Source organism: Acanthochromis polyacanthus, chromosome 16 (assembly GCF_021347895.1).
Source record: "Acanthochromis polyacanthus isolate Apoly-LR-REF ecotype Palm Island chromosome 16, KAUST_Apoly_ChrSc, whole genome shotgun sequence".
NCBI lineage: Eukaryota > Metazoa > Chordata > Actinopteri > Pomacentridae > Acanthochromis > Acanthochromis polyacanthus.
In genome coordinates this window covers 16,498,738-16,602,449 of record NC_067128.1, presented here as the reverse complement: position 1 = coordinate 16,602,449, position 103,712 = coordinate 16,498,738, and the positions used below count along the sequence as shown (strand labels likewise).

Genomic DNA, 103,712 nt, shown 5'->3' with positions numbered 1-103,712 from the left:
GAAGGATAACTTTAGAATAGATTGACGTGTTTTACATATTATCCATGAAAGCCAAAAATAACGAAGCCAAAACGTTTAAACATTATTACTGGATTGATATCAATATATTCATGTGTAATGATCTGTCGTAGATTTATGTGCAATTTCTCATTAAACGAGAAATTTTTTTCATCAAATATTGCTTTATATTCCCATATTTCTACTTTAGTTTTTGATTTCATTTTTAACCGTATAATACATTTCCATAAATCTGTTTCAGAGTGACATCCTTATTACATGCTACGCTGAAGTGGGGCGGGTTATCTTTTAATGAAAAGATAAATATGTATTTATTTTTCAGAAGGCCATAAATCTGTTGGCTTTTCTTCTATCTGTAATAGCATTTTGTGCACTGATTCTGCAGCGAGACATAAAGCTTTCATCTAAACATAAATCAAACTGATGCAAATGAATAGAAAATGACAAGCAAGCTTTAAAATGTTGAAATAAAATTTAAAAAATAGAGGTTTAGACATGTATGTGTTTACAGTGTGTGCAATGTAACAACAGATATTTAAAGATATTTAGTATTTAAAATGTTTTCTGTGTATTTTAAAGAAATTATTACATTTTGTATGCAAATTGCATGTGAATAAAAGTTACTACAAAGCTCCCAAACGCTGATGCCCCTCAGCACATTGACTGTGGTTGGTGCTGATGCTGCTCCATCAGGATGAGCAGCTGGAGGTGTCCTCTCTGTCAGCCTCAGCACCAGAGCCGGACCGTGTTCAGTCCAGCATCAGCAGCTGCAGTGTGCGCACAGCTCCGTGTCTTATTCCTGCTGCTGCAGCTCCACGTTAGAGGCTACAACAACTCCAACCAAGGGAAAAAAAGAGAGCAAACCTCCCTCAGAAACCCCCGCATGTGGTTTCCTCCAGCTCTCAGCACCGCAATGAAGGAATTAAGACATGTCTCACAGAAATGAGGACTTTCCCCCGCATCGACTGAGCATCTGAGGACAGCGGACCTGTCGATTCTCACCTGCAGCATCTTCATCTGTTTTTTTTTTTAATTTTAGAAGAAAAAAAATCACCTTTACTTATTTTTTTTTGACTGGACACCGCATTCTGAATAAATGGATAATAACGCTGCAAATTCGGAGAAATCTCACCTGATAGACGAGAAGAATGCAAAGATGTATTCCTTAAAACTGCAAAGGTGAGAGAAAAAAACGAGCTTTATAAAACTGCAGCTGCATGGAGAACATTACTGCATGCGTAATTTCATATTCAGTTAAGTTCTGAACAATTTAAATGGCAAATTTGGCGTGCATTTTATTATTTTATCGTAAAAACTGCATTTATAATGATGAAACCAACTATCTGACCTTCCAAGTTTAAAGAAAGTGCCCGGTAAGGAGATTTTAGTGATGCACAGCAGCAATTTAAAGTGGGAAAAGTTGAATCGTGTGCAGGAGGGAAGGATGTGTTGTAAAGGTTGGCTGTATAAGCGGCGGTGGGAGCAGTTGTTACTGTGGTGCATGTTAAGCAGGCTGTCGCTCTTGCGGGGCTGTTTTATGTGAATGAACAAATTCATTTCCATGCTTGGCTTGTTTCTGGACAGCCTGTGACAAATGGCCCCGGGGCCAGTTCACTGAGCAATGCTAAAAACTCATCATCTGTCATTAGAGGGGCCATGCAGCGGCTCCCTGCGCGCCCAGCCTGCATGGAGAGAAAGCACCGAGATCAGGAACACGGAGCACACATGTAGGTGTAGGACAGGGCACGACACGTGTGTTTGCGTGACAAAATACAAGTCAAAGAAACTGGCTGCTCAGAAAAAATAAATCATGCGCCAGTAAGCCAGTAAAATCAAATTAACACCGATAAAAATAATGATTAAAATTGCATTTTCTTACGCAGAGCTTTTCTTTTTTTTCCCCCATTAAGTGCATTGTTCAGCAGAAATGATAGAAATCAGCTTAATGGAAGGTTATTAAAATAAACAGCACGCAGGCCATAAAATCTCACAAAAAAAAAAACCCTGAGCATTCAATTTCAAATAAACGTGATTTTTCTCTGCACAATCAAACCTCTGCAACAGATTCCCCTTCAGCTACCAGCTGCTGCAGACACACACCTGGTGCTGCGCAAAAAAACAGGTGGAGGCTCCTTTTAAAAACGGCAAAATATCACAATACGTGGGACTAAATCAGTTTCTGTTAAATTCATTCAACCGTCGATCCCAATATTATGCAGATTTTCTTTTATTTTGGGGGAAAATGTTGTTTTTTTAGCCTTCACAGGCCTCCTGTTTTCATCCATCTGATCAATACCTGATCCAGTCACATAGATCACAGGGTAATTAAGTGAACTTAGCCCTCTGATAAACTCCTTCACGCCTCCATATCGACTCTTTCTCACGTTTCTCGGAAAAAATTCGCGGATTACAAAGAGAATTTTTTTTAGCGTTTTTACGCATATAAAAGGAAGCTCCACCTTGTGCGTAAAGGAGTTATTTACCCCTTTATTGTTATAGTTTTGCCAGCATTTAGGCTTCTAAAAAAAACAGAAAAATATACAACATAATTAATTATAGCACAAACATATAGCTTTTAGGTCTATGGGTTCACAGAGAGGTGTTTAGGGGCAGAGGCAGATGTGCATATGGCGCTACATTTGGGATTTCACGCATCATTTGCGCCCTTCTTGTGGTGACTGTTTACTGTGTCATCGTTAGCATTTTTCCCCAGCTGGTATCAAAGTGGTTTTTTTAAAGAGTATGCATTTTGTGTTTACCTCTAGACATGTACAATCCATATATTTTTTTTAGAACCATTGAAACTAACATTCAAAAAGAGAAAATTATGCGATAAAATAAAGAAGCAAAATACACTCCACATTTTTTTTCAGTTGTCAGAAATGTGCACCACTAAATAAGATGGTCCTCCCTCGTTCATCATGTTGCCCTTCTCTTCTAAAGGTTGCGGTTTATTTTAACCAAGTTATGGTTTTATAAACTTTGTTTTACGTAGTTAAAGCAAAAAAAAAAAAAAAAAAAGTCAAACAAGCTCACATTGTACCATCACAGGATAAAATTGCAACTGCAGTTAATATCTTTCTGTATAAAATGTCTTAAAAGATTGGAAAAGGTGATTAAAATAGTGTCCAACGGCCCAAAATTCAAATATGTTGAGATTGTTATCTTATGCTAAAAATAAACAGCAAATATTAAGAATTGAGAAGGCATGTCATTTTACATGACAATTAATTATTCATCAAATTTGCCCACAATTTGTTTTCTGTCAATCAGCCAATTATTTCAACTTCAAAGCCAAGTTTCATGTCCATGTGTTTGCAAGAGTACATGTGATGTCAATTTCGTCCTCTACCCGACCCACGTCCAGCCCACAGTTTGGGGCTGCATGGTGTAGATTAAAACAAATATTTACTTTGAGAAAAAGCTGTACAATTACATCACTAAAAGAACTGTTACTGAATTACTGCTGGACTTTAGAGGAAATTTGTTTTCTGCATGCTTTCCATCAACATTGCCCAAACAACTGGAGGCCTTAAATTCCTCTGAAGGCACACCTGTATATGGGCTGCACAGTGGTTAGCACTGTCGCCTTACAGCTTGAAAATCTGCGGTTCGCTTCCTGGTCTGGGCCTCTTATCTTTCTGCATGGAGTTTGTATGTTCTCTCTGTGCATGTGTAGGTTTCTTCTGGCTATTTCAGCTTCCTCCCACAGCCCAAAAACATGCTGAGGTTAATTGGTGATTCTAAATTGTCTGCAGGTGTGAATGTGGGTCTGATTGTCTGTCTCTATATGTAGCCCCGTGATAGACTGGTGACCTGTCCAGGGTGTCCCCTGATAGACTCCAGCCCCCCCACACCTCTAATGAGGATTAAGCAATAGATGATGGATGGATACCTGTATATTGTGAATAGAACCAGATTCAAAATCAAGATTAGTCCTGCATGGCTTTCGGATTCCTGTTTGGTTTCTGGAGAAATAATAGAACTGACTGCACATTGGGGGTCAGTAGGGGTCCAACAACTAATTTTTGCCCCTGGGGTGAATCCAGACCCTTTATAAGTTGTTTTAACATATAACATATGTTTTGTTGAAGGTTTTTAAACAGTACCATCAATGGCCACCAGTCTATCACAGGGTTACACATAGAGACAAACAATCACACTCACATTCACACCTACAGACAATTCAGAATCACCAATTAACCCTCTGCATGTTTTTGAACTGTGGGAGGAAGCCAGAGAACCCAGAGAAAACCCACGCATGCACAGGGAGAACATGCAAACTCCATGCAGAAAGATGCTGGAAGGTGGGAACCAGGGAGCTTCTAACTGTAAGGCAACAGTGCTAACCACCCACTGTGCAGCCCACATTAAGAAAATATTCACCATAAATAATTAATATTGAAAATGATCATTACCTGAATCCATAGTCCAGTAATTAATACAGTCGATAACAAAGGCTCAGCAGTTGTTTTAAGCCATCAGAAAACATCAATTAGTCATTAATAACGGCTATGTTTTGGTCTGGGTGCTATGCAGGAGAACATTAAACATCGAGCAGTCCATTGTAGGAGAAATAACAAGGCCAGGGCTGCAGCAAACCATCTTTATTGATCTACTGATTATTGCTGTGGTTAACTGACTGGTTGAATGTTCTGTAAAATGTCAGTAAAATGTCTTGTTTTTTGTGAGCGGCTGTCAAAAGAATCAAAAAAATGTCAAAGATAAGCAGTTTAAGACAACAGAAAAGTAAAGAAAAACAGAAAATACTCCTGGAACCAGAGAGTTTAGTCCATATTTAATTAGGATTTTCTATCGATTGACTAATCAATAAAGTGACTAACTGCTGTACCGCTAAAAAGACTAACACAATTCATTTAACTACACCCAGCTGATCACCAGCTGTCGTGTTAGTCCTGTTCCTGTCATGGAGGACAAAGCTGGCCTGCATACTGGTGATTATTTTGTGGTTTGTTTTGATGATCTTCGGAGATTCGGTGCACATACTGTAGCTCAGCTGAACATCCACAGAGAAAAGGTTTGATGTTGAGGATGCAGCTTTTTCCATCTTTGATTATTCACAAATAAATACACCTTTCTTCCCTTTCATATGTCTATTGTCTGTTTAAAAAAAGGCTAAATGCATCACAAAAAGTAGCTAAAAAGTTAAAACAAGACAATCAAATGTTTCCAGTTACCAAAATCGTGTCTTTAAAAGTTTTTTTTTTAATGCCCAACCAGCGTAACAGAACAATATTCTGTTCATATTGATGTTAAACAGGAATGGTGCCAGCCAGTGTCTGGTATTTGTACTTGACAAGAATTCCAAATACAAAAATAGCAAACATTTTTGTGCCGATAGACTAATCCATTAGTCATGTCAGTTGTAGCTTAATCTGTTAAAATTACTGAAAGCACCCTTTGATGTGTCTTCATTCTGTGAAGTAATATGGAATCTCTGACTTAAAACAAGACTTCTGATGCACCGAAGTGAGGAAAGTCTGCAAAAATCCCCCAACAAGCTCACAAATATGCAAAAATAAAAGTTTTTGCACAAACAGCCAGATCATGTGAATGTAACAAGGCCATTTATTTACAGTTAAAAGGTGAAACTATGGCCAAAAACATGACCAGTTCTAAAGGGTTACATCCTAAACTTAAGCCCCAGATCAAGCTAGATTATTGTGAGAGCATTTTTGAGCAGCTAGATAAAAAAAAAAAGTTTAAAAAGTAGTGCTTACTAATAAAACACTACAGTTGATGGCTAAAAATAGTGGGTAAATAACATCTTCACTCTGCATTCAGTATCTGTATATTATACCAAAGAGTCAGATCTTTGGTATAATCTACAGATGATCAACACTCACTACTTGCCAATTCATCCCAGGGTTTTTCTGATAAGACCCATCTACCTCAGCCTATTTACTGGATCGTTTGCTCACTAGTAAGTGTGATATTTCAGGCAGCACATGACGGCAGCATAACTGGCTGTGGGTTATTGGGTGTCTGGCAAAAGATGCTGAGTCTGTCACTGCTGCAGACTCCAGAAAATTTCTCTTCTAACAAGCAGTGAACTCAGTCTGGCTTTTCAAACACTTTAGTCATTAGCCGGCTTTGTGGTGGTTCGACTTGTAATATATTCAGATTAAAGGATAATGTCTCACTCCTTTCCAAACTTATATCAAGCAATTTGAAAAGATTCACCTCAAAATACTCAACCATGACCTGGCTTGTCAAATTAAGGCTTTTCTGAGGATGCAAATACTAATTATATATGCATTGACATTGCCATAGAAAATGTTTATTGGAAAATGATGATATTGCATTGCCTATCAAATACAAAATTTCCATATTAAAGTCATGCCAGCGATAGTAAGGGCCTGGTTATACTCCCTTGTGGGAATCCACACAAACATGTAGTTGACCTGATTATACTGCTTTCTAGTCCACCTGGAGAACATGTTCTATAACATAAGCAATATACAGTGCCTTGTGAAAGTATTCGGCCCCTTGAACTTTTCAACCTTTCGCCACATTTCAGGCTTCAAACATAAAGATATAAAATTTAAATTTTTTGTCAAGAATCAACAACAAGTGGGACACAATCGTGAAGTGGAATGAAATTTATTGGATATTTTAAACTTTTTTAACAAATAAAAACCTGAAAAGTGGGGCGTGCAATATTATTCGGCCCCCTTGCATTAATACTTTGTAGCGCCACCTTTTGCTGCAATTACAGCTGCAAGTCGCTTGGGGTATGTCTCTATCAGTTTTGCACATCGAGAGACTGAAATTCTTGCCCATTCCTCCTTGCAAAACAGCTCGAGCTCAGTGAGGATGGATGGAGAGCGTTTGTGAACAGCAGTCTTCAGCTCTGCCCACAGATTCTCGATTGGATTCAGGTCTGGACTTTGACTTGGCCATTCTAACACCTGGATACGTTTATTTGTGAACCATTCCATTGTAGATTTGGCTTTATGTTTTGGATCATTGTCCTGCTGGAAGATAAATCTCCGTCCCAGTCTCAGGTCTTTTGCAGACTCCAACAGGTTTTCTTCCAGAATGGTCCTGTATTTGGCTCCATTCATCTTCCCATCAATTTTAACCATCTTCCCTGTCCCTGCTGAAGAAAAGCAGGCCCAAACCATGAGGCTGCCACCACCATGTTTGACAGTGGGGATGGTGTGTTCAGGGTGATGAACTGTGTTGCTTTTACGCCAAACATATCGCTTTGCATTGTGGCCAAAAAGTTTCATTTTGGTTTCATCTGACCAGAGCACCTTCTTCCACATGTTTGGTGTGTCTCCCAGGTGGCTTGTGGCAAACTTCAAACGAGATTTTTTATGGATATCTTTGAGAAATGGCTTTCTTCTTGCCACTCTTCCATAAAGGCCAGATTTGTGCAGTGTACGACTGATTGTTGTCCTATGGACAGACTCTCCTGCCTCAGCTGTAGATCTCTGCAGTTTATCCAGAGTGATCATGGGCCTCTTGGCTGCATCTCTGATCAGTCTTCTCCTTGTTCGAGGTGAAAGTTTAGAGGGACGGCCGAGTCTTGGTAGATTTGCAGTGGTCTGATACTCCTTCCATTTCAATATGATTGCTTGCACAGTGCTCCTTGACATGTTTAAAGCTTGGGAAATCTTTTTGTATCCAAATCCGGCTTTAAACCTCTCCACAACGGTATCTCGGACCTGCCTGGTGTGTTCCTTGGTCTTCATGATGCTCTCTGCACTTTAAACAGAACCCTGAGACTATCACAGAGCAGGTGCATTTATACAGAGACTTGATTACACACAGGTGGATTCTATTTATCATCATCAGTCATTTAGGACAACATTGGATCATTCAGAGATCCTCACTGAACTTCTGGAGTGAGTTTGCTGCACTGAAAGTAAAGGGGCCGAATAATATTGCACGCCCCACTTTTCAGTTTTTTATTTGTTAAAAAAGTATAAAATATCCAATAAATTTCATTCCACTTCACGATTGTGTCCCAGTTGTTGTTGATTCTTGACAAAAAATTTAAATTTTATATCTTTTTGTTTGAAGCCTGAAATGTGGCGAAAGGTTGAAAAGTTCAAGGGGGCCGGATACTTTCGCAAGGCACTGTATCTACATCCATGCATTCTGCACATGTGCAGCTGGTGTCCTTGTAGCTTAGTGTCGCTTAAAACGGCAAGTACACCCTCTGATGAGGAAATTTATGTCACTCTGACCTTAATGGACCCTTGTGTACTTGCAAATGTAGAAAGTATAATATCGACATCCTCTTAAAATAATGGCCCAAGTCATGTTTTTCAGGTTTTTCAGGAAACACAAAAAACTGAACCACACCACACTGAACCTTGACCTAGGCCGTTACACTACTGGGGTAGAATGGCATGATCTGTTCAACTTAGAATGTAGGCAATTTTACCAGTGGTGGTCAGCATCATGAGGAGATAATTAGGCAAAAAACAAAATGACTTAGGCCATTATTTTAGGCCAGTGATGATATTAAAGTAACAGTCCAAAACTCTGCCAGTGTATCTGTAAAGCTGCACCCACTGAATGCATCAGCATGCTAACATGCTGTTGCTGTAACTACTCCGCCAAGGAATGCAGCAGTTATGTGACGATCGGCGTATGTTTGTCCGTCTGTCTGTTAGCAATTTTACTTAAAAAAGGACTAACGGATTTGGATGAAATTTTCAGGGAAGGTCAGAAATGGCAAAAGGACCACCTGATTAGATTTTGGCAGTGATGCGGCTTGTAGTCTGGATCCACGGATTTTTAAAGATTTCTGTATCATTGTGAGATGGAGACACAGTGTCACTGTAACTATGACTATAAGTGAACTCCATGCCTGCTGACGATCGCATGATTACTACTACAAATCGGCTTATTGGGACTTATTCATCACAAGTGATACAACAACTGAGCAGCCTTGGAGGAGCACTGTGCTCTCTCAGTGCTTTTCTTGTTGCTAATGTATTGAGGCTAAGCACATGTGATTCACCATCTTTGTTCAGCATATTAGCATGTTAACATTAGCTAAACCAAAGTGGATAAGTTGAAGTACTGGCTAGATGTTGTCAACAGTTGCCAAAGTTATTCCAGTTCACCTTGGAGAGGCCATGAATGGCTGTGACAAATTTCATGGTAATTCATTCAATAGTGGTTAACATAATTCACATCGGAGTAGTGTGGCTTCATCCTTTGGTCACCTTGAATATCTGTACCAAATTACTGGGAAATCTGTTCACAAGTATTCAATAACATTTAAAGAAAAGGTCAATATGTCAACCTGATTCTATGGGAATACTTAGGGATCACCAAAATCAGCAGGGTTCACCCTCTGAGGATCAAATGTGCCTAATATTCCAACAATTCATTCAGTAGTTATTGAAATCCTCAAGACTGGACCAAAATGTTGGACCAGTAGGCCAAAACAACAATGCCATCCCTACATCGATACTCCTTGCGTGGCTAAAAACACAAGTCACAACACAAAGACAAAACCAAACCTCCGACTCATTGCTCCAATATCAAACCTTTTCAGCAACTGAAAGATATCTAGTGTTGTTCTTATTGAGGTCTCCATGGTTGGAATAACAACCAAGTCATTCAGAGTAAGTAGGATTATGAGCAGGTATTTCATCTTCCTGTGACATAGCTTGAAAATAGCAGCTGGAATCAGGCCACAACAATGGCATGGACAGTATCAATGCAGACAGCTGTACAGGAGACCTGTAAGTGTTTGAATAACAAAAAGCTAGCTGTTTGTGCTAGTTTCTTGTCTGTTTTTTTAAGATGAGCTGCTCAGTTGTTGACTGTAGCTTCATATTTACCGTACAGACAACACATCGTCTCACAAGTCTCAGCAAGAAAAGCTCATTATCCAAAATATTGAATTGTCCTTTTGTAACAGTGCAGCACAATGTGAATAGGATTACATCACCCTACAAAAGGTCTTTCAATTAGAAAACCACTACTGTCAACATCAATATCACTCTGACATGTCTATTAAGCACCAGTATGTATCCCTTAAAAGACAAAACGCTCAGTTATTTCTCACTGCAGGATTAATTACGTTTGTCACCAAAAATATTGTATTGTGTTCTGATAGAGCAGACTGCAGTTGTAATTAAATGCTTTTTTTCAGTGGACTTCTGAGGACTCATTTTATTTCACAGATCACTGAAAATTCCCTCAGGTGTCTGTGCTGCCAATGTTGAGTGTCAGTGAAAGAGCCAACAAACACTGTACACCTGCCCTGTGGGGTATTGACTAACAGATGAACTCTATTTCAAAATGAATTCTAATATTGAGATTATCGAGGCCCACCGCGTGCTCCATATGATCATTTTGCCAATCAAGCATTTAATGTGGAAGCTAAAAAGAGTATTGAGTGCTTGAGATTGACTGCCACAGAAATGTTCAGTCAATTACTTTTCTAGACACTAAGATCAAATATGAGTCCCCAAGGCAATAGCACGAATTATTTATTACCTCTGGATTGCTTATCAAAGAGGTTTATTTGTCAGCTTACACAGCATAAGCCACTCTTGTTTTACTGTTGGTTGTATTTAAATAAGAGATAATGCTTGATGATGTGCACCAAAAGGGAAATATAGCCTCTAAGGGATGTAAAAGTCCATAAATGCAAACCAATGAGTGAATTATCTTACTAAGCAGGTGACTAATTGAGAGCATTTGATTGTTTGGTAGAAGAGCTACGGTTTGTGTGCTGGTCTGGGATCTTTCTGCATGGTGTTTGCATGTTCTCCCTGTGCATTTGTGGGTTTTCTTCAGGTACTCCAGCTTCCTCCAACAGCCCAAAAACATGCTGAGGTTAACTGGTGACTCCAAATTGTTCATAGGTGTGAATGTGAGTGTGATTGTTTGTCTCTATGTGTAGCCCTATGACGGACTGGTGACCTGTTCAGAGTGTCCCCTGCCTTCATCCTAAGTCAGCTGGGATAGACTCCAGCCCCACCGCAACCCTAATGAGTATTAAGTGGTATATAGAAAATGGATGGATAGATGGATGGATGATTGTTTGGTTGAATATTTTGGACTGTCGTGGACCAAGCAGTGAAGCACAAAAACACTGGTTTAAAACTTCAAAAAAGGATGGATTTATTTTTTTTTAAAAATGCTTTTACAAAACAAATGGCTAAAGGTAAAGAAATCCAAATTAAAGGGCCTGTTAAAAGAGGTAAACAAAATATAACTCTACTGAAAATATGGCTGACTAAATCTAGACAACAACTCAACTCACAGACCTCTCAGAATGAGCCACTGGGGCAACATATATAGTGGTTGATCAGACCACATTTAACACACAGGGGGAAACTATATGCACAATAACTAAAGCTAACACAATGAAACCCTGATCCCACCCATGATGTAAAGGCTCTTGGTCTGGTCTGTGAGAGGTACTTCAGCATAAAGCCCTGCTCTGCCCCCAGCCCCATCTTTTGTCTGTCTCCAAGCAGGAAATGCCACACAGCAGCCAGGTAACTCAAATAAACAAGATATGATATGTGTGCTGTAATTTAAGTGACTGCAACTTGACGTAACTAAACATGTGGCAGTGGTGTTTGTGGATGTGCAGATGCTACAACTTTTTGCTTGGCTGTGGGCATGGCCATCACATGGACATTATGAAGCAATTTTTGAATTTCCAATAAATATTCAACTTTGGGAGCAGTTTGAGGTTCAGTGTCGTTCAAAGACACTTTGTTAGAGAAGCTAGAGAATCAAAAACAGCAACCTGTGCACATGCAAAAACAGGACGGTGTTTATTCAAAAAGGATCGTATACGTAAAATGTATGGACTGAAGTGTGAAATTTTCAGTACATATCAGGTTTTTCTAAAAGCGCAAGGAAAGGCACCACCACAGTAGTCAGAACAGCAAAAGAATCCTCTCACTAGACTGTCAGAAACTGTATGTCAAACGTCACAGAGTCAGATTTCTAATCTGAACAGGAGCTTAATTACTGGCAAATCATTGTCCAGGTAAAGTCACAACATTAGTGTATCCATTTATGTAACTTAAATGGACTGTTTGAGGTGTAGAGACATGACATGTTCATTCTGATTACTGATTAGTGGAGATATAAAGGCACAGCTGGACTATTTTAATACTCCAGAGCGTCTTGACTGTTCACAGCCAAGCAGTCACTGAATAATTAGATATTTTTTAGCAAATATATTTGTGCTAAGGGGACAGTTGTTCAATCACATAAAATACATTTGGATGGAAACTTTAAAGACTTGAGTTTGAAGTTTCAGACTGGGATCGTTACTATCTAATATATTCTATAACCTTTTTTTAAAATTATTATTATTTTAAAAAGAAGATCAATGAAATTCTGTAACTTAAATATTTCAATTAAACCCACTGGATGCATTTTTCCTGCTGAGGATGGCTCTCTCAGCAAAAGGCTACGAAGTAAAGTACCTAAGTTAGCATGCCACTTGATTCGCTACTTTCCCGAATGTGGAGTGTCCCAAAGCTTTTTTAAGTTTGTTCAAGTTTTGTTTACAAATGTAGCACGTAGCATTTCCTACACTGTGGGCGACTTTACCAAGTATTTAAAACTGGCTCCAAACAATACAGTTAGCCCTACAAACATGGAGGGAGTGCATTAGTAGCTGCAGCAGAGCTAGCAGGCTAGTCATTTTGCTAATTCCTTTCACCAATTAGGAGATTGTGATATCATGAATATTGAATTAAAGCTGATTAGACATTCATAATTCTTGCCTGAACAATGTGCAGATGTCACGGTGGTGTTTAGCTCGTAGTTGGATAAGAACTGCTGAACAGCTAACAAAACAACCTTAAATCAGAGTGTCAGATTTACATACATTCATCATTATTCATCACTATTTCTCTCTGCTATCCTTTCCTCTCCCCACTCTCCCCTAACCCCATCTGGTCGAGGCAGATGGCTGCCCTCCCTGGGCCTGGTTCTGCCGGAGGTTTCTTCTTGGCAAAGGGGAGTTTTTTTTCTTCCCCCTGTTGCAAAAGCGCTTGTTCAAAGGTTGTTGGGTTAATAATATAGTGACCTTACTATATGAAGTGCCCTGAGATGACTTATGTAGTCAAATTTATATTATGCAGAAAGTGTTTTAATTAGTCAGAAAAGCTGATTTAAAAAAGAAAACTCCATTAGAAAATAAACAAGGAAGTAGAACAGATGCTAGGTGGGAGTGTTTTGCTTAGACTAACAGACAGTTCATCTCCCTTGATAATGTGTTCTTGTTGTCCCACCGCAAGCCATGCAATGTGTGTTTTTGTGTTTATTGTCTGAGGACACTTTGCACAAATCCTTTATAAAGCATATTTTATCTGCTCAGACTGGAATATATCCTCACCCTCAGGCTTCACAATGCCTGAATGTGCATGTGTTGTTCATATGCAGACTATGTGTGTGTGTTTGGAGTGTGTTTTCTCTCATGTCTCAATGGTGTAATTGAACAGAATCTGTTTTCCACTTGACTGGTTCTTTTGAGCCTGGACATCCCCTAAGACGAGTGTGTGTGTGATAAAGGCTAATCATTGCAACGCTCGCAATCTCCTGTGTGAAGTGCACGATGTAAAGTGTGTGTGTGGTTATCTCAAGTGAGGCCAAATTAGTTTTTTCCACCTCATTAGCCATATCATCGCATCCCCCCGCCTCATCACACATGGCAAGAACAGCAACCTGGCTGTGTGTGTCTGTGTGTTCGATACAAATGGTAAAGTCAGCGTTTTCTTTTGCTCTCGTGAATATAATCCTGTCCAGTGTCTGTGTTGTCAGAGGTGAAGTATTTGTACATGTGTAATTCCCAGGATTACCACTGAGTAGTCCAACATTCAGTCATTGTAACCAGATGGAGACATTCAAAACAACCCCCATCAGGAAGATATGATGCTGTTTGAATAAAAGCCTGCTGTCTTTATGGAAAAGCACTGATTTTCACCTGAAAGACCTTAACTAGAAGGTGCATTATTCATTTTGTTGTTACTGTTGTTTTTTATATGGATGGTAAAAGTGCTATGTTTACCAAGACAAGCAGTAGTGATAGAGCAAAAACCTTAATACCTCTAAAAGGAACAGCTCAACATTTTGAGAGCTACCTTTATTTGCCTTCTTGCAGAGAGTCAGGAGAAGATTGATATCCCCTTTATATCTGTATGGTAAATAGGAAGCTTTCGCTGGCAGTCAGCTTAGCATAAAGTCCCTCTGGTCATTGATTTACCCCTAAAACCTCATGTCTGTGAATCTAATTCCTGCCTTAAAATGGCTTACATTTCTGGATTGGGATTTTGATCCCACAGGATACAACACAAATCCCATGGAATTGGTGGTTCATCGTTAGCTAAAAACATATTGTGGCACCTTGAATTTACAGCAACCAGAAGGATGGAGTCAACAAATATAGTTAAAAAGAAGACTAAAGCTACACAAAAGCAAAGCAAGACAATTTTGACGTGTGGACAAATTTCCCAATTGTTACTCACAGAGATGGAAAAAAATGGTTACAACAAATGTGTAATATCGACTCATATGTGACACCTCTGGGTTGAGGTGACACGCCTGTTAAGTTGCCCCCAGTCAAAATAGCTCTCCTTCAGAGACAGAGCACAGCACATACTAAACAAATATGTATTTGCTGCTCTAGAATAACTCATTCTTTTGAACATAATTGTCATTTTGCGGAATCAATGGAATGCTTCCTTGCTGCGGGCATGAATGTTTGCGGGAGTAGGTAGAAGGGAATGTGTTCATTGCAGAGTAGGAGATAATGATCAGAAATGAAGACGGTCTCACACAGGGCTCTACTTTACATGTGCAGGTGTATAGTCCCCACCTCTTTCTTATATATGCCCCTCACCACTCGCTGCAGCTTGGACACACCAGCTCACCCATGACTCTAAAATTACTTTACTCAATGCAAGTTGCAATATTGAAGTATTTCAGCCACACATGTTCAGTTCTAAAGAAGGATATACCTCCACTCTGCAAATTTACACGATTGATTCTTTGGGTTTAATACATTTGAAAACCTGGCTGTCTTATTTTGCTTATGATGTATCTCCTATTGCAGAAATTCCCACCATATGGACATGTTATCATAATTAAAAACTTCAATGGAGAGGGGCTGGAGCGCTTGTTTTAACAACGTCTAAATGTTTGCTGGCTATAACTTGAAGATCTTTGCTCTATAAATGAGGAAACTGTTTATTCGGCCTCACTGCCAACAACAATTGATTTCATCAAGTTCGTCTCCACTGGATGACCCTCCTCATCACTTTTCCACTTTAGTGAACATTGATTGCAGTACACTTTGTCAGGCTTACACTTTGCAAACTATTCTGCCTCTTCCAAATTATACAGTGCTCTGTTCCAACATTTGCTCAAAAAAAATCGATTCACTCAACATTTAATATACTGTGGATTTGCTGCTATTACACGATGAACAAACAGCCTAATGCCAACATAGCCACACATTTAATCTGCTGTGAAATCAGATAGCCCAGACTGATATCACTAAGAGACCTGTTCATTCTCTATGAAAGCCTCCTTTGTGTCGAATGTTACTTTTTTTTTTTTTTTTACTGTTCTGATGGTGTTGGGTTGTGTTTGTTTAAAAAAGAAAACACCTGAAAATTAACGTAGTTGTATGATGGAATAGAGGTATGCCTTTTTTCAGTCACATATTCCTTTCTTTTGATTCTGCCCAACAAGTCTTCCAAAACCAAAAACCATTATAAATAATAAAAACACAATTTGTGTACCTTTAGTTGATGGAGGCGACACACAGACGTCAAAGTGTTAACAGGAGCTGAAGTTCGAGTTGTTACTTCTCGTTATTTGTAGGACTCTTTACTCTGAGATGATTAAATAACTGCAGCATCAGACAGCAGCAGGATGAACAAACCAAGACATATCAGGAGATTTCTTAACCCTCATGGTGACATGTGTTCCAACCAGCCTATATACAACATGTGTGTAACAGGATTGATGAAATTTAGCGACGTCTGTAAAAACAGAAAGGATTGGCCATGGCCCTCATCATTAAAATGCACAATCTGTATCCCTGCAGCTCCTTTCCAGACTCCAAAGAGCAGTACCCAGACTTCCCTTTTAAGAATGGAGGCATGTCCGGAGCCATTGAGCTGAAACGACCTGTCGGCAGCCACTGTCATGGTCCCAAAGCTTCGACGTGTGAGGACAGCGTCGACAAGGCATTGGCCAAGAAGAAACTCTACATCGCTTCAGCAGTCTGCCTCGTCTTCATGATTGGCGAGGTGATAGGTAAAGAACCTCAGGAAACAGAGAGCAGACAGTCATTTCTGTCATATAATGTATGTTTACAAATGGAGGAACTACTGCATCCTTCTTCCATTAGCTGTTCGTTGATGCTGGCAGCGCTCCTCAGTGGACCAAAGAAGTCGGTCACCTCCACAACCACTTGATTGTTACAGAAAGCCTTAGGATCTTCAGAAATATATCTTGTTCATGGAAAATTGATTTTGCTACACCTGCAACATCATCATACATTTGAGAAGCAAAAAAAAAACAAGAGAAAAAAGTCCTTTTAAGGCAGATAAAAGCACAGAAACAGCAAGAAATGGTTGAGTTTTGAGCAATCACAAGACTTTGGCAGTTTGCATAGATCCCTTTCAGGGCACATCAGGCTACCTCCAACTGTGGTGGTGTTAAGTCTGACAAAAAGTCTGATCCTATGGTTGAAATGGTACATATATACATCCTTAAATGTTCAGTTCTGTCTGTAATTTTGGTACAACATTTTGGTACATTCTGCAAGTCGAACAGTGACTGGCAGAAATATATTCGTGCTTTAGCAGTGCACCAACCATTGTCCATCAGCTACAGCACACTAGCAGGGTTCAGAGGTTTAATTTTTACAACATATTTTGATCAACCATCCTGCATCCAGAACTTGTCATTTCTCTTTAGACACTATAAGGTTCAGTCAGTCATCCCCTACCATCCCCTCATTTGGTGCTTACGTTTACACTGAACATAACCACCAAACCGCCATCACTTTTGTCCAGATGTTGCATTTAACATTTACATGGCATGAAACAATATTGCACAGTACAACCTGATATCTTCTGATGGGAACAAAACCCCATCAAAAGTGATCATGCAGATATTAATATCATCCTCCTTTAATGGAAACACATAAGTAAGGCAACAACGCAATGCTGAATTGTAGAGCAACTGCTAATTTCTGTCTAAAAAAGAAACTATAAAGTTCTAAAAGATTCATTTTTCAGTCTAACTTTTTTAGTGCATGAGTATAAAATGGTGTCTGACATTCACTGGTGACTGCCCACATGTTTAACGTTATATTAAGGAATTAAATGTCTCCTTTACTTGAGTCAACCAAGAGCCCTGGTGTTAATACGAAATGTCACGGGTTGTAGTTGCTTTAAATTACAAGCTTAATCTACCTGTAAAAGGCTAAAATAGGTGTGATTAAAAGCTGAGGATGTTATTACTCAGAGGGTGCTCTCATGGCTGCTGAGAGGTGACACTCCTTGCCAGCAAGTTTTTAAAGTCAATTCTCTTGGCGTGTTCTCACTAGAAAAAGCATAAAACTACCATGACTTCACATCTTGCAGATTTTAAAAAAAATCTGTTTTGTTGCTCGTTTCATCTTTTTAATTGAATTGATTTGATTTCCTGGTTTCCTACAGGAGGCTACCTGGCCCACAGCCTGGCCATCATGACGGACGCAGCCCACCTCCTGACAGACTTTGGCAGTATGATGGTGAGCCTGTTCTCGCTGTGGATCTCCTCCAGACCACCCACCAAAACCATGAACTTTGGTTGGCACAGATCAGGTCAGAACGAGAGTTCAGATTCGTCTGAGTGGCTGGATGAATGGAGAACAGATGAATGGATGTAAAAATGTTTGTAAAAGCATCTACTGATAAACTGGTAAGGGTTAAGAATGGCTGAATAAAAGAGTGATCATGAAAACAGTCCTGGACAAACATCCTGACCAGCATTTAATCAGTTTATGAATGTGGATTTTTCTTTTTAAAGCAGCTGTCGCCAAATTATAGGTGATTATTTGTTTGTCTACAGCTGCAGCACTCCTCTGCCGTTACTTTCCTGTGAGAGACATCTGTTGGCGGTTGTTGAGCTGTTCTGACAATGAAAAATTGACATTATTTTTTTACAATCCTCTTCTGTAAAATGACGTGCAAACAATGTGTATAAAACCATAAGATGGTATGACACCATCTGTATGGAAGCATTCAAAAGCACTTGAATACTCACTTCACTAAATGAAAACAAACTGGAGACATTACCTTCCAGTTATATAAATTTTAAAAACTTCAAAATTTGCAGGCAAGTTGTGAAGTGTTCCAAATTCTGTCCTAAGCCTGTTGTATAATATTGTGTAAATGTGCCAAAACCATCTCATAACCAGGGCCAGGAATTTGAATGTGCTTCAGAATCTCATAACTATGAGATGTTCACTGTTTATAGCTAATTTGGCACACTACATTTCTGAAATGACAAGTTTAAGTTAAAAAACAAGGCTCAATTTGTAGCCCACGGTGTAATATTGAGGAAAGAGTTAGAAGACTTCAGAACTTGGCTTAGAATCTTCAGGTTGGAAATTCAGTGACAGCTGGCATTACATTCAATGATACACAGTAAAAAGAAAGTGTTAACCTCAAATTTTAGCTTCAATTTCCATAATGTAAAAAATATAAAATAAGATTCATGCTATAAAGTTGACACATGTCCATGCTGACACTCGACTTCCTGTTTCTCGTTGAAGTTTATATCTGTTCACATAATATTTTCCAAAATTCTTTGTCGGGGACAAAACATTATGGTGTTGCAGCTCAAATTCATTATAATAAATCAGGTAGCTCCACCACCTCTGACCTCTCTGGCTTTGATTGATTACCACTATAACTTTTTCATAATTACAACATCTTTTCTCCTAATTATGAGAGAAAAAGTTCGAATCACAAGGCAAAGTCTTGAGTGTTTTGCCATACATCTGACCTTAGTAACTGCTTTTTAACGACATAGTTGACATTTAGCAAACTGCACCAATGCCTTCTTGTGAACCTAGAGGAGAGATGTACCTACAGACACAAAGTTTCAACTTTTTAGTTGAGTTTTTGTCTCATCTGCAGAGACTGTTACCATTCTCTAGGAGGCCATTCTCAGTAGTAGTGCTCTACTAAACTGTGGGGGTGTATTAGAGGGCCCCTCCAGGACAGGATTGTTGCATTTCTAAAGTACATGAACGGTGATGAGCCATTCACAAAAGCTGTAGACTCCATTCAGAGCTATAACACAACATCACATTTATGCCACCTCTATTGTGAGTCTGCTGTTCAAAGGGTCTCAGAAAGATCAGGTCAGTTACTTAACTTAACGTCCTAATACAGGAGTCACATCGAGGTATGCTGCCTTGAACTGTGTGAGCTGTTTAACTACATCATTAAAGTGATGAGGACTCCTGCTTCTCTTCCCCCCACAGAGATCCTCGGGGCCTTCATCTCAGTCATGTCCATCTGGATCGTCACAGGAGTTCTGGTCTATTTAGCCATCGAGAGGATTGTGCGCAACGACTATGAGATAGACGGCCACGTAATGTTGGTCACTTCTGGGTGTGCAGTCATCGTCAATATTATGTGAGTGCTTCTCACCTTAATGGGTGATCAGATAGTACATTACAGCTCGTAACTGTCTGATTCCAAATGCATGTCGCTGTAATGAGGTTTAATTTAAAGCTGCACACTCCATGACAGTGCAAAAAATCCTATTTGAAAACTATCTTCCCTTCATATTCAGCAGGTAAATATTTCTTGAAAGATCCTGATTTTTTCTAGGAATTCTAGCTTGGTATGCAGCTGTGTTTAGTGAAACAAACCTGTCCTCTGAAGCCTCATTAACACTCGCTCAGCTGGGTTTGCTGCTCAACTTGAAATGTTTAATGAGAATTAACTCAGCTGTAACTCTGTATTCAAAAGTACAGGCAGTTCAAGTAGTCTTTAATCAGACATCCAGGCCTCCATTCTCAAATTAAAGAGAAATTCTTACAACTAAATGCCCAAAAACAATTCAAATAACTCACCAAAGTGGCAGCTTGCTCCTGATTTTCCTTCTCTGCCTCTGTGCACTGTGATACCCTTATTACAAGGGTCTCACACTTTAATACTCAGACACTTTACCATTCTGTAGGGTTGGTGCTGTGATTCTTCAGCTTTCAAACATCCACTCGTTTCTATCAGTCTGACAGCTTCATGTCTGAATGAGCAATCTGGTCAGTTTTTTGTAACAGTTGCAATGGCAATCTTACTGGGTTGGACATCATAACATCCATCCATCCATTCTCTGTACACCACTTTATCCGCACTAGGGTCGCGGGGGTTGCTGGAGTCTATCCCAGCTGACTCGGGTGAAGGCAGGGGACACTCCGGACAGGTCGCCAGTCTGTCGCAGGGCTACATATACAGACAAACAATCACACTCACATTCACACTCAATTAACCTCAGTATATTTTTGAAAACCCACGCATGCACAGGGAGAACATGCAAACCCAGGCCCAGGTCGGGAATTTGAACCGGGGATCTTCTTGCTGCAAGGCAAAGTGCTAACCACTAAACTACTGTGCAACCCCACATCATAACATTTCTGTTCAATCTCAAATCTCACATTAAAGGTTGTGAAGTCATGAAATGTTTGACTTCTCCACAAAATCATGATACACAGTTGTATGGCACCTGCCTAGAAGGCAGTTTGGCACAACCTCAAACAAAAAATGAGCAGCTTCCTATTTAGCTCACCATTATTTCCTGAGCTGCTTCTGGTGGAGTGACACTTTCCTGCGTGTACTCAGATGCTGGAAGGGGAGTCCTGAATTCAACTGTGTGGTGTTTTAGTGTTAACATTGGCCACAAGTTGTGGCAACATTACTGCACTATAAATGCAAAATGGCATTACTGATGATGTCTAGAAGCCATCGAGGCTAATGTTTTAGCACACAAACAAAGCCTCAGATATAAAAAGACAAAGAAAAACTTGATAGAAGTAATTTAGCTAGAAGATCCCTGGTTTGTGTCCCGGCCTGGGCCTGGCATCTTTCTGCATGGAGTTTGCATGTTCTCCCTGTGCATGTGTGGGTTTTCTCTGGGTTCTGCAGCTTCCTCCCACAATCCCAAAACATGCTAACATTCATTGATAACTCCAAATTGTCTGTAGGTGTGAATGTGAGTGTGATTGCTTATCTCTATATGTAGCCCTGTGATAAACTGGTGACCTCTCCAAGGTGTCCCCTGCCTTCACCTTAAGTCAGCTGGGATAGGCTCCAGCATCCCACAACCCTAATGAGGATTAAGCAGTTTATAGATAATGGATGGATGATTTAAAGCAGGCTTCACAGTGGCTTGGTGGTTAGCACTGTTGCTAGCTAGAAGATCTCCAGTTTGCGCCCTGGGATCTAGGACGGATGGAACTCAGAACAAGAGTTTACATGAAAGCATCTGTTTCTTGGGTGCCATTAAGCAACACAACTGAAGTACTTCTGTTTGTCATTTAACAGCATGGCCTACATCCTCCATCATTCAACCACCTTCCACGCTCATGGCAGCGGATACCACCAGATCGATGAGGACGGTCAGAGCCCCGTCTCTTACGGCCACAGCCACACTCTCCTCAGCGGCCACGGCAACACCAGCGTCCGCGCCGCCTTCATCCACGTGGTCGGAGACCTGCTCCAGAGTGTCGGCGTCATGGTGGCAGCAATCATCATCTACTTTCGGGTCAGATATAGATCACATTCATGTTAGGGTGAGACTGAAACATCAGTTTGCTGACACTGGCCTTTCAAAAATAATATATATATATATATATATTGCAAATGATGGCCTATGAGATGCAGCTTAACAAGCATAAATACAAGATTTTTATGAGCTTCTATCAATTTATTATCTGAATGCTAAATGCAAGTGATTTGCTGCAAAGATTTGGGTGAACTAAAAATGCATTTATTAAGGATTTAGGATTAAATTTGCTTTTGCATTTTAATAGAATATTCTTTGTAAGACACATCTTATTACCAAAAGTAGAGACTTTAGTGGGTTCTTTGAATCTGGCTCTGAATCTCAAGTGTCACTTGCAGAAAATGGCTAAGAAAAAATGAATCCTCTCATTTATTTAGAGTCTTGTTTGTTATGGATGAAAGGTTAAGCATTTTTGTCATCATGCAAGATGTTCACTGTTTTTTCTGCCTTGAGCATTTTAAAGCCTCGTGACTGAGGAAAACACCATCTGATGTCTCTTTACTCACTCTGTCAAATCTCTATAAGCTCTTCTGACTCTTTCAGCCAGAGTACAAGGTTGCAGATCCCATCTGTACCTTCCTGTTTTCTGTCTTCGTCCTCTGCACCACCATCACCATCCTCAGAGATGTCTTCAGGATACTCATGGAAGGTACCTTCTTCTTTTATGTGTAAAACCCCTCTGGTGAAATCAAGTTTTTTAGTGTATTTTTATATGGTAGTAGACATATAATAACTGAAATAAAGTCCACACCATATCTGAACATTTCTGTCTTGAAACTTCAGTCTCAGAAGACACAGATTCAAACCCACATACAGCCTTGGATAAAGATTAGCTGCTTCCCTCGATTCTTTTGCAAAACTGAGATAACAGTTCTGTTTTAAAAGAAATAGTTTGACATTTAGAAAGTGCAGCACTTAAATGAAACTGCAGCCTGCGGCAGGTTAGCTTATCCTAGCATGAAGACGGGAGCAGCTAACCTGACTGTCCAAACTTAGAGTAGATTCGCATGAAAAAGACACACAACAGAGTTGAATCAGTCTTCTTAGCTAACTTTTGTCTAGAAAGACAAAATGCATACTTTCCTGAATACTGAAGTGTTCCTTTAAGATAATCTGAAGTGATATTTCTGACCAACATACAGCTGTTTACCGCCTGCAGCTGTGATCAAGCTGTTAAATTCTGACCTGATCTGACAAGGTCAAAATCACATGATGCTGAAGGAAGTCATGTCATGTGTCTTGATGTGTAAAACAGACTTTTATCAAATTTGGAAGAAGTACTCACATCTGTTACTTAAGTAATAGTACCATTATGGCAATATAAAAATTCTCCAAATCAAGTAAATGCACTGCATGAAAAAGTATTAACAGCAAATGCAGTTAAAGTATTAAAGTAACCATACTGGCTTGTCCCTCTGATTATTATTCATGACATTATTAGATCATTAATAGTGAATGGTGAATGTGTCAGCAGCAGGTTACTGTTGTAGCTGCTGCAGGTTTGAACTAGTCTATATCCAGTTTTATATGCAGGAACAGCAGATCAATGTAAGGGCCCAAACATGAGAAGGTGAACAATTGGAAAGAGAAAAAATAAACTTATGATACACAAATCTGTGATCATTTGAACATTTACTCAAATGAAACCATGCCAGAGGCTAGGTTTACTGAAGGTGTTAACGACTCCTATACATCTAAAATGTGAGTCCAGCTACACACTGGTTTTTGTGAGACATAAGAAACCAAAAACATTGACAACTTCTCGTTTAGTCTTAAACAATGTGTTCTGTCTTAAAATGCATAAGTTATGTTATATAATTATTTGTGTAAAATTTTCAATAAAAATCTAACTAAAGCTGTCAGATAAATACACTGGAGTAGAAAGTACAATGTTTCCCTCTGATACGTAATGAAGTGGAAATACTTGAATACAATTACCTCAGAATTGTACTCAAGAAAAGTACTGTTGTTTGTTTGATGTAACTCCATTATGAGTTAATAACATTATTGGCAGCAGTAACATTTATACCATGAATCTAGTCAAATATGTGTACTCCTTGTAGGCCTGAAGGTTGGTTTAATAAAATATATTCCAGCTTTAAATGTAGTAGTCGTACAAAGCTACCTAAGTAGACTGAAACTCTCCCGTCTGTATCTGTTGGATGTTATCTGAAGCAGTGTTTGTGCTCCACAGATTCACAGGGGGGATATGTAGTGAGATTATTTGTGATGTCTTGTGTTTCAGGGTCTCCTAAAGGAATCGAGTTTAACTCAGTGAAGGAGGTGCTGATGACTGTGAAAGCTGTGAAATCCATGCACTCTCTGCACCTGTGGGCTCTGACTCTGGGTCAGTCCCTGGTTTCTGTCCACCTAGCCGTAGGTAATGTAACACTGATCCACCAACAGCAAACTGCAGCAGAGCACAGAGAAATGCACCGGACTTAACTAGAGAACTAATAGAACAGTATCAAAAACAATTAGAGCCCAGATAAAGCTACATTCACGTCTGATAGAAAACAATAAATCGCGGTTAACAAAGATAGATGAGAAAGATCTGTGATAGCGGCAGCACAGAAATGCATTTTTATAAACATTTTTGGTGATTTGCTGGGGAAAATATTTTCAAGCACAGATGGCCTAAAAAGGATGCATGACCTGAACTGAACTTGCACAAGAGAACACCACATTCTGTTTTAAAGCCTTCAGGGCAGCTCATTTAGAATTTATATGAGCTGACCTTATTGTCACCAGACGGACCTAATACATGCTATTTACTGAAGCGATGAAATTGGAGCATTTTCAGTGTTTCACAACAAACTGATTAATGATCTGTACAAAGAAGATATTAAATATCAAAGACGTGTCATGTTTCAGCTTCAATTGAAAAAATACCAAGGAATGCTAGACAGATTTACCCCCTCAGGGGTCCTCTAGTGACCCCCACTATACTATTGGTTGCATTATTACACCAGATACCAAGATACCAACCAGTACTCCAGAACTGAAATGATCAATTGCTAGAAAGTCGTTTTTGCGCAACCTTATGCTCTTATACCTTCAACAAGGCGCAAAGTTGTGCTTTCCATCCATGCTGTCCAAAATAATAATACATTTTATACATAATATACAGGATATATACAGTATGTAGATAGGACTTTGAAGGAATTTAGTAGCTACACATGATAAATCAGTCTCACTGAATCAGTATCCAACCAAGTGTGAAATATTTCCACAATCTCTCCTTCAAGTTATGGTGTTAAAGGCATTATAGAGGATGTTTTTTTTGTTTAATTTGTCTGATTCACATAAAATGAATATACTGAGCTTTAGTGGACTTGTATGTATGGTCTCTAAAAGAATAATAATAAAAAAAAAACTGTGGACATGGCAGGACCTGAAAAACATCAGCCAATCAACGTGCTCGGACCGAGGCGTTTGCTTTGCTCCCTTTCCCGTCAATCAAAAATCTTCAGGCTCAGGCCTAGTTACGTAGATTACGTACGCCTTGGACTTATGTGTTTTGTGTATGTGTTGCTTTGGTATAGCTTCGTAGTTAGCTGGCGACTTGTTTTGCTCATCTTTTTTACATAATGGCGGATAAAGATCCAGGGGGACCCAGCCGTAAAAGACAACTTCATGCGTGCTACGCAAGTTTCTGGAGGGGGGCGTTTCTTCGTAAATGTTAAGAGGGGGGAGGTTAGAGGGGGGTGAGGGAGAGGTTGTATGTGCGCATGCGCATGCTACGTTCAAAGTCGTAGGAAATTAAATCTCCTCTAATGCCTTTAAATAATGATCATAGAAGTATTTTTTCAGAACATTATGATGGCACAGTGATGCTGACCTTTGACTTTTTGTATATCAAATGCCATCACTTCATAGTTTAACCTATCAGACATTATATTTATTATATCGTATTTAGCTCAGTGACAAGCTCCATGGCAATGCTTCAAAAAGTGAATTGATCCCCATTAACCCCATGTTAATGTCCAGCTTTTCAGCAGAAATGAAAATGTTTGGAATCTGGTACAAATAAACTGGTTTGGTTTCCGCAACAAATTTCCTCATTCATGACAACTGTACCGGAGTAGATTTTCATATAGTGACAGATGGAGGGCCTTCTTAGGATGAGACTAAAAATCAGGTACAGTACATATCACAATGCTCAAAGTTTTCTGTGTGGTAACTTCTAAAAAAACAAACTTTATAACCCATGAGCTCAATATAAGATAAAGGTCCTGAAATTAGACTTTGCTACAAATGCTACCTTTCTTCATTCTGCTCACTGTGTTGTTTTCTCTTCCTGTCAGAGGAGGGTGCTGACCCTCAGTCGGTGCTTCAGGAGGCCACCGACCTGCTCCACACCAAGTTCGGTTTCTACAGCATCACCATCCAAGTGGAGCTCTATTCTGAAGACATGAGTCACTGCTCTAACTGCCAGGACCCCAGTGACTGATACCACACTGGACTGGACAGGACTGGACCCAACAGGACATGTAACGGCTCAGACACATTGTCATTCTCTCTAGGTGGGCTGGACCACAGTTCACAGTTCCTGTTGAAGGAGTAGGAGGAGTTTTAGTAGATAGTTGTGTTCACTTTTAACTCATATGAAAGTAGACAGTCAGATCATCCATGTGCTGTGTACGCCAATGCTGGAGCTCCATGCTATCATGCTGTCCTTCTCAAAGTCCCATTTCATATGAATTTTTGTCAAACACTGGAACGGTGTTTCAAGGAGAATTGGGGTGAAAGTCTTTGCTGGTTTGATTCAGTGCTGGAAATCTACCAAGACTTAAAAAATGGGTCCCTAACTGATAGGTTTGCCAGAATGTTGACTTCTTGATTATTGATCAGATTTGCCAGCTAGCAGTTATTTGACTATAAGCACAAACTGTTCTATTACTGCAGGAAAATAACAAACTAGCAACATGTTTTTTCTCTTTGTGCTTAAATGAGTTCTCCATGCAAGACGTTCCGGGCTATAAAGCCTGCATTACCATTTCCATGATTGATATTAATAGCAGTGGTCCACTGTGAGCACCATCTGAAGCACAAAAGAAGAAATCTGACCAGGTGATGCAGCAATGAGGGTGATTAAAACACCATTAAACCATTAAAACAAGAGGAAAATTTTATTTATGGAAGACTGATAATGGTTTTTATTTTCTCTGACCTCTAGATAATCTATATTATGAGCAGTCACTTTAAGCCGTGCACAAAGGCTTCTAATTATGCAACTATTTCAGTGCAGAATACATTTTAGTTATAGTCTGTACAAAAACCAAAACACTGCCAGATACTGCCAGATATATACTACGGTACTTATTTCCAAACAGCCCTACTTATTACACAGTAGTACTGCAAATCCTAATATATTAGCATGGAGCACAAACCCTCATTCGTGTCTCTCATCTAGCACCTTACATTGGAGTCACAGAGCTACACATCCAAAGTTGTGAAATTACCTTCTATCAGGCCCACTGTGGGATGGGGAATATGCATGAATTTGTCCCAGTGAATTGCGGTGACCCAAGCCATGATTAACGGTTGACCGTAAAATAGAAACAAGTCCAACAAGTGGATGAGAGGCCCAATTAGGAAAAAGATGTCTCCTTTATTAGTCCTAGGCAACCATTCAAAAGTTTGGGGTTACTTAGAAATATCCTTTTTTTTCAATGAAGATCACATTAAATGAATCAGAAATACAGTCTAGACATTGTTAATGTGGTAAATGACTATTCTAGCTGGAAACAGGTGATTTTTAATGGAATATCTCCATAGGGGTACAGAGGAACATTTCCAGCAACCATCACTCCTGTGTTCTAATGCTACAATGCGTTAGCTAATGGTGTTGAAAAGCTAACTGATGATTAGAAAACTCTTGTGCAATTATGCTAGCACATGAATAAAAGTGTGGGTTTTCATGAAAACATGAAATTGTTTGGATGAGCCCAAACTTTTGAATGGTAGTATACATCCTAATGGCTAAGTTGCCTCCTAGTTTGTGAAAGGTCATAAAGTATTTGTTCTCTTGATAATAGGTGTTTAACTCCAGCATAACATATATAAACTGGAGTTGGTTCCATACAGTCAGTAAATAGAGACACCACTACAACTGTTAGTATGGAGCACTTGATCGGCTCTTCCAGAGACACATGGAGGACTTTGATGTCTGATGTTTCAGCGCTAACTTTAATCACATGGCCATCTGCCAGACTCTCACTCTACAATCTGTGGTCATCACTCCATTTCCATTACAAAGCCAGCATGAGACAGTTTAAAAAGTTAAAGCAGCAGTAGGCAGAGATGCTGCTATTTATAGCATCTCACCTGCTCTGGATGAAAGCCCCAGGGTTGGCTAAAAGCTGCTATCACTGTCTAAAGCTTGGAAACAGGAGATCAAAGGCTAGTATATAATTTTAGTCCAGTGATGCCAAAAGCTACTGCTGACCCCAGCTTTAATTTGCTGAAAATTTCACTGACTGTTATTTCATGACACAAATTTGGTGCGCAAATCACAGCAACCTGCAACCCACTGACAAGCAGTTGCCTTACATGGAAGTAAATTACAATACAACTTTTCAAAAACATCCATTTTTTCTTCATGGTTTGTTGTAGCCTTACAAAGATCACACTGTTGCGAGGGATAAACATACAGCAAAGAATAGGATCATTAACTCTTTAGAGAATCTTGTTAATCCATAAAAACTTCACTTCTTGTCTCCACATTGAACAAAAAACAAAAAAAACCCCACAACCGTTATCAATATTGATTGATGAGTGACAAATACAACAACTCTTTTTCATTATGTTGGTACAGCTATTGATGCATTAATTATATAAGGGGGAAAAGTACAACAGAATCTGGATCTATCAGGCTGGTCTTTAAACCTACAGTATCCAGACTTATCCTGAATTCCATTTGTATGCATTGTGTACTACAACTGGCTTCACTAAGTATGTACTGTTACATGTAGGATGCATACAACTGAGACAACCTGCCTAAGCTTATTACCCAAGTGAAATACCATGAGGTATCTTCTGCTGCACAGACAGTTGTGTGCCAGAAATGCATGTTAGTTTGCATAATGCAAAATGCAATCATGCAGATCCTGGTACTTTTTGCATACTACATTGGACACGTTATGTACTAGGACATACTAAATCCTTTTCTGGAACACTACACTGTGTGGATGTATGGGCATTAGAGTGCACTCCACTTAAAATGCCTTAGTCCCAAGCAGCACTTCCAGGGCTGAAAAATTAACCTGACATTAGAGTGCAGTTCCTCAAATGTCCACTTGAGACTGGCTTCAAGAGAAAGTCAATCCCCTTAGACCCTCATGTTAAAATGTCTACATTTACCGCAAAAATAAACATGCTTACAGGAAACTATTTTGATTTCTATCGCTAATTCCCCATTTGTGGATACTGTATCACCCATTTGAATGCATTAAAGCTTAAAGTTATGTATTATTAGGGTGTGGCTGCTTTGAGAGGCAGGGGGGTGCTGCACTAGGAAAGTCTATGGTCCAAACATTTGCATGGCCTTCATCAGCTCCAACTAGAAGTTAGGAAGTGTCCAGCACTGCCAACACGGTGACAGCCAGATCCACCCCACTGAGCTTTACAACTGCACCGAATGTTCATCTATTTTCACAGACAGTCTATGCTTGAACCTCACAGCAAGATGCTGGTAAAAGTGTCTATGTTTTGTCCAGTATTGCAGTGAACTCTGTGCTTCAACAATCTCTCAACTGTACTGTACTTAGTGTCAATATATCACATCACACCAAAGATCTGGAGTCACCTCTGTTTCTGTTCCAGAGAGGTTTGGATGGACTGGAAAAAAGATTTGAGTGAAATTCGAAAGAAATATGGTGGCTGATTAAGTTCTATTCCACTGCCTCAAAACTGAACTCATCAATGGACTATTTTTGGTGGTAGTTTGTAGGTTGTTTGTTGTGTTACCAGCATTCTTGGTTTTAGTTCCAAAGCTGCTACAACTCATCAAAGTCAAACCTGTCTTACACGAGTATCTCGGAGAGGTGTTTACTTTATGGTGGGCGGTGTACTAACATGGACTGAACAGAGGGAAAATGAATGGAGAGTGTCAGATGGAAAAAGCATTGAGCTACTTCCACTGTCAGGTCTGAGTGGACATTCAGGTCTGAGGGCAGAAATGATTCAGTTCTGCAGTCGGACGATTAGTTTCAGCTTCATGCTGTCATCCATCTCATCTATCTCTCATTTCTTCTGCACACATCCATCTACTATATGACTCTGCCTTCCCTGAGCTTCCATCTGTCTGTGACCTGTCCATCCATCCATGTTCTGCAAGTCACGCAGCAGCAATTTTCAGTTACTTTATAGGTAGTACTGGAGTAACTATGACTTTATATCTGAAACATGATCTTACATAAGGCTACTTTTGTGAAATTATTTTTTCCAACAAAAATAAATTGGCTGTAACTTGTTCACAGAGGAAACCAGATACAAACACATGCCATATTCTGTCGCTCCGTTCTGAATAGCTGAGCTAAAGCAGACTGAAATTCGAGAGACTTCGCAACCATTTCGACACATTTGCTGACATTTCTGTAATTCCTACCAAGTGGGAGATATTGTCAGAGAAATATTTTTCCCCTACTCACTTCACTGGCACTTACAAGTCCCGGAGTCAGAGGACACAATGTATACTAAGCAAAAAAATCTAAAGCATTAAGCCTCTAGGGAGCAGGAATGTGTTCACTAAACTCAGCAGTAAATTGTCATTTCGAATCTGCATGTAAGCAGGAATCCGTCAATCCAGCCAGACAATCTAGTTATTAGTTATGCTGACACAAAATCTATATTTGGACACAAGGGAAGCACAAAAGACAAACTGCACAAAACCAATTAAAAGCCAAAATATTCTTTGTTGTTCTTTTTATATCTACATGTAGAACAACAAGGAATAATCAACAAATCTGCAACAATTAAAAACAATCTTTCATGATCAGAATTCATCCTCTGGTGACAATGAATATCTATGACAAGTTTTACAGCAATCGGGCAGTAAAACTTTCCTCTGGCGCTAGATGAATGAGCTTGAAAAGAGTCAGTCCTGTGAAGGGATTTCTGAGATCATATGAGGTGATTGTGTGTTGTCTCTGCTACAGCAGATAGCGGTCGGCAGACTCCTAGATTCAAGAGGCGGATGGGAAGACGAGCATGGAGGCTAAGCACTGAACTGCTATGGATGGGGTCTGCAGCTACAAGTATTCTAGGACAGCCTTTTTGATGAGGTGCTGAAGCCATTATACACCGATCAGCCTCAACATCATGACCACTGACAGGTGAAGTGAATAACGTTGATCATATTGGTACTATGTGGTGGTCTGTTGGAGACCTTAGATTTTGGAATCCATGTTGATGAGACTTAGACACCCAAATCAACATTGTTCCAGATCAAACACAGTCCCTCAAGCAAATGACAATCCTAAATCTCACTGGCCTACCAGTCCACCACATCGTAAAAACATCAAACAATCAGGAACATCTTGGGAACATGACAATCACCCAAGATGTCGATTTGACCTCCAAACTTTCTAGGCCTCATTCTGATGAAGCATCAACAAGATGCAATGGAACAAGTTTGATTCCCAGATGCCCCACTGCACAATCCAGAGTACCCAAAGGATCCTCTGCCAACGCCCTAGTGCCAGACCCTAAGGGATGCCCTGAGAGGTCCCCTTGTCTAGGCCCAATGGTTCAGAGTACCTAAGGAGAACTAACACAATATTAGGCAGGTGGTCATGATGTTATGCCTGGTTGGTGCATTTGTCACTCTAAAGCCACTAAGAGTCCACTGACAAGAACAGTAATTTCACCTGTCATACAACAGAAGGTTTTGGTCCACTACCTCCCCAATTGGTGACTTTGTGTTATTGTGCCACGCAGCAGTAGACCGACAATTAATGTACTCTGTAAGATAAAATTACTGTTTTTGTCAATGGAGTCTGGTGGCAGAAAGTAATATAACAGCATCCCTGTTGGAAAGGTGCGTTCTGATGGAAAAGCAAAGCAGTGAAAATATTCTAAATACAGCTCAATTAAAGTTGTATTTCTTTTTAGCTTCGTTTTAGGCACCTGATCCACAGCAGTTCATTGCTTCACTTCTGTGCAGGTCCTCCTCTTTACTTGTAATATTTCGACTGTCATCTCGTGTAGGTAACATGCTGACTCATGCAATCCTGCTTTGAAGAAACCAAACTGTCCCTCTGAAGCAAAGAGTAAATCCTAAAGAACTGCACAATGGTTTTGATACTAATGCCATTTTGGTTGGAAAGTGACGCTTGGGGTGGTGATCAAGGTGTCACTGTTTGGGTTAATCCTCTGGGGACCACAAACACCAACAGCATGTTTCATATAAGGTATAGCTCCACAGTCACATCTGGGTAACAGGAATATATTTTTTCAATTAGTACACAAGAACAGCCAGCGAGCCGTCAACATGCCTGTAATGTTTCCCAGCTGCTATGAAGTGTCGATGTATTTGCTTTCAAAGAAAGGACAACTGTACATTGTGAACGCCTCTGATCCACCAACTTGCATGGTTGTTAGCTGTTATTCAATATCATGTATTGTAAGAAGTTTCTTGTTCAACTGCCAATCAGAAAATAAAGACACAACATACGGAGGATTAATCAAAGAATAAAATCTTTAAAATTCTATATTTTCACCAATTTTTAAGGAGATCCTGTATATTTACATACAATTTTCCTGGTGAAATAATGCTAAATAAGATAAGAACATATGGATCCGACAAACTAAAAATAAAAGTGAACGTAATGATGACCAATGCATTTTACTGTACTAGTTTTGATATACTGAAGTTCTCCTGTACTGGCTCCAGTGTTTAACTGGAACTTTATAGCGTCAAACAAAAGTTCATTTCATTCCAGAAAAACACTGTTCCTGTTTGTTCACTATGAAAGTCTAATGTTCGAGAATGCTCTGTAATTGTGCTGTTGCTGTTCGTGACAATTATACTTAGTGTGACTGTTGTAAATATGTCAAATATTGTGTATTTTCTGTGTATGATTTTGTGTGTACATGTGTAAATACATTTATCCTCCTTGTACAATCTGTCCTATTTGTCTAAGCGTTCTGGTGATATTGCATAAATCCACTTGTCACATCTGTAATGTTTGATATTTCATTTTTATGTGTGGCAAGAGTTTTTGTAAAGTGAAATAAACGACTGCAGACAACAGCCAAAGACTGGATTACTCTAAAGGCAGAAAAACAATTCATCAGGTCTACTCTCTATATAGTGTTTCAAAAAAGGCTTTGGATTGAGGTTTATTTTATTGCAAAAACATTTATTAAACGCAACGTTTCAAAAACAGCTAAAGAGAGCATGTGATGTACATTTTGATGCATTCATGAATTAAAGTTCATAAATACCTACCTCAGTTTGTTCATGGCTGAAGACACTGAGATTGTCAATGACATTTGGATAGAACAGAAGAGTACTTTTTAAAACCCTTAACTGAACTTAAAATGTGTCTAAAGAAACAGGTTTCGTCCTGTCATTATTTCCATTTTTTCCATGTAGACACTGAAAAATAAATTCGGTTGTGCTACAACGCTGAATTGGTAAAAGTTAAAAAAACAAAACAATAAAACTATTATTTGAAGCGTCAGAGAACAACAATAGAATGTATTCAACAGGTAAGGAAAGAATCGACATTACATCCAGCAAAGATACAAAAAATTCAAGTATTTCCGCAAATTTATAGCCTGAGTAGTTCTCTTAATGGGATAAAAAAAAAACAGCAGCAAAAATGAGTTTAGACCCAGCTTGTGTTGATGATAACAAAACAAGGAAGTGTATCTTCAAGTGTGAAAGAATAAACTGCATTATATGACTACGTATTGGGGTCTTTACAAGAGAAAAACTTTGATATTCTCAGAGGAAAGAGTCACACATAGTTGGAACTGCATTGCAAGTTTAGAAACCCACAAAATAAGGTTGCAACCCGGCACTGCACATGCACGGTGAAAGATTGTGTTGTAGTTCCTGATGTTTAAAAGTCTTCACCACATCTAAATCAACAAACTGTTGCCTTTTCAATAGGCCTAATTAAAGGCAATGTCTTCTCAAAGTGGGTGTTCAGAATATGGCAATTTTAGGCTAAAAATGACAAGTACTTTATTACTGCTAAATTTGACTAAAGAGGGTAAGTTGATTAGATCCATTTCAGGCAGAACGCATGACAAGGTGCAGCGTCTGTGGTGTGATGGTGTGACAAAAAAAACACCCAAAATATAAACACTGTTTTCCTAAAACTTTTTGGGAACATTTGTGTTTTTTCTCATAAATTTGCCTTTTTTTTCTTAAAAATGGAACACTTTACTCTCAGAGAATATCCAAGCTTTCTTTTGAACACTCTTGCAACTAAGGTTAAGAAATCTGAAAACATAAATTTACAAATTATGATGGAATGTCTTACTGTTTCCAAATTACATCGTTGCAAAGGCAAACAAAAAAACATTCAATATGTTAGGTTTTAATTTTTTGCTCAATCCAGTTTCTCACATTTTGCAAATCAGTCCTTTACGTCTCCCACTTTGTATCCAACAACACATTTACAAGGATAATAACCTATTTCAGACTTGATTGCATGCTGGTATGTTGAAAGTGTTTGCTAAGAGTAACTTAAAGGACAAAATCACTGTTTCTGAAGTCTGTAGCAGAGGCTCTGTTGTGGTAGAAAATCTGGATATTTATCAAAATGTAACCAGACGCAAAACAAACTGTTCATCTAACCCATATCCTGTGTTTACAAAATGTGAGATATCGGACACAACAGGAGAAAATAATTTCTATTTTTGATCAGTAACAACCAAACAAGGCACCAACTACCAGCTGCTGGAGCTTCTCGGATGCAAAGAATTAGACTGTCACTGTCACAACAGAGAAGATGGGTAAATCTAAATAGAAAATAAACTAATGGCTCTCGGACACTGGAAACATGCTAAAACCCTCTAGTGATATCCAGCCACGTCTTTACTACTTTGCCATTTTACTTGCCAGGTTTTTAGACATCAAGACACAAATAAAATGGTCTTCATCTTTGTTCTAATCTGGAGGTAAACGTCTCAAAGACAGATGCATCAAAACCTGGACAGATAAAGCTAGAAGTACCGACGTGGCTTGACATCGCTAGTTTTTAACATATATAAATGCATAAGAATGAGAAATGAATATTGCTTTCACTCATCAGAACTAGTTTTTTTGCAGGTCTGTGTTTTTTGCCTAACGGCTGCAGTCTGTTGGTGACAGTGTGAGACACTGTCCAGCTCCTGCTATAGCTGCTCTGTCTCTGTTGGTGCTGCCTCCCTCTGGTCTTGAGGTGAATACAGAGTGTTGAACTGGGCCTGGGTGTCAACTACCATTTTCTTGACATGAGGGGCGGTCAGTCCTCTCAAACAGTTCAGTCTGACCAGCCCTGACTGGCCGCCGGACACAACCCAGACATGGCAGCTCATGTTGGGGTTGAAACGCACCTGTGGAGAGAAGAAAGACAAAAACATTGAAAGTGATGGTTGACTGTTCTCTCCGTATCAGAGGTCAGTTCAGATTTTAAACGTTTTAGAGAATCTACAGCTTGTTTCTGTGGTTTCAGACTCTACATTTAGTGGAGACAGAGAGGATGGTGTGGAAAAACTGACAATACATTAATTGATACTAACCAGCCCTGAAATATTGCATTTATTCATCACTGTTATGCTGAATGAAGCTGATTATTCTTTTGATGGACTCAATTTGTGGGTCTTGAAACAGGGGTGTCAAAATCAGCCCACCAGAGAGTCCAATCCGGCCCGTCAGACGGCTTTACAAAGTGCAAAAATTACAGAAAAGACATCAGCTGCAAATTGTAAATTTGTAAAACTGCAAATTTAAAACAACCTGACCAGATGTTTTAATCATTAAGTAAAATACTACATCGTTTAGCTCCAGATACCTGAGACTAAATGTTTTGTGCATTTGTAGACACACTGTGATGGGCGAGTTGTAATGTGTAAATGATAAACTGAGGCACAATATTGTTGAAGTTCAATTTATTTTTCTTAAGAAGATTCAGGTGTTCGGGCTGCACAGTGCACTAGTGGTTAGCACTTTCGCCTTGCAGCTAGAAGATCCCTGGTTCGAATCCCGGGGTGGGCCTGGGCTCTTTCTGTACGGAGTTTGCATGCTCTCCCTGTGCATGCGTGGTTTTTCTCCGGGCACTCCGGCTTCCTCCCACAGTCCAAAAACATGCTGAGGTTAATTGATGGCTGTAAATTGCCCGCAGGTGTGAATGTGAGTGTGAGCGTTCGTCTGTATATGTAGCCCTACGACAGACTGGCGATCTGTCCAGGGTGTCCCCTGCCTTCACCCGAGTCAGCTGGGATAGGCTCCAGCACCCCCCGTGACCCTAGTGAGGATAAAGCGGTGTATAGAGAATGGATGGAGATTCAGGTGTTTGGAATGTTTTGTAGAAAAATAGTACATTAAATGTGAACATCTTCAGAATGTACTTTTTTGCACTAAAACAAAGGGAATAACATGTAGTTGTGTTTATTACAGGTGATTATGCTATGATTTGACTGGTCTGGCCCACTTGAGATCAAATTGAGTTCTATGTGACTCCTGAACTAAAATAAGTTTGACACCCCTGCTCTTAGAAAAAAAGTCCACGCTTATTCAGCCTGGTTTGTATTCTTACATTGTGACCATCCAATCAAAGAGGTCTTGGTAAGTTGTAATAGTTGTAGGGCACACCATCCGATGATGGAACTTATGTCACTTAGGCCATAGGGGATCCTCACATATTAGATGATGTGGAAAGTGTAAAAACAATTTTTGGCAACTTTAGCTGCTCCAGGTCACAGAAAACTGACGGACGTTTCCACTGCATCTCCACAGTATTATGCCATGCTGCTGTAATTCTGCTAGGTACAGTAGAAGGCTGACTAAGCCAACGCCTTTTGATCTTCTCCAACACCCTACTCTACACTCTAAATGACTTTAAAGTAGAGAAATGTGACCTCTAAAACTTGATTTATACTCCTGCTAAACATCACTGACACTGCAGTCGAGGAGGGTGGTCTATGTCATTGTGTATTTATGTGTCCCACCGCAGTTACACACTAAAACACTGGGTTGAGATGGGTTTCTTTGCCCCTGTGTTGAGCCTCTGTGTGTGTTTTAAACAAGATTAACAGAAATGGAGCAGATCCTGTTGGAATTGGAGGTCCAGTGACTTTTACTGAAACTACTACAATGCAGAGAAGAAAGAAGACATCAGAACCAAGTGAGTGTACAGATGAACTGGATGAACGGCACATGGCACAATGCTATCATAATGAGCAAACCAGATACAATTACAGCCTCCCATATATTACATTTTGTCTCATTGAAGCATTATCTTTGCACCAACTAATCACAGTAGCTGTGGTTTGCATCATAACAGCTGTAATTACATTTTTGGGACGGTGCAGGCTTGTAGGGTTCATGGAAACACAGAAGGATAGAAGTACAAAGTTTATGTCAAGCCTCTCTTTGTTCAGGATGCAGTGCTTTTGTAGCTGCTGTATGAGTCTCTGTATTTTGGGGCTTCGTCCCACTCCATAGTCTCTGTTTACTGCTTTCACCTATATCAGAGCTGTTTATTTGGACGGGACAGTACTTATTAATGAATGTACAATCTCATAAGTTTACATAAGGTTGCAGTAAAAAAAAGTCAGATTAAGCACAAGGCTGATTTCCATCCGTTGCACTCAGTTACTTTAAGCTACAGTTGATACAAATTGAACATTTTATGCTGCTCTGTTTAACATTAAGAACTTGGGGATTGTATTGTGATGAAGTTAAGCAATATTAATGTGCATAGTTAGCAGAACATTACTGTTCCACTTCATTGCAGTGGAAAAACACCCACATAATGATGCAGCTATTGCCTCTCAGTTAGTTACAAAATTAATTCAGGTGACTACTTTCTGTGTTTATATTGATTCAGAGACAAATGTTTGATTTTATTATGGGTAAAGTTCATTTAAAGAGCTACAGGAAATTCCCTCTGCTTGATTCGAGGAATGATTTGAGTTGCATCGAAGCAGGATGTACAGGATGAACAGGATGAACAGCTGTGGACCAAGTATTGATCCCTGAGGGACTCCGCACATCACGATAGTGTGCTACCCATATTTAATTGCATCCAATTATCTGGATGACTACTCTTACTTCTACTTGAGTGATTGCTATTATAAACTAACAATACTTTTATTTATAAGTGCATTTCTGGTCTCCTCCTCCCTCCTCAGAATGACTCAGCTCTAGCTTTCAGTAAGTCAATATTGCTGCCTCCTCCTTCCTCTCTTTACGGAAGCCCATCTGTCCCTCTCCATCACTATAAATCCTCCTGCTGTACGTCTCCTTTTATTTTTTTCTCTGCCCCTTCTGGAGTCACTCTCTTCCTCTTTCTAATCCATTTATCCCCTTCAGACAGAGAGCCCGGTCAACAACTTGGTGGCGTTTTGTTTTTTGAGATTTTCCCATGAAGCGCCCGTCCATCATTTCATCCCAGAGGGCACAGCGACACCCTCAACTCTGCCGCTCTTAAAATTAAACACATCAAATCCTCAAATGGCTGCTTTCCATCTCCCCCTCCCTCCTTCCACTGTGGGTGACATTTTTCTCATTTTACACATCATTACATTCAGCCCGTCTTTATAGCTGCCCATCAGAGGAGGAGACGGAGGACGGAGGAGGAAGAGGCTCTTCTTTCATATCTCACCTCTGTTTCCTTTCTCCCTCCTTCTACTGTTTATCTTTCCCTTCTCTTCTTCTTCATGTTGCGCTGCAGCAGGAGTCTGATGATGGCAGCACTGTGTGTGTGTATTTTGTGCGTATGTGTGTGTGTCTATAGATACCTTATGCAGTGCAGCCAGAGGCATCTCATCCAGGGTTAGGTTCATGTTTGATTTCAGTTCTGTGTTTTTCATGCGTTTCCACACAGCTCGCTTCTCGCTGCCTTTGAAGCTCCGCTAGAAGTCAGACAGAATAATTAGTACCAAGTTAAATGTACATTATGTTTAAGAATATAACCACTTCTATCCAAATGCAAGGCCATATACATCCAATTTAGACGATTAGCAAAACAATGTGAAAATCATTGCATGCTTTCTTCCAAAACACACAGATTATGATGTGGGGACATTTAGTGTTTGTGTAGTAGTGAAAAAATGCTGGCTTGACTTAAGTATTTTTCTTGCTTATATTGCATGTTTGGGTTTATTTATCAGTTTGAAGTGGTTTTCAACATCAGTCTAATTTGACATTAGTTTAATTGTAAAGCACTTCGTAACTTTGTTTTTGAAAAGTGCTATATGAATAAAGCTATTAGAATTGTCATTATTATTATTTTTAACTCTTCTGTGGCGTCTCATCAAAACACCAGTTTTGTAAAATGAAACTGCCTCTCTCTCTCTGACATGCACTTAGAAATAATTTTTTTTGCTGCCAGATTTTTGGATCCCTAAAAATGAATGAAGAAAATCAGTCAGCAGAAGGAAGCAAGAAGTCATCAATAGCTATTTGAAATCTCGTTTCCTAATTTGTTTATCAGAAGAAGCCAAATTATTACACAAATGATTAATTTAATTGATAATGGATTCTCCCTGAAAATCGATGCTTCAAAGCATCAGTCATATATCCCTGATTTGACTCTTCCATGTGTGTTAACTGGTAATAGTGGCGGAAAACTGAGGCTGAGTGACACTTTGGATATTGGTGGAGCGCTATGCTGTAGTCCACTATGTAAGCTGTCATGCAGCTCCCCAGAAATGCAACTACATGACACACAAACTGTGACAGCTATCTGCTTGGTAGTAAAATGTCAAGTTTACATTGCATATCGATATGCACAAAGAGAATAGTTCTGTGAAACAACATCTGATATGTAAGGATGGTTTGCTCATTATGGAAACACAAAAGCCAGTTTGGTGCCAGTGTAGCTATCTCCCATTTACTTGTTTCAAAGCTCTACCAATCCATGCTTGCAATAATTTCAGTAATAGTAACTTTTTTTTATAAGATTAATTAGCTCCAACTTTGATATGACCTGCTCTGATTCAGTTGCCATTGTCTGAGGTACATAGAAACCCTCCTGCTCACCGACAACTGAAGACTGGATTAGCACAACTCAAGAAATCTATACCATGGAAAAGCTTTCTTTTACCCTCAGGACTCAAAGGGACAGATTTTATATTATCTGGTCAAAGTGGGCTGAGTATGTGAAGCCCATAAGGTCGGACTTTCAGTAAAGTAATAATATGTAAAGGTGTGGAAATAATATGTAAATGTGTGGTAACAATAGTTTTGTAAAGGTAATCCTCCCATACATGTTCAACTCAAAAATGTTACAAATAAAAATTACAAAAAAAAGAAACCCTAATGCTAACTAGTGTTTAAGGTGTGTAACTGCAGAGCAACAAGGACACACCAGTGCATATGAATAAGACTAGTGTTATACTTTCTGCATCCACGAGTATGAAAGGCTACATGTCGACCGATCCACTGATGCGATATCCACGCGAGGCTTTTGGCATCAATAACTTTTTTTTAACTTCACAATGCTATTATTGTTAAATAGCATATCCAACAAGAAAAGCACTCAGTAACTGCAGCACTCCACCAAGGCTGCTCAGTCGTATCATTTCTGACGGATAAGTTCTGACAAGTCCACAGCAATTTGTAGTAGGATCGCAGTCATGTGATTGTCAGCAGGCAGCTGATGTAGCATTCACTTGTTGTCATGGTGATATTATATATAAAGGAACATGGCCGTTATCAATGATACAGAAATCTTAAAAAAAAGTGGATCCAGACTATAAGCCGCATCACTGCCAAAATCGAATCACTTGGTCCTTGTATCACTTCTTATTTCTTCCCTGAAAATTTCATCCAAATCCGTGAGTCCGTTTTTGAGTAATGTTGCTAGCAGACAAGCCAACGCTGATCGTCACATAACTCCACAGCGTTTCACAGCGCTTGGTGGAGAAACTATTAAGCTAATCACCGCTGATGCTAGGTAAATTTAGCAAAACGACTTAAATCATGAACTCACTAATAAAAGAACATGTGAATTAGATTACAAGATTTCTTTCATTTTTAAAGTACTTTGTTCATTAAACCAGATAAAGAAGATTATTATGGACCCACCATGTCGTTATCTTCGTGGTGGAGGTAATGGTTCTTCGCGGCCTCTTTATACGTTGGAAACTGCACAGCAGGATCTCTATCCTTTCTAACTCTTCCTCTTTCATTATTGTTTTCATTTCCTCCTTCAGGAGCAGCATTTGCTTCTTCTGTCTCTCCTACTACTTCAACATCAGCTTCCTCCTCCTCTGCCGCTGTTGCCGTCTGACTTTCTTCTTCAGTTTCATCACAAGGCACCACAGATGTGAGGTAAACAGGCTGAGGGGAACAGGTAAAGGCAGAAGACCGTCAGCCTGTCTTCACGTTTGATCAGTAGTTTTTACTGTAAAATGTATATTTTGATAGTAAATGAAAGCTACTGAGGTATGTGATTACCTGTGTGTTTTCTACATGTGTATTATTTCAGATGCACACCGTTTGATGTCAAAATGTGATTTGACAACAAATATTTTAAAAGAAGGGGGCAAGAAATAAACTGATTAAATTTTTAAAAACTTACGAATCGTCTCTCTATTGAGCGTTTGAGGTAGGGAAGAGTGTAGCTGATCTGAGGTAACATTGAGAAAATCACGTCTCCATTGCAGTCTGATGTCAACACACCGTTTAACCAGTCACTGTAATGTATGGACTACAAGGACACATGGAAACAACAATAAGAAGTCACATCCACTCAACAAAAATATAAACGCAACAGGGTTTTTTTTGCTCCCATTTGCATTGTGCTGTGTGATAAAACTGCACCTTTCAGAGTGGCCTTTTATTGTGGGCAGTAGGCACACCTGTGCACTAATCATGGTGTCTAATCAGCATCTTGATATGGCACACCTGTGAGGTGGGATGATTATCTCAACAAAGGAGAAGTGCTCACTATCACAGATTTAGACAGATTTGTGAACAATATTTGAGATAAATGGTGATATTGTGTATGTGGAAAAAGTTTTAGATCTTGGAGTTCATCTCATAAAAAATGGGAGCAAAAACAAAAGTGTTGCGTTTATATTTTTGTTGAGTGTATTAGGTCATATAGCAATGTTGTTATAGTATTTGTAATACAGGATTTTTTTAAATTTGCATGCTTTCATCTATTCTAGCATGTGTACTTTTTAAAAAATGACAACAAAAAAAGTCCAAGACAGGACTGACAGTGATCTTTATTTTCCTTAAAGTCAACGAATCCAAAAGTTATGTGTGTATCCAAAACCAACAATCCTGAGCCACAGAGCTCCACTGTTCTCCAAAAACTAAAATTTGAATTTTAAAAAAGTCACTGAACCACATAGCAGCACTGGATGACACGATAGTTAATTTTGAATTCAATATCAGGACACAGTCCTGCTCCCACACCCTGCTGCTATAAATACTCTGTTACATATTCCTGCTTTACAAAGATTAGCTGAACAGCTGTTTAAGAAATAATTTTGCTTTTTGTGAAACTTAAATGTTACATTTAGAGACCAGCTTTTGAAGTCATACATCTTCTGAAGGAACAAGTGGGCAACACACAAGGCAGACAAGTTAAACAATATTATGAGAATAGGAAAACGCCGATTTTTTGTCTGGGTTAAACTGGTACCAGCACACTTAAAAACGAACTTATTCATATATATTCATTACTAACACTCCACGACTGGCACATAAATCCAAAACCAGAGCACAGCTGGGATTAAATCATTTCCTAAAGGTTCTTCAGCTTTGCCAACAGGACTGTCGTGCACACAATTCAAGGGCTTCCTCAAGTGCAAAGCTAATCTATTTTGTACTCTGTGGCTGACTTAGGAGGACACTGATGACTGAGGGACGGAAGATTAAAACAGTCACACTCACCCACAGAGTGGCAGTCCGAGGAATTGTCAAGAAGGAGCGCATGTTGTGGTCGATGTAGTGGACTCCATGTACACCTTTCCTGAATTAAAACAGAAATAGCACACATTATATGTGGTAAGTAGGATGAAATCTAAGAAAGAAGCCTGCAAACAGATATTTCATGTCTTCTGTGTGTCCTGACTGATACTATGGTAAGTTAGGCAGTTTTTTTCAGGTGTAAATATTATGCTTGCATTTAACCAAACTTCTTATTTTGTATTAAAAACTGTCAAAATTTCATATGTCTCAGAGACACGTTACAGAAAAAACTCTCCTCCTATGTAAACACTGACATGTAAAAGTTTGTGAATCTTTAACGTTCAAGGTTACTTTATTTAAACCCGTGGGTAGATTTGTCTGAATCTGAGTCTAAGTTATGACAGGGGAAAACAGAGAAGCTTTCTTACGTAACATAGGCACTCTCCTGGGCCGGCAGGAACCCCGGTGCGTTCAAAGGCCAGTAGATTTCATTGGTAATGTGGCGTTTCTGGACAGTGATGGGATTGACGAGCCTCCTCAGATCCCACATCTTCACGTAACGATCTTCACCCGCTGTCACCAACAAGTGCCTGAAAAAGAAAAGAACTTTGACAGTTTGACTAATGAAAAATGATCAGAGTCCATTTTGATTAAAGACATGATAATGATTAGAAAACAAGCCATGATTTTCCATTAGTTGTTAAACTGGCTAAATATGTGAATTTAATTCTAACGCAATGGCTGAAGTGGAATTCATCATCCCCCTAACATTGATCACAACTGACAACACTGTCTGCCATAAAACAAATGAAGACAGAGCAATCAATACAATCAGACTTAATTTGGAGAAAAATAAGCTTTATGAATGTGAGGAGCAGAGAGAGAGAACAGATTACAAACTGTTGAAGTGGGGAAAAAAGAAAAGAAAAAAGAGCATTAAGAAACACAGAACAGGAACAGAGAGAGAGAGAGACAGTTTTATCTCTTAACATGGCTGCGTAATTAAAAAGCAGTGATCCAGACAAGATATGTGTCCTCTGAGTGTCTCTGCTGCCAGCTGACCACTTTCTCCCTCTGTGGGATTAATCTTAATCTGTTATTCACCTTTGGTTCAACTTTAGTTCTACATCTGCCTGCACAGAAAAAACGACTATGGGCAGAGGAACATGGTTGTTTTTCAAATTAGTTTCAGATCCGCTCAAAGATGAATTATGCTGCAGAGGTGTTAATGGCAACATTAATTACCCAGAGACGTTTCTATACAGTGTATAAACCTCAAGCATGCAATGTGAATACAAAGTTATATTAAGGAGTCTGAGCTAATGCTGTCTAGGAGGTGCAATATGGGCCCATTAGTGCTTTTTAGGGTCACTGCTCCATTAAATGAGGATAATAGACATAAACTACAATTATACAAAACACAATAGACAAGCACCAATCAGCCCCAACATTAAAACCGCCACGATAATATCTTGTTGGTCCCCTTTGCACTGCCAGACCAGCTCTGTCCTGTGGTGTCTGGCACCAGTAAGCTGGCAGAGGATCCTTTGGGTCACGTTGTTTGTGTTTTGGGACCTCTACGGATCAGGCTTCTGCTTGAAGGTTGATGTCTGTGCAGGATGGAGGCCGAGTCAATGCCTTGGGCTCTTTGTTGTGTTCCTAAAGCCATTCCTGAGCAGTTTTTGAGGTTTGTCCTACTGAGGGAGGCTTCTGCTGTAATCATGAGGGTTTGTGCTTTGTCTGCAGCAACAGGCTTCTTTCTGCTGCATGAACTTTTGGTCTTTCAGGGCAGCCTGAACCTTAGAGTGACAGTGTGGTCCAACAACAGGAACCTGTTGCTCACTCCTTGCTCATAGGGAATCCAAAGGACAAACTTTGGATGGTTGGGTTCTCTGTTTAAAATTTGTAAAGTCTTCATCTGACTATACTAAGAGGTGACATTTTTGCATTGATGCTATATAAAAAAATGTAATCAAAGTATCAGTAGAACCTCCTTCATGGGTCATTCTCGTGGGAAAAAAAAATCAAATGCAGTGGAGGTACCTTTGAGCTGCCCTGAAAAACTACGGTGTGGGTCTTAAAGCTGATCGGTCAAACTTGGAGAGGAGAAATGGTGATTGGATAAACTGGGAGAGAACTGTCAACATTTGCACCACCTGCACCTGTTCCTAGTTGGAAAGCTGCCTATTGTTTGGAGATGGGTGGTACAAGTCAAAGTAATATCCACATGAATGCCAGGACATGAGTTTTGCCAACAGAACACTGCACTGTACTGAGATAATCAATGGTATTCACTTCACCTGTCAGTGGTTTTAATGACGTGGCTGATTTTGACTACACTGAAAAAATGGCACGTGGATGGTGGAGCGATTAAAGTTGCGTTCATCACAAATCACTTATTATTTTTACTGGTTATACTAATAAATGGCCTGCAGGTAAGGCAGTTAAAAAAAAAATTAAGGTCTTCATGCAGTTATTTCAGGCTAAAAAGATGAGATCCATAAATGAATGAGGAGAGAGCCATGATTGAAATTAAAATGGTCACCAGGACATAAAAACTGCATGTTTATTAACTTTGCTCCACAATAAGGTTTAAAAGGCATTTCCTAAGTCTCCTCATGGCTGAAAAATGACGACTGCAGGCAGCAAACATTAGAGGGTATACTGACTGACAGAATCATCACTCTGCTGGTCACCGGGTGCAGCAAAAACCCACAATCCTCACTAACTTTTTAATAAATGGTGGTGGCGCTGATAATAAAAACGAGAAGGCTGCTAACATCTTTGATCACAGGAGAAACTGAGCACAGAGAAGCTGTAGGGACGGGATGTTTTAGGTTTAAACACTCTGGCTGATGGTGGAGTTTGAAAGCAGATGTTGATATCTCCTATTTTCAGAAGTTCAATACACACTTACAAAATGTTCTCTTTCAGCAGTTCTACCAAAACTAAATGCATGTCAAGGAAGAATAACCTCTGTTAAGTTATTTACATAATGTGACACTAAAAACCAGATTATAACCATTTTTTAGCTGGGTTGTCAGGGCCCTAAACGAAGATTATGTTGATTCATTCACACTGCAGATTTTGCACATTTGTCACCACTGAACCTGTTCAGGAAGAGAAAAAAAGATGACTGGGCACTATTAGATTTTTAATAAAAGGTTCATCTTGGTCCAGGATATTGCTTTACCCCTAATGCTGACTTGCACTGCATATCAGTGAATCGTTGTAGCAGACATGGGTGATGATCTGCATATAGATCAGCTGGGTAACGGAGCAGAGAGAAATCATTTTAGAGGGACGAGACAGTCTCTACAAGGGAAAAAGTGAAATCTGGAGCTATGACCTTTTACGGATACTGTCCAGTCAGTGTTCACCTCTGAACATATAGAGGATGTATCAGGATGTATTCACCTCTAGAAAAGTAATAAATAGTTTATCTAAATGAGAATATTTCTATCTGCACTTTGGTTACTTTGGTTAACAAGAAAAGCATTCAGAAAGTGCAGTACTTCGCCAAGGCTGCAATTTGTGGCAGAAATCATGGCACCATAGAATGTGGCTGTTTAATATAGATGTACCCATAAACAAAATGACATTGCGCTGAGCACAGGTGTATGTTATACATGTGTATGTTGTGTACGGATACCGAATCACGTGACCTAAATATGTAGCAGGTGGCGGAAATTGATGGGACTTGGAAACACCACCACAATTTAACCAATTCTTCCTTGTATCAGTTCTGATGGATAAGTCCCAATAAGTCAGCAGTGGGCGATTCGTAGTAGGATCACAGCCATGTGATCGTCCGCAGACAGCTGATGTAGCATTCACTTGTGGTCATAGTTACAGTGACACCGTGCTCCTATCTGGCAATGACACAGACATCTTTAACAAATTAGTGGATCCAGACTATGAGCTGCATCACTGCCAAAATCTAATCACTTGGTCCTTGTGTCATTTCTGACCTTCCCTGAAAATTTCATCTAAATCCGTAAGCCCATTGCTGAGTAGTGTTGCTAACAAACAGACAAACAGACGGACAAACGTATGCCAATCGTCACATAACTCCACTGTTCCTTGGCGGAGTGTAAATACTGTGAGATTGCAAACAGCACAATTACTGTTGTTGCAAAATTACTGCACACTCTGACTAAAATGTGTTAGTCTATTTTCTCTAGAGACGGATATTGAACCTCAGTATTCGACTATTTGACTGAACTGAACCAAGGATGTTCTGCTGATGTGATTTTCCCTTTAGCCATTAGGTTAAAGCCTTCAATGGAACTTAATTATTTTGTCAATGTCTGGGTGCATTTTACTCAGGCTAGGGCTACTACAGCTGAGTTGTGTTTAGACTTTTGTTAAATGAAAAAGAGACTTGGCTGGAGAAAAAAAAGAAGCTAAGGAGTAAAAAATATAGCTTCATTTAGGCAGCAGTATCACACTGGTAGTAGAATTTGATTTGCAACTGAAACCAGCCTGACCTTTTAGCTGGTAGATTAGAATGACATTTCATAGAGTCGACCACAGTATACTACTGTCACAGATGAGGAAACAGGGTTGGACTCTCCAGCTCAGTCCTAGTGCACATACACACTGATCGGACACAACATTAAATTCACTGACAGGAGAAATGAATAACACTGATGATGTCGTTAAACTGGTGCCTGTCAAAGGATGGGATATACAAGACGGTTCATGAAGTTGATGTGTTGGAAGATGGAGAAACATGGAACCATGAAGATCTGAGTGATGTTGACAAGGGCCAAACTATGATAGATTTATAACTGGGTCTAATTGGATGGTGAACTAGCGACAGGGCCATTGACTATAAGGTGACTGATACATGTGGGATGTGAAGGCTGGCCCGTGTGGTCTGAACCCACAGCAGACCCACAGCATAAATTGCTGACAACCTGTCCATTTTGGAATATTAGAACATACAGAATAAATGGTCCCCAAAGAAAGAAATAGCACAATAAAAAAAGGTAGTATAAGTTCTTGTTTTGTACCTCTGCTCTATACTCTCTGTAGGTTTAAAGTCAGATAAAAAATCCCAGCAGGAAGATGGAGCTTTACTTATAAGGGGAGGTCACATTGAAGGAGCTGAGAAAGGCTGCAGCCTCAAGGACAGTGCATGCTGACTTGCGCAGAGATAAGTGAGGTTACCTCATCTGAATGGTGATAAGAACATGGCTGCTCGCCCGGCCTTGTACCCTACATTCTGAATTAGTGCCTGAACACATTGGAGCACGAGCTTTTTGCCTCCTTCAGTGTGACTGCATACATTCAGAATTTATTGTGTTGCCTTTTGCTCAGAGTACCGGAGCTTCCCTAAACTTTTTAATTGCCTCTGAATACAACTGCCAAAGTAAAGGAGATGGAGGAAAAACTGAAAAGACACACAAGCAAAGAAACACCTGCAGTCATTCACTGTTGTGATCTTAAAACTGTCCTATGGTTTCTATCATTTCTTCCATAAATGTTTTCTTGTAGGTGTTTGACCACATTCCAGGTCGTGAGGTTCTGTAAAACCATTTGAAGCTGCAACTATTATCGTGTTATTGCACAAACAAGACGACATGGCCATCAATATCCCCCGCCACATGTGATGTCTATGAGTCTATATCCAAAATAGTGATAGAGGGCCATAACTCTGTTAAATATTATTGCACAGGTCTCATTTTCCAACTTGATCAAGGTGTCCATGGTGTGAAGCTACACACTAAATTTCGTAATCCCAGCTGTAATAGTTTCCGAGAAAAGCTGTCCCCTTCATATGAGTCTATATCCAAAATAGTGATCAAGGGCCATAACGCTGTTAAATATTATCGCACAGGTCTCATTTTCGAACTTGATCAAGGTGTCCATGGTGTGAAGCTACACACTAAACTTCGTAATCCTAGCTGTAATAGTTTCCGAGAAAAGCTGTCCCCTTCATCTCGGATGGAGGGAGGGACGGAGGGACGGAGGGACGGAGGGACGGAGGGACGGACAGACGCACGGACGCACGGAGGCCAAACCTATATCCCCCTTTTCCACTTCGTGAAGGCGGGGGATAATAAACTTCATTTGACCTGGAAGTCAACATGTAGCAACAACCACACTAACCACTTGGAAGTCCTTATGAACTGACATCAATCTGATGATCTTACATAACTTTTTGGTGTGATGCTGGTGACCTATTTCACTTGAATCACTTGGATGATTTACAACATTGTCCCTGTGTACTTGCAATAGATTGATGTGTTCATATAACTGTTACACTTGTCATTACTCTCATAGGCATACGCTATTCATCAATCAAGATTCTATGTCGTGCAGCGACAAGCTGAGTAGGTTCAAGACGAATGATAGTCCCAACTCTGAAAGTTTATCTGGACAATGTTTAAAGCTCACCGGGACCAAATGAGTCAGTCCTGTATTGCTTGGTGAATGAAAATGTGTTTGAAATTCAAGAGACTGAACAAAACATTTTTATACAAAAGACAATAATGGAAAATGTATAGGACAACATAGGGATCTTGGAAAGAGAATCTGTAAAGTCGTCCTCCATCACACATTCACAGATGACTTATGATAATAAATGTAAATGCTGCATCAGCAGACATATGAGATAAAGGATTAGTAGCCCACCTGGAGGCAGGACAGAAGGCCAGGGCTCTGACTGCATGGTCATGAGCAAGTAGGCATCGATACGGCAACAAACTCAGTGACCTATCCGATTCTCGCACTCGCAACAGCGCAGACTTCGTTGACAGATCCCATAGACCTACTATACCTGCAGAGAGAAGGAGGGAGCAAGAATGTAGCACACAAAACAGTACAAAAACTGAAAATACAGGCTCTAATTATTATTGTTCAACTTGCAACAGACACCAGGAAAAACAGAAGTTGATGGAAGTACTATATAACCAAGAAAAGATCTTGTTGAAGAATAAAGTATGCATATGGATGAATCTGAGGGATCCAGATTTGTTCAGTCTTTCCAACACTGAGCAGTTAATCAAGAACATCTTAAAGGGATCAATGCGTACCATCATAGAATCCAACAGCCATTATATTGTACGGCTTTTGAGGCAGCCAATCCATAGACATGACTAGTCCACTCATTTCATGGCGAGGAGCTTTGAAGGAACCCAGCCTCAAAGTTAGTACTCCTTGTGCCTGCAGAGAACAAGAGACAGGAATTACAACACACACACTAGGGTTGAGCATTATATTTTCCTGTATGCCAATGCTATTTACATGTGCTAATTCGTAGCCTAATAAGTAGGTGTTCAGAAATAAATACAGGGAACTGTGACAGTATGATAAGAAGAGGAGCCTACCTTGTATATTCTTGGTTTTTCGCTGTCTGCTCCTGTGGAGAGACGCATAAAACCAGACCTAGTAACTGTTAAAAGGTGGTGAGAAAGCTACGCATTGCGATCTATACAAAGAACATGAACATGGGCATTTCCATAGAATGAAAAGTTATAATCTAGTGGTGGAAGTCATGTGAACATTTTTGTATTGCTTCATCAGTACAAACAGTAAAAAATCTGTTTTATGTCACGTCCTATAGGCAGTGAGGACCACCATCTTGGCTGTACATCGACAGACTTGGCTCAGTGTTCTTCATTATGAGTAGCACTTTGTCAGTGTCAGATGTAATTAAGGTCAGTTGCGCTCCAAGCAGAGCAACATTAGCACTTGAACATGATGAGCCATTACCATGTTATGACTGTTAAATGTTTTTTTAACATGCCAACACTGCCATGGTAAGGATTCGCTCCAGAGAAAATCTACTCCTTTATCCTTTGTCAACATGTCTGTATGGCGTTTTTGTATGATAGAAGACAGACAATGAGTGAAAAATCTGTCAAAGTGATGGCTCAGCATTTTGTCTAGAAATTGCAGTGTACCAGTGACAGTCTTAGAAACACAGATTCACACTTACACAGTTTCATATGTAACAATTCTGAAGAACCAATGCTGTGTACTTGCAGGGTGGAGCTTTCCGTATTTGTGTGTGTTTAGAATGTTGTTCAGGTGAGCTGGTATGCTCAAGCTGCAGAAAGTGTGTTGGGTGGGGAGAGAGCTTAGATTTTATAGAGCTGCACATTCTAAAGGATGCAACCATGTAGAGTTACACTGAAACCATTTAATGGCTGGACAGGATCATTTTACTGGGAAAAAAACAGACTAAAACTTTAAAGGTATTATTTTTGGCATCATTTGACAAAAAATCCATTCTAACCTTTTGCGATTTAGCGTCTCTACTTCCTAGTGGCTGTTTTTTCAGGCTTTAAAAAATATAGGCCTTGACACCCGCCCAACCACAGGTACTCCTAGGTGAGATAGCATAAGGAGCAACAAACTCGGTAGAGCGAGTAAGGCCACCGTTGGAGTGCCCTCTCCTGTATGATTGATCGTTTGTTGTTAATAATGATGTTGTTTCTGTTGTTTGAGTGAATGTATGTCTTTGTCTACTGCAGAACAGGGACCTGCTGAAAATCAGTTAGTTAACTGAGTCAGGCTTGATTATGTTTTTAATTTTTCCCTGTTTAATAAAGAATAAAGAAAGAAAGAAGAAGAAAGTCTGCTTTGCGAGTGGGACTTGGTGGCTAAATGGGTAAAACAGACAACTTTCATTCGGAAGAGTGGTGTGAAGCCAGAATTGAGTGTTCATTTTCTTTTAAACTAACTATTTTTGTGCATACACCTGTACTTGGCTGGTGGGAGGGACTCAGGGTACAGAGGGCAGATTTCGAAGCTGTCATTTTGAAATCCTTTCCTTTTCTAGATTTCTGTCTACTGCAGTTTCAAGAAGCCTGTGGCTAAATAAATACTGGGGAGGGTAATCATGTCAGACAGCAACACCACTCAATATCATGTATGGACAGACTACTGCTGCAGTGAATAAATAGATATTGGAGGGCAGCACTTAAGCTGAGTGTATTCAGTTATTTTATAATGTCAGCCTTCTAAAGTACGAACAGCAAATTCATTTCGTTTAACCTAAAATGTAGACAATAGGAACCAGTCGTGAACTAACCGTGACGTCACCCGTTGGTGTTTCAATGCCGAGAAAATTAAGCCCGGATTTTGCTACTTCCTGGTCGCCATTTTGGATTTTTTGGAGCCAGTGACATAAAAAGCGTCATCAAACAGGCTGAACCGGAGAGCAACTAGGGGCAGGACCAGTCTATGGGCAGGCCAGACTGAAGCCAGACTGCTGAAAGCCTCACCCTAAAGGATCTGTCAATCATTCCAGACAAGACTGTCTATCAAGTATAGCCACGCCCCCTGGCTCCGCCAACTTTAACGATTTATTTAAAATTCAGTATTGATTTATTTTAAGATCGGCCACCTGATCTCTCATTTTGACCATGAAAACTAATGGGAAAAAAATTCTGAGCTGTAGAAAATCAGTCTATCAAATTTTATTTTTTCCGGTGATGAATTGGAGTCTATGGAGCAAAAGCTTTTTGGAGCCAACCCCAGCGGACGGCATGATATTGCAAGTTTTTGACACTTCTGGGTGGGCTTCATTTTTGGAGCCAGATGCTACGTCCATCTTTATATACAGTCTATGATAGGAACTATAACCTATGTGCTCAATGAAGTGTCAAAGATCAACATGTACCAAAATATTTCTTGAAAGTGGAATTACTGCCACACCATTGTATTCCCCCACCAGTCACTCAAGTAGCAGTTTATTTTCAAGACTTGTGTTCAAACTTAACCTTACATTCTTTGGAACTAAAATGTCATCAGCACATTTGCCATGATTAAAGTATAAATTGTTAAATTATGAAGAAATATCGCTTGTACAACAGACAACCCTCCTGTCTTTACTATCACCAACATGGAGGCATAACCAGGAAATTAATCAAATTTTATCAACTCAATGCTTATGGTAATCCGTCCAAATGATGGACTGTGACGCGTTGGACAGATCAAAGGACGAACCGACTTTGTCAACGGTAGTAAGTCCCTGATGTCTTAAAAAATGACTGGATGCTCAGCACCACTTTGGCAGTAATTCTGCTGTGCATCTTGACCATCACTGTTGAGTTCAATAGATGTAAAATCCAATAACAAAAAAGGGTGTCAGACTGTTCCAGATCATTAGTTTTCTCTCCTCCTCCAGTTTAGATTCCTGAGAGTTGAGATCAATAGTGTCCTCTTCACTCTCCTACACCCTCCATCAACTCAGCTCGGCCTCAGAAAAACACACACTAGTGCTTTTATATAAGCCTCTTGAGTTGTAAATCAAGGCTTGCTCTTTTAGCTCGCCAGACCAACAGAAAGACCTGATGTGAACTCCACGCATGCCGTCAGTAAGAATACGTGGACTCATGTTATCCAGCATGGCTTCACAACTTGGACTTGGGTTTCACAGAAGCCTGAAATGACATTTAACTGGAGTCTTCAGCTTCTAAGACACTGTGCTCTTCTTAATTGTGAATATACTTGCATTTACAAGAAGGTATTTAAGCTGAAGTAGCAGCGCCAGACACTGAATTCTGTATTCTACTCTTCCTCGAACACACCTTGTCAAAACTTGGCACCTGCATTCCCCATTGTGTATTATAGTCACCAGCAGTTTGGAGGAAAACTTGTGGCATCAACCCATCAGGAAGTACGGATGAAGGGTGAGCTCTTAATTGCTCTAAACCTCGAATTTTTTTATCCTTTCAAACTTGCTGCCTCTAATTGTAAATAATTTGGCCTGCAAGCAGACCCTGACTCTGATGTGTGGCTTGTGGACATCTGCTTCGTTTGCTTGTTAACATTGTTTTTTGCTCTGAAACTTAGAAACCCTGACAAACATACACATAGATATCTAGTATAATGTATGTTTACAGTGACATAAACATGATTAAAAGTGCAGAACTTGGTTTTATCTGAGCTGTGATACTGATAAAGTAGGCTTTCAAGATAAACAACAGCGAGATCTACTGCCGATAGACCTTTCATCAAGAGTAACAAGAGAAGAGTTTGGTTGTTTCGCCTAAATGCATTAGGCAGTGCTACACTTTTCATGAGTACAGCAGGGCCTGCATGTCAAATTTATAGTCTCCACAGTTCTGGATGAGTCTGCCTCTACTCCTCTATGGACATCCATGCAGCCCAAACTGTCCAACTACAAGGACACAGCATTAAATGACATAATAGGTCATTAAAAAATTAATGAATAATCATTGATCCTGACTGCAATGAAAGACTTTTAATGTAATTAGTTTCTCACTTTCACAGCTCAGCCCTAAGGTGACAAATATTGTTTTGGAAGTTCTATTTAACTGATGTCTATAATGAGTCAGCAGTGTATATTTCTGTAAATGGGGCTTTGTGTTAAGGGGCCAGTAAATGAACGCTAATACAGTCAATCTACACTAAAACTTCTGTAGTCCAGTTCTTAGCCATAAACCCAGCGTTTCCTGAAAAGCATACATTTTAAACATACTTGAAAATAACATAGATGCATCTCATATATTGAGAACAGGGTGGACATTTTTCCACCATATTCTAATTATATGTGATGCACCTGTATTAACACAAAAGTGCCAAATTGAAAACAAACAGTGGACTGATTCCAGCAATGAATAAAAACACAACGCATACTAAGGATGCTCCCACCTCCTTCCCGACCCAATCCTAAGTAAGTCCTCGGTGATTGACAGAGTAGGGATACAAGAAGTGTCAGCTACTAGACCTAAAATTCATAGCTTCCAACACTAACAACTGGCCCGGTGATGCATCTTCTTTGTCATTTCAATTATAGATCCTTGTCTGATGGAGAACTCCGCTGTAAATTATGTGAGTTCACTACGCCGTCTTCCATTCTCTCTTTTGTCTTTTTTTCCCTCCTTCCACACTCGCGTCTACACCTCCAACCTCCTCCGCCCTCCAATTCTGCGGCTTTAACAGCCTGCTCTGTTCATTCACTTGCTCATTCATTCTGGTGACTGGATGGACAAAAGCCATTTATAATTATCTGCTGCTAACAGTGCTTGGCTGGAGGAGGGAGCGTCGAATAGACACACACACACACACACATCCTGTTTAACACCATCCAAGCCAATTTCACCTTTAACCTTTTTAACTGATACTGAAACTGGCAGAAATTGTATCCAGCTATGGTCACATAAGATAGCTAAACTCCATTCAATTAGTGCTCATCATGTCAGGCTGAGAGGCGATATGAAGAAATTCACAGGTCATTTTTCACTTGGTTGAAGGTACCTCTTCCATCCGTCCCCTCTAAGGCCAGTTCAAAATAAATGTAGCTCTTTGAAAAACACGAGAGCCGATGGGAGGTATTTTTGTACCTGCAAAATATGCTTTAAGTCAGCAGGTCAAAATCACGTGTTAGCAGAGTTGTTTGTTGAAAGCCTGCAGAAATTTCACATCTTATTTGCAATCACATGATTAGACTGCATGAATAGCTTTCAAATGCTTCAGGTTTGTGTCTGCTGAAGTCACTCTCTGTTTGCACAAGCCCCGATAAGTCTGCAGCGGTCGATTTGCAGCAGGATCACAATCATGTGATCATCAGCAGGCAGCTGATGTAGTGTTCCCTTGTGGTCATAGTTAAAGTGATGCCATGCCACTATCTGTTTATGAGTGATGTTGCTAACAGACAGGCAGACAAACAGACAAACCAATGCTGATCGTCAGATAACTCCACCTTGGCGGAATAATAAAAACAGTGCTGTGAAAAGCTGAATTTGCATTTGTCTATTATCCCTGTCACTGGATGTTTTCATATCAGCTAGCATTTATAAATATCACTCAAAACACAAACACCTACAGCTATAAGGTGTGTGTGTGGAAACACATTCAACAGCATCACCCAGATGTACCAATCACTGGAACTAGATGCCAAAGCAGAACGAGAGCCCAAAACATTACAGAACCAATTGGCATTTCCATTTCATCAGCTACGGAGAAAAGAGACAAAAGCAGTGTCACTTTGTGCCATTTTTAAAGGTGAAACCTCACTGCTGGCTTAAACAATCAATTTGCCTTAGTTATGAATGTGTTGTAGAATCTTTTCTTCTTGACAGTATGCAGCATTTAAGTGCCTTAAGTGTTACAGTCAGAATTGTGGCCAATTAGAAACTTATTAGAAATAAAAAAAAATAGAAATATGTTCATTCTTTTCAAAAATAAATGGGGAAAAAAGTTATGATTCTTTTTTCTCTGCTACTTAAAAAAAAAAAAAAAATACAGTCCCTAAGGCGTCCAGATAGCTCAGTTGGCTGAGTGGGTGACCCATAAACAGGGGCTATAGTCCCTGACGCAGCGGTCAAGGGCTTGAATCCAACCCATGGCCATTTACTGCCTGTCATTTCCCCACTCTTCTAATCATGTTTCCTGTCTCTCTCTCTACTGTCCTTTATAATAAAGTAAAAAAGGCCAAAAATAATGACTTAAAAAAATACAGTCTTTAGTTCTACAATTGACTCTTCATAATCCATACATTCATTTTCTAGTTGTCATGCATTATTAATCATTAAATTTTGAATTTCACTTTGGCATGCTAACATTTTTTAGCATCCCAAGTATCATTACTGTGACTTCATGAGCAGGCTGAAAAGAAAAAATAAATGGAACGGTATGATTTTGTTTTGTTTTTTTGCCTTGTAAGCACTAAAACCATGATAAGATCGGTAACATCACCTTCATGTCACTTTGGCTATAAGATCTCGGTATTTCTTGTGTTTCAGTGAAATCTAGCTAGAGGGAAGGTCAGGGGTCTTCACAACCATTAGGAGAGACCCATTGGACCATTGAGAATGTCACTGTTTGTCAAGATGGACCAACGACCGGCTAGCCTCACATGCTGTGGGCTCCGGCACCAACAGGATAAATGGTGGATACTGTTGGACATGGTGTATGTTTCATAAGCTGACTTTAGTAAACATGTAAATTTGACTACCAACAAAAATGAGATGAATAATAAATATATGTTTTGTGTAGTAGCATTTGAGACAACATTTAATCATTTATGTTTATACAGAAATCACACAATTTTTAACATTTTAGATAGCTTTTATAGGTGCACTGGGGGAAACTTAGACTTCAGATCTCAGTATTTCCCCATCTGTGACGAGAACTGTGCTCGAAAGCTCTGTGTTAGTCCATATTTGTCTGGGCAGTTGTGTCTCTGTGTGTGTGTTTTGGTGCAGTTAACTTCAAATGTGAGCTTTCTGCAACCTTTCTATCCAATAACTATAACCTATAGTTGGAAGCAGGGGGCTGATGTAGCAGGAGTAGCTCTTTGGAGACTGGACCCAATGATCCATGGCCACAAAATAAAATGGAAACCAGAGGCCATGAAGCAATGGGGGGAAAAGTAAAAAGAATAGAAATGTCAGGCTTTATACGGCTTTTTATGTCCACACTGAGGCACTAGAAATTTTTCTTGATTATAAAACCGAGCCATGTGGAATACTGTGGAGTCCGATGTCAAGTAATATATTGAATTTCACCGTAATATTAACATATGATTGACTGTACATGAGCTCCTCTACAGAGATGCCCTTAAATCAGAGTACGAGCAGCTCTTGCTGGTGTGATGCATGCAATTATAGGTGAATAGCTGAGGTTCTGTCAAAGTAAATGCGCAAATACTCAAGGTTCTCTATGTTTGAAGAAATGCATTCTTCACAAAAAAAATCATTAAAAGCTGACCAACACAACTATTAGTCAACACTCATGTTACACTGTGCTACAGAGAAGGCATGCCCCATAGGATAAGGCATGTAAGAAGGTTGTGTCGAGTGTGACACAATGTAAGCGTGTGAGCATTTATTTCCAAGGTGTGTGCTGTAGTGAAATGTTATGATCTTAGACTGGTGTTATGTTTAATCAGATTAGCCTGTAGCACTGGGCTGACGCAGACAGATAAACACACACACACACACACACACACACACACACACACACACACACACAGATATAACTGGGCTTCTGTGTATGATGGATGTGGTAGATAAGCTCGCCATTAATCTCATTCATACAGTGTTATATCAGCAGAGCCCCAGAGGCGGCTGACGCAGTGATCTGAATGGACTGGACCACAGGCCCCACCATCCATAATGTCAGCATATACTCACACTCCAGGAGAGCGCTCTCTGTGTGCACGTGTCCTCCGCTGCCATTGTTAAAGCGGCATGAAGTAGTTTTATAGACCCTCAAGCACCAAATACGCACACACACGAGCGGAGTGAGGGTCTTTATGGTTACTGTCCTCGTATCGGGCATAAGATCTGGTCTAGTTAATGAGGTCTGTGTCTGATATGATGGATAAGCTGCTGTGTGATTGATTAGATGCTTACTGATGAGATCATTTAGCTGTGTATGAGGAAAACTATTCATCAATTATTCAATCAACAGGAAATTAATTAGCTAACTATTTTGAAAATTAGTAGTCTTTATAGATTAAAAAAGGCTTCTGTGCAATTAGGATTTTTTCGACTGACAATCCTGAAGTTTGACACTTTTATTCAAAGATGTTATTCTGGGCTTTAAGATAGGAAACTGTGAGCATAATCTACATTTCTAGGGATGTTTATGCTTAATTGATAATTAGGTAAGTACTGTTTAATTCAAATTGTTGAAAATATGTTAACTTAAAAGACAGAAGATGAAAGACGTGCATATCAAAAAATGTATTGCACATTTCGCTGTAGTGTCTCGTTACTGTGTTTGATGAGATGGAAGATTGTAGCTTGTTTGCTGCCTGTGATACTGTAACAAACCTGAAGGGGAAATCACTCAAGACTACTTACTAGACAACATTGTGGGGTTTTTTTTAGGTCACAATGGACACCATGACAGAGACTTCTTCGGTAGTAAAAGACTTCCCGCCAGAACTCATAAAATAAAGATGAACCAAAGTTAATCATGACATCAGCTGAGTACTGTACCAGAGCAAGTGGTATGTATCCAGGGCTAAAAATTGCATTCTCAGCATAGAGGAAATTTTTTTAAGGTATTCAATTTGTTTTAGGGATTAATTGGTTATTCATTGATAATGTGGCTGACTATCGATTAAGAAAGGATTTTAAATTTGCACTCCTATGCATTTCCATAAATTCTGTAGCAATGTAGATGTCATCATGTGAAAAGTTCTCACTTTTTTACTTCTGTAACACCACCAGCCCAGCCTTCAGGTGTTCAATAAAAGATCATCGTTTATACAGGTACTGTTGAAACTGTAATAAAGTTGGTCCTTTGAACTTTAAACCTGTTCTCTTGCTGCTGAGGAGTGCGGGGTGCTTCCAGGTGACTGTGCGCCTGCTGGAAGCTCCTGTTGGTAATATTCTTTGTTGTGGTGTATAAATGAATAGAGTATGGAAAGGAGTGAAAATCAGCAGCTGGGTGCAGTTTTGGGAGTTTTCAACACAGTGAAGCTGGTCATTTTTTACAGTGCAGCAATGATCCAAAAACTACACGGATTGCCTTATTCCAGACCAGGGTCCTCAGACTACAGCAGTAAACTGGTAATTACTACAGGGCTTTTGAAGGCCAACACTGCCCTCTGCTGGCCACGGGACACATTTCATTGTATGGATGTCTTGTCTGGTCTATGTTGTGCACTAATCTAAAACTTTGTGTAATTTTTACCTTTACTATAGCTGAGTGGTTATAATTACTGCAAACTGAAGGGGAAATTGTAGTCAACTATGACTAATAATTACAGTCCTACCTGAGTTAGCTAGCTTCTGGCTGGAGTGCAGAGCATCCGGGTGGGGCAGGCTGTAAATGGTGACCAAAGAGTTGGAGGTGGCTACAGCCAGAAGGCCCAGTCTGGGCAGGAAAGGAGCCTGAAGGGTGAAAGCATGAATGTAACCTGACTTCAGAATGTCAGTCTCAGCTACAGGCTATAACATTTCATATTGCACTTCTTTTGTAAAAACACTTTACCTTTCTGTCACAGTTTGGAAGCTCCCAGCCTCCTGCAGGACACCACTTCAAATGCCATACGACGCCATTGTCCTGGGCTAAACCGTAGGCCAGGACAGGCTGGGAGTCCGGGCTGCAGAGACATTAGTTGAGGGGGAAGGGGGGAAGCAAGATCAGTACATAAAAGCTAAAGGTGACTCAGGTGGCCAAGCAGGTTGTCCGCTAAATACAGGGCTGGCAGGTCAATCTCCAGTACTTCAACATTCCCAAGTGTCCTTGGGCAAGACACTGTGGCCCAGATTTCTCCTGGTTGCATGAGAACACTCTGTATGGCAACTCTACTGCAACTGATGCGTGTGAGTAGGTGAATGAAAAACACAACAGAAAGTGCCTCATAGAACCGCACTATTGCTAAAAGGTGCTGTACAAGTGCACACCATTTAACAAAAAAATCTTTTCAGCTCTGAGAGACATTGAAAATAATCATATCATAGTTAGCCTTCCAACATCCACATCGTGGGAATCCCAATGTGTGTATTTCATCTGTACCTGCTGTCGTATTCCAATTTGCTCACGTCCCACAGCTGAACAAGTCCAGAACCTGTACAAGTCTTGCTAGCGTAGTGCAGGTCATCCATCCCTCGATGGCAGGCCAGAGCAATGTACTGCGTTGCAATAGCACCATCGGGTGTCGGACACCACTCCAGGGCCCAGACCGGTCCGCCTGCATACAGCAACATGTCCCAACGTTCTGGGTGGGGTGGCAGTGCCTCAAACCTGTCAGTTACACAACAGCAATTTAATAAAAAAGTGAGCAAATGAGGAAAATGCACCAAAAAGCACTACAATTTAAATACATTTACTTGATGTCTCCCCTACTACAAACCAACTAAAACAATTAGAAGTAGGCAATGAAAAGCTGAATTATAAATAGTGACCACTATCAATACTCTTAATTTTTAGGCTTCTCATGTAATTGCGTTAACAACCATGCTAAACCATGCTGTTTCACGGGGGCGGCATGGCTCAGTGGGCAGAGTGGCCGTCTTGCAACTGGAGAATTGCCGGTTCGATCCTTGGAGATGGATCATGTTGAGGTGTCCCTCAGCAAGACACCAAACCCTTAATTGCTCCTGGTGGGTCGGGGTTAGTGCCTTGCATGGCAGCTTCCGCCATCAGTGTGTGAATGGGTGAATGTGACGTATCTTGTAAAGCGCTTTAGGTATCTTTCAGGTATAGTAAAGTGCTATATAATGCCTTTCCACTTGTCTCTGTCATACGTTACATGTAGCAGTGATGGCATTCAATGTATTTGACCAATCTTTGATGTTGTTGTCAACATTCTCTGATGTCTTCTTGCTTTCTTTCCCTGTCCATGTCCTAGAAATTTAACTTTTCTCGATTTGATGGTTGCCAGCATTGTTCTTTCCGCATTTACTCTCGTAAGCACCTCTTTATGGGTTACTCTTTCTACCCACAATATCTTTAGCATTCTTTGTAGGAACCACACTTCTGTTGCCTGGAGTCTCTTCTGAATATTGTTTGATACTGTCCCCGTTTCGCATCCACAGATTGACCAGATGTAGCATCTGAGGATTCTTACTCTTGTCGGCGTACTGATGCACGTATTCATGAAGACGGTCTTTTTCTTGTTAAAAGCATCTTTGGCAATGGAAATATGTCTTTTGATTGATAATCTCTACGTCTATGAGACGTTTTCCCACAGACATAGAGAATATCAATATACAATAATGATAATCAATAATATATCATTATAAATTCATCTTCCACTAGGGTCTGTTTTCTACTATTCACCACAACAAGAGACAAAAAAGTTTTTTTCACTTTGTTCTGCTTAGAAGTTGGTGTTTTCAGTTTTGAGTTCTCTACCATAAAATACTGAAGTAACACACTATCAAGCAACATGTAATTTCATATTCCACTTTAAGTAATTGGTTGTCTGAGTACTACAGAGGATATCTACACTTACTACAGGTTTTTCCTTATGTCTTTATTCTTGCTTGTGTTGTACGTCGCTTTGGACAAAAGCGTCTGCTAAATGAAATTGTAGAATCTAATGCTGAATTACATTTTCCCAGCTATGATTCCAGCTGAAAATACTAATAATTTTAGTCTCACCTGCTGAGTCTTTGCAGAGGCATCTCTTTCTCCTTACATCTTTCTCTGGACACTCTGAAAGCAGCTGAGCGAACCTCCTGAGGCAGGTATGTTTCCAGATCACTAAAATAACATATAAGATGTACAAAGCTCTGTTCATTCACTTTTCGTTGATACATATCTCACCAGAAATGTACAGCAGACGCTTCACAGCCCCTGACAGGATAGAAACATGTTCAAAACCACGTCTCTTCTTTATGGAGTCCTGCATCTGCTGTCAAACCTCTGAAGTTAATCAGGAATGCTGCTGCTGACTATATAAGTATGACATCACTTCTGTTCTCCATTTGCTGCACTGTCTGTCTGCTGCTGCTCACATCCTTTTAAAAAGCCTAATCCTTTATGTTTGCTTATTTAAATATACATAAGCATATGCAAGTATTTTACCTGTACTGTTTTTTTTGGGGGAAAATGGATACTCTTTCAGTTTTGAGTAATATGGAGTTCATGATCCTGCATTTATTGGTAGGTAGCTTAGACAGGTGTGTGCCAAATTATTGTAATATACAAAAAGAGTGTGTTAACAACAGTAAAGCATGAGCTGAGGAGATATAAAGCTATGCAACAACTTGCAGTACCTGAAGAGAAGCTGTTTGTGCCAGTTTTGAAACACAATCAGCAAGAATATTCAGTATGGCTTTCTGTGTTTAAAAGTTTTATTGGAAAAAGGTTTTTTTTTAAAAAGCAGTCAAAGTTACTTGCTTGTGCAATTACATTTATTTATAAAGCAGCTTCTTTAATGCAGAGAGTCAGAATGTTGCTGAGCAAACAATGGTAAAACTAAAACACGACATGAGCCCATGTCTGGAAAAAATGGATCAACCCACTAATGACAGGAAATGTTCACTACCTTTGTGGCACAGGGTCCCAGTTGCTGGTGGAGGGAACCCACTCTGGAAACACCCAGCTGGTGTAGTGCTCTTCACGGCTGAAAACACACACATACACAAACACATGGCTAAAAATAACAAGCGGTTTAGTAAACAAGCACGTGTTTGTCAGTGGTGTGTTTTTCCGGAGCTGTTTCGCTCCTCTGGATGTTTATATTGGAGCTTGTAAAATGATATTATGACTGAGCCAGCTCTTCTAAATTATGGTAGAGAGGTTTGAAATACGAGCAGGACAGTTATCGCAGATGTACAGTGGGAGGACAATGACACTCACTGCTAGTTCATGCTGACAGTTACTTACTGCTAACTAACTGACTGTGTGACTCTAAAAGCATACGTGCATACTTATAGCAAACACAGTTCAACACAACTAGAAGACAGGAGTGAGTGAAGCTACTTACAACTTCTTGGTCGCCTCGGTGAAGTCCCAGACAGGCTTCATGATGCCGATGGTGAGTCCGTTCAGAGGTATGGGATACGAGCACATCTGCAGGAGAAAAAAAAAGTTTTGCCATTATGCACATCTTTTTTCTTTTATCTCAGTCTTGCTACATTGCTAATTCTGCAGCTATCCTAATATTCTCGTAAAAGATAGGTAACTTTGGTTCAAATGATAATGATCCATGCTTTGGTGCAAGTTGTGAAGTTTTGTAAGAATTTTGCTGATAAAATTATGAAAATTCTATCTGAACTGTCTCTGACAGGTGTTTCCTGGTGTCAGAAGAGGTGACTCCATAACACAATATTTAAGGAGGTGAGTAACTAATAGGAATGATTGCTGGTCCAAATACAAAACTTTCAGAAGACAGAGTGGAAAAAAAAAATCTTCCATTCACCGTCAATTTGGAATCCAAAGTCAGTATTGAACCCATTTTAAAAACTGCATAAAAAAACCCCTTCTTTTGAAAGTCTGACAGCAATAAAGGTAAAATAAACATACAGTCTGTTTAACCCTCCTGTTGTCTTCATTTACGGGCACCAAAAATACTGTTTCCTTGTCTGAAAAAAAGTCCAAAAATTCAGCAAAAAGAAAAAAAAATCCCCAAATTTTGGAAAATTTGCAAAACCTTCAGGAAGAAAATTATTATTTTTGTACTGAGATGGTTTAAATATAATTCCTTAAAAGTTTCCCTTGAAAGTTTTGCAAAAAAATATAATCCTCCGAATTTGGCAGGAAAATTCTTGGCAATATTTTTTTAAAAAAAGAGTAAAAATCTTCCAAAAAATCATAAAAATATCTAAGTGATTACATATACATCAGCACAACTTCTAATATTTTCTTTAAGAGCATTCACAAAAAAATCAACCAAAATCCAGCAAAATTCGCTGGATTTTGGTTGATATTGCTTTTTGGAAATGTTCTTAAGAAACTTTTTTTTTTTAATATTTCTATTTTTTCCACCAAAAATGTTCAAAAATGTTGAAAATGTGGAAATTTTCACTGGAAAAATATTTTTTCCCCACATTGCTAAACTTTAAAACGGGTCAATTTGACCCGGAGGGCACCATGAGGGTTAATAAGACTGATCTTTAATAACAAAACTTTCAGAATTCCACTTTGAAACTCACACAACCAACACAATGACTCACTAAGGATGGTAGATTTTAAAAACAATACAGTAAAGACAAGAAAAAAACTACTAACATCGTTTTTGTCCCAAAAAACTGCTGGATTTCTTCTACTTGTTCCCAGGTCCAGGTCTGAGTCTGAACCTGACTCTTCTGCTTCTTCTTCAATCTCCTCTTCTTCTTCTTCAATATCTGGAACAAAGTCTTCATCTTCTGCAGCATCACTGTCATGATGTATCCTCTTCCTGCCTCGACGCCCTGCAGGAAAATACAGAAGAATGAATGTCAGGATACATAAAAATTTTTGCTACTATTATCAGACGTAACATGTAGATTCATTCTTCTGTACTGGTGACGGAATTTTATATTGCAACAAGAAAAGCACTCAGAGAGCACAGTACTCTGCCAAGGCTGCTAAGCAGTCGTATGATTTCTGATGGATAAGTCCTGATAAGTCCACAGCGGTCGATTTGTAGCAGCATCGCAATCGTGTGATCATCAGCTGTAGTTGTCATGGTTACAGTGACTCTGTGCCGCTGTCTCTCAATAATGCAGAAATCCTTAACAAATCTGTGGATCCAGACTAAAAGCTGTATCGCTGCAAAAATCTAATCACTTGGTCCTTGTGTCATTTCTGCCCTTCCATCAAAATTTCATCCAAATCAGTTTGTCCATTTTTGAGTATTGTTGCTAACAGACAGACAAACTGACGTATGCAGATCGACACATAACTCCGCCGCGTTCCTTGGCAGAGTAACAAACTCCGGAGATTACTTGCCTCACCTTAATAGTCATTAAAAACTGAAAGCACAATATAATATCTCTGCTCCCTCTGACCACCAACACACAACTACTGTGACATGAAAAGTTGGAACACTGACGTTCACATGTACTGTATATACCTTATTTATAGACACACTGAAAAATGTGACAGGAGCACAAAACCCCAAGAAACTGTGGAGGATTCAAAAGGTTACTTTTCAAAGAGGTGGTGAGGGAGTTTGACATTTTAGTTTCATTTAGATGAGAATATTTATACACATCTTAGCTTAGCATAAAAGCTTAACATAGTGAAATCCATATCCCGGCACCTCTAGAGCTCATCATGCAGTAGCTTCATATTTACTGTAGAGGTCATTAAGTGGTTGCAACTTCTTCTATGACTCTCTGTGAGAAAGTGGATAAATGTACTTGTTGAATGTGTAACTACTGCCCTAATTTTGGCTTCGAGCAAATGCAGGTTTGGTAGTATTCCGCTAAATATGCTATTTTTCAACATAATATTTGTTCTATTTAAGTTTACATATGCTTTGGAAATAGGATGAAGCCAGTACCGTCGATGAGAATTCGGATCACCCAGTAACATTATTTGACTACCTTTAATGTGTATTTTGCAATTCATAATATAAGAAGAGCATTACATGAAGCAAGAGGTTGTCTGAGACGGTGCTTAGCTGTGTTTGATGCACTGAGAGTAAGAGGCATATCAACTGTACCTTTGTGTCCTTTGGAACTTTTCTGCTCTGTGTTGGAGTCTTCACGGTCGGCAGATGGCTGGGGGTTGGGCTCATCGCTGGGGTGACTAAGGACCTCTTTAGCCAAAATATGGAGGTACTTCAGCGCCCTGGAAGATTTTGTTCACATTGTTTTAACAGTAAATTCTTAGATTGCCATTTCAGATGTACAGTGCCTTGTGAAAGTATTCGGCCCCCTTGAACTTTTCAACCTTTCGCCACATTTCAGGCTTCAAACATAAAGATATAAAATTTTAATTTTTTGTCAAGAATCAACAACAATTGGGACACAATCGTGAAGTGGAGCGAAATTTATTGGATATTTTAAACTTTTTTAACACATAAAAATCTGAAAAGTGGGGCGTGCAATATTATTCGGCCCCTTTACTTTCAGTGCAGCAAACTCACTCCAGACGTTCAGTGAGGATCTCTGAATGATCCAATGTTGTCCTAAATGACTGATGATGATAAACAGAATCCACCTGTGTGTAATCAAGTCTCCGTATAAATGCACCTGCTCTGTGATAGTCTCAGGGTTCTGTTTAAAGTGCAGAGAGCATCATGAAGACCAAGGAACACACCAGGCAGGTCCGAGATACCGTAGTGGAGAAGTTTAAAGCCGGATTTGGATACAAAAAGATTTCCCAAGCTTTAAACATCTCAAGGAGCACTGTGCAAGCAATCATATTGAAATGGAAGGAGTATCAGACCACTGCAAATCTACCAAGACCCGGCCATCCCTCTAAACTTTCACCTCCAACAAGGAAAAGACTGATCAGAGATGCAGCCAAGAGGTCCATGATCACTCTGGATGAACTGCAGAGATCTACAGTTGAGGTGGAAGAGTCTGTCCATAGGACAACAATCAGTCGTACACTGCACAAATCTGGCCTTTATGGAAGAGTGGCAAGAAGAAAGCCATTTCTCAAAGATATCCATAAAAAGTCTCGTTTGAAGTTTGCCACAAGCCACCTGGGAGACACACCAAACATGTGGAAGAAGGTGCTCTGGTCAGATTAAACCAAAATCGAATTTTTTGGCCACAATGCAAAACGATATGTTTGGCGTAAAAGCAACACAGCTCATCACTCTGAACACACCATCCCCACTGTCAAACATGGTGGTGGCAGCCTCATGGTTTGGGCCTGCTTTTCTTCAGCAGGGACAGGGAAGATGGTTAAAATTGATGGGAAGATGAATGGAGCCAAATACAGGACCATTCTGGAAGAAAACCTGTTGGAGTCTGCAAAAGACCTGAGACTGGGACGGAGATTTATCTTCCAACAGGACAATGATCCAAAACATAAAGCCAAATCTACAATGGAATGGTTCACAAATAAACGTATCCAGGTGTTAGAATGGCCAAGTCAAAGTCCAGACCTGAATCCAATCGAGAATCTGTGGGCAGAGCTGAAGACTGCTGTTCACAAACGCTCTCCATCCAACCTCACTGAGCTCGAGCTGTTTTGCAAGGAAGAATGGGCAAGAATTTCAGTCTCTCGATGTGCAAAACTGATAGAGACATACCCCAAGCGACTTGCAGCTGTAATTGCAGCAAAAGGTGGCGCTACAAAGTATTAATGCAAGGGGGCCGAATAATATTGCACGCCCCACTTTTCAGGTTTTTATTTGTTAAAAAAGTTTAAAATATCCAATAAATTTCATTCCACTTCACGATTGTGTCCCAATTGTTGATTCTTGACAAAAAATTAAAATTTTATATCTTTATGTTTGAAGCCTGAAATGTGGCGAAAGGTTGAAAAGTTCAAGGGGGCCGAATACTTTCACAAGGCACTGTATCAAGAGCATTTCTTGTTTTAAGAACGTTCCAATTGTTTCTGGAAGATAATGACATTTAAAAGTGTCTATGTTTATACATGCAGGACTAATGTGTTGATCAGTAGTTATTGAAACATCAGACTTCATGTAACTTACGCTTTGGCAGCTCCTCTCCGGCGTCGGCCACCTGATTCGACCTCCTCAGGTTCTTCTGTGTTGTTCTCACTTGGTGGATCTCTAACCGGTTCCACATTCTGTACAGGCTTCCTCCTGACATATTTTCTCTTTGGTTTCGGCGCCCCATTTTCTTGCTGCACACTATCCTGAACTACAACCTCTCCAGATGTGAGGTCTCCATCGGTGACAGGAGTTTTTCTGGCCGGAGTTTTTCTGGCAGGAGTTTTTTTAGCAGGCGTCTTTTTTGACGGTGTTTTCCGAGGTTTAGCTTGTTTTTTAGGCGTCTCTGCTTCAGGCTCTTCAACTACCTCTGGAGGTGTTTTGTCTGTTGCTTCTTTTTCCTCATCTGGAGTCTGTTGAGTGGCAGTTGTAGCTTTTCTCCTCTTTGGTGGTGTTTTTGGAGAAGCTCCTCTTTCTCCTCGTGACCTCTTTCTAGGTGTTTTTTGCTTTACATCAGGTACGTCATCAGTTTCATAATCGACATACTTGGGATTTTTCTTCCGTTGTCGTCCTTTTGAGCTGGGCGGTAAATACCTACTTTGCTCTTTTTCTGCAAATAGAGTGACATCATTATTCAGATTCAAATTAAAATGAAAAAAATGCACTGAATGGACCATTAAGGCGACGCATAGTTGCATTAAAAGGAATACAAGCACAACTATCTTTTTGTCTATTCCATGGTTACATCCCAACAAATGCTACTTTTACAGCCTGCATCTTTACAATAAACAATTGTCAGGAATATATATATATATATATATATATATATATATATATATATATATATATATATATATATATATATATAAGAGTTGTACTATAAAACATGGCAGGCGTTGTGGAAAATGAAGGAAAATGTGTACAAATTTCAATTTCAGGCTCTGGAAGTAGTCATTTGTACAAATGAAATAATTTGCACTCTTGAACTACTTTCTTTGAACACACAAATCAATATGACACAATGTTGAATTGTAGTTTTTTTTTTATCATTCTTAAATATGTTTTTTGTAAGTCAAAAAAATCAACACATATAATATTCATTGCTTTTTAAAAGTAGCGAAAATACACATTTAAAATATTCCACTCCAAAGTCCTCCATTTAAAAATGTAATTCAGTCAAAGTAAGTATTGACAGCAAAATGCACTTCAGGTATCAAAAGTTTAATTCTGCAGTAAAATGTTCCCTGTCAGTGATTTATGATTGTATTGGATGTTTTGGGAATAATATTACTGCTGTATTAATGTGGATTTTGCATTTTACTGCTGTAGATAATTGAGGGTGAGCTATTTAACCACTTCATGTAGTAATAGTAGTAGCAGCACTGCACAAAATACTGTTTCAGCTTCAACACTGTGATGAACTCATGCTTAAAAGTCCATTCCAGGAAATTACCTCAAACATATCACCTTAGCATTTTTTTGTTGCTTGATACAAAAATAAAGTTTGTTCTCATTTTCAATGACTAATCTACAAGCGGAGTCTCTCTGATAGAAGATAATTTACTCAGATTTCTGTTCTGGGATACACTTAGGTTTTTGTTTGTTTGTTTGCTTGTTTTTTACTTTACAATATGATAACTTTGTTGACATACAGGCTCCACATGTGCACAGCAAGAGGAGAAAGAAGCAGGAGAGAAACACTGAAAAAGAAGAAGAGTCATTTGTATGGAGACATTTTAGATACAGACAAGCGGATATGGACCAAAAACAGATACTCAGTTATAGCATTGTGCAATTGCTGCCACTATACAAGGAAATATATGCGCTATATGATGAGTGCAAAGCCTGATCTGAATGCCTTCCAAAACAAAGTACTATTTTGGATGCCTTTATCAGCATTACACTGTATGAGAAAGGCTCCAAATATCCTTTTCCAAATACTTAAAAATTACTTTTTATCTTTTTAATGCAGATACACTGCTCTATAAAATCATCCAAGATCTTTTAAGAATTAATAATTATTTCTGAATAGAGTTACTCAAGTTTTATCCTGGAAAAACAAAATGTTGTAATGTCAGTTTTGTCAAATATTATGCAGCATTGTATTCTTTGGTAGTTTCATTTACAGCAACACAGCATATTCTATGTAACAAGTGCTTGTAGAGTTGCTGTCCTGGTCGTGCATTTTACAGCTAATCAAAGCTGATTAAAAAATTAGGTATGTTGCTTAAGAAGTAGAAAACATTTTTTCAACCAATTAAGGAACACCTTTTCTTCAAAATTAGACATAAAGCAGACTGTTTTTGGGTAGGAAGGTCATGAAAAATTGTAATCTGAAAAGTAACAAGTAACTAAAACGATCAGACAAATGTAGTAGAGTGAAGGGTACAATATTTGCCTCTGAGAGGTAGTGGAGTAAAAGTACAAAGTTACAAGACGTGGAAATTCTCAAGTACAAATATCTCAATTTTTATTTCAGTACTTGAGTAATGTACTTAGTTACATTCCACCACTGAATGTAATAAATGAGATAATCTAAGTACATTTTCACTTGAAAGAATTAATGTTGTATTTGTAGGAACCTTCACACCACCACACAGCTGCCAGATTACAGTTTGTTGACAGACCTTGTCCAGAGGCAGTGGGATCCATCAGCTCTGGGTTTCTGCTGCTGGTTGTCTTGTGAGACGCCTCCTCATGTGTAAGGAAAGTTCCTCCTCACTCTGATTTTGCTGCTACACAGACAAACACAAGACAGACACAGTATTTTTTATAAATTACCTCACAGCATCTGCAAAATGTATCATGGAAGTGACTACAGATACAGCAATATTTCATCATACTACTTCAGTGATCCCCCTTACCCTGGGAGTGACTGTCTTATTTATAAACCACTATTCAACAGCATAATAAGAGGAAATAAATGTAAAAGTCACGTCTTTGCTATATTTTCATAATGTACCAGCTTGCTAATAATCATTATGGAGGAGTAGAGAAACATAGCTAGTAGTCGTTTGAGTCTGTTACACCAAACTCCATTCAAAAATATTACAGTTTAACGCAGTCTTCTCTACAGCCAAGTGAACATGTACGTTAAATACACAAAGACTTACAGTCCTCAATGTTTTAAAATCACACTTTAATACGGCGCAGGTTACAACAACCAAACATACGAAGCATTAAGTTATTGAAGTGATAAACTTCAGTAAGTCGTCTGTTTTTGCAATGAGTCACTTCGTCTCTTTGCCACGCTACGGAGCTAACACACACAGCTAATGCTAACTGGCTAAAGTAGCAGTGGAGTGTGTGTGTCGCTATATGAACTATAATGTAGCTAAAACCAGCCTGTAACCGAATACTAGCACCGTTAAAAACTCACCCTGTGTAACTCCACGGCTTCTTCCCCGGTGGCGAAGGCTGAGAGACCTCGTACCGAAAACGGGAAGCTGGACTCCGTCCACCCGGGATCGAATCCCAAACTCCTCTACCGGCAGCGACAAAGTGGAAGATCACCGGAGCCCCAGATACCAGACCGACATGTGAATCCTGCCGGCTTTCTTTCACATAAGTTGAACTACAAACATCTCCCGCGTTGTTTCCTTCGGTTCATGAAACTGAAAGCCACATTTTGCTTACAACAGACCGCCATGTTACTGTGGCAGCAGTGTGGTTCGCACCGCCGCCTACCAGCACACAGAGGAACTGCAGCCAATGAACTGCAGCAGTCGAGAGTTCAATCCTGACCAGGGGCAGGAGGAGGTCAGCAGGAGCTTTAAACAGTAGATCCACAACTGGAGGAACTTTATAAAGTAGATTAGTGATCTTTTTTGTACATACTTGTAACACAGAGCAGTCACTACCATTTTTAAACTGCTGCTACACTGTTTTAAACTGCTACTATACTGCTTTTTAAAAAAAGCAATATTACTTTCAAAAAAAATCACGTTGTATGTATTGTATATGTTGAGATATTTTATACATATACTTTTAATTTTTTTTTACCAGTACAATGGTGAGCTAATGCACCTAAATGTATTTATTTATTATGTTATTAATGACAACAAAGTGACTATTCTATTCTATTCTACTTTCCATGCATGCTTTATTGACTCACTACACTCACTATATACTGCTAAAGTGGTGCCCTACGGTGGGCTAAACATGATAAAACAACCACACAAAGCAAAAAAGACACAGGGCTAAATTAGGATGAAGTGCCTGGTAGAGAATCTGCAATGAAGTGGTCTCATGTCAGTCCTCCCAGTGGAAATAAAGGTGACAGTGTCCTGTAAAGTAAACCTACAAGGGGCAGAGTGACTGTAAATGAAGGTGTAATACAGGAACATAAGTTACATTACAATAGGGAGAGCTGGAGGTTCTGTGTGGGCCCCATTTAAATAGAAATCATGGAAAAGTGCCATTTGGGTCCGACAAATACACTGAATTTGTCGGACCCAAATGGTTTGTCGTCTCTCAAGTCCCCGAACATGTGAGAACTAAAATGTTGAGTGTCAATCAAAGATGCACTGTATGGGAGGAAAAGCTTTTAACTTCTGCCTTTAAGACTTTATGTTTTATTTGGGATAACGCAGTTGCAACTTGTTTCTCACATTTTGTAATGTGGAAGGCCAAAACAAACTTTTTTATGCCCAAAAGGTGTTTGATGCAGTCAGAGGTAAAAGTAAGGGAGGATTTGTGAAGAACTTAAAGATTCTAATGGTCATGATGAAAAATAAAAAAGAACAACAAAAAACACGTCACGAATCTTGTAACATGAACTTGTTAGATGAAAGGAAGACGCTTTTGTCATGTTCAGCATTTTGACAGCAAAACATTGTTAATGACAAATAATTTGAGGACTAATGGGGAGATGAGTTACTAATAAAGTGAACTAAATAAATCACAGGATATTATACAGTGGTGGGTGACTAACTACCCCAAATCTGCATTTAAGGGTGAACTCAGGTATGTTGTTTTTTTGAACTTGTTTTCTTTCAATGTCTATCCTATACTGCACTGAGGTCCAGGAGGAAGGACATTTTGTTTTACACTTTGCTCACAGACATGTGTTTGACAAAAAATAAAACTGAACATACAGATCATCTGTTGTGGACTGTGTACTGCTTTGACTGTAATTATTCTGTAGATATTGTAAAACTACAGATGTACAGCGAAACATTATTCTTCACTCTATAAGGTGCTGAATTCACTTATTTGAACTGCCTGTTTTTTTTTTTCAAACAATGCAACGGAACACAAATGACATTCCAGATGTCACATGAGGTGGCAGCATAAAAAAACATCTCCAATGCATCAGGGATCATTCCACCATCAGCACTCAAAGACTGAAGGAGCAACATTTAATTTCACTTGACAGCACAACTTTGACGGTTCACTTACAAATAGCACAGAAGCAAACGGAGAACTTCGACCAACATGGCATCAGGTAAGACCGACTCAACACAGACAAAGTCAGTGTATCTGCTCTGTCAGCAAAATGTATAAAACTGAAAATCTAACTGTTAAACTGTTCCTTAAATGTAACACTGGACAGATCAGCTCTGTGTCACGTTCTGTTCAGGCTTTGAGAACAGTAAAAGATCATTTTTTTAGAAAATCCTGCTATAAACCTTATCAGTGTTCGCTACTTGAGGCCAGTGTTGATTTTCACACTTATTTGATCAGAGATATCTTTTTAATTTCTGCTGTTTTACTAAACACAGGGACAGGAGCTGTGATCGTCCTCAGAAAAGGCATCGACTTTATTGTCCACGCTGAGCAAGAGGTAGGTCTTTGGACTCCTTTTCATCATATTTCCTTGCTCAGGTTTTTGACTGCTCCATCACAATATGTCATCAGAACGCTTCTAAAACAGTGGTCATGTATGTTTTGGTCCTTCAGACATTCGAAGAAAACACAGCAGCAAAAAACATGAGAGCAGAGAAACGTAACAGCGTGACGGAGCTGTCCAGCTCTCTGGAAGACGTGGCCAATGTAAGTATTTTCTGCTGTGTTGTTTGAGGATGAAGTGAATCAGTAGCAGGTATTACTCAGCCACTGAGAGGTGAGAGCTGATCACTTGGTCTTACTCTGTTTCCAAATCCAGATGTATCCAAAAGGAGGCAGTGTTGAAAGGGAGGTCAGAGTGGCTGTTGAGAATCTTTTTAAAAAGATGCTGCATCCTGATGGGGATCCCAAACTATCCCCTTGTGAAGCTGTGCAGCAGCCACTCACCACCATGAGCCCCCTGACCAAGCTCTCTCACAGCAGAGTAAACTAGTAAGTGACTGTGATGTTCACACTAGTACAGAACAAATGATAAACTGATGTCTTTAATAGCTGACTGACTGGTTCATGTATTTGTTTTTCACCCTTCATCCAGCCTGGCCCCCTCCCAGTCTAACAGGGGTCTGTGTCCAGTGGAGGAGCCTGACTGGGAACTCGACTTTGGGTTTTATAACACCACTACAGCCACCAGGTAATCTGATCAGTTGGTCATAGCAGTCAAACTATCTGACTATGGTGAAGATTGTTCTACAGAGGAGTCTGACAGAGCAGTCGTCCTAGTAGTCAAGCCATTTGACTTCTATGAAGACTGTTCCTCAGACGAGTCTGACAGAATTTCCTGGGGCTCATAGACCTCTGTCTCTTTGATGTCCATTTTCAGGTCCAGGGAGGAAGACTCAGTATCCAGGACTTCTGACGGACAAGATCTCTGTTCCAGTCATTATGATACATCTGTTTGGTCTTCTGATGAAGATGTAGTTTTCTGGCCTTCTGATGGAGATAGAGACATCAGCTCCTCAGTTGGTGCTTCCTCTGGTCGTCCTGAAAAACTACTGAAGAGAAACCAAAGTTTCTTCAGCAGAATCAGGAAGACTCTTTGCTGCTGCTGGCATCCCTCTATTGAGGACTAATTTAAGTTAACTAATGTAACTTGTGTTTTGTTACATTAGTTTAATTAGTTTTCTTTATGGTTTTACATTATTTTGTTGCTATGTTACTTTGTTTTACTTGTTTCATTAGTTTTACTTTGTATTAGTCGTTTTGTTTGTTTTACTTTATGGTTTTACTTCATTTTGTTGTCACATTACTTTTGTTAGTTTTACTTTGTTATGTTGTTACATTTGTTTTGTTTTGTTATTTTACTTGTTATGTTAGCTTTGTTTTGTTATTTTAGCTGTGCCATTTGTTTTGTTTTGTTATTTTGTTACATTTGTTTTGTTTTGTTGTTTTACTTCAACTAGTTTTGTTTTGTTATTTTGTTGTTTCATTTGTTTTGTTTTGTTATTTTGTTACATTTGTTTTGTTATTTTATGTTACATTTGTTTTGTTTTGTTATTTTATGTTACATTTGTTTTGTTTTGTTATTTTATTGTTACATTTGTTTTTCTGCATTCTTCCACATGCTTTTACTTGCATTGATTTTAATGTTGACTGAAACTTTTGCTGCTGGTTGAACCTCTTCAATAAAAACTGGCAGACAGCTTAAATAGCTGGTGGAGGTCTGGATAATATTGTGGCAAACAATATGAACAGATTCAGAAATAAAATGACAATGAATGAAAGTAACCAATTGATGTTAAACTTTATAACTGAACTTTGTGCATAGATGGCTTTGAAAAAAACAGTTTCAGTTTAACGGGACAACAATGTCCACTTTCATGTTATTAAGTTTTAAATGTGATTTAAAATGAGTTCAGACAAACACATTTGAACATGAGGTGGTGATGATGAAGGTTCTCGTGTCTGTGGTCAGATTTGATTCTCTTTTCCAGTAACAAAACATCTGACAGACAAAGGCAAACTGACCTGGTGTTAAATTTATATTTTTTTGGGGAAAAAAAGGTCTACATTCCATAGCCCTCGAAAAACACTGCCATTTGCAGTGAGTCAAGGGATTTTGTGAAGTATGCTCCACTTTCAAAGTAAAAGCTCAGAGATGTTAAACGTATGTGATCCGAGATTGTAAAATATATTGACTTTTCAAAATAAAATACACTTATATAAATTATCCCACATGTATTGTTATAACAGAATAAATCAACCAGCACTGACATACTCAAATTTTCTTTGCAAATGTTCTAGTTCAAGATTAGAGTTTCTATATGATCCATGACAAAAATAAGTATGACAAAAGAGCACTCAACTCATTTTTTTTCCCAGAAGTTAGAGCAGATCATTTTTGTCTGATGAGAAAAAGATGAGACTATTGTGACCAATTGTTATTTGAATCACTGCAAATATTAGAAATGCTAATTGACTTCGGGTAGCTCAGACAAAGGAACACTTTAAATTCCTACCTTCTGTATCTCAACTCTGTATTTTTCTTTTCTCAGTTGTCTCACTTCTAAGATCTGCATCAAAAATCCAGTTTCTCATTGATTTGTCCCTTCTTTTATTTGCCAAATTATTGCTCCATGAGGTTGTTAGGGAGAAACCCCCCAAGAAGCAAACAGTCAAATAGCTTTTCCTGTCTTTCTGCTTTGTTTTGTTTTTTCACCTCAAACTGGACAAGATCATTTGTCTTTGACTGATTTATTGTTTTGCTCCTTATTTCTCCTGGTGATGAAGGGGGTTGGAAGAAACAAGTCACAACTGAGTAATTTCCAAATGAGAAGACAATATATTTTGAAAATTAGTTAGAGCAGGTTATGCGTTTGAAATTATGCTTTTACTTGCTTTCCACTTCAGTCACTGCTGTCCATAGTTGCTGTTGGCCAAGTGAAGAAACACAATGAATAAACATCTTGGGTTTGTTGTGCTTTCAGGCAAATGTGATAGGCTTGTGTCCTTTTCACAATTTCTTCTTAAACTGAACAATTTATATATACAAATATTATCCATAAAAATACCTATGATGGTGGTTTGGAAGCCAGGATTTTTTTTTTTTATTGCACAGAAATTGTACACCCAACCCTTAATGAAATGATCATGGATTTAGTCAAATTTGTTATGAAATAAAACTACTTCAGTTTTGAAAAAGACTTCTACCAACAGGTTTCTAGTACGAGAATGGGCACCGTTTGTGCACCGAATTGTGGTAAATTTTTTTAAAGGTCTTCAGACATTTTTATTGTTCGTAGTATTAGTTCATAAATATTTGTGTGCAATTATCATCGGCTCAACTGTGCATTTCTTTTTTGGAAACTGGAGATTAATGAAATCAGAGTTCACAACTTTTGTTTATGAGACTGATACGTACAGTAGATTTGATGAATTTATGTTGATTCAACCTTAAATATTCTTGATAAAAGTCTCTCAGGTGGCCTGTCAGTATCTGAATTGTGTCCCTGACAAACGAGTGCAAATTTAAGCACAAGTAATGTAGTATGAGGTGATGTTCATGTTTTGTCTACAACCCAAGAGTGCAATCATGGTAGTTTTGTGATTTCTTAGCCTTTCTAAGCATTACTCTGTTTTGTGATCTTTAGATCTGTCTCTTGTGCAACAATGGGGTGAAGCACCATCTTCTCCAAGTCTGACAGACACTATCTCTGTCTCAGAAAGTCTTAGCAATGACACTAGTGATTCAGGTTGTAAAGGGAGTCAACCTCTGGACAGTAACCTCGCAAGAAATGTAATTATAACTTGCAGCACATATAAAAAATGTTTGCATGATTCTTGGAAAACAAATGTCTTTTGCAAAAATTAATACTCATAGTTATATTTTTAATATAAAAATGTTTAATTGTAGTTGCATTTTTTTCCCCTTCATAATTGATTTTTTTTAGACAGTGGAACAAATTCTGACCTCAAAGCCAGCAGGAATGACTGTGATTGACGAATATGAAAAAACTGGGAGTTTGAAAGATACCACCAGGCGATTAATGGTGAACATCATTGTAGCACACATGCGTGAAAAAGAAGGGTAAGGACATGGATTAAGACTTGACTTTCTGATTTTTTTTAAAGAGGACAGCAATTCTTAGGATAGAATTTTTTCCTTTTGCAGGAATTGTGTGAGTAAAGCAACAAAGGAGTTCCATGCCTTGGGGATTGTATCACGGTTTCCAAGTTTGAAGGACCCATACTCGAGCAAGGGATATGTAAGTTTGCACTGCAGTCCATGTGTAAAATAGTGACAGAGGATGATTATGTATGTTTTTGTGTATAAGCACTAAATGTGTCATACATGTGCATTGTTTCCAACACAGTGATTTTTTCCTTTTACCTAGGAACACTTTTTCACCAGTCAGAGCAACAAAGGCTTTCTTGAGTGGCGTGTAAAGACTGTGCAACGTCAGTCCAGAACACCCACTCCATCCCCGAAGAAAGTGATACTTAAAGGAGGTCCCACATCCTCAAGAACAGTTACCACAGGTGATCAGCAAACGGGAGATGACCGCATGGAAGCCATATCCCTGCTCCACCACACAACCGACCATGAGTTAGTGTTCCAGAAGATGAGAGAAACTTTCCAGTACCGTCAGCAAATTTTGCACGATCCACAGCACTCATCTGATGTACTACAAATGTTTCCTCGCTTCTTGGACACTAAAGGACTGGTAGGTATTAAAATGCATTTGTAAAAGTTACATTAAAATATTAGGTTTACATTAGGTGGCTGAAATAGTTGTCCTCTCCCTTTTAATTAGATTTTGCAAGACTTCTCACTCATGTTTGGAGAAGAGGTTGCATCAAGATTCCTGCAAAAATGGAATACCAGTTTTAAAGAAAAAGTCATCCAGGAGGCTAAGAACCTAAAGGAGACCTCACTTCTAAAACGACATCTGACATCTGCTCTAAAAGAAAGACCCGACACCACTGATGATCCAGGTACATCATCAAAATCAAATAAAATCTGCAGGATGCAGAAGGATTTTATTGACTACATCTCAGAAGAACAAACTGTTATGAAATAACGAAAATCTGTTTGCATAAACATTATTTAGTATTTAACATAAATAATATTCTGGTCTCTAGCAAACATTTGTCATAACTAGCACACTTTTACTGTCTTATTTTGAAGGCTTATCATATAACAAACACAAAGTATGATGGAATGTAGAGATGCACAAAATAGGCCAATTTAAAGTGTAATGTGGAACGTGGCCTTTTTATTCCAAAATAAAAAGGGAGTTTATTCCAAAAGCCAAAATTTGCTGTGATATTCTTGTTTTTTGAATTTTAAGCAAATGTATGGATTAAACAACACCAATGATAGGTTACTTATATATAAAGACTACTGTTAATTGCAGTTTTACATGCAGTCCTTTACAGCTGTATAACATGTAGATGCTTCTAATTTCTATAAAATGTATTTGTAACGTCGACGCTTTAATGAATTTGCACATGTAGAGAGAGTAGCTTTGGGTTCACCTGTGATTACAGAAGGTTGAGAATAGGCAGGCTAATATAATGAGATGTGTTAAATGCACCTACAGGGAGTTTCACATTTAAAAGTTAAATCCAGAGCTGCAAAACAGAGTTAGGAGGTGAAGGGGGCTAGTAGAAAGACGCTCAGTTCAACTTCTGCCTCGGCATGTTTACAAGTTTTAAGAAGGATCTGATCATGCAAGAGATAAGAAAGCTGGAAGTGATTTTTAACGCAGAAGTGTTGTTTCCTTTAAACCTCATTGACACTATAACGGCTTTGTCTTCATCGGGCATGTCGCCTTTTAACCAAACCAGCATCTCTGTTCTCTGCTGATGAGGCTCATTGGACGTATCAGGCGCCCTTTGTATTCATATTTTGAAGCCGCCACTGACTCTTCTAACATGACACACACTTTACACTGAATATGAATTTCTGCACTGACTCCTATCTTATATTCACATCCATTCCTCTAATAATAATGCTTATCCTGTTATACACGTTATCAACTGTTATGTTTTGTATAATTAAAATATATAAATTTAAGCAGTTTAACAGATTAAATGAAATGAATACTACAGTATGGATGAACAATTTAAAGTCCCTCAAAAACTCATCTCTGCGTATCAGCATTACTTACCAAAAACAACAACAAAATAACAAGGCCTGACATATTAAATATACAGATTTTTAATGTGGCATTGGTTGACACAGTTTTCCAATAGAAATCATGTCTCACAAAGTTAAAAAAAACAAGCTCTCTGTGTTTACAGATGGCACAAGGCTACTAACTGACTGTTTAAATCTGGCCTAAATAATATCATTATTTAGCATGGATGGTGATGGAGGGTCACATCAGAACAACTTTTCACTATTTTCATTAGTTGACAGAGCTCCTTTAGTGCACCGTTAATAACACTACTCCAGTTTCCAGCATAGTACGGCCGCGGGATGAAACCTCTCAAAGGCGACCGCTTCACTTCAGGAGGTCAGAAATCAAATCTGTGTTTTCAATCAAGAATTTACACACTGCACAGTCATATGAACAGCATCAAGAACCTTTAGAATTTGTATGAATATTTGACGACTGCCACTGCTCCTCCCTACTGTGAAAACTGGACTTGTTGCTGGTCGTCTTTGATTTAATTTGTGATCAAAATGCTTCTGTCGTGGTTGTAAAGTGGCTACAAACTCCTCTGCAACATAATGCAAAAATAGAATAAAAGCAGCTTTCAGGTTTGACTGAATCTGGACAAGAGTTGTGCATGAATAAAAACAAATGCTGCTATCTGAAGAGGAAGACAAAAGAATTAATATTTTAAAGAATTAATGGTTTAGTTTGAGCCTCACTAATTTATCACATTCTGCGTTTCATTTTCAGTTGAGCTCTAAAAAAGGTGTTCTTGGAGGTTAAAATGAAACGTCAGTCCTTATTTCGCTGTAGATTTTCAGACAAGACGAGCACATCTGTAAATAACTGAATAATTACCAGCCTACTTGAGTTGTACAGAGGCACCGCTGATGTTAGCAGGAACAAGTCAGCATCTCTGCTGTGAAAAAGGCCTGTATAACTGTGAAGTTCTGCTTTCCACTTCAAAGTGCATGCATGCCGATTAACATTTGGTCACAAGCATGAGCGGACATGGGAAGTATTTCAGCCAACAAAACTCAAACCAGGTCCTGTAAGAGGCTACGACACAAAAAATAAACACAAAGAACCAACCAAACAAACAAAAAAAACCCCTGTTACACACATTTCTTCTAGTATTAGCTTCATTTGTGCCTCTTTAAGCCTCTGAGGGCTGGGTTAGCAGCCACTTGATCTGTACAGTCTTATGCAGTTCAACACAACAGCGCAGCCTTCCTAATTCAGCGTTTATAATGTTTAGCTTTTACTGGCAGCATTGAAAACGCGGACATTCAGTTATGAGTGTTATCAGTGTGGACGCTAACACACGTGTCTGTGATGCAGTTAAGTAGCGCGTTACAGCTTCTAATCTAATTTTACTTCTTTCTTTTTGAGGCAGTTTTTTTAACAACTTTGGTGTCGGCTTTGGGGTAATACAATTAGTTGTCAACTAATACATTATTCTGCAACTATTTAGATAATCGATGAAATCAGTATGTGTAACTTTCCAGCTTCTAAAATTTGAATTGTTTTAAATTTGTGTACTCCACTATGAAAGTAAATGCAACATCTTCGTTTTGAGAACAAAACAGGATATTTGAGGACATTATCTTGAGCTTTGGGAGGCACTGATTTAAAATCGTCACCATTTTCTGGCCTCTGATAGAGTAAACAACTTATCAATTAATCAAGAAAGTGATCTACAGATTATTCAACAATGAAAATAATAGGTAGTTGCGGGATTATGCTCTGAACGGTCATCTCAGACGAAGACACAAACATGAACTGGTTTACAGGGACTAAATAAGTAAGAAGCAATGCACTGCTTTTTAAAGAAAAGCAGTAAGTAGTGTATAATACTTTTTTTGATTCCGTTCATCATAGTTAAAGCTGGCTACATTAAATTCTCTATTTTACATTTCATTACACAAAAATAATTGAATGACAGCATTAAACATTGTAGATATCATAAAAGTGGACTTCACAGCTGAACGGTTGTGTATCAAACTTAATCAAGTGGCCACAGAGCGTACGCAATCACTGATGAAAAACACATATTTGCTGCATTTGATCTGATTTTGAATCATAATTCTAACGATCATCTTATAACAACTATTAGGACGCCGTATTCACACTGATTTAAAATGTAAAGGTCATCAAAACAGTCTTGTAGTGGTCAGGACCAAACATGGAGGAAAGATAGGGTAATAGTAACATGATCAAGAAAAGAGTTCCATAAATGAAATGTTTGAGTCTAAGCAAAAGCCAGTGGCAGCATCCAGTTATCTGGGACACTGGATGTTGACAAAGAAATTGCAGTACATTCTCCATCCTTTCTTGGCACCAACAGTGAGAAAAAAAACAACAAAAAAAACAAGACTTTCTGAAATACTCCCCATGCCCTCAGAGGTTTTACATTTTAAACTGAACCAAAAGGCATCCAATGGAGACCAATGGAGAGTAGAGCACTTTAAACAATCAGATACAGTAAAAATCACTGACAGAGGATTTCTTTCACATAGTTTCACAGAATAAAGGGTAACTTTAGTAGAATAATTCTATTATCTGGCAGATCAGAAGTGCACAAGAGAGGGAAAACCCATAACTAAATACATTCATAAATGCAAAAAGTTGTAAAAAAAAAACAAACATACAAGACGGTGTTAAAACGTCACAAAGAAATGACTGACAACCATATCTCACTACAGTAGGTACAAAATGCAGAGTACACAAACATTAGGGTACATGCTATCCGTTAAATATCCTTTGAAGACTGAACTGAGGGTAAAAACTCATATTCTCCATGTTAAAAGCGTTTTAGCTTTCCTACATCACTGAGCTGTCATCAGCGTTAGTGGTGATCTGTCTGCATGTCTGCATTCAAACCTTATCTGTAAATCACCGCAGTTAGGTATCCTCTGTTAAAATGAAGACAATAAAAAGTCTTCAAACATTTGTTTGCTTGTAATATCTCTGTGCTGTTGCATTATACTCAGCTGACCAAGTGTCTGCCTGTATCAGAGTGTATCTGGGAAGGGAAAGACAGCTGTAGTTTTTGGTTTGACAATAAATCAAGTGCGTCTATCTGCAAAGTAACATTTATTGGTGTTTTATTCTAACCTGTGCTTACTTCATTTCCATGCTGATGAAAATTAGTGTTTTCTCTTACTTGGAATGTTTCAAATAAATAAAAAAGTGAAGTCTTCAACATAAAAAAATGAACTAAGGTTACACTTCCTGTCAGTTTTCAGTCACACCTGATGTCATTTTCAAGAAATGCAGTTTTCTTGAGCAACTCCATCCACTGAGAACAACCACAATGTGTGATTATAAGTGTGGAAAAAGCCAGCAAGTGACCTTTGAATTAAGATTGTGTTAGTCAGTTTCTGAAATACTATAAAATTATTGCAAATTAAAAATTCTCACATCTCAACAATATCTAATACAACACAGGAATACATGTCTCACAACTCCATTTAGAGAGACACATCACCGACTGTTAGTATCAATTTTAAGTTCTACATAGAGACATTAATCTCTTTTGTACTTTTTTGTTGTTTATGTTTCTTGGAAACTACCTAAAACCTCTAAAGCTCTCTGCTTAGCAGGTCTCAAAAAATCCTACACAAACTGAAAGAGAACGCAAATCTCGATGGTTTCAAGGTGAAATACATTCTGTATATTAACTGGAGACCTCCTGCACAGACGAACTGGGGAGGACGGACAAGCTTTAGATTTAAAGATGGAGAATGTGATTGCAAATGGGAGACAAACAAAGCGACAATCCACACAAACACTATTCAAACGTGTTCTGTGCACAATCATGCTCATGCACAGGACGAGGGAAAGGAAGGGTGATGAGATCAAAGGGGGCAGTGGGAGCGGGAGGGATTTTAATGTCTGCGGTGCGCTTTCAACATCTGCGAGAACGCAAGGGTCTGGGTGACATAAATGTGGTCACCTGCCTCTATCTGTAAGAGTTTCCCCTCTGTGGATGTCCACGTGCAGCCCAAAATATGTGACATGGACAGTGGTGCACATGCTCCATAGTAGTGTACAAACGCCGAATATGGAGGCATTTGAGGAACATGTACTCCAAAGGGATTAGAAAGCAGCATAAAACCAACAGCTACGCATTCAAGGTCTCTGCAGCAGTGTCTGTGTGCATGCATGAGGGAGTATAATCAAGGCTAAACTCTAGCTCATGCTCACTATGTCAATATCACCACTTTTCCTCCAGAATCGCAGACTTCACCTTTAACACTAGTGGTACTAACCTTCCTATTCCACTGTTCTTCAAGTGTAATTTACCTGCACTGGAGAACTACACAGATGCAAACCTCTCATGTTACCACAAGCTGCCGGCAGATTTGGTTCGACAACGGCGACTTAATGCGAGCAATGAACAAAGCTGCATTCGCTGCAAATACACGGTTAGAAAATGACATGTATTCACACATCTGAAAAGAAAACATGATAAAGGAAGGAACAGAAAGAGAAGAATCCAAGCCAGAGAAAAGTGATCCTTTCTTCTATCAAATCCGACCAGGACATTGTTGAGCCCAGAAAGGCCAGTCAGTTGTAAGCAAAAGTGAGGATGAGTAGTATGAAGTTATATAGATCATACTTAATAGGCACAAAATCTTTTCAGAGAGCGTGCGACTACACAGGTCTAACAAAATACTATACTGTAGCATTCTCTCTGTAGGTTAACTTTTCCCTTTAAGGTAAACATGAAAGACGAGAAATGTTTATCAAACTTTTTAAAAGAATAAGACATTTAGAGTTGGTGAAAACAATCTGTTACAGATAAACACACAGATAAACAGCAGAACTACATTTCTCCAGGCTATACAGTGACAACCATTTCATGAGTGATAAGTCTCACATCCACGCTGACAATGAGGTTGTCTTTAAGATATCCATCATTATCTGAAATGTTACAGGTTTCTAGTGTTTGTCCTCAGCTGCCTTCTCACCTTCATCTCTTGTGGAAAACGAAGAACATGTCTTTTTATTTCTCTTAACTAATCAAGCATGGACGGACACCTGTCCTACCTCTTATCTACCTCCATTAAAATCAGCTGAAAACAGCTGGAGTGTAAGTTCTCTGTGCTAATCCAGGGTCTTTTCTAAGCGTTTCTCTGCCGTTTTCCAGCCTCCGTGTGGGGCTCCATGATGCCTGGTCGTTTCAGGTTCCACTGGTCGATCTGTCTCTGCCTGTCCTGCTGCTCCACCTCCGATTCACTCGACGAGCTGCCGGTATTACTGCTGCTACTGCTGCTGCTGCTGCTGCCGCTGCCACCGCTATAACCAAAGCAATCCTTCTGCTTCCTGCCAGCCTTCCCCCTCTCCCCTCCTCTGTCCTCCTTCTCTCTCCTTTTAACCTCCACCATGGCGCTGCTGTCCTCTTCAGCTTTCTCATCCACAGCCATATCCATGTCGATGGGGCCCTGCTCTGGTAGCGGCACAGATTCTCTACGGTCCATGTCCACCCACATCGGCCCCGCAGGAGGTTCAAGAGGGGTGTAGTGGAGCATCGGCTGCTGGAGCTGGGTGTCCACTTGTGGGGAGAGGTTCTGTCGCTCTGGGTGGAGGAACTGGGTTTGGTGCTGGAGGTGATGCAGAGGCTGCAGTGGGTGCTGCAGAGGCTGGTGCTGGAGCTGATGATGATGATGCTGCTGTTGATGATGATGATGATGGTGGTGGTGGTGGTGCTGCTGCTGCTGATGATGCTGCAGGTGGTGATGGTGGTAATGATCCATATTCTGTTTGTCCACATTATGGGAAAACTCCTTGGGCTGGTTTTTGAGGAACTTCTCAAATTTCTTGGAGGCCTTCTTGTTCGTCACAAACCAGTCCTGGTGAGACACACAGCAAGAGAAAAAAACAGAAGACAAGGCCAAAGTATAGTTGTTGCTCTGAATTGGTGGAGCTATGCGACGATCAGTGTTGGTTTGTCTGTCTGTCTGTGTGTTAGCAACATTATTCAAAAACGAACTAACGGATTTGGATGAAATTTTCAGGGAAGGTCAGAAATGATGCCACGACCAACTGATTAGATTTTGACAGTGGTGCAGCTCATAGTCTGGATCCACGGATTTGTTGGAGATTTCAGTATCATTGCGAGATAGCGGCAGGGTGTCACTGTAACCATGACAACAAGTGAACACTACGTCAGCTGGCTACTGATGATCACATGATTGCGATGATAACACAAATCCACCACTGATGACTTATCTGGACTTATCCCTTGGAAATGATACAAGGAACAATTGATAAATTGTGGAGGTGTTTCTGAGTCCCATCAATTCCAGCCGCCCGCTACATATTTAGGTCACGTGATTCAGTATCCGTATGTAACGTAGACATGTATAACACACACCTGTGCTCATCGCAAGGTCATTTCATTTGTGGGTACGTCTATGTAAAATGGCCACATTCTATGGTGCCGTGATTTCGGAAACAAATTTTTTTAAGATTTCAGCCGTTGGAAATGATACAACTGAGCAGCCTTTGCAGAGCACTGCACTCTGATTGCTTTTCTTGTTATTGTTGAAGTCATCTAGAGTAACATTGTGAAGAAAACAAACACTGTGAAGGTGCAAAGTAAGACACGTGTGAACCTCAAATTACCTGTGAATGGACAGAGTTAATGTGGTATTTCACTCCACTTTCAGAGTTAAACTCCTTATTGCAGATCAGGCATCTGTATTTTCCAGCCTCAAAGTCGCCCTAAAACAGGATCAAAAGAAATAAATGATTCTTCAGATGACTCTCTGGTCCTGGAATACATTGTACTTGTAAAAACAGTCACTGCACACCAGGGCTGTAGTGTTTACGTTGTCTGGTTGGCTGATATGGGCTCATCCAACCAATTTTCTTCACTTCGCTGGTGTTACTTTGATCAGGAGAAATACGATACATTTACAGACTTCCAGGATTAATTCATTTTTTTGGTGGCAGCCCTTCATTTTCACATCTTTGATCTCAGTCATCCTAATTGTGATTGTTAGGTTGAACTTATTTAACAATTACTGAACATTTACTGCCCCAAATTAATGAACAATATGTTAAAGAATCGTTGGTGTGGCTGCATTTCATTCAGACAGAGTGTAAACTTTGTAAACAGCAGTTTGTACATCACAGCTCAACAACCAACACGGCAGCTATCTAAAACGGTCTAGTTGTATTTTCAGAAATCATATGAATATGAGTAGGTGCACATTGGCTTTTCTCCAAACAATCATTTTACTATAAAATAACAAGTTTGATTTAATATGCTGCAAATTGTATGTTATTAGAATACAATAGAAATACTTTATTGATCCCTAAGGGGAAATTCAGTAATCCCAACAAACAGTATTTTTGTGCAATATATGGATAACATCTTTTACTCCAAACTAAAGAAATAAAATTACACACTCTTGTGCAGAGTCCCAGATGAGCTTTCAGTCCAGACACACTGGTGTAGGTGCAGCCACAACCCTGAGGAAGATGCAAATGACATTTCATCACAGACCACAGACCGTGGGTTCAGAACTTCACATAATAACAAGTTCTCAATGTCAAAACTTACAACACATTTACGGGTTATGAACAACTAAGCCAAGACAAATGATACATCATTAAATAAATAAATTCATAAACGGAGCATACAGATAAATGAACATCGCACTGAAATAGTAAGTGAACTTTCCACTTATTGTTTTAAAGGAATAAATCTTCAGAGCGATAGTCCTCATGGCGATGCTTAATTGATACTTTATACCTCATTATACATATTGTCTTGCCCACCTGTTCCAATTGCACACATAGCAGCCATCATACCCATACAGTAAATAAACAATGTTTAACTGTTGTGTTGTTGTTTTCTACCTGGTTGGGACACTGGACTTTCCTCTGCAGTTTGACCTCATTCTTCCACTTCCTCAGCACCTCCTGGCTGAAAGCAGGCAGGCCTGGTCGGGCGTATTTCAACTGGGAGGAGACAGCATGGAAAAAAGAAATCAGTCAAAGCTTAGAGATCAATGAAGGCGCACTTTTAGTTCATTCTAGCAAAAGAGAGAGCAACTCCATGTGTCTGTTTGGCTTTCAAAACAGTATAGAGGTTTACTCTTCTCTAAAGATCTTCTCTCAAATTAGTGAGTACACCCTCACAAACCCTCTCACTGAATGTGAAACCAAATCTTCTCCTGCCTTTTTGTCATCTGGCACCAGGTCTGACTGAAACTTCCTCTTGGGCCAGTCTTTGGGCAGCTCGTTGTTGGCAATCTCGGCCAGGTGGAAGTTGGCCACCTGAGCCGAAGCTCGCTGCACCCTCCCGCTGGCCGTCCTCTCTGGGTTGGCCTCCCTCTTGGCCTTCAGAGCCTCATCTTCCTCTGTCTTCTGTGGTGTCTGGGTGACAGGAGAACACAGAGGATCAAGAGGGCTAACTCGATGGAGATGAAGTGAAACACACAGCCGATTTCACAGAGATGCAAAGGACTAAGCAAAAGTATAAAATTATGGGCACCCTTGTAGCTCAACAGGTTGAGCAGGTGACCCATAAACAGGGGCTATAGTCCCTGATGCAGTGATCATGGATTCGAGTCAGCACCATGGCCTTTGACTGCATGTCTTTCCCCACTCTTCCACCCATGTTTCCTGTCTCTCTCTCCACTGTGCAGTACAATAAAGGCAAAAAAGTAACTTAAAAAAATAACTTTGTCCCCTAGCCACCTGAATTTATTTACAATTATATAAAAAAATATATATTATTTCTGTTTTTGCTTTCAAGCTGATGCTATATTAAGTGAAGATTGTAATTTGTCTCTTGCACATAACACTCCAGCCCCCTGGGACCCTAATCAGGATTAATTCAATTCAATTCAATTTTATTTACATAGCACCAACTACAGGTCAAATTGTCTCAAGACTCTTTACAGAACCCATATGCCTGAACCTTAACTGGTGTATAGACAATGGATGGATGGGTAGTGACTAAAGTAGGACACGTGACTCACAGGAGCATGCTCTGATTTCAGGTGGTACTCTAGACCAGCCTTGGATTTGTACGTTTTCCCACAGTGAGAGCAATTCAGCAGCATCTTCTCCAGCTCGGACTCCTCTTTACCGCACTTCTTCATGTGGTACACGTATCCCATGATGCTAGTGAACGCAGCACTACAGCCCTGGAAAGAAAATATCCTCACTGTCATATTATTTTACCAAATTTTCCAACTTAAAAGTAAACAAATTGCCAAACAGCGGCCAAAAACAGACAAGTAATGTAAAACTTCAGCACAAATGGCCACAGTTTACCTCTTTCGAGCATTTCAATTTTCCCAGTCTCTTCAGGATTTTACGCAGTTTGTCTTTGATGGCACGATCGTCAAGGTCCTTGGCATCATCTGCTGAGGGCTGGAAAGGGCAAAAAATGAGGGTCACATACTATCATCTTGCCCATCAACTCCACTAAGTGTGTATCTTGGATTACTATAATGCACATTAAATCTAAGAAAATACTTATTGTCTTTCATGAAAGCTAATAGTTGTAATAGTTCTAATCTGTTAAACTATAGTTTAAAAAATAAAGCTAAGCAGTTGAACAATTGATACAAAACTAAAAATCATCAGAACAGTCTGGCAAAAAATTCAATGCTGCAGAGCAACTGAGGTCCAGGAAATGAATAAAGCCAAGAAAAAGAAACAGCAGACTTTGTGCAGAAGAGTCTCACCAAGTGGCTGTGGTCGGCCATGATGTGATACTTCATCCCTGTTGAAGACTTGAGCTGTTTGCCACAGTGCTGGCAGGTAAAAGGTTGCTGCAGACGACAGAATGACACTACAATTAATCTGCTACAGACGTAAGATGAAACATGTCTTGAAGGTCTCGTTTGTTGTCTTTCCGTAGACAACCAAGAAGCTTTGGCTGCTCTATATTTTATCCAAAACACTAACATCAATGCTCTACACTGAGCTCTCACCAGTCGGCAGTTCTCCATGTGCTTCTTGAGCCCCTCCACAGTCTTCCTGCTCACACTTTTACATTTTGGACATGTGACTCTCCCTTTGGCAACAATCTGGAGCTGCCAACGCTCCTCTTGGCTTCCTAATGGATGCCGACAAATAAGAGATTCATTTTATTTTGCACAATAAGACTCTTCAGTAAATAGAAGCAGTCCAAACCTTACCTATTCTTACATACAACAAGCTTCCCCTTACACTTTAGTATCAACTTTAATCGAAAACTCAGCTCATTCTGGTGTTATTTAATTTGATTTAGAATTTAGTACAAAAAGAACAAAAAATGTTTCTCTCCTGGGAAGATCAGTTTCAATCAAGTTAAAAAAGTAGTTTCTTCCCCATTTGTTATCTGTGTGAGACTGTTTTAGTTGAGAAAGTGTGTAGAAAACCTGAGCAAAATCAACGATTTGTTTTTTTAAATATTTAATAAACGTCTATAATTAACTACAAGATTTAGTAGCTACAGCAGCTTTCACCTGCAGGGTAGGTTGGAGGTTCCTTCTTGGTCGGGAGGATCGGAGGTTTCTGATCTTCACTTAGCTGGGCTGCTGAGGCCTCACCAATGCTGGCTGCATCTGAACCTACAGGATTTACATGGGATGGATTATTGTTTTTGCTATTTCTTTGTCATTTAAAGAAAAAAACTGTTGGCCCAGCTGACCAGTCAGAGCAGACTAGACTTTTCAGGAGGGGGCCTTAAACAGGGGCTATATGTAGCTGAAGAGAAGAGATGCTACAGCAGTGTACAGCCTGAGAAAATAATGTTCTATCAAGTGCCGAAACTGAAATGATGAACCTGTAAATGTGTATATTATGGGCTCTTAAAAAATACATAATCTGAATGTTGTTTCCTGATGAATATGCTTATATGACACAGCAGCTGAATGCCTGACTAGCCTCCACAGACTGCTGCCAAAAGATCACAACTGCTGATATTAGGTTCATTTCCCTCAGTGTTACTCAACATGATTAATTATTGTTGTGGCAAAAGCTTTTATGTCCATGAATGTTTGTGGCTGTTGGACAATAATCATGGCTTTCCTGCAAAAGACAGCCTGGCACTGGAAGACAAATCCCTGAATAAAAAAGGTTTAACATCTTGCTTGAATAATGGCGGCGTCACTGAAATGATTAAAAGTATCATTCTCCAACCAAGCAGTAATACAGTCAGTGGCTGTGCTCTACTAAAAGGCTCCGTCAAAACATATTAGCGCCTGAGAGTGCTGCTGCTGCTGACAACTATAGGAAGCCAATATACTTCAGAAACAGACCTAGGTTGTTGTTCTGCGATGATCTCAGGACAAATCGTGAAACAACTTTTTAAATTCTGATTTCTAATTTAAAAAGATTACTTTGGGGCATCTGTACTGCATTTCTGCTTAACACCGAGATACCTGCACTGGAGAAATCTTAATGCAAGTATTCTTCAGAAGGAAACGTAATACATGTGTTAGCCTGTTAAATAGTGGACTAGATGGTCTCTTACAGGAGTCTCTGCCCTCTGGTGGCTGTGGGAAGTTATTGACAGGAGGGCTGCGCTCCATCTCCGCTCTCTGGACTTTCTTCATGTTCAGATCTTAAAAATGAGATCACAGAATCAATCTTCAAAACAAAAACAAAGGACCGCCCACTCTACACAGGACGTCATACAACAATATGAGCCACAATATTTTCAGCATGACATAGTAAAAAACTGGGATCTTAAAGAGGTTAATTTAAACTCAAACATTAACGTCACTGTCATGCAGCACATACTAAATCATGTTTAATCAGTGTGAATATTCACCAGGTCTCCAGACGTTTCCTCTGTCCCTGCTTGTGTTGCTCCAGCCTTCGTCTTGGCCTCGGCCACTGCCCCACCCCTGCTCCGGCCCCGACAAGGTCCGATCTCTTTCCGGATCTCTGCCTCCATTCCAAGCCTGATCTTGGCCCCGATCTCTGCCAGCCCCCCATCCCTGCTCAGGACTTCGCTCCCCGCCCCTCATCCAGGTCTGGTCTGTTTCGACATGAGCTCTGTCTCTGCCCTGTATCCATGTCTGGTCTTGACTGGAGTGTCCTGCTCTGTCTCTGCCTGAGTTCCAGACCTGGTCCTGGGGTCGGTCTCTGCCTGGGGCCCAGGCGTCGGGGCCTCGGTCCCTACTGGAGTTCCAGCTCTGGTCCTGAGGCTGGGACTGCTCCCGGCTGGCATCGAGGCCTTGAGGCCAAACGTCCTTTGCCACCAGCCTTGGAGGGAGCCTTGCAGTGGGTGGAGCCATGGACTCTGGGTCCGACCCATTGGCCAGGCCGTCTGATGACATCACAGAGCAGCTGGTGGTCGGGTAATCTACTGTTCCTATGGAAACACTCTGGAGGTCCTCATACCTGATAAATAAATTAAAAAAGACACACCTATCATTTCAGAAAAGAGGCTGAAAAAGTTAGTCAACCTTTAATTACATAGTACTTGACTTTATGGATCAGATGCAACTGGACACATATCTATTACAGAAATGACCTATAATTAAAAAACAAGCACTTAAAGTTATCTAATTAAAAATATAAATATATTCCATTAGTTTTTCCACACTGTTCAACAGCAAAGAAATGATGTTCATCACACGCACTTGAAAAAAGCCTTTGCAAACTAATTTTGCAGCAAATTGTCCTAATTAAAAGATGTAAAGCACAAAATAGTTCTACATATGAAAGCAAAAGAACAAATGACGGCCTGACTGTGCTGTGGTTGAGTCAAAGCCTAGGAGCTGAATGGTTCACTATGCAATGACTCCTTTTAGTCCATGCAAAGTTTCTCATTTTGATTTTCTAATAAGCCCTGATCTGCTCTGTTCCAAGTGATCTGAGACATGCTGTTTTTTTTTTGATAACAACGCAGCCGCAGGATCCCAGTGTGAGTTCTCAACTGATGTTACGACTGAAGTATTTCTTTGAAGGTTGTTTTAAGCATGAGAACAGATGAAGAAGACCTTGAAGCACGGTTCAGCAATGTCAGTCACGGAGATATTGTTTTTCTGCTTCAACACAGCCTGATGTTGAAAACTGTCACAGGATGTAAAATGTGAACCTGAGGCTAGCCTACTGTATCTTTTAAAAAGGTCACTGCAATAACCTCTATTTATGATAAATAATGAACCAAAATACCTCAGTGCCAATTCAACCATTGGCGGGCATTTGGCTCACATCATCATCAATATGAAGCAGGGCTGAATGGTTTACTAAAAGATATAAAATTGCAATTTTCTGACAGATATTGTGATTTAATTTGTGAAATAATATTTCAAAGTCAAGCTTCAGTTCAATATTTACTGATTTACATATCAAAACGTGAAGGAACAGTGAAACCAGTAAAACCACTGAATCGTGGTTTTTATTCTGGGTCAGGTGTGCTGCAAAATGTACGAGGTGTTGCTATGGAATCCTGACACTAAACTACAGTATGTACACCTTAAGCATGAAGCACATATTGAATAATGGGTAGCACAAACAACCCTTGAAAGTTGACATTTACTTTTCCCCAAAATAAAGTTATAGAGACCAGTGTGTAGTAACTGTTTAACTGGCTTTTCTTATCAGACCACATCTATATTTTTGCTCTAGCAGTTTACTCCACATTACATCTCATTACGTGAATTCTTTCACTGCTTGTTGTTAGCCACCTACACATCAGTCACATCTGCTAAACGTTTAATATTTAGTATATACACTCATCAAAAATATAAACGCAACACTTTGTTTTTGCTCCCATTTTTTATGAGATGAACTCAAAGATCTAAAACTTTTTCCACATACACAATATCACCATTTCTCTCAAATATTGTTCACAAATCTGTCTAAATCTGTGATAGGGAGCACTTCTCCTTTGCTGAGATAATCCATCCCACCTCACAGGTGTGCCATATCAAGATGCTGATTAGACACCATGATTAGTGCACAGGTGTGCCTTAGACTGCCCACAATAAAAGGACACTGTGAAATGTGCAGTTTTGTTTTATTGGGGGGGTCCACTCCTCTTCAATGGCTGTGCGAAGTTGCTGGATATTGGCGGGAACTGGTACACGCTGTCGTACACGCCGATTCAGAGCATCCCAAACATGCTCAATGGGTGACATGTCCGGTGAGTATGCTGGCCATGCAAGAACTGGGACGTTTTCAGCTTCCAAGAATTGTGTACAGATCCTTGCAACATGGGGCCGTGCATTATCCTGCTGCAACATGAGGTGATGTTCTTGGATGTATGGCACAATAATGGGCCTCAGGATCTCGTCACGGTATCTCTGTGCATTCAAAATGACATCAATAAAATGCACCTGTGTTCTTGGTCCATAGCAGACGCCTGCCCATACCTTAACCCCACCGCCACCATGGGCCACTCCATCCACAACATTGACATCAGAAAACCGCTCACCCACACAACACCACACACGCTGTCTGCAATCTGCCCTGAACAGTGTAAACCGGGATTCATCCATGAAAAGAACACCTCTCCAATGTGCCAGACGCCATCGAATGTGAGCATTTGTCCACTCAAGTCGGTTACGATGACGAACTGGAGTCAGGTCGAGACCCCGATGAGGACGACGAGCATGCAGATGAGATTTCCTGAGACGGTTTCTGACAGTTTGTGCAGAAATTCTTTGGTTATGCAAACAGATTGTTTCAGCAGCTGTCCGAGTGACTGGTCTCAGACGATCTTGGAGGTGAACATGCTGGATGTGGAGGTCCTGGGCTGGTGTGGTTACACGTGGTCTGCGGTTGTGAGGCTGGTTGGATGTACTGCCAAATTCTCTGAAACGCCTTTGGAGATGGCTTATGGTAGAGAAATGAGCATTCAATACACGAGCTACAGCTCTGGTTGAGATTCCTGCTGTCAGCATGCCAATTGCACACTTCCTCAAATCTTGCCACATCTGTGGCATTGTGCTGTGTGATAAAACTGCACCTTTCAGAGTGGCCTTTTATTGTGGGCAGTCTAAGGCACACCTGTGCACTAATCATGGTGTCTAATCAGCATCTTGATATGACACACCTGTGAGGTGGGATGGATTATCTCAGCAAAGGAGAAGTGCTCACGATCACAGATTTAGACAGATTTGTGAACAATATTTGAGAGAAATGGTGATATTGTGTATGTGGAAAAAGTTTTAGATCTTTGAGTTCATCTCATAAAAAATGGGAGCAAAAACAAAAGCGTTGCGTTTATATTTTTGTTGAGTGTAAAATGGACCTTGATGTCTTTGATAGAGACTCTGAAACAAAACTGATTCAAAAATGATTCTCAGTTTTTATCAGTTTGTTCCTCTATGCAGCTTAGGAAGACTGAACGCTACATAAACCACATCTTTAATCATGCAACATGGATGAATTTAGCAAAAACTAAGGTGAGCGGTGAAAGCAGCTGATACAACCGGTTCCAGAGACAAATAGAGAGAGAGGAATGGCTCAACAAGTGGCTTGTGTTTGCAACATTTTGAAAAGGGTAATAACATTCACTTGTGAGCTCCTAATGTGGCAGTAATGATGGAATTTGCAATATAATGTCAAGAGGCACATTCCAACTATCATGAAGAGATCTGCTGTGTAGTTTGTCAAACAAGTCTAGAAATCAACAGATTAATGAATCTCTTACCTTTTTCTCCCATAAGTTCTTTTCATCTTTACTGCGTCTTGGGATTGAGACTCGTCATTCTGAAACAGGCAAATACAGAACTGTGAGGCAGAAGTCCAACTGTGTGCAAAGAATGAACAGATTTTTATTATTAGAATGTATAATTGGACTAGCTTACAGCATGGCTAGGGTAGATATAATAATTTAGGAGTATGAAAAGAAAAGCAAAAGAATAAAAAAAGACACGGGATGTATGTTCTGTTCTGTATACTGCGCATGGATTCATAAATACCTCTGGGTACCCAACTGCATTTAATTCACAGCCTCTTTCTGGCATTCGCTGGACAACTGTTGGAGCAGAGAAGACATACTTACTCGAGATCAGTAAAGCACACTCTAGGAAATGTTCACTGTCAAAATGACACCGGTGTTAGTTGAAACTTGCCACTTAAAGATGTGACTGAATAGCGCTTCCTTTACCTGGACATGGCACTCCACTTTTTGGTTGGGACTGGACGGGCTTCCTTTTTCTTGGCACATACAAAGGTGACATATCCCCTCCAGTGTGGGCGGGGTCCATGCTAGGGGGGTCCAACACCCCGAAGAAATCACTGACAATGCATCAAAAACAAAATCAACACATTTGCAGCAGTGGACATACATTCATGTAGTTTGGGTTCAGCTGTGTTTTAGATTATGCTTCCACAGGACCACAGAATTCAGGTATTTCTACTGCTATGTTGGAGACTGACAAAATCTGTGAAAACCCTCTGGAAAGTCACTTTTAATGGTCCCAAAATGCCAACCAGGAGAGTACTTTTGTGCGTGAAACTAAGAGACCAACTTTTAAGTTTGCTCCATGCTTGAAAGGCATTTCTGTAGAGCATTACTTAACTTGAATTAACATGATAGGTTGAACATATTTAACTGAAAAAACCCATTTTGTCAGTGTAATTGAGAGCGTGATTTACTATTCCTAAAGGGCAAAACTCTAAGACAATGTGAGCTTCTTTATTCTTCTTTTTTTTTCTTGATTTTATTTCATGTCAAGACTGATTCTGAATATTTTGGCTAACCTGTTATGGATGAATGTACATCATGCAATGATAATTAACACTGACAGAGCCCTTTTAAATGATGTTAAGTTTATCATAAGTGTTAGATTAAAAACAAACACACGTCAGATAAAACCATTTATGCCAGCTCTATATTTCTGCTATTACCTTGTCTTAGTATGATTTGTTGAACTTTAGAAACTCTCAGAAACTGGTAAGGTTGAAATCTGGCCAATCTAGTCAAATATGAACACATTTAATGACTTGTTTGTTGGGGTGAGAGATGCAAACTAACGCACAGTAATGATGCGACTCTTGGATACTTCATACATTGCAGGACAATCATCTGCAATCCATCACAACATCTGTGCAACTGAAGCAGAAGCAGACCCCTAAAAAGGCAAAGCTGGGACTATGTATTTACTCACTGCAATGTGGTGTCCGTGCTCCTCCGTATCGTCGTTATTATTCACTTTTAATAATGTGTCAAATCAATTATAGAGTCCTCTGATTTGCTTTCTCGACTGCCCCTCTGTGAGTTTCAGTTTAATTAACCTCTGTTCACTTAACTCTCATTGACTTGATAAGAGTCATTACGAGGGGTCATGAAGCAGTAACTCCGTTAAGTCAAACAGCATCCAATCCAATTATAACGCTAAATTATTTTTTTCCCAGGAATTCCTGATAAAAATATACTAATTTAAAAATGTGCTATTTGGTCTCTGATGAAGCCACCTCTCTCCACTCGTAGTCGCAATATGAGGGCAATATGAAGGATTTAGGGATTTTTCTGACAAACATTTTGATTTAATTTGTGTCATCATTTTTTAAAGTCGAGCTTCAGCTCAATAGTCACCGTGGAAAAGATTTAAAACATGTGCTTAAGCAGTATCACATGAGACACTATCAAAAATATGAATGTCAAAAAGAGGACAGCATGAATCTGTGAAAGCACTGACACTATAAAGCCTAGATCAGACACGCTACATGATGGATTTTCAAAATGCAGCTTTTATGATTTGCGAGTTCCATTGTTTCAAATCTGATTAAAAATTGGTCAACTCTTCAGCCATGGTTATACATCACAAGTAGCAGCCTACTGAGTAATACACTAAAACATTGATTAAGAAATGTTCAAATAACACATGTAAACAATAAATCCCAAATGTGTTTGGGATATTTTAAAATCTGCCACCAAGATTTTTATTTTTATTTTTACTTTAAATATCCATCATTTCCAGATGTCATTCCTGACCTAGCAGTTTCACAGCCATTTACACCCAGAGGCGTGTGAGTCATTAATAAACCATTAGCCATGTGACTGAGGGTGACAATAAATATCATCAGAACTAATGAAGTTAGAACTGAAGAAGTCTCTTGGACGAGAAGTGAAATATTTTCAGGAACTAAATAGAAAAGTCCAGCTGCCTCTACTCCCTAATAAAGTGATCTCCCTAATAAAGTTGGCCCATCTGTTCTGCAGCATGAGCATGGCTGTAAAATTAAGCCGAGAAAAGCATGCGATTTGCAAATTAATCTGATTCATTGGAACACGGTTCATGAAAGATAAGGACTGAAGTGAAATTCAAATCTTGTATATTATGTCAGATAATAATCACGGAGGCAAATTTCAACTTAAAACTGAATTAAGCCTAATTTAATTTAGGGACTGTTAAGAAAAGACAAATATATAAAGTCATAAGTAAGGTATACACAGTTTATAAAGGGGCTGGCAGTCCATTTATTAATATTGATTTACCTAAATGTTTCTTCATCTTGCTCATTTTAAACATGGATTACGTATGCAAGTGTTTTACTAAACGTTAGATTTAGTGTAATTTTTCGGTTCTAATTGTACACTGCAGTAATTAGGAGGGAATGTGGGTGTGTTTGTGAATAAAGCAGGTCTATCAGAGCCCTGATGTGCCCTGCAGGTCCAGGCTGCTGTGTTTACACTGTGTTTCCATCATGCTTGACATCTGAACGCTGTTTGTGAATGTACGTGTCTCATGTCATGTTGAATCCTGCTGCTTTAATGGAGGACTAACTGCACACAGCCTTCAAAATAGGGGCAGAAAACTGTTCAAATATAAAGTATGTATGTGGTGTTTCCCCCCCTCCTCCCCGGTCCAGTAAAGCTGTGAAAACCAGCCATTCCCGGACTGAAGAAAAAGGACTTGAGCCACCATCATCGTTGTCTGTGTGCATTAAAAAAACTGGCTTTTGACGACGACGGGGAAGAAAATAAACAAAGCTAAAAAAAAAAAAAAAACAGAGCTGGTGTTAGCTAGCTAACAGCAGACTCCCTAACCTGTCCAGCCTGCCTTTCATTGTTTCTCAACGGAGGAAGAAATGCCAGAGAGCCTACCGTCCTACAGCTCAGTCCCTCTGCAAGGACGGCCAGCCTCCATGTCTTCGAGCCCGGCCTCCTCCGTCGCCTTTTCCCCGGCAGTGAAACCAGCAGGAAGGCTAGCATGAAGGAAGGACCGCTCCGGCTGTCAGAGCGCTCACACACACAGCCTGAGCTTCTGCAGCATCTAAATATGAATCAGTGAACGCCGGTATAATTGTGCTCAGTGTCTGAGTGTTGTTGAGCGGAACGCCCTCCTGCTGGAGAGAACAAATAAGACCCGCATCTGCTGCTGCCTTCACGGCCCGTCGGACACACCTACACTCACACACTGGCACTGGGATCTAGAGACAAGCAGTGGAAGAATATGTATCACAAAAAATGGAAAACTCATTTCATCACTTTCTAAACATGCATTTATTATAAAGCAGCAAAAAAAAAAACTGCTCAATTAGATGTAGTAATGCTTACATTAATACTTGATTTGTGAGTTGAGAACATATACCCAAGTGTTAACCCTCCTGTTGTCTTCATTTACGGGCACCAAAAACTATTGTTTCCTTGTCTGAAAAAATTCCAAAAATTGAGCCAAAACAATCTCCCAAATTTCTGAAAATTTGCCAAACCTTCAGGAAGAAAACTGCAATAATTCCTTAAAAGTTTCCCTTAAAATTGTATTTTAAAAAAAGCCCCAAAATTTGGCAAAAATATTCTTGTAAATATTTTCAAAAACATAGTAAAAATCTTCCAAAAAATCCTAAAAATATCTAAAGTGATTACATATATATCAGTAAAACCTTTAATATTCTCTTAAGAACATTCACATAAAAGTCAACCAAAATCCTGCTAAATTTGCTGGATTTTGGTTGATTTTTATGCGAATGTTGTTAAGAAACATTTTTAACATTTCTTTTTTCCACCAAAAATGCTCAAAGATTTCTCCAAATTGTTGAAAATGTGGAGATCAGAAGTTCACTGTTAAAATATATATATATTTTCCCCACATTTTCAAACTTTAAAATGGGTCAATTTTGACCCACTCGACAACACGAGGGTTAAGATAAGATAATAATTAAGTACAATGACATGAAAATAAACCAAGGACAGAAAACATTAAGTGTTAAAGCGTACAAGCTAACAACAGTGTCTAAAATAGGATTTCAATAAATACAAAACATTTGCTAAAAAAGAAATAAGCTACAATACAACTATAACAGAGCAGTAATAATGTCGATGTTATCCCAAAAGAATAAAATGATATACACCTGATAATTTACTACTGCATTGCACATTATTACAGAATATTTCAGAATTTTTTACCTGTTTCAAGCCACTTATACTTCTATTCCTCTACATATTGGACGGAAAAAGTTTTTTTCACTGCTAAATTAATTATTCTACTACTTTGTTGGTTAAGATTTTCCAGCCATTTATAAACCTTTAGTATATTGTGATGCATGCAACAGTTTAAACTGGGGGCAATCAGTTCCAAAACATTCCATCAGCATTCTGCAATAATCTGAAGTGCAGACATCAGACTACAGATTATTACTCTGACATATTGCCTACAAGGCTGTGAAAATGTCTAGACTAGATAATAAAGACCACAACTGACGCAAGCGAGACTCCAGAGTCAATGACAGTTCAGTTTAATCATAAAACTATGTTTTCACTCACTTTTCAACCTTAGAATCGACTACAGCAGAACCCACCTTCAGGCCTTGTCAGGTATCATGCTTTGTAATTCACATTCAAATTACTGCTCATCAAATATCCACAGACCCATTTGGCACAAACGAAACTTGCCCTGAAACAAATGCCCTGTTACCCTGCCTTTCCCTTCATTACCAAGCTTTACCTCTAAATTTACATTTTGCAGAACCTGAAAGCTTTAACTGTGATCCCATCTGTCACCACAGAGACTAGAATTGCTGTTGACATTAAAAATGATACGATCAGATATGGATTGCTGCTCTCTATACTTATTTTTTATAGGTTGACTAATCGCAGGGACCGAACACAATAACAAGCAGAAAAGGCTTTAGCTCAGACAGATGAGACCTTACGATGTGTAATTACAGCATGGAAAGCAGGAACTGTCTCCAACAGTGTTTCTAAGTCATGACTCATCATGAACTGCATTTAATTTCAGCCAACCACAGCATGAGCTCGTTGATTAACAATAATTGGAGCCAGGAGAGAAATCAGCTGGTGTGGTACTCGTTTGGAATAAAGACACAGCTATTGATCACTCCTGAAAACCAATCCACTGATGTGATGATTGGCTTCTACAAAGTTGCATTTTTGGACGAAAGAGCTGGGAAGTTGTGATTGCAACTGACAGAATTGATTGACATCATTGGATAAAAATGATCAAGACTGTAAAATGCCAATGAACTCTGCAACTTTTTTCCATTTTTTAAAAATTCTAGATGACTGCAGAAAAAGTAAGTTACTGTACACTCCAATAGGCATTTATTCACCAGTCAGAATTCTGACTTGTACGAGCAGACCCTGAAGGCAGCAGCAGTGGGACCAGGGGGCGGGTCCCCCTGACAGCACATTCAGGGAGGAGGTTAGAGACATAGTAGACGCCGCATCGACCGCTACTGCCTATTGGGGCTGATGAGCGGTGGGGCCGCCATCTTGGTCCGGTCACCCGCTCCACTCAGCGCTGTTTGACAGCACATTTAATCCATCTTAACTCTGAATATAAAACTGATTTTCACGCGTTTTTTATTTTTATTTTTTTGCTGCAAACATCATACATGTAGCTATGATACAGGACAAATGGTTCGGCGTATTTTAATATTCATGGCGGGAATAATAATAATAATAATAATAATAATAATAATAATAATAATAATAATAATAATAATAATAGGTAATAGAATATTCTGATATTAAGCTCGACTGTAGACAGGTATTTTGAAAACACTGTAAACACACACACACACTAATATATGTTAGAGAAGCAGATAATGGCAGTAAAGTCAATTATTTTAATAATTTGAAGAGACAATATATGATTACACTATATATATGTCAGGGTAGAGACTGCGATTTGGTAGAATTGGAGTCTCTACCAGTAGAGATTGCGATCGCAATCTCTGCCAGTAGAAACTCCAATCCTACCAGTAGAGATTTGTCAGGGCTAAGGTTAGACTTTTAAGGTTAGGGTCAGGGGTCAGGGCAGGGGTCAGATTTAAAGGTCAGGGTTAGTTAAGGTTAGGGTCAGGGGTCACGGCAGGTGTCAGATTTAAAGTTCCATCTCTACTGGGAGAGATTACAATCGCAAACTCTGGTAGAAACTCCAATTCTACCAAATCGCAGTCTCTACCCTGACATATATATAGTGTAATCATATATTGTCTCTTCAAATTATTAAAATAATTGACTTTACTGCCATTATCTGATTCTCTAACATATATTAGTGTGTGTGTGTTTACAGTGTTTGCAAAATACCTGTCTACAGTCGAGCTTAATATCAGAATATTCTATTACCTATTATTATTATTATTATTATTATTATTATTATTATTATTATTATTATTATTCCCGCTATGAATATTAAAATACGCCGAACCATTTGTCCTGTATCATAGCTACATGTATGACGTTTGCAGCAAAATAAAAAATAAAAATAAAAAACGCGTGAAAATCAGTTTAATATTCAGAGTTAAGATGGATTAAATGTGCTGTCAAACAGCGCTGAGTGGAGCAGCTGACCGGACCAAGATGGCGGCCGTATTTCTCGCTGCGCAGCACCCCGAGCGGCGTCTACTCTTTATTATGTCTATGGTTAGAAGGCCTGTATACACACACAGCAGCCATGAAATGTTCTTTCTGAATTTATATTTGACATTGCTGGCAGCAGCTATGTAAATTAAAATGTATTATATGAAGGTTCTCCCTATTTGCAAACATTAATGAGGCAGAATATTAGAAACAACTGTCAGGGTAACAGTCCACCAAAAAGCGTCAATATCTATAACCTCAGCTCTAAAATATGTAACTGAATTAACACCTTTATGACAAAAAACAAAAATCAGACATATCATCAGACTAGACCTCATGGCAGAAGAGTTACTGGACTACATTAGAGTGTGCAGGTAAGAAAAATAACTGTTATTATATTAGGTCCATGTGTGGGATCAAGTACAAATATTACATCGAGCTAAACAGAAACAAAACAGACCTGATGTAACTGGCATCTAAAGTTTAACAATTGTTTGTCTTAGCAAATATTTACCTTACATCCTGGTGCCTTGAAAGCAGGTTAGCATTCATTGAGAGTCCTGTGATGAAAGTCCAGCCTACTGTTTGCTACTGGACAGGTGGTTTACAGAATCAGTTTGCTGTAAAAACAGGCAAAAAGGGAAGCACCACAAAATATCAGAACTGGACAATGATTTAACATTCAAGATGAAGATGAAGGTGAAATTTAAATAAATTCTGCAAGTGGATCTTTACATTCACTTCATTCATTTGCTTTGCTCAGTAAATAAAAGGATGCAGGATGAACCTGTTTGCATGTAGCCTCCATGTTGTGGGGGATTGTGGAACATAGTTTACAATATGTTTTGGCAATAATAATAATATAAAAATGCTGTTGTAAGATGGTCACCTCAGCTGTACATACTATATAATACTCTGCCTCCCTCATGAATGTAAACCAGGAGCCTTTATTCATAAACAACATAGCAACTGCCAGTGGCTTTGTATTTCCATTGTGTCAAGATCCCTCTAGTGGTACCCTTGAGAAAGTCTGGCATCTCAAAACGAAAATGAAAGTGTTTCACTGACAGCAAGGAGTTGTTAGTCTGCAGTGGGGAAGGAACACGCAGAGAC

General features: G+C 39.4%; 3 protein-coding genes across 4 annotated transcripts; 1 reads left to right on the top strand and 2 right to left on the bottom strand.

Annotated features, from left to right (window-relative positions):
- Window positions 1-636: 636 nt before the first annotated feature.
- Window positions 637-33,106, top strand: slc30a2 (solute carrier family 30 member 2). Its single transcript, XM_022192698.2, has 8 exons — window positions 637-1,197; window positions 16,103-16,314; window positions 17,727-17,873; window positions 19,544-19,697; window positions 21,609-21,828; window positions 22,393-22,498; window positions 24,095-24,229; window positions 26,157-33,106. Exons 1-8 carry the CDS (start codon window positions 1,115-1,117, stop codon window positions 26,300-26,302), a joined length of 1,203 nt encoding a protein of 400 aa, XP_022048390.2. The 5' UTR covers window positions 637-1,114; the 3' UTR covers window positions 26,303-33,106.
- Window positions 33,107-33,164: 58 nt separating this feature from the next.
- On the bottom strand, window positions 33,165-71,580 carry gtf3c2 (general transcription factor IIIC, polypeptide 2, beta). Of its 2 annotated transcripts, none has more exons than XM_022192711.2 (20): window positions 71,281-71,580; window positions 70,529-70,636; window positions 67,941-68,511; window positions 65,988-66,115; window positions 64,568-64,749; window positions 63,324-63,409; window positions 62,883-62,960; window positions 61,994-62,095; window positions 60,404-60,631; window positions 59,876-59,987; window positions 59,658-59,775; window positions 50,281-50,312; window positions 49,987-50,116; window positions 49,586-49,730; window positions 43,372-43,533; window positions 42,926-43,004; window positions 41,601-41,729; window positions 41,105-41,359; window positions 38,815-38,928; window positions 33,165-35,406 (listed from the first exon to the last, which is right to left on the bottom strand). In XM_022192711.2, exons 2-20 carry the CDS (start codon window positions 70,551-70,553, stop codon window positions 35,206-35,208), a joined length of 2,877 nt encoding a protein of 958 aa, XP_022048403.1. In that variant the 5' UTR covers window positions 70,554-70,636; window positions 71,281-71,580; the 3' UTR covers window positions 33,165-35,205. The 2 variants fall into 2 exon arrangements, with proteins under 2 accessions (XP_022048403.1, XP_051816947.1); XM_051960987.1 differs by having other exon boundaries at window positions 70,529-70,633.
- An 8,312-nt stretch (window positions 71,581-79,892) lies between these two features.
- znf512 (zinc finger protein 512) lies at window positions 79,893-99,176 on the bottom strand. Its single transcript, XM_022192709.2, has 16 exons — window positions 98,880-99,176; window positions 95,937-96,067; window positions 95,749-95,804; window positions 95,478-95,536; window positions 91,641-92,215; window positions 91,341-91,430; window positions 90,331-90,435; window positions 89,815-89,939; window positions 89,566-89,652; window positions 89,150-89,248; window positions 88,852-89,019; window positions 88,046-88,243; window positions 87,725-87,826; window positions 87,272-87,334; window positions 86,483-86,581; window positions 79,893-85,707 (listed from the first exon to the last, which is right to left on the bottom strand). The coding sequence occupies exons 2-16, from the start codon at window positions 96,034-96,036 to the stop codon at window positions 84,979-84,981; spliced, it is 2,655 nt and encodes an 884-aa protein (XP_022048401.1). The 5' UTR covers window positions 96,037-96,067; window positions 98,880-99,176; the 3' UTR covers window positions 79,893-84,978.
- Between the last annotated feature and the right edge of the window lie 4,536 nt (window positions 99,177-103,712).

Bases quoted from the DNA above. Each gene is read 5' to 3' on its own strand.
- slc30a2 (XM_022192698.2), top strand. From the start codon at position 1,115: ATGGATAATAACGCTGCAAATTCGGAGAAATCTCACCTGATAGACGAG. The intron at 22,499-24,094 runs GTACCTTCTTCT...CTTGTGTTTCAG, and splicing joins CTTCAGGATACTCATGGAAG to GGTCTCCTAAAGGAATCGAG. The intron at 24,230-26,156 runs GTAATGTAACAC...TCTTCCTGTCAG, and splicing joins TTCTGTCCACCTAGCCGTAG to AGGAGGGTGCTGACCCTCAG.
- gtf3c2 (XM_022192711.2), bottom strand. From the start codon at position 70,553: ATGGATCCCACTGCCTCTGGACAAG. The intron at 59,988-60,403 runs GTACAGATGAAA...ATGTCTCTGCAG, and splicing joins AAATTGGAATACGACAGCAG to CCCGGACTCCCAGCCTGTCC. The intron at 43,005-43,371 runs GTAAGAAAGCTT...GTTTTAATTCAG, and splicing joins CAGGAGAGTGCCTATGTTAC to GAAAGGTGTACATGGAGTCC.
- znf512 (XM_022192709.2), bottom strand. From the start codon at position 96,036: ATGGACCCCGCCCACACTGGAGGGGATATGTCACCTTTGTATGTGCCA. The intron at 92,216-95,477 runs GTAAGAGATTCA...TTTATTTATCAG, and splicing joins AGAACTTATGGGAGAAAAAG to GTATGAGGACCTCCAGAGTG. The intron at 87,827-88,045 runs GCAGGAGAAGAT...GTCTCCTCCCAG, and splicing joins TGGTGCCAGATGACAAAAAG to TTGAAATACGCCCGACCAGG.